The sequence below is a fragment of the Anguilla rostrata genome, chromosome 6 (genome assembly GCF_018555375.3).
Source record: "Anguilla rostrata isolate EN2019 chromosome 6, ASM1855537v3, whole genome shotgun sequence".
NCBI lineage: Eukaryota > Metazoa > Chordata > Actinopteri > Anguilliformes > Anguillidae > Anguilla > Anguilla rostrata.
The window spans coordinates 14,428,542-14,550,437 of NC_057938.1; the positions used below are offsets into that span (position 1 = coordinate 14,428,542).

Genomic DNA, 121,896 nt, shown 5'->3' on the forward strand with positions numbered 1-121,896 from the left:
GAGAAACATGTGAGCGGGCAAAAAATGTGTGAAACATCCCCACCCCCCTTCACCACCCCACTCCTCCGTTGCTTTCCGTCTGTTTCCAGTTTTCTCTTTCTGCAAAAAGAAAGGAAAAAACTGTCACGTCTTTATTAAATTATCCAGGTGATTTAGCTCCGGACACCTTGAATAACCTCTGGGTTTCATAACCTCTGGGTTTTCACCTTAGCTCTGTCCTGTGATCTCCCTCTCCACTGTCACTGCAGCCCGGGACTGAAGACACTGGATGATGCAGTCAGACCTGATTTGCTGCTCAGAGATCAGTTGGTTGCACTTCACTTGGCAGCTCAGTAGAATAACATTAGTAGTAATGTTGTAATAATGCTGTAAAAATGTACCTCCCCAAGACTGTGTGGGTCACAGTACAAGAAATATGAGCAAAGAAACCACTACACTGATAGGAAGCCGTTTCAGAGCTGCAAAGTACAGTTCCACCCATGGGTCTGAATCTATTATTAATTTCCCCTCAGCTAGTTATTGAACAAACTGTTTTTATGCAACTGTGTGTGTGCATGCATCTGTGTAGATATGAATCAGAATTTTTCTCTGTGATTTTTCTTGTTTATTTGGTGGAACCCCCCCCCCACCCACCCAAAGCCCCCACGCTCCCCCACATCTTTGATGTTTTCAGTTCAAGGAACTTATGTATAAAAATGCAGACTCCTAAATCCACAATCGATCGGGGAATGCCTTTGACCGAGGTAACAGCATGAGGTCGCACTGTCAAAGCCACTTGCACTCAGAGCCATCCTTTCACAACAGCTGGGAGGTAGAGGCTTTACCGGAGCAGATTCTCCATCAATTTCAAATTTTTAAATCATTTCAAAACATGTGTATTGCCTTTAAAAAAAAGGTTTCCACGGTAATCTTTCTGCCTCTGGATAAGAACAAAATCAAGACAGGATGAAGGAAAGCTGGAATTATTTTGGTTCCAAGTTATGCGTTGTTTGAAATAACGTTTACTCATGTTAGAAAAAGTTCTTTTTTTTTTTACTTTGTCGTTGGCGTATGTTACTTATTCCAACTTTGATTTCTGATTCTCTGCTTGACTTTCTGTCACTCCACAGTTTTCATTGTTGATGCACTTTTTGATTCAAATATTGCATTTTGACAATATTATAACAAGCTGTACATGCCATTGCATATTTTCATTATTGATCATTTACTGACAACATAATTTTGGTTATATATATCACACTGCCCCCTTGTGGCTCATATGCAGAAACTGCTCAGTCATGGATTATATGATTGCGCACTACACATTAGGGCACAGACGAACCGGCCGTCTGGCAATTCGGGCAGATGTCAGATGGGCCAGTCCACCCGCTGGGCCACTTTTGGGCCACGATTGCATGCCCCAACTCCTGCGTCTGTGATCGCGACCGCAACCTCCTCTTTGTGTATACAGCTGGTCGGGGTGGATGAGTCAAGGAGAAAACATATTTTGAATATTCATAAACCGGCAAGCTCATAGACAGAACATAGTCACACCCCTACATGAACGTTCTTAAGTTGAATGAAATTTCAACTTTTCAGATTTTAATGGTAGAGAGACAGGAACATCCTCTCTCCAATGACGACCATCTGGTAAGTTTCGGGAGTCAGCGGTGACAGTTTGAAGTTATGGACTAATAATACAGGGGACATTGCATGGCCCAGGGCCCATTATGTTTGGGTAATGGATGGCAGTGGGTTTCTGAATGACACCGTAGTGAAACTAGATGACAGCAGGTCGGGAGATTTATGGTCATAAATATAACGTCCTTGTGCTATTTATTTTTGGCCTGATAAGAAAACTATATGAGCCATGACTGTTTTTATAGTACAAAGACTGATAAATAATATCTTAGCAATCGTCTGCTCTTGTGTTAGCACCTCTTGTTTGGTTTAGATTTTTGACTTGAGGGGAGGGGATTGCTTAACTTTCTTTATTTGTTTGTTTTACCCATTTTAATCTCAGGTTTACTTTTTTAGCTTTTATTGTGGAATGCAGAATCAATAGGCCTGAAACTTTCTCCATAAATGAGTCGCCTGGTCGCTCATCCTGTTAAAGGACAGGCCCCAGTTTCCGGTATCAAATCAGGCAGCTGTGCTGGGTGACGCACAGTTGGCACTAGAGTCCCAAAAGGGAGTCTGCAACCAAACGTACCTGTCAATTTAATATTTTGCATTGATTTATCAATAAATGCTTGTTGCTTATGGTGATGTAGCCTTTTCCCCCAATTGAACATGCAATAAGCACATAAATAATATTTACCTTTTAACATAATACATTTTATCACTTACTTAATTGTTTTTGAATATACTCACTCTAAAAAAAAATGACATCTTATTGGAACTCATCATAATTGTTGAGTGTTTGCTTTTTGCTGAGTGACTCATAGAAGTACTAGTACATTTCACAGATCGATTTCAAAAAGAACCACACACCCACACACCCTGAAGAAATTCCAAGTGGAATTCTCCTAACAACAATCACATAGGCCAAATCAAAAGAAGACCCATTTTAATTGCAGCAAGATGCGACCGCATATCTGATGTTTTATTAGAGGCGATGTTAGCCTAATGCCGGCATTAACAAACATACAGCTGTTTTGGAAATCACGAGAAATCAGTTTTTCTTGAGGCCTTCTTCAAATCTCGCGTTATATACGTGCAATTGTAAGATATTTCCTTGACCTTGCATACATCCAACATTCAACACTCTAAATTTGCATCCAGTTGCGTGTGTATAAGATATGTTATGCAGTGCAGTATTTCTTCGAGTGAATGCGAATAGGAGAAGAAACTATGAGAATACGGTACTCTTTGAAAAGAACAATCGCTTATCGTAAAAGCACCGCATCCTTTAATACGTATATTCAAAGCAATGCAAAGCCACTGTTACCTTGAAATCGTGCAAGTGTCCTTTATTTTCTGGATGTGTTACTTACTGAAAGCAATTCCACATCGTGGGGCTAATCATTTTTAATGCCCTGGAGTAATGGGTAACATTCAGTAAAGAAACTACAATTTTGTTGTGCATTTCAGGACGTACCTAACTAAAATGTATGCATCGTGCAGTAGTAATCTAATACAGTGTCAAATAAAGTGAGGTCAAGGGTCAAGGGCCTGAGAAGTAGTTTGTAAACTTTTTGAAATTGGCGGTGAGAAGGCAGCAGAATAGAGATTTTGTTTAAAGATTACAGGCCTTCTTGAATAGTAATGATAACCAGATTAATTAGCTGTTGAAAATCTCTTGCTTAAAGTCTATAATTTCATTTTAGCAACTGGTAAATATTGGCGATGTTTATAGTGCTATTATTGATATTTCTTAGCCTGTAAATCAAATGAAGAGTGACTTACAAGGCCATCATGGCAAGAAATGCCACATTCAATCATATCACAGTATCAACAAAAAGCAGGCCAGTGCAGCTGGAAGGGCTGTGTCAAAAAAGATACTTAAACACACTAGAACTAAAAAATTAAAAAGATAGTTATACAGTTGTGAATGTTATTGCTTTAATGTTGTGATTAACACTTATCCATAGGAACAACATCAGAATCCATTATATTAATGCAGGCAGAGTTCAGGTATTAACAATGTGTTTATATGGCCAACAATAATATTGTGTTGGCAAAACACTCTTTTATTCACTCTGTATGTCATTCTACGTTTTTCACCTTAAACATGCTATTTTCACAAGTTAACCACAGTAACCACATTTCTAATATGTATTTCATTGTCCTTAAATAAATGATTTGAGGATTCTAATTACTTGTCAGGATATTTAAATGTGAAATGGGACAAAAAATCTGAATACGTTTGCAACAGAGCAAGCATTTATGTTTATTTTCAAAGTCAGATGTTATGTCAGTTTAGTTTTCCGAATATGTCATTTTTCCAAATGTTGAATTATTTAAAATAAGTGAGTAGAAAGGTAAGAGTAGATCGCATATTTCAGTTATAATACTGCATATTTTGGCAACTGAAAAGTGAACCTCCCTAAATCTGTATTTATTTTGCTTTTAAATTAATTAATGTTACTGAAAAACTGTGAATAGGAGCAACAATTTTCTTGGTTTACTTTTAATATTTTTTGGTGTAAAATTATATTTATTGACAGCATTAAAGTTCATAAGGGATAACTTTGCAATGTATTTTAAATAACCAGTCAGAGTGTAGTATTGCTGATGCTTAATATTGTATTCAACTTGGGAGTTATGCCCAAGGTGTGATAGACGAAATTTTAAATTAAAGAGACCTTGTTTATGTAGCCTTGAGTACAGTCAACACCACAGCAAAATAGGAAATAAATATTCCCACATCACCACCTTTGAAATTCATCAAAAAAAATAATAGAAAAGGTATTGCAAGAGATGAAATGCAGCTGTCTATACCAATAGACCTCATTAAAATTCTGAAATGCAAAGTTTCTAATAAAATTTAAATGATCAAAAGTTTACAATCAAATTTTCAAAATTCTTGCACACGCAAAGGCAGTTTTTGTCTCCAGACAAGCTTTTATGCTTAGGCCAAATCTTCATCTAATACAGAGGCGAAGTAAGCACATTTTCAGGCAGTATGCAAGATCTTCAAGGAATCCCATCCTGACATACGGTATTATGGGCTCAGCACTTTTAGCCTTTTCTGACACATTGGCCAATGTCATTTTTGCTTATACCAGAAGGCCTCAACCATCTCCAGAACCATACTGTACTTCAATGTTGCAATGTCCTTCACCTTACCTCCTTACCACCACACCATGGTTGCATTGGGGACAGACCTTTCACAGATTTGAATTAATTTAAAGCATCAAACAGTACAGATGTATTCGAATGACAAATAGATGTGTGTGGCCTGTGTTAAACTAGTGCCAGGTACTGTAAGTACTTACCTGTGGGGAGTAAAGCAGAATATGATGAATGAATGTCAAATATAATGTATATAAATGTACAACTATTGAGAATGACACCAGCCACCTTTTGGCCATGACCTGAGCAGAAGCATTCACATGGCCTTCACCGGGTTTCTGTAAAATGCCATCAACCCTGTATGGCTTTGTAAGTGGCTGAAAAATGCACCTCACTGTCCAATTTCAATTCTGAGTTCACGTTTTGGCCCATAGTGGCCATATTATATATCATATAAGGCATTTGTCACTTCGTTATTCCAAGCGCAGTGGGAGCTACTCGCTTAACTGAAATTGAGGCTGGCTTTCCTATAATATTTGTTTTAATTCTGTTAAATCTAAAATTACCTTGCAATTCAGTTAACCGCTAAATCAAAACAGCTGTCCCAGATACAGCCCCAAAATGAGCAGCTGATTTTCTTGGCTTTAGCAGTCCAGGTTCATTGCTATTTAGTGGCTGTACCTCGCCTGTAGGCCTATACTGCAGATGATATTGACGCCAAACAAATAAGAATCAAAGACAGACATATCAATGTAACCTCAACCTAATACACCTAATATTCATAACAATCTAGTTGTCACTGTATTCCCTTGAGAGAAATATTCAGGAAAAGTATTTTTGAGAATATAAGAATTAATTTGGAGAATAAACAAATGACCCAATATAGAAATAATCTATTTATAAAATAAGCAAATTGTTCAGAAATGCTGATGGAAAATGAATTATTTTTAATGTCTGTAAAATCTGTTTGGGGGCGTCTGTAAAATCTGTTAGATATGTCATTAGAAGGTGACATATTTATCTAACTTTAATTTTTAATTCTAATGAATATAATTCAATTACTAATGAATATATTCTGTGATTTTACCCCATTAAATGTTAAATGCTGCACCCATGTGGTTTTCAAAGGAAGCTCAACAGATCACTTTTTGTTGGCTTACACTGTAAGGCTTTTTCGTATAGCCACGGATTATGGACCCTCTCTCATTGTTTTCTCGAGCTTCAGCAGCTGCAGCATATAAATTATTCTTGCACATTTTTTCCTGGCCGTGCCTGATCACCACAGGTAGCCATAAGCTTGAGTTGTGCACAAGTAGGCCGATCGCACATTCACTGTCTTACAGAACTCAACGGAAGTTTCCAAAAGGCTGTTAGCCTTCAGTTGAACCCATTACATTACAGGTATTTAGCAGACGCTCTTATCCAGAGTGACTTACACAACGTTTTACATAGTATTTACATTGTATCCATTTATACAGCTGGATATACAATATATATATACTGAAGCAATGCAGGTTAAGTACCTTGCTCGAGGGTACAACGGCAGGGTCCTACTGGGAATTGAACCAGCGATCTTTAGGTTACAAGACGGCCCCCCAGCAAATGAATCAGTCACCAGCACGGTCAAAAGGGTCCCCTCAACAGTAAGGTTTTATAGTTCATTAATACTCTGATAAAACCTTCCATAAATTGTAGCTCTAGTATGTGCAAAGAAATTACCGTTGAAGTGGGATAATTATTTGGATTACGATCCGTGCAAATGTTTGGAAAGCAATCCTCCTTACAGCTTAAGTTTTTCTGGGACATCACTGGTGTGCTGTATGCAGCAGGTTCTGCCTGATTAGATTCCACGTGCTGTTGTTTGGTATGTCATGATACAATCACAATGTTCCATATTTCTCCTATATTTCTCCTTTAGTCTGTAAAATTACCCTTTTATTTTGATGTATTGAGGAATACATTTGGAGGGCACTGTAAGTATCAATCAGAAGCTACATAAATTAATGTTTTTAAGGGCTGAGAGTCTGTGGTCATTGTGGTTATTTCTGTAGAGAACCCTGAAAAGTGGCAAACTCACAGTGCTGTATATGGGGCATGCCACCTCGCCAAGGTGTAACTTGGGGGGATGGCATACCTGCCATCCCTATGTCATCTCTAATGCACAAAGGCTCAAGGTTCAAAAATCAGTCTTGTTAGAACGTTCTCCTCTTCTATCCGAGGTATTAATAGTGTGCATAGCCTGCACAGTCATGTCAGTCGACAACTGGAACTTGAGAAACTATCGTCTTCTTTCTAACAGTGACATCTGCTGGTGAATATATTTCATTACACAGTAGATCAAAAAACTCCCTATCATTTCAAAAGCGGTAGAGAGGATGGAAGGAAAACAGGAGCTGGCCCTCTGGTTCATGGAAAAACAGCTGGGGTCTGTCTATGATATTATATGAAAAGACAAATATACACAGCAGCATTTTGCTGTGATACATGGGTATGTGTCCTTTGTGGTGGCTACATGAAGTGACTACACCAGGTGTCCCACTTGAATGGGGGCCTTACACATTGCTGGATCATTGGAACTGTAACTGATCCATTCAGAATGCAGACTTTTGTATTTTTTTATTTATTTTATTCAGTCATTCATTCATTCATTCATTCATGTGCTGGCTGCTTTACTTTTCTAATAAAGTTTTTAAAAACACAAATCATTGCATTTTGCAGAGAACTTGTAATACTAAAAAAGCAGGTACAAATACAATGAAGAAATACAAGAAGAACGATGGAATTAAAAGTGAACAAATATTGTTGTTGTTGTTAATAATAATAATAATAATAATAATAATAATAATAATAATAATAATAATAATAAATACAACTTTAAGGAGTTCTGATGGATATTTTGTCATAGTTATCTAACAATAAATTATTCATTTTATTGTCAATCAATGCATGTGACTTAATGAGTTGTATAACTAAGAAGTTCCATTTAGGTACAGATTTTGAATTTATGTCCATGAATATAAAATTTGAAAATTTTTCATGAAAAATAAGACATTTTATAACCATTTCAGAACCCTAAAGCAAATTACTGGCTACTTTTTTTGTATGCGGGCTGCTCTGCGGATACGTCTATGTGGAATGACGTCAGTAATCGTCATTTCCGCTTCTTTCCCGGTAGTTACGGAAAAGCTGTCCATCTTGTTCTCCGGCATTAGCAAGAACTGAGAGTTACCAGCACGGAAATTATTGTTAACGTTTGCGGATTTAGTTTCAATTTTGGACATATTATACACATATGTATATCCTTTCAATATTCCGTTAACGATCGTAAATATACAAACGTTGGAACCGGTTTAATGGCGATATATTGAGAAGATCAGGAGTAAACCTGGTTGTAAGCGTAGGCTAGTTTTAAGCTATTCAGTAGCTAGCTAGCTATCATAGCGGATTATGATGGCAAACAACACGGCTTTAGCGACTGTGAATCAGCCGCAGCAGGCCTTGAATAAACCCGCTGCGTCTGGAAAACACGGAAATGTGTTGCCTTTGTGGGGCAACGAAAAGACAATGAACCTAAACCCAATGATTCTCACGAACGTGCTATCTTCGCCGTATTTCAAGGTGCAACTCTATGAGCTGAAGACTTACCATGAGGTCGTGGACGAAATCTACTTCAAGGTAGCCATCGTCGGTAGCCAGCTTCCCGCTGGTGTTCGCGTAGAGATTTAGCTAGTGTAGCTAGCCAAGCTCTAGCTAGCTAGTTTCGCTGGCAGTCATTGATGATGGCTGGAGCTAATTATATCGCCCATACGGCTTTTCTTGCTAGCCAACATTAATGCCAGTATTTCATTGTAGCTACCAAATTTCTTATTTTCCGTCTTAATGAGGAGTGAATTAGCAGTGATGCCTGTTACTTAAATAACGTTAGCTAACAAGCATGCGGAGTGGCAACATATATATCATCGCCACCTAACAGTCCAAGACTGTAGTAATAAATAATTGACGTTTTTATTCAGTTCTGAACGACGATTATTGCCGACAAACCTTCGTGGCTATTAATACGTAGCTAAGCCAAACAAGACTTGCGTATTTACCGTTAGTTATCTGGCTAGCATGCTGTGTGGTCTAAACTGTGTTCCAGTATATTAATGCAGATGTAGCTACCTTCAAGTAAAATAAACAAGTAGCGTGAAGGGCTGAACTCACATTTGGTGGTAGTACCTTGTTGACATGACTTTGTTATGCAGGTAACGCACGTAGAGCCGTGGGAGAAAGGCAGTAGGAAAACTGCGGGCCAGACTGGCATGTGCGGAGGGGTAAGTAGAAGTACGTGATTCTGACTCCTTCTGTTAGGTATAGCGCAACAGCTGAAGTAAAATGGAAACGAACATTGATTTCGAAAACATTTCAATTGCAGGTCCGTGGTGTTGGAACCGGAGGCATCGTCTCCACTGCATTCTGTCTACTGTACAAACTTTTTACCCTCAAGCTCACTCGTAAGCAGGTGATGGGACTCATCACACACACAGACTCGCCCTACATCAGAGCCCTTGGCTTCATGTACATAAGGTTAGCTTCTACTTTGTTTTAACCCTTGAACTTAAATAGCGGACCTGTAATATTAGTCGCATTTCATGTAAATGATGGCTTAATTGTGTGTAAGAAAACATTTGCTTGACATTCATCATTATGAATAATGCATGCAGTTAAAATGGAGTAATTGTTAACAATCTGTGTTTGACAAAGGTTGAGAAGAGGTTGAGAAGATTGGTACTTTGTGGAAGCACTAACTACTGGTAAAGATTATAGTGCTAGTTTTATAGTGTCATTATAACATACAACAAATTATGAATTATGAATAAGTATATAGTAATTTGATATAGTTTTGGATATTGAAGGGCTACCATAATGCTGGTCAAGGGCAAATATTGTTATCGCTTGATATCAGGATAAGAATTTTGTCTGAGATTTGGTCATTTTTCTTTATTTGTGCCAGTTTGTAAGAATTGTAATTGCACAGCAGTGACCCCATTGTTGTGTGTTTTGAAATAGATATACACAACCCCCAGCTGACCTAGTGGATTGGTTTGACGGCTTCCTTGATGATGAGGAGGTATGTGGAAAAGGGTAATGCCTTTATGGTTCTATTTTGTTTATTTCTGAATTTTGTATTTCATTTTTATTGCATGCTACTTGCGGCATGCTGTGCATGTCCTGTGCTTCAGTAAATAAAAAAGCAGTTTGATTACCCAGCTGTGGAGGAATCCCCTCTCTTGTATGTTCTTTCAATGATATTTCTAAATTATGAAAGGCATTTCCCATTTCCTGATCCTATGGCTGTATTAAGCCTGTGTATCAAGTGCTATTTCTGAAATACAGAGGAAACCAGTTTTATTCTTTGAGTGCGTGATTTACAATTCAGTACAGTTTTACTACCTTACGCTTTTTCCCTCCTTTTGCCTCATTTAAATATCTCAATTTTCCTTGTCAATTTTTCGGCCTTGTCAAGGTAAGCTGTAAGTTTTTAAAATGTATTACAAACTAATTGTTAGGCATGCCCCATTAAAAATGTAGCATTCCTTACCCGTTGTGAAATTAACATCTATTTAAATTCCTAAATTTGTTAGACATGATGTGACTGATAAATTATAATTTAAAGTAGTGTTTCCCTTACATTATTCATTTTATATAAGAAAAATATAAGGAAATGAATCAGTGCTAGTCCTTCATTGACTAGGATGCAACTGTCATATTTAGACATACGACTCCATTTTCTAAAGCATTTGTGTGATCTTTTCTTTATTGTGATTGGCCAATTTCCAAGTTTACCTGTTTAATAATTCTCCTGTACAGCAGGTGAATTGGAGGTTGTCTGCACAATTAATTTATGCTTCATTTCAAGCGGCTGTTGGCATTTGGCGCTTGTTTCTGTGCAGCTGGTATGAGCCCTCTTCTATGTGCTTGCGCTGTAGGTTGACTCCTGACAATAGCTGGCTAAAGACCTGAATGGTGAGGTGACGCGTGAAGGAAGGAAATGTTGCGGTAATGACCCTTAATGAAAAGAGTGGTCATTGAATTATTTTTTTTTATAGCGCTGGTATGCCTTATAAAAACACAGCTGCCGTTCTATTGTTCTAGCAATTTTCAGAGCCTGTTATATAAATGCCGTGCTGGGAGTTAAACCATACCACTAGACACATTTTTATTTCTTGTACACTGTTTTCATCTCATGCTCAACAAAAAGACACAGGTAGGTACTTGGTGGATACACCAAGTTTTTGACTCGACATATCATTAACAGTTACTGTCTGCGAGGCTTTGGAAGGGATCGATAGCTAGACAGTGAGAAAGCCAGCGTAGGCTTGGTTCCTGGGAGCCTGTCATAAAGGCCTGGGTGTGACCTGTTTTTTCCAGGAGCTGGACGTGAAGGCCGGAGGTGGTTGCGTCATGACCATCGGAGAGATGCTGCGCTCCTTCTTAACCAAGCTGGAGTGGTTCTCCACTTTGTTCCCACGCATTCCTGTGCCTGTCCAGAAGGCCATTGACCACCAGATGAAGAGCCGGCCCAGGAAGGTCCCTCAGCCTGAGTTCCAGGAGCCGACCCCGGAGGAGCCCGCACGGCAGGCCGTACGCCGGCGCTCCAGGTGGGTGTCGCTCGCTCCAAGCTGAACACTCAACAGAGGGAGTCCTTTTCATGGAAAACTATGCAGCTCGGGGGCTAGTCCTGTTAAGACCTTGTTTCAGAGGGTGATTGCACCCCACAGACATATCAAATCATGTGCTATCTATGGGCAACAGTATTACAAAAATGGGCGAGGAAAATGGTTGTGAAAAAGATAACATTTTTTGTGAGAAGGCATTAGGTGGACTTGGGCTCGTACCGGAATTTTCCAGCTGTACCGTTTTCCTTGCAGGACTCCCAGGAGGACGCCGAGCCCTCGCCGGTCCCCGAAGAGGTCAAGGAGCAGGAGCCACCACCGCGAGGGCCGGGGGAGAGCCAGCTTTGACCGGGAGCTGGAGAGGGAGCGGGACCGGCAGAGGAAGGAGCGGGACGTCGGGGACAAGGACAGAGACAGGGGGCACAGGGGGGACAGGGGTGGGGACAAAGACCGGCGGCGCTCCCTCAGCCTGGAGCGCCGGCGCAGCCGGAGCAGGGAGCGGCGGCGAAGCCAGAGCGCCGGCCGCGACAAGAAGAACGACCGCCGGGAGAAGGAGAAGGAGAGGGAGCGGGAGGGCGAGGGCAACCGGAGCCGGAGGAAAGACCGCGACCACAAAGACAGGGACGGAGAGCGGGAGAGGGAGGAGCGGTCCAAGGACAGAAGGCATAAAGAGGACAGGGAGGAGAAGAGAGAGAGGGAGGAGAGGAAAGCAAAGAGAGCCAGCCGAAGCAAGAGCAGGGAGGGGAGACGCAGGAGCGAGAGCAAGGGCCGGGCGGACAGGGAGGCTAGGAAGAGAGACGGCAGCCGGAGCAAGGAGCGGTCGAGCAAGCGCTCCAGCGCAGAGCGGGCACACAGACGCAGCCGCAGCAAAGAGCGGTCCAACAAGCGCAGCCACAGCAAGGAGCGGTCTCACAAGAGCAACAGCAGCATCGAGCCTTCACACAAGCGCAGCCGCAGCAAGGAGCGGTTGCACAAGAGCAACAGCAGCATCGAGCCTTCACACAAGCGCAGCCACAGCAAGGAGCGGTCTCACAAGAGCAACAGCAGCATCGAGCCTTCACACAAGCGCAGCCGCAGCAAGGAGCGGTCGACCAAGCACAGCGGCAGCAAGGAGCGGTCAAACAAGCGCAGCGGCAGCAAAGAGCGGTCGAACAAGCGCAGCGGCAGCAAGGAGCGGTCAAACAAGCGCAGCGGCAGCAAAGAGCGGTCGAGGAAGAGTAGCCGCAGCAAAGAGCGGTCAGACAAGCGAAGCCGCAGCAAGGAGCGGTCACACAAGCGCAGCAGCAGTATAGAGCGGTCGAACAGGCACAGCGGTAGCGAAGAGCCCAAACGTAGCCACAGCAAAGAGCCGTCGCTCCAGAAGGAGCCCACCAAGGGGAACGGGCTCAGTAAAGACGAGCGCGAAAGGAGTGTAAGCTCAGAGCGAAAGGAAGGATCACTGGACAGCTAAACAGAATCAACTTGGGACTCCCCATGCAATCCCAGAGTTACTCAGTGGTGGATTTCTCCAGGAAAAGTCTCACCATTGCAGACTCGTTGGCCGGTGTAGTGTAGTCCATTTCAAAAGAGATGATGCAAAAGTTTTAATTTTTTTATGAAACGTTTTTTGTCCTCATGATCCAGCTTTGTAAATAAAGGTCTGAAAATGTTTTAAATCCAATGGAGCAACCACACTGGGTTAATTTGTACAAGGTACCCAAGTTCGTTGAAATTGTGAGGTTTGATTTCAAACTACTTGTGTTTCAGTGTTTTTTTTCCTAATAAAATACTTTCTTGAAAGGAGAAATTGCTGTTGTCATATGAATTGCTGTTGAAAGCAGTAACTTTTGGCTCAAATGAGGCAGTATTGGTTTGAGGTTTCATAACGTGCAAAATGACCAGAGCTATTATGCGCTGCTATATTATCTGATCTGAACCAGTCCGTGTGTTCAAGTCATTGATGACTTTCACTGAATGTGTGTTCTGTATTTACCTTTGCAGCAAGTTTGTAGACTGAATGTATTATATGACTTGTCTACACTTTTATCCTGGACATGTTAAGAGATTTGCAGCACAGTGACTTCATGTAATTTTACCCAACATGGAGCATAGGTAAAGTAAGTTGTTGGTTATATTTTTGAAGAATTTGAAAGTTGGATTTCTTCAGCCTTATAAAGAATACCAGTGATCCACAATAAAAGGCGCACATGACAACATCTGTGATATAAGGTTAAGCTCGATTAGATCTAGTCTTGACTGATCAAATTGATCTTGTGTTTTGTGTGTAAACTCCCAAAACCACTGACCAAATAATTGAATTTTCAGTTTACTTTTATGGAGCAGGGAAATATTTCAACATTTTTATTCCTTAAATTATGGGTTGAAATGAATAAATAGGGCTAATAGATTATCACACATTGTCACAATTTATAAAGCATACTGGACAGTAAGATGTATAATTAACAACACTGCTTGGTAAATTAGCATTTATTTGATCTAAATCTATGTTAACATTAGTGTACATATGTGATTAAAATGAGATACATTGAAATACATGTAGTGGTTATTGGAAAGTAACATTATGATATAATTATACATAAAAACCTAAGAAATACTTTGAAATCTGTCAGAGGTTCCTAATATTTACTTTTTACCAACCTCAAAATGGTTTGTGAAAACTAAAGTCATTTCTTGCTATTTTATAGTATTTCAATCCCCAGTTTTTCAACCTAACCTACTGTTCATGTAAAAAAAAAGATAATCATTCAGATTCATGGCTTCTAATTCAACGTCATTTAAAACAGCTTCACCTGAAAATGTAAAAAAAATTCAGAAATGGACAGCAAATTGCTTTCAACATTTATAAGAGTAAAACTTTCCTCTTCCGTTGCCCCTCCCAACTTCCTCCTTCCCCAAAGGAAAGATCCTGGAGCTCCGAAATGGATCTCATCATTTATTCTATGACTAGAGCCCGTCCTCTTTTGCTGCATCATGCACAACTGCTCTGGATGGATGCCTGAAGGAGTCAGTGGAATTAACCATTTGCTTGCGCTATGGTGACCACGCAGACAGGCTGAGAAGAGGTGATGGTGCTGAGGGAGGTCCTGGCGGTGACTACAACACAGTACATTGTGCCGAACTTCAGGTCAGTCACTGTGGATTCCTCACTGGTCACGGTCAGTACCTTTGGGCTAACTGGTCCTGTGCTGGACTGCTCTTCAACAGTCAAAATGTAGGACGTGGCGCCAGTTACTCTTGACCATTCCACTCTCAGTGAGGAACCGCTCAAGGCTGTTACCGATACCTGTGGAGCGAGTAGCCCTGCTGTTGAAAGAAAAAAAAACATTGGGATATGTAGTGAAACACACATTATTGTCAAACATCAGCAACGTGACTAAAATGTCTTGACTGCATTCACTGGTGATACATTACAGTAACCTCCAAAAGTATGTTAATGGTTGAATGAAATTTGTTATTTTTTCTATTTACTTAAGGCATTTGGATTTCAGATAAAAAGATGAATGTGAGACAAAAGTACTGATTACCAGCTTTTATTGCATGATATTTACAATTTATGTTTTACCATTTTACAGAAACTGCTGTTTTCGTGTTGTCCCCTCATTTTCAGCTGTGCAAAATTAAGTTTTGACTTTGAAAAAACAACTGTTTCTGTAAAATGGTAAAACATATATGCATGTAAATACCATGAAATAAAAAGTTGATTGTCCCTACTTCTATCTCATATTTGTCTTTTGATTTCAGATCCAAATGCCTTAAACATAGCAAAAAAAAAAAACAAATTTCACACTACCATTATCATGCATTTATAGGGCACTCTACAATGTAATTCCATTGCTTACCGGTGATCTCGATATCGGACAAATCTCTTCGTTTGCGACGCAGCAGTGGATCTGTTGTAAAAAATGTCAAGTAAGGCTTAAGCAGAAGCTGATGCAGTGTCATATTTCCATGTCCTTTATTTTCAATTCCATTTTTTGTTGAATAGACTGAAATGACTGAAGCAAAAATGGGATCTACATAATGAGTCTTAGTCCTGCCTTTGCATTATATTATTTTCTTTGACACGGCTGATTCCAAAAATCTAGCTACAGGAGCAGTTAATGTATCACTCCTGTCTATAAGAAAACCTCAGGGGTGAAGTATGTATTAAAGTCCCTACCTTGGACGTCTCTTGTTGGGTTGCTCTCTCCTGCAGAGTTGCTGGCAGTAACCTCGATGGCACTCCTGTTGACACTGACCAGTGTGCAAGAGAGCTGGGCAGTTTTGCAGACCTGAGACCTGCCAGTGCTGGACAGCTCATAGACGGTATATCGTGTTGCGAAGACAGAGGCATTCCAAGAGAGGACGGTGGAGGTGTTGCTTTCACTGAATGTGACAGCCAGTGGAGGGCAGGGAGCTGAAAGGAAATTGTGCCATTTAGATTCTACGTTAGGGGTTCTCTATTCGTGAATTAATACATTTTTTGTTATGTAAAATGCTATTTTGGATTAAACTGAGTTTTTAAATGGTATTACAATAGTTAAATTAGCTTCATGTTCAGTAGTTTTAGGTTGAATTTGGCCAGGACACCAGTGAACCCCTACTCTTTGTGACAAGGGCTGGCGTGGAATATTTATCTATGAAGGTGAGACAGGACTGCCGGTGCTGGTGCAGGTTGTCTGCTTGGTCCAGAAAGAAGACTGCTCCCCACTGACCCACCCACATCACCTCCAGCAGCAGTCAGTTTATCCTGTGAGGTCTCCCATCCACTGACTAAACCCCACCCCACTTACAGCCCTCACAGTCACACAGCTGCTGGAATTGTAATACATCTATATTTATTGGCTTTTTGTGCTGTCTTCAGAGTCATCCTGCTTGGTACCTGTGGTTCCAGTGTGGGCCACAGAGGGCTGGCTGCTGCCTGCAGGATTTCTGGCCTTCACAGTCACGCTGTAGGAGGAGCTGCAAGGCAGGAGGAACTCAAAGAAGGTGGAATCCGTCCAATAAGAAGACAGCTCAAATTGCTCCTGGACATCACCCTGGATGTTCCCCGTGGCCACCGCCAGATACATCACATTTGGACAGTCCACCTGGCTCCAGGACACTCTCATCGCCTGCGATTCCTCCCGCATGGGCAAAAGCCGTGTCTGCACTGCGTCGGGTGGGCAAGGAGCTAGAGAGGCAAGGGGCAGCAACACCAAGCAAGTAACAATTAGTGTGAGTTCAGAAAGACTGCCATTTTGGAGCAGTGGTGTCCACCATGGATAGAGAGGCTTCTGGTCTTTGTTTCAGCTCAGAACCTAAATGTTTAAATGTTTGCAGTTAACATGTATCAATATGCGCTTAAGACTTAAGGACTGTTGATCTCTAGGTGGGGTATGGATACACAAACTTGGAATCCCATTCGAAACTGGCAAGCTCCCATGGTCTGTGTACATGTTATATGTATTTATCATATTTAGGGGAGAAAAGTTACCTGATCCCTCGAGCAGTGGCTGGCTGAATGATCCATTGCAGATGCCATCCGAAGCCTGCACAGAGAAGTTGTACAAGGCCCCACACTCCAGTCCCTCGATAGTGCAGGACGTGTCCATGCTGTCGCAGTAGAGCATATCTCCGTTTTCACCCTGTGCGCAGGCGAAGTACTCCACGGATCCTTCGCTTTCAGCCCATGTGAGAAGCGCTGAGCCATTCCCACACTCGGCCTCCACAGACAAGCCGTCTGGCATGCAGGGCACTATGGATGATCACACAAAATGAATGTTGAGTCAAGCTGAAGTGAGTCCTATAAACTGAGAGGAAGCATTTTGGCGGACCAATCACAGGTCCCTGCTTGGTGCAGAGGGGCGCGTACCTGAGTTGAATGTGACTTCCAGGCTGGCTGGACTGGTGCAATTTCCAGTGCTGGCGATCACAGAGAGGCTGTAGGGCTGGCCGCACTGCAGTTCCTCCAGGGTGCAGTTGGTGTTCGTGGTGTTGCACTCCCGCAGGTCCCCATCTCTCCCCATGGCTGTGAGGTGGTAGGACTCCGCCACCAGGGATGGGGCCCAGGAGACCAAGACGCCCTGAGACTCGCAATCTGCATGGGCGACCACGTCTTCAAGGGCGCACGGCGCTGAAAGGTGAGAGGAAAATTCCGGTCACACATGATTCTAGAACCAGAGGTAGGGAACCGTTTGCGTACTTCGTCAGCTTGAATCAGAATTCAAAATCCACAGTTATAACGCTTCCTGCTCATTGTTCCCTCTATTTCAGCCTGCTAGGGGGACACAGGACATCCACAGTGCATGTAGGATGGTGCAGTGCAATGCAAAGCAACAAGCCACTTACAAACCACTTCAAGGCACATCATTACAAGGCACTTCACTACAAAATTAAACTTAGAGTCATAATCATAAAGTACAATCTAACAGTAATAAGCACACAAGAACCTGCAAAACCTAATTTTACAAGGCCAACTGGCTAGGCTTTTGAAATGAATTGAAATTGAATTCAATAGACAAGGTACAGAAGAACTAAAAGCTATTCCCAAAAATGTTTTGATATGATGCAAGGGATCAGCAAAAAAAAAAAAAAGACGATAGATGAGAGCATGCGGTTTAATGCAACAATGCAGAATATTGGGGGGGGGGCTGTACCTGTGCTGATCTTGAGAGGGGGACTCCTCAGGCTGCTACAGTTGTCAGAGGGTGCAGCCACAATGATGGTGTAGTGGGTACCGCACTGCGCCCCCACCAGGTCACAGGAGGACGTGGTGCTGTTGCAGGTGAGGATGCTGTGGTCATTGCCCTCGGCTGTGGCAACGTATAGTGGCAAGCCCTCCATCGAATCCCACGTCACCTGGATGATGCCGCTGTGGCACTCGCTTACGGCGTCGATGGTGCTGAGGTCACACGGAGCTGCAGGACGACCATCTCAGGTTAGCTTTCTCATGCCAACTTAATTTCCTTCATTACTTCATGGTCCGCTACTGCCCACAGTCCACCAGTGGGTCTCAATCAGCAGTAACCAAACCACTTCTCTAAAGCCTTACTGTTTTGACAATGCTTTCAAAAAAAAAAACAAGAGGCCATATCTTTTATTTTTACAACTGCAAGATTTAAGGGTCATAACAGTGTGTTTATATAGGGAATATTGAGAATTGTGGGTTGTAGCTACATGAGTGGAGTAGGAATAGGCTGGCATGGTTACCTGTTCTGATCTCGAAGGTAGTTTCAGCCTGGGTCTGGCAGTGGCCGTTAGAGGCAGTGACATTGAAGGTGTAGAGGACCCCGCAGCTCAGGTCAGGCACATTGCAGGAGGGCTCAGTGGAAGAGCAGGAGGAGTTGTTGCCGTCCATCCCCTGCGCGAGCACCGTGTAGCTCTGTGCCCCCTGGCTAGGGAGCCATGTGACCAAAACTGAATTTGTGATGCAGTCCAGGTTGCCTGCGACATCCTGAGGCACACATGGTGCTGGAACACACAACAAATACACAGCATGTTACAATGTACATTCCTTTACTCTGACATGGGGATTTAATGAACAACAGAAAATCTATAGAAATAATGATGGAAAATTGATCAAACCAATTCGCAATTCCTAGAATGTACAGTACGCATTGTCTGAAACTCATCTGATTCAAATAGGAGACATTCTGAGGAACCCATTTCACCTTATGGAGTTAGAATCCTTTGCCTTCGCAGGAACCACAGTTGATAGCCAAATATGGCGGTAATAAATTTGGCTGACCAAGTAATTAAACGAGTCCACAATTATAGCCCACATTTATGCAGCATTAGAAAAACCATAGCTTCTTAAGTAGGATAGGAGCCCTAAGCTCATGGATAGCATTGACAACGATCAAGCGATATCGCTTGAATCAGAATAAGTTCAGAATAAGAAGACAATAAATGGTTTTTAAATTGTGTGCTCCTTTCTCTTGTGACATTTGATAGTGCGATAGTGCTTTTACAATGTGCTTTTTTGCCTTGATGTCCTCATGTCTAATTTATTTTGGCCTTGAGGCCTACCGGCTTTTGTTTTGTCTTTTGTGCTGTATGAAATTTTGGCTTTGGCAAGACCAGTATTTTAGCCCAACAAAATGGGGAAATTCAAAGCCTGGAAAAGGAGACATTTAACCCTCCAGAAAATAAATGATATATGTGTGCACTGATGCTACTTCAAACAGCTGCAATTCCCAGACTAACTCCTTAGGAGAGTCTTTGATTCTCTCATATAAATGCACAGTTGCTGTATTTTTTATAGCTGGGTTGCGGACTGAGACAGAGCACTGTAGGGAATGCACTTCAGTGTGGTTAGAGGCAAAGGAGTACCTGAAGACACTTGGACAGCCTGGCTCGGGTCACCATGGCAGCCTCCCCGGACAGCTGCGACGGTGACGGAGTAGGTGTGGCCACAAGGCAGGTTTTCCATGGAGCACCGAGTGCCGTTGGTATCGCAGGAAAGGTCGGCCCCGTCCTCATCGTCAGCCACCACATGGAACGAATCGGCATCTGCGCTGGGTTCCCACGTCACCACCAGGGTCCCGGAGTCGCAAGATATCTGAGCTTCTACATTCTGAGGGGGACAAGGAGCTGGAAATGGAAGAGAACAGAGACAAAGAGGTGAGGCTTCAGAGTTCATTTTAAAAATTGCCTTTGCATACCCAGGTAGGTCAACTGAAAACTTGAGCTGGGGAATAAAATTGGGTAGGAGAAGCAAGGAACTGAATAGTCAATTAGGTGCAGTGGGTGATTAGGCTGTCAGATGGACTGAGAAGTTTTTAGTCTGATCGGGACAAAGGATCTTCCAGTCAATGACTAGACCACATTAATGTTCTTAACCAGAAACACCTGTGAACAAATACCTCAAAACTAACAAACAAATATAATGAATGAAAGTGTTTCTTAGCCTTGCTGTAGAGCTAGTTCGAAATGTGGCTAAAGGCAGAACATTACATATTGTAATTTGGTTAGCGTGTTCCTCGGCTGACCTGTCCGCATGCTGGACATGGCGCTCGCCGCACTGTCACAGGAGTCGTCCTGGGACACGACGGACACGTCGTAGGTCTGACCGCACCGCAGTCCCTCTAGGTCGCAGTGGGTGGCGCTGGTGTTGCAGGAGGCCTGGTGGCCGTCGGCAGCCCTGCCTTCCACTGCGTAAGAGGTGGCGCCGCTGCCCCGGTCCCAGGTCACGGAGGCGGAGCTGGAGCTGCACTGGAGGGTCATCTGAACGTTTTGGGGCTGGCAGGGCCCTACAGCAGGGGCAGAATTGCTAAACTTCAGAAATACTCCACCTGAACCACCACTAGGCCTAGAGTGATTAGAGATTGTTGTATATATCACAGTTGGGTAGTAATCCAGTTAGTAATGTTGTCCTGAAATCAAGGCAAACCCACCAGACTGCAGGGTCAGGAAGGAGTTGCTGTTGTCGCACAGCTGGTCCTGGGCCGTGACAGTCAGGTTGTATCTCTGGCCGCAGTGCAGGTCGGGCAGCTGGCAGCTGGTGGAGCTGCTGTTGCACTGGGTCCGGTGCCCGTCAGGGCCCACGGCCTGCACGCGGTAGGAGGCCACGCCCTCTCCAATCTCCCACGCCACCAGGCCCACGTTGCTACTGCAGTCCAGCTCCGCACTGACATTCTGGGGCTCGCACAGGACTGGGTGGGGGAGAATAAATGAGGTCACACACCATGGATGCTGGAAAAGGGGTGTTTTTGTCTTAAAAATATATTTGCTACTAGTCATACTGGTTTAAGTATACAATCTGCTGTCACACAGGTTTATTATAAAGTCATACACATTTTCAGCGTTTGTCCAGTCACTGAAATACACATTGACCAAAATTGTTCTTGTTTCCACTAGGGCTGTCAACTGGCCCAAAAAATGAAATTAATATTTTGTATTAAAGATAAGGGGTTACATTAAATCATGTTTTGAAAAATTTGCATGTTGCGCATGTTATTTCCACAATGTTATGCCGTTGATGGATGGTGGCGAGACAGAAAATAGGATAGGTGAAAGCTTATTAACTCTAGGTAAATTGACAGTATTTTCATTTCCAACAAAAATGTAGTTTTGGGAGCCCCTGAGAGTCGCACAGAGTGTGTATAGTCTCTTACTGGTGTTCTGATACACTGGGCTGCTCTCTGTGCTGATGCAGTCATCATCGGAGGCGATAACGGTGAAGCTGTAGGTCATGCCACACAGCAGGTCAGTGAACTGGCAGACAGTGTCGCTGGTGTTGCAGTAGGAAGCGTAGCCTCCGTTTCCCTGGGCTACAGCAGAGTAGGAGGTGGCGCCGTAGCTGTGCTCCCAGGACACCGCTGTTGCCCCTGTGTCACAGTCAACACTTGTTTCCACCTGCTGTGGAGGGCAGGGTACTGTGGGGATGACAGGAAGTGACATTACTCAGGTGGGTAGGGCCCTGAACTGATATTTTGATACCGATGGTGTATCTGTCTCACTGCGTGTTCACACATCTATGTGTTCACACATTATCTTTCCCCCCACATGTAGAGGGAAAGAGAATGACGTAGTACAGCCATTCCACTTTGTTTTGCAACTGCTGACCGCCACACTGCAGGACGCAGAGAAAATATGTAATGTTGCTGTGAAACGGCATGTACAGAATGCAGTACAGAAAGTACATGGTCACTGAATTTAGAAACATATGGAGATACAATAAACCCTCGCCCACCGGTCACAAAAAGCCCTCACAAATGATCTGAGTATAAACGGAGAGATACAGTTCAGGAAGTGAATGAATATATTGAGAAACAGCAACAGAAAGTAGCGCCCACCGGTCTGCAGTTGGGTGGTGGCGCTTTCGGAGATGTTGCAGTGCTCATTGTGGGCGACCACGCTGACGTTGTAGATGCAGCCGCACATGAGGTCCACCACCTCGCAGGCCAGCCCCGTGGTGTTGCACTGGGCGACGTGGCCCTCCTTGCCAACGGCAAGCACCGTGTAGGACTCCGCCCCGACGCTGCCCTCCCACTCCACACGGGCAGCGTTGGTGCCGCAGTCCAGCTGGGATACGACATTCTGAGGGGGACAGGGCACTGGGGGATGGGGGGTAACATCAGTGAACAGTTGGAAATGAACGTTGCGAGTACATATTCAACTTGAACAGTTCTTGAACAAGTCTCATTAGGTGCAAGATTGGAGTCACCAACCAGGGGATTCCACTCTGCGCATGGGAGGTTGCAGTTATATTACAAAAAAAGTGAAACTACATATAGAACAGAATTTTTTTTCCCATACAAATTAATGTAAATTGGAGAGCTTCAAGTCATTCACTTGACTCACTCATTCACTCTTCAAGTCATTCACTTGAAGAAATTGTGTTTTCCTATGCAGAGAAAAACCTTTCTATTTTATCTCAAATGATTGACAGCTCAGTCATCTATTGAGGAGTTGACGAAGCCTCGCTCTGTAATCAGTGCTTCAGGCGGCCGGTACCTGACGCGATCTCCCAGCCGGCGCTCTGTGAGCTATTGCAGTTGCCGTCCGAAGCCACCATGGTCACCGTGTACACCTGGCCGCACCCCATGTCCGCAATCTCGCAGTTGGTGTAGTTGGTGTAGCAGACGGTGACATCACCGCTGTCGGACTCGGCCGTGGCGGTGTAGGAGGTGGCCCCCTCAGCATAGTGCCACTCCAGCAGCGCTGAGCTGGTAAAGCAGTCCAGGTGGGCCATGCTGATCTCCGGGGCACAAGGCACTGGTTTTCAGAAGAGAAGAACATCAGCGAAGACTGTATTGTTTCCTGTAGTAGTCTTCTTCTTAGGAGGTAAACTTCATTTTGGGTGGCTTAAAATGAGTATTTATTTATTTTATTTATTATTTTTTTGCAAAAGCCAATATTGCCTTCAGGAATTTAAGGAATCTAAGGCTGACAGAAATTAGAAAACCATGAATTAGTGTCACAAACTAAAAGTAATTATACAGTTCAGCAAAGCCACAAAATATATATAGTTGAGAATAATGGACAGTACGGTGGAAAAGTTGATCTCAGGACCAGAAATTCATGTTTGCATTTCAAGAAACGTTCCTGCTACTTTGCTCAATAAAATATAGATTTTTAAATAGTGTTGCACCTTTTTTCTTTTATTTAAATGTTGTATTGAGAGTTAGTGAACTCTCTCTCTTGGGCAGCATCTATAATGGAGTGGTGTGCAACAAGGATTGATAGAAGATGCAGTTTGAGATTAGAAATAATTCCAGGTCTTTCTGACATGTACAGCACTCCTCTTTGGGTGTTTTTTGGTGCTTGTTGGTACCTGTCTGGAACTCCACAGAAGCTCCGGGGAGGCTGGAGCATGTGGCCCCCACGGCCACCACGTGCACCGTGTAGGGCGCGCCGCAGGTGAGATTGGCCAGGCTGCAGGGGGGGTCGGCGCTCGCACAGCTGGAGGGGCTGCCTCTGCTGCTCTGAGCCGTGAGCCTGTACGACAGCGCCCCCTGGCTGCGGTTCCAGGACACCGCAGCGGTGTTGTCTGCGCAGTCCAGCTCCACTGCCAGATTGGATGGGGCGCAAGGGACTGTGGGGGGAGGAGAGAACAGGACAGCAGCTTAGCTGAGATGGACGTATGGACTTTATTAATCCCCAAAAGGAAATGAGTTCATCATCAGCACCATAATGCACAATAATACTAAAAAGTAAAAATAATGCACCCTTATTTTACGAGTCATACCAGTAATTATGAAAAACTGCCTAAATTGCATAGTAGAGCACTAAAAGTCTGCTAATAGTGCACTTCAGTGTGAGAGTGCAATGCAGGAGGTCTACAAAAAATATCCAAACAATAACTACACTGGTCTGACCATCAGCAGCCCCACAGGGGGACTGATGTCCCAGAAAGTGCCCCCGCGTCGCCGCTGTCCCTCTCCCTGCAGCGGGCGGTGCTCTCACCTGTGGTCAGGCTGGCGGAGGCGGCGGTTGCCGCGGAGCTGCACTGCGTGTTGGAGGCGGTGACCGACACCGTGTACGTCTGACCGCAGCTCAGGCTGGGGATGCTGCACAGGCTGCTGGAGGACATGCAGGTCTGCGTCTCCCCGCCCGCCGCCTGAACGGTGGCCGTGTAGTGCTGGGACCCGTTGCTCGCCACCCAGGTCACCACGGCGATGTTGGAGATGCAGTCAAGTTCGCTGCTCACGGCAGTTGGCGCACAGGGCTCTGTGGGGAAAAGGGAGGAATAAATTGTTTTATTGGACACTGTGACATTCTTTCATTTTCTACATTTTCATACACCTTATCATCCCCCTACCTCACTGCAATGAAGAGCAGTTCCATGTTTTTCTATAAGCAAGTTAGTGCTCAAATCAACCTGCTTATCAAAGAGGACTTACAGCAGGGGGCTTATTGTCATGGCACAAATGGCTATGCAGTGGGCCAGCATCCAGCCCTGAAACTTAATGTGCATACGCAACTAATTCAGATGTACAATGTTCATGTTCTCCATTCCAATTGTAATTTGAAATGCCCAATGGTAACTGTAGGCCCTTCCCATCACATGCAGCGTCTATCTTTGATTGGGGAGGGCTGCCCACAAGCGCTGGTCTTGCCACTTTGCAGTCCCTTTTCCACAGGAATAATGCACGGATGCAGCACCAAACACCATACAGATGTGCAGGCAGAATGCAGTCGCCCAGCTACTGCATAATGGAAAAGGGAACACCATACAGAGTGGAATCCACACTGTTTATGCACCACTCTGGGATTCCCAGCCAGTGGTCCAGTCAGGAGTAGATCCAGACTGTGGAGCAGACTGCATTGGGAACAACTCTCTCAACCGTGTGCACCACCAGGAGCCCTGTATCATGTCACTTACATGTCACAACTGGAGGTAGTGGAACAGGATGCTTGTTGACATACCTGTTTGTATGAGCACTGGCACGCTCTGCGCGCTCCTGCACTCCTGGTTGATGGCGGCAGCGGTGAGGCTGTACGTCTGGCCGCAGGAGAGCTCTGTGAAGTGAGCCCTGGTCTCGTTTGTGCTCAGCTCCAGCCTGTGCCCGTCGCCGCTTTCTGCCACAACCATGTAGATCTCCGCCCCCGCACTGGCGTTCCACGTGAGGGACGCCACTTTCAGACCACAGTCAAACGCGGGCACCAGGTTCTGAGGTACACAGGGTGCTGTAGGCAACAGTGAGTCATTTAAAACTACAACTCCCAGAAGGCTTTTTGTGAAATAGAAGGTGTATCCTTTGAGTTCTTTAGTTCCACCTTCGTTGTTATTAATATTATTAGTGGTAGTAGCAAGAGTAGCAGTATATGAGAAACATCCTTTCCCTAATATTCTGTACCACACATGCATCCCATTGTTGTAAAGGGGTAAAGAAGAGCTGACACAGAGTATGAGGCACAACGTTTACCTGTGTGAATGACAGTGCCGTTGCTCGGGGAGCTGGTGCACATGTTCTCCTGGGCAACCACGTGGACGGTGTAGACATCGCCGCAGTGCAGGTCGTTCCAGGTGCACACCGTGCCGTTGGTGGTGCACATGTGGGTGTGGCTGTCCTGGCCCACCGCCACCGCCATGTAGGACTCCGCCCCATCGCTTGCCGCCCAGCTCACTGAGCCCAGGCTAGCCTCACACCGGATGTAGCTCTCCAGGTGCTGGGGCTTGCATGGAGCTAAGGAGGGAGGAGAGCAGGGGGTCTCAGAGCAAGGCTTCAGCTCTAAAGCTTTCATACAGTGTAGCCATTTACAGTGAAATTTAAACAGCAGACACTCCTGACCTGAGAGACTTTCAGCATGGTGCACAACATACAGGTGGCTTCAGACCAGGGATATTACTCTGAAGCATTCATGCAGGGCAGACATTTACAAAGTGATTTTATCCAGAGTGGCTCACAATATAGTGTATAGTGAACTGTTAGAGGAGGGCTGGCTTTTTCAGCAGACAAAAACAGCTGGAAGCTGCAGTTACAATTTTTGCATTTTTTTCTAAATCCCCTATCCTGTCAGCAGTCTTTTTTTAAAAATTAGTCAGCTGAAAAAAGACAGACATATCTGTTCATTAGAAGTCAAGTTAGCTGGTTTACTCCTGGGGATGGTGATCATGTACTCAATACATACATTCACCACACATGAGAGGTATATCACATGCTGACTGTGAATGTATTGGGGGAGAGACAGGAGTCATGTCTGTCTGATGAACCAGGCTGCTGAATGTGGTTGGGTGTGATCAAACTAGGTCATGCATCTTGGGGAACGGGCTCCTCGTGTAGGTCATACCAGTTCTGAACTCGACCGGGTTGCTCTGGGGACTTTGGCAGCGGTCGTCCTGGGCGACCACGTTGATGCTGTAGCTCTGACCACAGGGAAGCTCCTCTTCCAAGGTGTTCTGAGTGGCATTGAAAGCCATGATGTAGCCCAGGTCTCCCACGGCGCTCACGGTGTATGCCAACGCCCCCTTGGCCTCGTCCCAATCCAGGACCAGCGCCCCCTGGCTGCAGGCTCCCTGAGCGGTCACGTGCTCGGGCCTGCACGGCTCTGTACAGAGGGATGATGGTGTCACATCAGAATGCCACACACACTTCTCACTGTCCCACAACTTGGGCTGCAAGATGCTTTCTGAATCGTCCAGCTACACCGCAATGTGTCCCGGTGCTCAGAGAACAACGAGTAAACATCTAGGGTTGATTAACAGTGTTTAACTTCAGTTTTTCAATTAGTTATTTTTAATATTTTAGAACTTTTTTTATTTTTAAAAAAGTTTAACATTGCTGCTTCCTGAGCTGTAACTTAAACTGCCATTTATTGTTTGCATGCTCTTGGATTACAGTGAGAAATCCTACCAAGCAAACCTAAATATCTGCACAACACCATATTGCTCCAAAGAAGCTCTGAGAAAATTTAATGGAACAGAAAAGTAGCCTATACGAGATATTATTGGCACAATACTGGTGAGGCCAGGGGAGAGGAGGAGAATGTTACCTGTGACAATGTCCACAGTGTCACTGAGCTCGCTGTGACACGTGCCGGCGTGTGCGGTGATGGTGAAGGTGTAGGTTTCCCCGCAGTCCAGGTTGGGGAAGAGGCAGGTGTCGCCGGTGGAGTTGCAGCTCACGGACCGGGCGCCGGTGCTCGTCACGGCGCTGGCTGTGTAGAGCTCTACCTCGTCCCGCCGCTCCCAGGTGAGGACAGCCGCACGAGTGCCGCACTGCAGATCCACCGCCGCGTTCTGGGGAGTGCACGGCCCTGTGGACAGGACGTGAGGGAGCGCAGGGGTCAGAGGTCGCTCAGGCAAGAGGGAATGAGGCTTTGCTCAATGCAGAATGTTTACCAATAAGTGAAGTGAGCCCTACCACACACAATAATAATAATACTAATAGTAATGTATTTATATACTGGTTTTGATTTACAGTACAAATCTGAAAGTGCAATTTGGTGAACATAGGGCAGTATTCCTAAATGGCAAACCCCGTAAAGAACTCCAATCAAAAATACATCAAGTTTCAAGGTCACATCCATTGATAAAGAGAAGATGAGCTGTTAAATGGGATACTAATAGGAGGTCCCAGTTACAGTCAGGGAGAGATTGAAATCCGTAGGAAGATGAACCATGAACAGTCAAACTGGTTAAGTTCCTTCTGCAGCTCTTTGGAAAATGAACTACTCCGGTTAAATAGAAAGATGACTGGTGAAATGGCTGGTTTCACAGCTTCACTCACTGGTCTGGAAGGTGACCCCAGTAGCGGTGATGATCTGGCACTGCTGATTGGTTGATTTGAGGGTAAGGTTGTAGGTCTCGCCGCAGTTGAGTGCAGTGACATTGCAGTAGCTATCCTGGGTGGTGCAGGAAGCCTGGTCACCGCCAGAGCCCGCCACAGTCGCTGTGTAGGTTTGAGCCCCGTCAGTGAAGTTCCAGGAGAATGTTGCCGTCTCAGCCACACAGTCCACATGGGCAACCACGCTGTCTGGCACACAGGGGGCTGGAGAGGGTGGGAGTCACGTTAATGAGACATGCTCGGTTTTAGGGCTTTTGAGGCTAATTGCATGATTCAGTCAAAACAACACCATCATCCAGTTCTATTTAGCTTGTGCTACGTATTGTCATAAATTGCAAAGAATGTCTGATTACAACACAAATACTATTTTTCTCATTTTGGTTTCTTTTTTATACATATTTAAAGTTCTGATCCATCAATGGTATCATCATAAAGGATGGTGCAAGTCAACTGCAGTTCTTAAGAACTGGGCGCATGCATTTATTAGCAAAACCAGGGTAGGAACATTCCAAGGGTCACCCAAGTGAACTTGAGATGAGCCCAATTCTTTTTGAAATTTTAGGGCTCCATGTACACCTAAATATGTCATAATGAAACCGGAAATGAGTAAGCAGCGAGGCTTCAGACTGCTGCTCTTCTGGACGCTCACCTGTGGTCAAGGTGATGCTGGTGCTGTCAGTGCTGTTGAAGACCTGTCCAAGGGCTCGCACGTAGACGTAGTAGACAGTGCCACAGTGCAGGCCAGCCAGGCTGCATGATGTCGTTGCTGTGCTGCAGTAGGCCAAATCTCCATTTCGCCCCTCCAGGAAGGCTACGTACCCAACAGCCACCTCGCTCTGCTCCCAGGACACCAGTCCATCCCCGCTCTCACACTCAACGCTGGCTTGCACATTCTCAGGAGGACATGGTTCTGTAAATGTGTAACGTGAAGCTCATATGCTAAGTTGGACATTGATGGTGACTGACTGCTTCCCAGTACAACCTTGGAGCCATCTACCAATGACAATTAAGTAGCTTGCTTTCAACAAGTACCAAAGTTTAACTGTAGTAGCTTTTGCTAGCCGTAGTTCGTTAACCAGTTAGCTAGCATAACTAAGTGCGCCTGCCAGTACAAATGAACAATCAAGAACTGAATTCAAGTAGCTATATATGATTTTAAATTGTATGTTGGCTAGCTAAAGGTTTAATGCTGCTTTGGTAATGACCTCTTATACAATTGAGTTATAACACCACTCAGCACCAGCCAATATTTTTCCCATAACATGCAGGCGAAACATATAAAATAGTATTCGGCTTCCGAGTACAGGAGCCACTGGTCATGTGACTTACCTGTGGTGAGGTAAAATGCGTCAGAAGTGACAGTGTCACTGCAGGCCTCATTGTGGGCAGTGACAGTGATGTTGTAGACTTGGCCACACGCCAGGTCGCGCAGGACGCAGTTGGTGTCGGTGGTGTTGCAGGCATGGCTCAGTCCCTGGTCGGTGATGGCCTCCGCAGTGTAGGAGGTGGCGCCCTTGGCGCTATCCCAGATCAGCTGGCCGATGGACAGGGTGTACTGGACGTGTAAGTTCAGGGGCACGCAAGGTTCTGTAGAGAGAGAGTAAGAGTGTAATTTACGGTAGCATTCCCTTTTAATATTTTGCCATGGATGCCATGAATGATTATCCCTACCTTTCAGTTACAAATTAATTAATGTGAGTTCAGACACTGCAAAAGTTGACTTTCTAAAATGTCCTTGAGGACAAAATAATATTGTTAACATTTATTTTTGAAAGTCAACGTTAAAAAGCAATGCTTTGAATGTATTTTAAGAGATTTACAATGCAGAACTCATGGAGAGGATAGAATAAAGCCTGTCAGGGCATATACTTCACCAGGAACTGCCTGTTCCTGGTCCCTTGAAGGCCTTACAGGCTAAGAATTGTGCCTGTTTGTAATTAAGGATGTTGGACCTATTTCCTCGGCAGTGTGGGATTCACCCTTCTCGTTGTAGCCACTGAACCTTAACTATCTCATGCTAGGGACTCCCTTATGTCAAGTCTCTTCTGGTGTTTGATCTCAATCATGTTTTTGAGTTGGGGGTGGTTAATGGCATAACTAAATCCAGCTCTCCAGCTGTAATTATTTGTGTCAAAGTGTCAATGTAAGAAATCTCATTGTTGCTTTATTTTTCTATTATTTTTCCCTATTTACTGCAGATGCTAACCTAAAAATTGCTCTCTAAGGACAACTGCGGATTGTATCCAGGCCTATCCCCATATTCACTCAAAAACTGCTGTCAGAATTCCCTAAATTGATAGCACTATTCAAAAGAACAAATAAGTAGAGTAACAATATGTGAAGCTGACTTCATTAATCGTGGTCTTTACTCTCAACCCTGGTTAGTTGAATCAGATATCTTTTTTCTGGGCTGCAAAGAAAGATTGCCCTCATGCCAGGCCTTCTTGAATAGAACTGAAGAACACTCCTGTTCTAGAAGTGCCTGCATACATCGTGTCACACATTGTGAGAATCGCCGCATCTTGTCATCACGCGTTACGCGCTTGGTTCCACTCACCGGTGGTCAGCCAGCCTGCCATGTGGGCGGTGCTGTTGCAGGTCTCTCCCTGGGCCAGGACGGACACGGAGTACTGCTCCCCGCAGGCCAGGCCGCTCATCACGCAGTTGGTGTTGTTGGCGTCGCAGGCGACGGCGGGCCCGGACTGGGCCTGCGCCGCGGCGGTGTAGGACAGGGCGCCGGCGGCGTAGTACCAGGACAGCATGGCGCTCCGATCCTGGCAGTCCACGCTGGCCTCGATGTTGCTGGGCAAGCACGGCGCTGCGAGGCAAGGAGACGGCCTTAAAACGTCAAACCGCGCTTACCGCCTGAGCGCATGTGCACTCATCAAAGATGCGTACTGTAATATCATACACTGCTCTAAGTATTACACAGGTGCCGGGTCATCAGGTAATTAGCCTCTGCATTTTACAACATGGAAAAAAAAACATTTCCCCGTGCTAGCAGTCTTTCTATTCAAACAACACAAGCAATTCACAATTGGTGCTTTTGAAAATAGCACTTGAAATACTGCAAAAAATCACATTTATTTGTGAATGAATCGTGGCAATGTCGTATTATGACTTTTGTTAGTCGACCATATCGTGTTGCATTGACTACTTGATTAATCATTTTCATGTGCAAATGGTTGATTTTCTTCTAGAGTTTCTTGTGAATTTTGAGTTTGTTGAAAGCTCAACCAGATAAATGAACTTAATCCATGCCAAGGTATTCACTTACTTCAATATTCATGGTGTCAATTCCAATGGTATTTTCCCTTTCAATTTCATATGTTACATTATTTCTGTGTGTCAGATTCTTTCTTGATTCACGCACCTGTGGGGGTCTCGGAGGCGGGGCTGGCTTGGCTGGAGCACAGGGAGTCGGACGCGGCCACAGTCACGCGGTACGTCTCGCCGCACCTGAGGGCCGTCACGTTGCACCTGGCGCCCACGCTCTGGCAGCTGGTGCTGTGGCGATTGCTGTCCTCCATCGTCGCCGTGTAGTACTCGGCCCCGCCGCTTTCCAACCAGGACACCGTCATGGTGTTCGAGCCGCAGTCCACCTCGGTCAAAACGTTCCCTGGCGTGCACGGCACTGCAGAGAAATACGGATTTAGATTAGCTGTGGCGACAATAAAGGCGCTCACCATGAGGGCTAGCTGAGCCCTACAGTCACCAGTTTGAGCCTCACCAGCTTTGTCATCGGTTGACTATGACCAGGAATCTACAGTGGCATTCTTCAACTGGCCTCTTCCCATCAGGGGTAGGCTGGGAGTTCATTTGGTTACCACTGAATTAATTCCTCCCAATGGAGTGGTGGGTACTTACAAGTGACCGGAGGTACACATTTTGGGCTGATAAACATCAGCTCTCATGTAGTACTGTGTGGCCAGTAGGATGTGATATAGTCAGTGGCTCACAAGCTAGGGAACATGGGAGGAGTGCTTCAGAAGTTCTGTTGGTGTGCAGGTTGCATAGAGAAATGCAACTTCAATTAAAAAAATTTATATTAGAAAGAAAAACCGATGTAAATAAATATGTAAATGTTTCATTGGGGAATGGTGGGTTGTTGGACTATTGGTGAACAGGCCCCTTTCTGTACTAAAGATCACCAGAGCAGCTGCAAAAGTGAAAGCGTTACCTGTAGTGACAGTGACAGGCTGGGTGGGGGCGCTGGAGCAAGTGTCGTCCCCGGCCGTCATGGTAACGATGTAGCTCTGCCCACAATGCAGGCCGGTGAGGTCACAGCTGTCCCCAGCAGACGTGCAGGCAACTGCATGACCATCGCTGCCTGTGGCCTCCACGGAGTACAGCACCCCTCCCTTACTGATGTTCCACATCATCGTCGCCACGGCGTCCACACAGCTGGTGCTGCTCATCAGATTTTGTGGCATGCAAGGTGCTATCGGAACATTTAACCAAAATTACCGGTCTAAAACTACATTTTTAAAAATGTTGTATTTATGTATTTAAATGTATTGTATTACATATTTACGTAAAACATGAATTATTGCAATTTTCATGAATTTATAAATGAACGACACATGCATAACATTGTGGTGTACTTTGACCTTTTATAAGTACACAGATAAATAATATTCAACATATTTAAGCTTCAACAATTCTAAATGAAAAATTCTGAAAACTTAACAATTATTAAGTGTATAATATAAGAAACTATTTCCAGTTGCATTTGTTTTTGTTTTGGCCCATGGTTTGCCCACCTGTTTTGATAAAGGAACCTGCGCTGGCCGAGCTGTTGCAGGTACGTCCCTGGGCCACCACTGTCACCGTGTAGGCCTCCCCGCAGGCCAAGCCGGTGACCTCACAGGTGCTGCCCTGAGTGGTGCAAGTGGAGGCGTGGCCATCCGTCCTCTGCAGGATGGCAGTGTAGCGCAGCGCCCCCTGGCTGAGGGTCCAGGAAACGCTGCCCGTATGGTTGCCGCAGCTCACGTTGGCCTGAATGTCCTGTGGCGGGCAGGGGGCTGTGAGGCAGGAGATGGAGTGTTAGAGGGGAAAGGATTACGGAGTCAGCGAGAGGTCTCCTGAGTCTGTGGCTCATCTGTCTGAGAGCCTTTCCTGTCTCTGTCTCGCCTGTTTCTGCTTCTCACTTGTCTCAGAGATTCATCTGTCATTCTGCCTTACCTGTTTCTGCTTCTCACCTATCTCAGCGTCTTACCTGTCATTCTCTCTCACCTGTTTCAGCCTCTCATTTGTCTCAGAGCTTCACCTGTCATTCTGCCTTACATGTCTAAGAGCCTCTCCAGTCTTTATGTCTCACCTGTTTCTGGTTCTTACCTGCCTCAGAGCCTCACCTTCCATTCCACCTTACCTGTCTTAGAGCCTCTCCAGTCTCCGTGCCTCACCTGTCTCAGAGGGGAGGGTGTTACTTCGCGAGCTGTTGCACTGCCCATCGGACGCGGTCAGGCCGAAGGTGTACAGCTGGCCGCAGTTCAGCCCCGTCACCGCGCAGTCTGTCCCGCTCGACCCGCAGTGCCAGGCCCCGCCCGCTCCGTCCTCAGCCGTGACGCTGTAGAGGCTCGCCCCGGCCACCTCCGCCCACATGACTGAGGCGGAGTCTGAGTGGCAGTCCATCTCCACCTCAGTGAGGCGTGGAACACAGGGGGCTGTGCAGGGAGACAAGGAAAATACCCTCTCAGTCTCAGCCCTGCTCGTCAGTGCTTACTTCAGCTTTTCCCTTTTCTTTACTAGGTACGCAGTAAAATGCTCAGTTTCCAGAGTAGGACCAAATGTTATCTGTTAAGAGCTGAATTAACACTGTTATAGTTAATAGACTAATGCTGGTCATTTTACTGTGTGTTCCTTTTTTTAAAATCATGAATTCATTTGTTCATACTAAAGGAACTATAAACAGGAAGGCCGCACTGTCTTATCTCCAGCATAAGCTTCTGTTTCCCAGGAATGAAAAAGTCGCCATAGTTCATTTCAGGTGTGGGTTCCTCACTTTCCTAGCATATCATAAGAAACAAATGTGGTAGATCGCCGAACGTCTTCAGCACTGAGGGTTTCCTGACCTGTCCTGACGGTGTACTGCTCGCTCGGGGGTCCGGTGCAGCCGTCCACGGAGCCGGCGACGGACACGCTGTACTCCGTGCCACACCGGAGGCTGTGGATGTCGCAGCTGGAGTTCGAGGTGCTGCAGGCGTGGGAGCGACCCAGAGAGTCCACAGCCGTGGCCGTGTACAGCACCCGTTTCATCCAGGACTTCAGCTTGATTACTATCTTAATGGTGATTCTTATGGTCAAGTTCCCTTGGATGGAGCAGTCCACTGTCGCATTGATAGCAGCTGGTGGGCAGGGGGCTTGAAGACAAAGAAAGAAGAATTACTGACCACATCTCTCACTGTACCCACAAAGGAGTTGGTGATGGCCCTCTAACCAGAATTCAACCAACATTTTCCCTTAATTTTGGGACTGTATTCAAACATGAATTTCTCCTTAGCTTTAACTCTAAATTTCCACTGGTGAGTTTGGTCTTCACCAACATGAACATGCCACACTGTGTTTGTGAATTAAAAAAACAGAACCTGACAATGATTTGTAATTAATGGTTAAGGACAATTGCTGACTGAGTCCAGATCTTCAGTTTGGTAATTACCTGTCATGACAGCACTGGACAGGCTGCTGGAGCTGTTGCACGTGTCATCGCTGGCTGTCAGGGTGACGTTGTACTTCTGGCTGCACGGCAGGCCAGGGAAGCTGCAGTTTGCGTTGTCCGTGTCACACGTCAGGACGTCCCCGGCACTGCCTTCTGCCACCACCCCATAGCGCAGCGCTCCTCTGCTCAGTTGCCAGGTAACACTTAAATCCCCCGCCAGGCATTCCATGTGTGTCTCCAGAGCTTGGGGAAGGCAGGGTGCTGGAGATGCATATGAACAAGGGGTCAGACATCTTATCGCCAGAAATCTCCTTAATCAGTGTACAATACACAAGGGTCCCACTCGATGTAAAAGCTTGCAGAGAACATCCACCCAAGTGATGGTAACACTGACTAAATTACCGAATAACAAGCGACTGTTCCTGGCATTGTGGGTAAGCAGTGTGGGTAATTTCAGGTTTACCGGTTCTCAGGGTGTGGATCTCGCTGTTGGCCCCGTGGCAGTCGGCGTCCATGCCCGTCACCCACACCGCGTACTCCCAGCCGCACTGGAGGCCGGACACGTCGCAGGACAGCCCGCTGCTGTTGCACGTCCTCCGGTGCCCGTCGGCGGCCTCGGCGGTCACCGCGTACGTCACTGCGCCCGCCGCGGCGGCCCAGGAGACGGACGCGGCGTCGGAGTCGCACGAGGAGCGCACGCTCAGCTGGGTGGGCGCGCAGGGAGCTGCAGGGTGGGTAACACACAGTGTGGCAGTCAGTGAGCTCCTCAAAACACATTTTGGCTAATGGAGGGGGGGGTTGGCTCGAGTTATGTTGGGGTGCACGGGGCATGGAATTCATTTTTTACCCATTAGCCAGAGTGGCTTGTGGATTCTAAAAAATTCACCAGCCACATTACCATTATACAGTTTAACACAACCTGGTTGTTTACCTGCCAAAGTGGTTGCTAGAGTGGAATATCTTATCAAATCATTTTACCAGCATTTGGCTGGTGGCAGGTGTTAATTTGGCAGGCGTAGGTGTTGGGCAGTTGTGTGAGTAGGTTGGGTTAATTGGGAGAGTGCAGTGGTGTTGGGTAGAGTGGTGGGTGTGTAAGTAGGTGGTTGGGTGGGTGTTGGGAATGTTGGGTGAGTGGTTGGTATAGGTTTTGGGGTGTTAGGAAATGTGGGTGAGAGGGTTTTGAGGTGTTGGGACATGTGGGGAGATGGGTTGGGTAGTAGGTGTTTTTGGGTGTTGGGGGAGAGAGTACCTGTGTTCACTGCTATCCAGTATCCGTGACGGCTGCCGCAGTTGAGGCCCGTCCCCACCACGCTGACCCTGTACCGCTGGCCACAGCCCAGGGCAGAGATGTTACAGGACGAGCCGTTGCTGGTGCAGGACACATAGTCCCCGGTGCTGAGGGCTTCAGCTGACACGTTGTACAAGAGCGTGCCGTTCCCCGGGGTCCAGGAGATCAGCGCCGAGTTGGAGCTGCAGTCCAGAGCTGACTGCAGCTGAGAGTGCGGGCAGGGTCCTGCAGACACCCGTACAGAGGGATCAGCCCGGGAACAGTCAATTAATCCAGACCAGTGAGATCAGCCCATTAACATTAAATCCAGAACGACAAGAACAGTCCACTAACAAGCATTCCATCAGGAGCAATGAAATCAGCACATCATTAATTAATTATAGGGTCATCAATAAATGGTGGTCATCAATAAAGGTGCAGCCCCTAACCCCCCACCACACACACACACATGCACACACTCATGTATTGTCATTATTGTTCTTGCTGTCGATATTACCACCAGCATAGAGGGGTCAACACATCAGCCTCATCCAGCAAAAGGTCCACCCCGTTAACAGCCAGCGCCATGTAATTGTGCAGTGACCCAGAAGTGGAAACGGGACTGGCGCTGCACACCTGTGGAAATGGTGGCGGGCTCGCTGGCGAAGGTGGCGCAGTCGTCGTGCGCCGCCTCGACGGTGACGGTGTAGTCCTGCCCGCACCGCAGGTCGTGGAGGGTGCACTGGGTGTCCGTGTTGTTGCAGGAAGCGCTGTGCCCGCGGTTGCCCTCCGCCCGCACCGTGTAGATGGTGGCACCCAGCGCCGTGTCCCATGAGATCATCGCAATGTTTGTGTCGCAGTGGTAATTGGTCGTCACATGCGTTGGGGCACAGGGAGCTAAGAAATAGAAAAACTAGATTAGTATTGTTTTTGTTGTGGTTGTTGTTGCCCTGGTTGTGGCTGTTGTAAAAATGTTATAAAGCAGAATTCAAAATACAATAACAATAGTGATAATATGATTACAATAACCTAGTTATTCTTTATTTTATGACATGTGTTTCATAAGGCATTCAATACTAGATATAGCCTACCAACATAGCAATTCAGTTATTTTAATTATCACCATCCAGGACTACTTATATAAGGTGCATTTACATAGCGTAATAATAGGCAGTTCCTGTTTTTCATTTGGTTTCGTTTACACATGTACACGGGCGTCACCTGTGAGCAGCTCCATGGAGGGGCTGGCTTCGCTCCTGCACTGGTTGGTCATGCCCACCACGCTGAAGGTGTACCTCTCCCCACAGCTCAGGTGAGGGAAGGCGCAGCCGTCGTCGCTGGAGTTGCAGGTGAGAGCGACGCCGCGCCCGTCCACCGCCGTGACGCCGTGCGTCTGCGCCGTGCCGGTCCCGACCCACGACACAGCCGCCTCGTTACTGCTGCAGTTCAGGCTCACCTCCGCGTTCTGGGGCTGGCAGGGCGCTGAGGGGTAGGAGGGAGCACACAGGTTAACCAAAATACAGAGGCAGGCAGGAGGCCCAAAACAGGTTTAAAGGTCTTGACCTTTAACCTTTTAGGTTAAAGGTCAACATCAAATTGTTTTTGTCAAATAATATCAAAATAAAATGTCAATACATTTGCTGCAGAGACCTGTCAAGTTTTTTGTTGTTGTTGTTGTTGTTGTTGTTGTGGTTTTTGTGTCCAAATTATATTTTTTGTCATTTCAAATTTCTCTCAAATCCCCCGGAGAGTCACGACACCCCCAAGCACCGAAGGGGTGTTATTACATTAAGTGCATATGCAGGGGTTAGCTGAAAGCACTGGGGAAAGGGGGTGGGGAGCCAGCTGAAATCAGGCTTTTAGACTGCTGCTTTTCACTGTTGAGGAGCTGAGACACCAGGTGAGTGGAATTTCTGGCCAGTGAGTTATATGAATTATTCATTTCACTGTCAGCTGGAAGGGAGCCAGATTTGAGTACCCCGTTTTGCCATAACATCCTCGCAAGTTGCTGTGGGAAAACTGGTAAACGTGAGTGTACCTGACTGGACCTGGTAGTCGGACCCCTGTATGACGCTGCAGTTGACTGCGGAGGTGGTGACGGTGATGTTGTAGGTCTCGCCGCAGCGCAGGCCTTGGATGGAGCAGGCCGTGCTGGTGCTGTTGCAGGAGGCGCGGTAACCGTCGCTGCCGATGGCCAGCGCCGTGTAGGAGTCCGACCCTGGGCTCTCCCGCCACTGCACCGCCAGCACGTTGGCCACGCAGTCCAACTCCGCCACGACATCCTCGGGGAGACAGGGGGCTGGGCAGGCAGGAGGCGAGAGGAAACAGTTAATCAGGAATGGCTGGCTCATCTTTGTACTGTTACTAGGTTACAAGAAAACTAAAAACAGGGTTTAAAACAGGTTTTAAATAAGGACGAAATAAAAAATATATAATGTTGTATAAAACTGACTCCTAAGGGTGTTAATCTTTTATGTTTTTGTGTAGTTATTGTTGCTGTTATTCACCTATTGCATACATTAACTTTATGTAATTTGGCGGAATGGAAAGCTGAACTGCCCAGCTGTGTCCGGCTAGCTACCTGAGTCGAACTCAAGGGTGGAGTTCAGGGTGCTGTTGCAGTCGCTAGTGAATGAGGTGAGGGTAGCCGAGTATCGGCGCCCGCAGTCCAGCTTCACCCAGCAGGAGGTGCCGTTGGAGGTGCAGGAGGCCCTGTGCCCGTGGACCCCCACTGCCTCGATCACGTAGCTCACCGCGCCCGCGCCCACGCTCGGCTCCCAGAATATGGTGCCTCTGTTGGAGCCGCAGTCCACCTGGGCCGTCTGGATGGTCGGCGGGCAAGGAGCTGCATACGGGAAGTGGGAGGTCAAGAAAACGCAAGAACCCTAAAGAATGAAACTCATTCTGCTCAGGTCCATGGACACACATTCTTCATGATTGACAACACGACCACATTGATCAACCCAATGGTCAGCTCCTGTAGTCCTTCCATCCCTTCACCTTACTACAGGAAGTTACAGCTGGCAACAGGCAATTGTGCTGAACCTTATGAAGAGCCATGCCAAAGATGGAATTGTCCTATTGTCCTTTTGTCCATGCTCCCTTTACAAGTATTCATAAGTTGCATAAAATTGGAGCAGTTCAGCTTCAATGGAAGAGGCGCATACGTTTCAATGTTTAAAATATGGAGCTGACCGTCTGGTTGGTACCAAAATCTAGGGTATAAATTCATTGGCAGGGCAGAATCCAGAGGCACGGGGCATACCGGTGCTCATCTCTAATGGTTCGCTGAGGCTGCTGTTGCAGGCACTGTCCCTGGCAGCCACCCAGAAGGAGTAGCGCTCTCCGCACTGCAGGTCTGGGACGGAGTGGGAGGTGCCCGTCACAGGGTAAGTGGTGTTGTCTCCGCCCCATTTCCAGGAGTACAGAATGTAGGACACGCTCAGCCCGGGGCTGGCATCCCATGAGAGCGAGAAGGTGTTGGTCGCGCAGGAAGTAACTCCCTCCAGGTTCTCGGGAGGGCAAATTGCTGGGAAAGGTAGTGGGGGGGGTGGAGGGATGAGATTATGAGAACACACCTTTGACTGATTTATTGTATTATATAAAATAATGATAATATTGGCTATGACTGACTGGAGCAGATTCTGCAGTGCAGCATAGTCTGTGGTGAAGCACAGGCATGTATGACTTCTCTAGCACTGTAAGTTGATCTGGATAAGGGTGTCTACTAAATTAATCCATGTAATGTAATTCTGATCTAAAAATCATGAAGCCCCCATGAATGAAATGGGGCTGCTGTGCACAGCTGAGACTGGGACATTCAGGATTCAACAAGACAAGGATATGTCGCTACACCCTGGAGTTATAAGGGAAAGTTGCTCTTACCAGATTGGAGGTCCTGTGCTGCACTAGACTCACTCTGACAGCCCCTCTCAATGGTCACCACGGTGACTGAGTAAGTTTCCCCGCAGTGTAGGTCGGTGAAGAAGCAGCTGGTGGAATTGGAGACACAGGTGTGGGTGTGTCCATCCACACCTGTTGCGCTGGCCAAGTAACTCTCTGCCAGTAATGCTGGCTGCCAGGAAACTAGGCCAATGTTATCGTCACACTCTAGAGCCACCACCACATTACTGGGTGGACAAGGGCCTGCATGGAAGAGAGCGAGACAGAGAAGGATAGAGGGAGAGAAGGAGAGAAGGAGTTACAGATGGGGAAAGAGTATGAGGCAAGGGGGTTACCGAGAAAGGGGAAGGGGGAAGGAGACAGTCAATATCTTAAACCGAACTAAGTCAACATGTTCATTCTAACAAAGAATATTGTAAGGGGTCCTGCCATACGGTTACCTGTCTCCTGAACTTGCGGACCTACCTGCGGTGAAGACGAAGGCGGTGCTGTGGAACCCGCCACAGGTCTCAGAGTAGGCGGTGACGGTGATGTCGTAGGTCTGCCCGCAGCGCATCCCTGGCAGGTGGCAGCTGGTGTCGGCGGTGCGGCAGGACCTGGTGTCCCCGTCCCTCCCCAGGGCGGTGGCGTTGTAGGCCACCGCGCCCTCGCTGCCGTCCCACGTCACCAGGGCCGTGTCGTTGGCGCACACCAACGAGGCGCTCACGTTCTGGGGCGCACAGGGGACTGGGGGGGAGATACAGTCATCGCTCATAAGCGTCCCCTGTTCCCCCGAACACTGCATATCACAGAAAACACTGTGCAACGGCCACAAAGACTTTTCCCCAGGGAACTCAAACTCACTTCGAGATATTGTACATTAAATGGCCATTACTCTGTAACCTGGCCACAGAACTGGGTGTAGTGCCCTTCAAGGAGGACACTTATAAGGATTTAGATTGACAGGGTCATCTGTAAAGGTTCCTGTAAAAAGGTTGCGAGACTTGGTGATTGCTGTGGTCCTGTTGTACAGCCTTTCCAGCTGCCATTTGCAGCCTGTGGTGTTTACGACCCCACCAGTGTGTGGCAGTGGAATTATGAACATTCGGGGCGAAGAGACAAAGGTGCTGTGCTGTGGTTAGAGCACTCAACATTGCACCTCACACACTTGCGGGAAGCAGTGGAGCGCTCTTACCTGTGTCGAACCCAGTGCCCAGACTCAGGCTGCTGTTGCAGTGAGCGGCCAGCGCGCGGACGCTAACGTTGTAGGCGCGGCCGCACCGCAGGCCACTGAAGGAGCAGTTGGTCTGAGATGTACTGCAGGAGTCGGTGTGGTCGCCCCCCTCCACGCTGGTCTCGAACGTCTGCCGACCCAGGCTGTCATCCCAGGAGACGACGGCCATGTTGGCGCCGCAGTCGTACTGAGAGGTGACCGCAGAAGGGGCACATGGAGCTGGGTGCAGAGGGAAATTCTTTGTTAATTTTAGGGGGAGGCAGCTGTTTTTTTTTTCAGTGTTAGCGGTTTCAATTGAGTGTCTTTTTCTTTCAGGGAAAAACATCAGGATAGCATATCTTAAATCTTAAGGTTAAATGTTATAGGTAATTTTATGTTCAAAATATTTAAATATTTTATGTCAATCTAACCAGAAATCTTATGAATTCTTCTTATATTTAGAGATAGCGTCTTGTATATTAAATGAAAAAGAAATCTTATGGGAAGTATTTTTAGCTAACTGTGTATCGACATAAGATCCTAAGAGTGCCCTCCTGTGGTCATACCTGTGACGATATCCACTCCAGAGCTGGGCGCGCTGCCGCACTGGTCCCCCATCGCCGTGGCGACCGCTGTGTAGGTGTGGCCACACTGCAGGCCTGTGAGCTGGCAGGTGGTATTGGCAGAGCTGCACGAGGTCACAGGGCCGAGGGTGGACGTGGCGTTGACGACGACCTCCGCCACGTCGCTCCCTGCCGTCCAGGCCAGCGAGGCCACGTTGGTTTCGCAGTCTAGCGAGCTCTCTGTGATCTGTGGTGGGCATGGTGCTGTGGGGGGGTAGGAGTGTGGGAGCTTATCAAGTGTGTGTGGGGAACTGTGAACACCATTTCTTTATCACTCCAGGCAGAGGGCTATTCCTTTTGCAGTTGCTCAGATTTGCATATTTCACCATTCTGTGAGTTGAATGTCTTGTCTCTTTATAATTGACTGTAGCTGGTACTGTGACAGCTGTATGCATGTCTATTCTGTGTCATTTCCAGCTCAGTCACTTCCTATCCCTGTCTCTCAATTTAACTGGAAGTCAGTGATTGTTATATCTTGACTGCAACATAAAAGATACATTACTTACAAGTCACTTCTGAATAACAGGAAATGGTAGTGACGGGCATGTCTGTATGTAAGTGTCATTTCCTCTACCTGTCTGCAAGGGTGCGCTGGTCGTCCAGGTGCTGTTGCAGGTGCCGTCCTCAGCCAGCACGGTAATATTATACAGGTCACCGCACGCCAGCTGGCTGAGCTGGCAGGAGGTTCCTGTGGTTTGGCAGGTTTTGGACCCGCCCCTCCCCTGCCCCACCACAGTGTATCCGGTTGCTCCCGCGCTGGCATCCCAGGATACTGTCGCGGCATCCGAGCCGCAGAGCAGCAGGGTCATCACGTTCTCTGGATCGCAGGGTGCTGGTGGAGGGGGGTACAGGAGCAAAATCTGTGAGCCTCAACCTGGAATGACAGAATCAAGTCTGCCCCCCCGCCCCTATCTCCTCCAGCCAATCAAAACGGAGGCCTACCTGTCACCAGGGAGACGGCGGAGCTAGCCGTGCTGTTGCAGGTGCTGTCACTGGCAAACACGCTGATGTCGTAGCGCCGAGCGCATCTCAGGCCTCCGAAGGAGCAAGAGAGATTTGCCGTGTCACAAGCCTCGGAGTAACCGTCCGGGCCGGTCACCATGGCGATGTAGGAGCTGGCCCCACTAGCGCTATCCCAGGAAGCCTGCAGGGTGTCTGTGCCACATTGTAGGTCCCCACGAACATTCAGCGGGGCACACGGCACTAAGGAAGCAACAGCAGATGCAGGGTCACGTGCCAGCCATCTTGGAACCAACAGAACCATGCGTCTGTCTACACAGCATTCAAAACTGACAACCAGCACCCATGTAACAGAGGAAGGCGTTCGTCTCCGTACAAGCAAGTCACCAATCGAAAGACTGAGCTCTCAGGAACTCTATTTTCAGCCGCATGACATCACTTCCTGTATGGAGTAGGAGGTCACTTCCTATATGTACCAAACTATCGCACACATCTCACATATGCCACTTTCGTGCCATCATCCCTGACCAGGCCTGTCGCACACACCTGTCTGCACAGTCTGTGCTGCGCTCTCCGGTCCGGTGCAGTTGGCATTAGAGGCCGTGACGGTGAGGCTGTACCATTGCCCGCACAGTAGGTCAGTGATGTGGCAGCCGGAGTTCGCAGTGCTGCAGGAATGCATGGTGCCATTAGACGCCCTGGCGGTGGCACTGTAGTTGAGCGGCGTTCCTGCGGAGTCCCAGCTGACCGCAAGGACGTTGGTGCCGCAGTAGAGGTGTTTTGCCACATTTGTAGGGGCGCATGGAGCTGAAATGGCAGATTCGTAGAGACATTAAAAAAAGGAGCCACGGTGCTCCCCCACCCACACAAGAGAGGCAGGAATAAAAATAGTCTATGCACCACTTAAAAAATATAAGTTCAAATTGAAATGACAGACCACCCCATCAATGTAGGGACCGGTCAGATGCAGCAGTAAATTTTTTAGTGAATTTTAGAATATCTTTTCATATTTGGAGCTCTCCACCGTGCGTTCTACCAAGTCATTCCTTTCTGGCTGGTCTCCTGTGATTGCCAACATACCAAATTTAATGACTTGTGAAACTGTTTATTTTTATGCATATTTCTGTTAAGACACACCCGCACACAAGTTCATTGGCTCATCTTTGGCCACCTTTGGATCACATTTCTGTACGCAACTTTTACGGTGATTGGACTAAAGAAGCTGTATGCAAATTTAGTGCAGATTGTTCTGCTGTAGGGTAAATAGCTTAGTAAGTTTTTTTCATAAAATTCAACATGGCATAAACTCTACCTGTTTCCAGGCTGACAGGTGCGCTAGCCAGGCTGTCACAGCTGCCATCGCTGGCGGTCACGGTAAAGGCGTACTCCTCGCCACAGTGGAGGTCAGTCACCAGGCAGGTGGCGGAGGTGGAGTTACAGGAGTGAGCGTGACCGTCCGCCGCCGTCGCCATCACAGAGTAGGACAAGGCATTGGGGCTGGGGGCCCAGGACATGGAGGCTGCGTTGCTGGCGCAGTCCACCCAGCCACGCACACTGGACGGGGCACAAGGCACTGTGGGGGGACAGAGAAACTGGTCACACTGCCCCCTTCAGGTCACCTCGATAGCTTTAGCTACTTCAGCATCCCATTCTCTCAGCCTTGACCCAGACATACTACTCTGCTTATGTAGGGCAAATGGAGAAGTATAAAGTTGACGATGGCAGATTTTACCATATATTCAAACCAGTCAAACCCTGCTGTAATCTACCCTGTACTACCTTGACTTGTCCCTCCCTTTTCCCATGCCCGGCCCAGCCAAGCCTCCTGCTCACCGCCCTGCCCCTCCCACTCTACCTGTCGGCAGCATCACCGTCTGGCTCTGAGGGCTGGTGCAGTTATCGTCCACTGCCGCCACGCCCACCGTGTACACCTCCCCGCAGAGCAGGCCGTTGAGCTCGCAGGCCGTGTCGTTCGAAGAACACTCGGATCTGTGCCCGCTGTTGCCCACGGCGATGGCGATGTAATGTGTGGCCCCCCTGCTGGCCCCCCAGCGAACAGCGGCAGTGTCCGCACAGGTCCGCTCCGTGGTCACGTTGGTGGGCACGCACGGTGCTGCGGACACACGGCACACGCACAGACACATTGTGTTCAGTGATGCGTCACCACGTCAAATGTTTTTACAGAAAAACTTTATTACCACAAATTATAACTTAAACCAACTTAACCAAATATTGAACAAACAAGATGGTCAGCTTTTTCCTTCCACCCTATATATATTGAAACTACAGTAGGTTCAGGACAGCAACAGAATTTTCTGGTAATATATTGCAGTTTATGAATAGTCATGAAGAGGCATTGTATTGGTATTTTAATGTGTGCCCCCTTCATGAATATGTACAGGATTCATAAAATTGGAATATTTTGCCTTCAATGGAACATAATACTACATTATATTATATTCATTTTATCAGTTCCTCTCAGAGGGACTTAAGGAACATAAATGCATCCACTAGAGTAATGTGAGCAACAGTGCCAGACCTGACTAATAATATTCCCAGACTAGCAAGTGCAACATCAGTAAAGCACTAAATGCATAAGGCAAGTCATACAGCTAGTATTCAAATTAAAAGAATAACAACCTTAGATGAAATGATAAAGAGTATCTGGTGTGTCTACAGACTCTCTGACTTACAGTTGTGTATAGTTAGTTATGAAACGACTAATAGGGCAGAATGGACACTAGAGCTTTATACCTTCCTGGATGACCACGTCTCTACTGGGCATGCTCAGACAGGTGCCGTTGACAGACAGGACCACCACAATGTAGGACCTGCCGCAGTCCAGACCGGTGATGCTGCAGCGCGTATCTGTGGAGTTGCACAAAGTCCTCTCCCCGTTCCCCGTGGACACGATGGTGGTGTAAGTCTGCCCCGGGACAGACACGTCCCAGCCCACGGTTAGCTCCCCCGTCCCACAGTTCACATCGGTCCGGACGTTCTCCGGCCCGCACGGAACTGAAGAGAGCAGAGTGGATTTTGAGTTAATCACAGTTTAACCCACCGGCATAGTGAGAATTTAGAACCAGCAGAGGTCTCGTTAAAAGTTTTGCTAAATTTGCGCAGCTTATTTTTTGGCCATTTTATTCACATTCATATCTGCAATCATTGAATTTTCAAAGTGTTAAAAAGTAATGTTTGTACGTGCATAAACTGACAACAGCCCATAAAACTCAAAAAGCATAGACACTGAATACACACTTCAGTATTAACCATATAAATCAGCTTATAAATTTGGAGGCTTTAATGAGAAATGTAGAATTGCAAGCGGAAGCTGTACGGGGTGATGTACAGATGGGAGTGCAGCGGAAGTGATGAATGTAAAGTTGGAGTGAAGCTGCCTTACCGGAGTCCATCTGGATGGGCGCCGAGGGCAGGCTGGAGCACGTGCCGTCGTAGTGCTGGACGCTAACGGTGTACAGCTTGCCGCACCGCAGCTCGGGGATGACGCAGTTGTTGCTGGGGGTGCTGCAGCTGAGCATGCCGCCGTCGGCGTCCTGGATGATGGCCGTGTAGGAGCCGATGCTCAGGTGGTTCTGCCACACAATCAGGGCGTGGTTCGCCTCGCAGTCCAGGATGGCCTCGATGTGGTCCGGAGGACATGGCGCTGAAAAAACACAGTATGCAGAAGCCTCTAATTCCGCTTCGTCCTAATTCATTAAAACATTTCTTTGTGAGAGACTAATGTGGTTTACTGCTCATCCTGTTCTCTCTTACTGAGGTTCCCAGTGAAGTCTGATCTACCAATAAAAAACAGCAGAAAAAGAATGAACAGTATATACTGTTCTCGTTTCTGCTTGTCTGAGGTTATTTCCCCATGCCTCCGGGGGAGGCAGGGCATCGCCGAGAGGCCTACCCGTCTCCAAGGTGACGCGGTCGCTCTCAGAGCTGTTGCACCTCATGTTGGTGGCGACGACGGAGGCTTCGTAGGTCTGGCCGCAGCGCAGGCCCTGGATCTGGCACTGCGTGTCCATGGCGGTGCAGGTGCGCACCGTGCCGTCGGCGTGCGCGGCCGTGGCGATGTAGAACACGGCGCCTCCGCTCGCCTCCCAGTCCAGCGAGGCGGTGTCGGGCCCGCAGTCCCGGATCGCCGTCACGTTCTGAGGCGTGCAGGGCACTGGAAGAGAGCCAGACGGTTCCGGTCAAGAGCGGTCCGACTGGCGGCGTGTTGAAACATCCAGGGTTTTGCCCTCGCCCTCCCAAATTTAGACTGCCCAATCAGACAAGCATGTGCTGTCCTCCAAGGCACACAATGTCAGCTGCTATGATGTCAGTTCGACTCGAGGACTCGAGCAGACTTGAGTCAGAGGAAGACCTTTCATCTGCAGCTCAGCAGGCGGACTTACAGGTGCCTGATCGAGCAGCCCGTCGTGAGATGGGTGAGAGTATCAGATGGGAGAGCTTTGAGTCTCACTGCGCACCACTGCTGAGCCAATGCTCCCACCCTGAGCCAATTGTGTGTTCTCCTCCAGGGCTGCTAACCACAGTCCACGGCACTGGCACAGTCCTGACTCCATATCAGACTACGCAGTGGAACAGTTCCTTAACAGAATAAGCCACCCAGCAGCCCCCAGTTTCTACTCTTCATTACTACATTACCTTCTATACACAGAAATAAGAAGAAAAAAAACATAAAACTGAATGCTTTGAAGTACTTCTCACATTTTCATTAAGACTATGAACCTGCAACATTCAGGTTACAAGCCCAGTTCCTGAACTAACAGCTCTACATGCCACCACCCTTTGTGTTCTAAATCCTCTAACAACTCAAAGTACCATCATGCCCTGGGGGTCAAAGGTCACCTGTCTCAGCAGCCTCTCCCAGGGCCGTGCCGCTGGTGCAGTCATCATCGGTAGCCGTGATCCACACGCTCAGGCTCTCGCCGCATCGCACCCCTGGTATAGCGCAGCTTTCGGTGAAGGAGCTGCAGTTGTAGCGGTCACCTCGGTTACCACGGGCCTCCACCATGTAGGAGAGGGCACCGTCTGCCCTGTCCCAGGTGGTAATCAGCACGTCTGACCGGCACTCGGCCAGTGTCTTCACGTTGGTGGGGTCACAGGGTGCTGATTGGGCATTTGGAGAGTGTTAATGCGGGTCTTTCACACAAAAAAAGCACAGATCCACAACAGGGACAATCCTTTGTGTGAAACATGCACACGCACCATCAATGGTCAGCTTGTGCTTTAGTACACTGCATTCACACAGTAACCACTAGGTGGTGAAAAGTGCAAAACATATTCTCCTTTATGAACTTAAAAATTGGGCTCTGTATAGTTTCAGGTATTCATTACAGCAAATGTTTTATTCTGAATGTTTAAACTATCCAAAATGTTAAAACAAAATTAATTATTTTGGATGAAAACAATATCCATAGTTTGATGGCGAGGGTCCACGGAACGGATCAATGGCCAGAGAACCAAACTCAAGAGGGTGCACCCTCCGGCCCCTCACCCCATGGAGCACATACCTGTGCGGACGTGGGCCGGGGGGCTGAGCTCGCTGTGGCACAGGCCGCTGACGGAGTAGACTGTGAATTGGTAGCCGCGGCCGCAGCCCGTGTTGGTGAAGAAGCAGGACGTGTCGGTGGTCCGGCATTCGGTCACCTCCCCGTTGGAGGCCAGCGCCGTGGCCACGTAGTAGCCCGTGTTGTTGGTGCGATCCCAGGCAAAGATGATTACATTGCTGGAGCACTCGCGGTAGGTGACCAGGCCGGCGGGAGGGCAGGGCACTGGGGGGGAGAGAGGTAAAAGCAGCCAGGGTGACACTAACATCTTTTCATCAACACCGTGTGACATGTTCAGATCACAGGGTGTAGGTTTCAACAGAGACCCTTGTTCTATAGGCCACCAAAAACAAAGGCATTCTATAGAAACCCTTGTGCTATAGACACTTAACTTTGAATTCCATTGTTTGGTATGTATTGCTCTTGAGGATGGACAACACAAACGGGAGTACAGTATATGGGAGAGGTCAAGATATGGTCCCGCAGGACTGCTGAAAGGATCGGGTGTCTGCAGAATACAGGGTTTCTGACCAGAGAACGGAGGGGAACTGTCACGTGGCTGCACCTGTCTCGAAGTCAGCGGTGACGTTTGAAGAGTTCTCGCAGTCATCAGAGATGGAGGTGACACGCACCAGGTACCGCTCGCCGCACTTCACCCTGGTGATCTGGCAGCTGGCTGACTGCGAGGTGCAGGACAGCGTGGTGCCATTGCCATCAGTAGCCACTGCCCTGTAGGATTCCGCCCCGAAAACGGTGTCCCACGACACTGTCACCATGCCACTGGAGCAGCTATAGTCAACCGAGATTGATGTCACCGCACCTATTGCTGAAAAAAGCAGGTTAAACCATTGAGTGCCATTTACCAATGGTCTCTAATTTTCATATCAGCCCAATTTATATTATTTCAATTTAAGCCTTCTGCAAGTGGTCTCATTCCACCCTTGGTTTTTATTTTTTTATTTATTTTTATTTTTTTAAGTATACATAGAAAAGTTATTGGATGCATCCTAAGAGCCTTTTCAACATTACAATTAACCTTTTGTTGTTATAAAGAACGATTTTGTGTATCCCCAAGGACCCCAACACATTACGAAATCACATTTATGGTTCGAGTTTTTGTTTCTATAAGGATTCTTACTGCTTGTGGTATATGTGGCATATGTTGCCTCTCCTGGTACCAAAAAGGCGTTGACTGATGAGACTCCAATTCGATAGGTAGAGCATGGCTGGAGATTGCTGATGTCCAGGAACGTGGAAGAAGTGTTCCTCACGAAGGCAGCGCTGTTGGGGTTGTCGGTGTCGACGACGGTCACTTGATACAGCAGCACTTTACTTACACTCTCCCAGGTTACGCGCGCTGTGCTTCTACTCGTGTGCGCTACGTTGACGAATCCTGGCGGCTGTACCACTGCAGTCGATGGGAACAAATGAAGTCGTTATTCATTATACAGATTCAGATGTCATTGCGCACACCACACCACTGTTAAAACAGAAGACATATGGTTATTATCGGATGTTAATTTTTATACCAATCATTTAAAATAAATCGTTGCGCAAGTATTTATAAGAATTTAACCCGATTGCTTAGACAGATTTAGTTTATAGTGTTTTCGTATTTTTAATTGATTCTACTCACGTGTCGTGACGGTCCTCTCTCTAGAGCGAGATCCCAACCCAGCCGAGTTCGAAGAATAGACGTAGCATTTGTAGGGTGTTGATGGTCGAAGGTTGTGCACCTCACCACTTAGATTGGTAAAACTGTGGTTGAACCTGTCTCCGGGGGTCAAAGTTTCAACTATCAAGAAATACATGTTGGCTGACTTCACGCTTGACCATTCAAATCTGATAGTAGTGCTTGATATTGCTTGGGAAAAGGTTATTTGCGACGTGGCTGGAACTGTAAGCAAAGAAAAGAAAACTTTTTATTATTGGGAAATATAATATTACTATCTTCAATTGACATATCTGAGTAGGCTATGTATTATTGTCCCGTTCGGGGAAAGCTGTTACCTGTTGTCGTTATTTCAGAATCCAGACACATGACATAATAAAACTGAAATACTTTTACTGTCACGCGGTAAACAGTCCCTGGACGAAGACCCTGCACGAGCTTCTCGGTGCTGGATGCTGGCAACGTCACCACGACTGGTGCAATAGTCGTTGAATTTACAACCCTTAAATCCAGAAAATAATTCGTTGCGCCAGGATATTGGTTCCATTTAACATAGAGGGTTGATGCTGATGGAGAAGTTACTGATATGATGCTACATGCTGAAAAAAAGAGAGAGGGTTAGTTAATGGAACAATTTAAATAAAGGGCAGGGGCAACCTTATGTCGATTGACTAACATGTTCGTTTTAATTATACGCTATAGATATTTCGTGTACATTCGAATATATAAGCGTACTTATAATTTGCTTATAATTTCTCATTTTCATACAATTAAATTAATGTCAGGAACTGTGAGAATATAGCCTGATGAGAATATCGGTTGAAAACTCCAGAAATATGTAAACTGTTCACTTGCAACATTCTTTATAATAGGCTATAGTCAACCCAAAATCCCATCCATGAAATGTAACAACAAACAATAAGGAATTGTTAAATTTATATAACATTATCTATTTTTAACAAATTAATTACTCTTATTCTGCACGTAGTGGTATGCCCGAAAAAATGCCAGATTACCTTACGGGAGTAAATAAATTTATCATGTACAAACCACTGGAAACTTACCTTGTGCCTGAGTATACTCAATCTGGAAAAAATAAAGAACAAAACTTTAGAAGAAATAGATTTTGGGAACGTAAAACGTTTTCATATTACTATTGAATTAATTTTGATAGAAAATATATTTACCTGAGTCAGAAACGCTAATACTAAAGAAAAACCCAAGCCACTCAATTCCATCTTTGACAATGAGTGCGGGGTTACAATATTCTGGAGTCAGATACCAATATCTTATGGATTCTTTTGAGCGAAGGCACAGGTACTGCTCTCCAGTTGGAACCAATCAGTGGAGCAGAAATGGGGACAGGTAACCTCCCTGTACCTCTAGGCTCAAAAATATAATGAGAATGCAAAGGACGACCCCAAGGAGGTTTCTGAACAAAACAAATTCTCACTGCATATCTGTGTAATCCGATTCACTCATTCTTCACAGAAACTCCCCATTGACTATTGGGTCAGCTTCTAATCACTTACCAATACAATCTCACATTTATGTATGGTCGTTATGGAAATAGAAAGATGTGATTGATTTTCAAAATGTAAGATCAGAATGATGTGTCATGATATGTATGATATTATATTCAGGGTGGAATATTGGCTGAAATTAGGGTGTCGGATTACAGAAGTAGTAAACGTGAAACCAAGTTTTTTTTTAAAAAAACGAATGCACATCCGTGAATCTTGAAAAAGACTAAACAGGTTTGAGGGAGAAAACCAAAAAATGCGAATCAAATCTGTGGTTAGACTCATTTATCTGTGCGTTAATTTATTCGATGGAAAGAAGGTCACAGAGTTGCTTTGGCGATTATAGTTTCTAGTGGTGATTATTTAAAGCAATGTCCCATTATGCCTGAAGTGTGACTCCCATGCACTGTCGCCCTCGTAGATAAGGGTCTTGGTTTTTCCTTTAGCGTCGTTACGAACCTTTCCCGCAATGTTGAAAAATGAGGGAAGCGTGACATTTTCAAGACAATTTTTTTACAGGGTGGTTGTGACCTTTTGTAAGTGTGAAACACTGAGATATCTAGGTATTGGGGTCATGAAGCCAATTGGCAAACCTCTAACATTCCGCAATGCACAGTGGGAGTTTTAGTCCTTTCAGCGTTGACCTATGTTGACAATTAGACTTTGGGAGCGGCCCTGCTGTCATATTTCTTACATGCAGATAGCTGCGAGAATTACTTATTGAAATAAGTACTTATTGAAGTACCAAAATAACGCTCAATCACAAAATACATGCAAATACGTTTTTTGGTATGACAAGAATTATTAAATTGTGAGCATTATAAGTATTTACATTTTGATTAATTTATTATCGCATTTTAGCTATAACGAACCACCCGCTTCAGTTCAGCTATGATAAAGAGGCATCTTTTTAAATAAACGCGAAAGACGTGAATATGAAAGCATACGAAATCCAACCGAAGGCCTCAAGCTGCAAGTGAAACAAGGGATTTCTAGGAATACCGGACAATTGAGGCTTAGGACCTCATATACAAAAAATCACCAATTTGTCTGCTTTATTGACATGCATTATGGTTTCTTGATTTAAAAAACTAATGGGAACCCATGCATGGCGCAGTGTCAAAAGTAGCCATTTTGACTTCAACTGCCTCATTCCTCTTGGTAGGTTAATTTATGTAATTTATCGAAGATTAATTAGTTGATTGGCTGGTTTGTTGTTTGATCTATTGATGGACTTATTTGCTTTACGATTATTATTTTATTTCACTTTTATTGAGTGATTTGGGTTTTACCGATTTCTTAGGAGTGGAGTATTCTGTGTGTGTGTAATCTGAATCTAATTGTTATATAGCCTACACACACTTTTTTACAACATATATTTTAATTCTGTCCAGGGACTTTTGCTTCTGGCTGAGGTTTTTAGTTTACAATTACGTTATTGCAGGAATAATATTATGCAAGCTAAACTGATACCTTGTTGCGATAAATGACTGAGAAAACCACGCCTCTCTGTGTGTGTTTGTGTCTTAAAACTACCAGAGGCATTGGAGCCGTTGCATTGTGTAATGCTCGTAATGTGATGTTCTTCAGACGACTTGTCTCAAATAACGCTCCCACGAAAGATTCTGATACTACGGAAACGCCATAGAGTCAGCGCCCGCCCTGCTGTTGTTTTCACACCTGAATTCTCTTATGCGACACTAAAACTGCTGAAGAATGTTTCACATCGTAGGACAGCAGAGCTGTAACTATTGATTGTCTTTTGATGATGTAACTGATATTTTGGTCATGATTCAATATAACCACAGATTTAATAAATGTTATTAGTATTGTTTTTCCTTTTGTCTTAGATAGCTAGTGGAAAATTCAATCAGTAAATAGATAGTGACTGCAGAATCACAAGTACTTGGACAGTGACACCATTTTTGTCGTTTTAGCCCTGTAGTCCAGCACATTGGATTTGAAATAAGACAATGAATATGAGGTTACAGTACAGACTGTCAGGTTTAACATGAGGGTATTTACATCCATATTGGGTGATCCTTGTAGAAAGTACAGCCCTAAATACATCGTCCCCCGAATTTTAGGGGATCAGAAGTAATTGGACAAATTAACATAATCTTAAAGTTGTCATATTCAATACTTTGTTGCAAGTCCTTTGCATTTGATAATTGCCTGAAGTCTATAACCCATAGACATCACCAGACTGGGTATCTTCCCTAGAGATGCTCTAGCAAGACTGTACTGCAGTCATCTATAGTTCCTGTTTATCTTGGGAACTTTTTAAGTTCAGTCTTTAGCAAGTGACTTCTTTAATTGGATTCTGGTATAGTGATTAATTGGGCCAGTTATTCAATTTTTGGCCCTGAAAAACTCCTTGGCTGCTTTAACAGTATGTTTGGGGTCATTGTTCTGTTGCAAGGTAAAGTGCCACTCCAATTAGTTTTGAGGGATTTTGTTGGATCTGTACAGATTTTTCTGTACACTTCAAAATGCAGTCACATCATCAAAAAATCCGAGTGAGCCAGTTCCGGTGGCAGCCAAACATGCCCAAGCCATAACACTACTTCCACTCTGTTTCACAGATAAGGAGCTACTGTATGCTTTGGGGGCAGCACGGTGGTGCAGTGGGTAGCACTGTCGCCTCACAGCAAGAAGATCCTGGGTTCGAATCACAGCTTGGGGCCTTTCTGCGTGGAGTTTGCATGTTCTCCCCATGTCCGTGTGGGTTTCCTCCCACAGTCCAAAGACATGCATGTAGGCTAATTGGAGACCCTAAACTGTCCATGAGTGTGTGAGTGAATGGTGTGTGTGCCCTGCGATAGATTGGCGGCTTGTCCAGGGTGTATTCCTGCCTCTCGCCCAATGCATGCTGGGATAGGCTCCAGCACCCCCTGCGACCCTGTTTAGGATAAGCAGGTATAGATAATGGATGGATGGATGGATGCTTTGGATCATGAGCAGTTCCTTTCTTTATCCACACTTTTCTTTTTCCATCACTTTGGTACAGGTTAATGCTTATCTCATCTGTCTATAAGTCTTGGTTCCAGAACTTTCCTAAACATTTTGTATGTTTAGGAAACCTTTTTAGTAAACCTGGCCTTTCTGTTTTGGTTCTTATCAGTGGTTTGCATCTGGCTGTGAACCATCTGAGGTTATGCTGGTGTAGTCCTCTCTTCTAGTCTTTCACACCACTATGCGTACAGTGAGTGTTGTTGATTTGTTAGACATTTGAAACCACAGTTTGTCCACCACAGTTGCTCAGTATATCAAACAGTTGATTTTCATGCACAAAACACACACACAAAACAATATTATGCTGCAAAGAGTGACTTTTATTTCAACAAACAAGTGAGATACAATGTCACATATTAAAGAAATTCTTCAGTATCATCCAGAGGAAACATGAGACTACAGCGTAGAGCTTGGGGCTAACAGGTGGTTCAGCTCACTGTTGAACATATTTGGCTTGACCATCTTTCACGTTCATCCTCTGGAGTCATGCCTGCTTGGGTATCTTCTAACTTTTTGCATTATGCCCTATAATACAATTCTCAAATTGGAACATTTCTATATAAATTTCAGAGGAAAATTTTAGTGTATGTATATGTGTGTGTATATATATATATATATATATATATATATATGATTTATATTTTTTATATATGTTTTATAAACACGTTATACAACATGACTGTATTTCTGATACAAATTCTCTAACAGCCTGTCTCAATAAGAAAAAGGAAATCCATCAAGATGACATAAACTTTCTTAGTTTCTAGCCGTATAGCAAAAAGGTCAAAATAATGTTATGCTTCTAAGAGTGACTTTTATTTCAGCAAACATGGGATTCCAATGTCACATTATCATTATTAAATGAATTCTTCAGTATCATCCAGAGGAAAGATGAGACTACAGCGTAGAGCTTGGGGCTAACAGTGGTATGGTGGTACAGCTGACTGTTGGACATATTTGGCTTGACCGGCATTCACATTTATCCTCTGGAGGCATGCCTGCTTGGGTAGATTCTAAATTTCCTGGAAATTCTTTGTTGCTTTATGTCAGAATGATGGTGTCTTAATATCTTTGTTTCCAACTTCACATAATTCCAGAACGTCAAGCCAATGAATCAGCCTATATCTTAAAATTTTATTGCGGTTTAAACAACAAATTTAAAACACACATGAAACAAAAATTGTTACGGTAACAAAACTGTGCTTAAGATGACATTTGTTTTTATGTTGTTTTTTAAATTGTACTTGAATTTTGTTACAAATAGAATCTTTTTTAAATGTGTTTACTATTCTGTAAGAAGTTATCAAATGACAGGTTTTTCTAAACAAAGATCACATTAAAAATATTAATTCATGCCATGAAGAAATGTCGATTTGGAAAAAGTGAGCCTCTGTCCTGAAAGAGAAAGATAATTATAATCAATCATCAGAGTCCACTGAAAATATGGAGATAAAACATGAAAATATAGCCAACAATCTTCAGTACTTTTCACACCTTGATATATATATATATATATATATATATATATATATATATATATATATATTAAATTTGTAGTCAATCAATTCACATGTGGAAGGGTATTTTTATGCATTTTGGTTTCACCATATCAAAATTATAACACTTTTCATACGTAGTCCCCCATTTCAGAGCACCATAATGTTTCGGACAAATGGCTTCACAGATGTTTCTGATGCAATGTGTTCAATTGCATCAAAAAGAAAAAGAACAGAGAAAGAGGCCAAACCTTAGGCTTACCAAAATCAACTGTTTGGAACATCATTAAGAAGAAAAAGAGTGCTGGAGAGCTCAGTAATTGCAAAGAGCCTGGTAGGCCACAGAAGACCTCTACAGTTGATGGGCAAATAATTCTTATCATAATGTAGAAAAGCCCTCAAACACCAGTCTGACAGTTCAGAAACACTGTTCAGGAGGCAGGCGAGGAGGTGTCAGTGATTACTGTCCACACAGAAGACTTCACGAACAGAACTAAAGAAACTAAACCACACATCTATCAGTATTTGTCCACTCTTCCATCCTTCAAATCAACAAACAAGTTACAGCTGTGTCCTCTCAACAAACATTGTTTCCAAATAATGTCAATGATGTTATGTTACTACCCTTTGCCTTCAAAAGTGACCCTAACATTCAAATAACTTCCCAAACAAACTGCCTTGAAGATTTCTTTGTCATATGCATCTAAAATGGCTAAAGGAGATATTTCTGATGAGATTAGATATAAAACAATTCAACTGCATGAGGAAGGTGAAAGTTAAAGGAAAATAAGTGAAAAAATAGGGGTTTCCATAACTGGAGTTTGAAAGATTATAGCAATATACAGATCAATTGGAACTCTTAACAACCGTGCAAAAAGAAACTATCAGAAACTATCACCATAACAAAGACAGTACTTCAAAATTTTATCTTTGAGAGATGAGAGATCTCTGAGAGAAAAAACCAAGGTCCACTCTTGCGTCTTGCTTGCTGCCACTGAGACTGTAATATTTAGTAATGACCTGTTCTGTGGATTCCACATTCTTATCACCACTGAAATAAGATTGCTTTATTGCATACTATACTCCATAGCTGAATAAGAATCACAAGCTCACTCCTGCAACATGATACTGTAGCATTTGTTCAGTCAATCAAAGAAAGGCATTGAATTCAGTAACCTATGTTTATGCTTGCCATGGGAAAATAATGATTTGATAATAATAATAATAATAATAATAATAGGCAGTGTTTTTTCAATTTTTTATTTGAGAAAATATGTTAGTCATTCCACATGGTCAGAGCGGCAACTTAATTTTATCACAAAATACCTTACATGCTGTCTGTTAATCCACACTTCTTCTTCCTCGATAGATTACTGAAAAAATGAAGAGAATCAGGTTCAGACATGGAGGTTGTATGCAGACTGTATACAGGCTGTCTGCAGCTAAATTCATAGTAAAATATATTGTGAAGTCGTCTGATGTGAGTTTCACAGTCACACTGCTCAAACTTCACACAAAGTACGCTATGCTTATATGTACGCTATAGTACAGTATATGGCAGTGTTTTCAATGTAAGCAGGTCTTACCCATTCCAACACTGCTTCCAGCACAGGAAACTGAAATGTTACAAGATACAAGGCTATCAGAAACATGCAGAGAAGATATGTTCACACACACAAATACGTTGAGTTCAGGTCAGATTAATTATGGTCACTTGTGAGATATCACAGCTCCAAGGGAGTTTCTGCAACACCTGAACCATGAATGTGCTGTACAAAAGCCGACTTATGTTTTTTTGTTTACCAGAGTACATCCTCCTGGGGCAGAACTCAATCTTCGTGCCATTTCTTGACACTGGGGCGACCACCACACTGTAGACGTCTCCACACACCACGTCCGACACGTCACAGGAGGTCGCGCCCATCGGGGGGGTGCAGGTGTAGTTGGACTGGGCTCCACGCAGGTCCACACTGAAGTTGCCAAGGTTACCAGAGGCTCGCCAGTGCACCCGAATGGTGTTGTTGGTCATACGGTAAAGCCTCACATTCGAGGGACAGCAGGCACCTGCCACAGTCACAGGAGCGGTAACACTTGAGTTCACATTCTCCTTGTTACATAGCAACAATGAAAATGTCTGCTGTTCATTATGTCAATTTGTGGTACAACATCGGTATACTATAGTCAAATCCAAAATGCGGTATATTTTATCAACTTTTCACTATATTCAATTATGCAAGCATATCCTTCATGTGTAATACCATATGTAAACATGATGAAACATTCTTTATATTTTCAGTTTTTATCATTCTGGATATTTTAGTACATATAGGATAAAACAAATAGCCAGTGCACTTCAGTGATTATAAAATGTAATTGCAGTGGAGAATGAGCTCTTGGGAAAGGAAGTTACATGATAGAAAGGTGCTCCAGGAGGCACGTTTTTTGCATGTAAAGTGTTACTGCGCTGTAGTATTGCCATGCTCACTGGAGGAGAAGCCATGGTAGGTGCACTCCGATTTGTGGCCCGTCCTGCTGATAGCTTCCATAGACACGGTGTAGTTGGTGCCGCAGGTGATGCATCCCATTACGCACTGGTTTTGCAGGGTGTGGCACTTGGCATCGCCTCGGGGCGACGACAGCGAGGTGACATAGTACTCGGCCCCGGTGGCAGGGGACCAGGTGACGTGGCTCGAGGCCTGGGTCATCTGCCGCACCGTCACGTTCCCCGGGCAGCACGGCGCTGGAGGAGGTTGAAGTCATCAGAATCATGTCACATTATCACTTTATCAACAGCATTCAAGCAGAGATTCTCTATAGCTTATCTAGATGGTCAGCTCAGTGTTCTTAACATTGAAAGTTCCGCCTCGGTTCTGCCTATTGTTCCAACTCAAATTGTACTGATTTGCCAGTTCCTTATGAATGATCAAGAAAAGCTTGTGGTAAAAGGTAGAACACCCATTGCTAGCAGAGTGCTGGTAAATTTCTGTTCCCAACCAAAGCCTCCTAAGAGATAAGGAATTACGGATACAGAAGACAGCAGCTACCCAGCTTGTATAATACAGTAGAGCTGTGGCATGACTAACCCATAGTTTCAAGGACAACTTTCTATTTCTGCATATTGAATTTGTTCAGATTTGTTCATTGATAGAGAGCTACATGGGCCTGGCCAGCCTTCTCAGGTTGCCTGGGGATACCTGTTTCCAGGGGTACAGCGTAGCTAGGCAAACTGTTCCCAGCAGAGGTTGTGGCAATGGCAGTGACTTCATAGACAGTGCCACAGGGCAAGTTGAGGATCTTGCAGGATGTTCCCCTCGACTGGCAGGACTCCATATCCCTGCTGCCGGTAAGTTTCACCACATAGTTTGCCCCCCGGTTAGTGGAACTCCAGGAGATGTTGACAGAGGTCGCATTGATCTGGCTCACACTCAGGATCTCAGGGGAACAGGGAGCTGAGAACAGGAAACGGGCGTAAGAAAAACACAAAATGCTAAAGGATCTTTGTTTCTGTGTGAGACGTTCATTTCCTACAGCGTCACTGCGGTCCATGATTGTCAGTCTGGAGGTGTGGAGGTACCTGTCTCCCCTGTGTGGGGTCTGCAGGTGTGGTTGCATCCGCGGAGCTCGCTGCAAGGCGTGACCACCACGCTGTAATTGCTGTTGCACGTCAGGTCGGACAGCACGCACACGGGGGACGTGTCATTGCAGAGGACCGTGTCGGAGTTAGCGGCTGCCTTGGTCTGGTACACCTCCGCCCCCCGCACGAGGGTCCAACCGATCTCCAAGGTCTCTGTGGAAACCAGCGACACAGCCACGTCCTCTGGACAACAGGGGACTGCGGAAGCAAGCAGAGAAGAGACAGCAATGGCAGGTAAGCAAGCCTGTTTCCTCCAACTTGACCGATCCGAAGGCAAAGCTCGTCAAACCATTCAGATCAGAAAAACAGGGAAAATGTATGTTTACAATGGGTCAGTAAAAACAGCGTCTGATATTTTCATGTGGATAATTGGTAAAGGATGTGAGTCACAGTTTGGCTTGTTCACAGACACTCAAGCTCTGTGTACTGCGAACGCCCTTACTGGTGGTGTAGTTGAGCATAGGCCCCGGAGGGCTGGAGCCAGCCTGGTTGTAGGAGAAGACGGTCATGAAGTACGTATAGCCACAGTTGCAGTAGAAGTTGCATTTGGTGGTGGTGGTGTTGCACCAGATCTCCACGCCATCGTCCCGCTTCACGAAGGCGGTATAATAATCCACCCAGTTAACCTCTGGCCAGCGTAAGGAGCAGTTCCCTGGCACCGACTCCTCCACCCAAGATGTCTCTGGGGGACAGGGGACTGGAAACGACCAAACCAAGCAGCCAGTCACACACCCTTCACTTGTACTTACATCTGCTTCTGAATAAACGATATGTTTACTACAGCTTTTTATTATTCCCAATTAAGCTCCATTTTGACGTCCTTTTCTACATATTCTGGTTTACATCTAACTTTATTGTAAAAAGGGTTAGTTTCTGATATATGAATTCAATAATAATTATTATTACTTTAGACAAAGAATTTTTTTTATGTCTTTTTGTATACCAAGTATGCCTTAGAGTGCTAAAAGCACTTCCAAAAGAAGTGTTCCCAATCTCATTTTGGTGCCATGTGATAAATAAGTGTTATGGGAACAAGTCAAAGACAAAAACTAAAATAGGACTGAGTATGAACAAAATACAAATGCATTTTGCAAAAGTGCTGTTCTGATTAGCTGGCATGGTGGGATACCTACAGGTCAGGAAGTTCTCCGGGTCGGAGGGGCTGCTGGGTCCAGCCGCGTTCTCGGCGACGACCGTGATGGAGTGGATCTGGCCGCACTCGAGGGGGCTGATGACGCAGAAGGTTGAGGCCGAGGAAGTGGTGCAGTTCTGGCCGCTGGAGCTCACGGCTAGGTAGTCGGCTGCTCCCTGAACACTTCTCCAGTTCACCTCCATGCCCACGGATCGCCCGCCGCTCGGGAAGATCGTGACGGGCCCTGGGCTTGGGGGACCTGGTCACCACACACAGCTAATCATTTCACACGTGAACGGTCATCGCACACGTGCCTGTTCACCACACACATACCAATCACTGTGCGCACACACTAAGTTACCTCACATATGCCTGGTCATCACACACAACCTAGACACTTCACAGATCATCACGTACACCCATCTAGTTTAGATGCACCTCTGGTTACCTTATACACACCTGGTCATCAAATACAAACCCAGCACCAGTCACCATGAAAACACATGGTAGCAAAACACACACTCAATCTTTACACATACCCAGTCACCAGACACGCTCCTAAACAGAAGACACATACTTGGAGGCAATATACATACATGGTAACAACACACACACACACACCCACACACACTCACACTCATCACACAGGACAATGTGAAAAATGTCTGGTTGAACATTCTAAAGATTTTGAATCTGCCACAGGGTTTGTGCTGTGCATGTCTTAAGGACTATCCCCGAGGTTTATCTTTATATGCTTGCTGACTTTTCCCATAAAAAAACTTTTGATATAATTAGATAGAGGTGACGTAAAAATATATAGTGCCAGCTATTGGTCATTTTTCACAAAATGCATATGCTCACCTGAATTCCTGCAAACATTACACCAGAAACATGGCTAAAAAAACACTGCATCTACAGGGTAATGGATCCTGCTCATTTAAGGTAAAATGTCTGGTATCCATGACATTGCCCTGGCAATGACACAGACTGTCTGACAGACAGCCCTTACGTGTGATCTGGCTGAGAGTGATGTCATCGCCAGGGGTGCCGCTGGGGTCCCACGCGTTGGCCTTAATGCTGTAGACGGTGCCAGCCTGCAGCACGGTGAAGTCCATCGTGGTATTGGTGGTGTTCAGTTTGATCCGCTGGTCGGACCCCTCCATGATGATGCACAGGGTGTACAGCACCGCGTGCTCCACAGGATCCCAGCTGACCATGATTGTGTCGTTGCTCGGGGAGAAGGCGCTGAGCTGCGGAGCTTCCAGCACTGCATGGGGTGGGGGCAAAGGGAACCCGATCGAATGGATAAAATCAGTTAGCTGTGTAGCCCCAGTCCAAAGCATTCTTATGATTTTACTTGGCATGTCTGTCCCAGGTCAGCCACAGGGGGGCACTCTCACCCATAACATCATCTAGGAATACTGCTTAGTCTGGGCATGGTGAGAATTTAGCCACAATACACCCCCAGTCTGGTTCAATTTATTGTTTGATTCAAACACTGTTTGGTTAATTGGATGGGTTAAAATGTATTGGTTTAATCTTTAGGATGAAGTGTCCAGCAATGGAACTGTATTCTCATAGTTATGATATTTTACTTATTTTTTCTGTAATTTTGGCTCCTGCTTACTAACCTAAACATGTCACTGGCCATATTATTTTTAACAATACAATAACAAGTACAAAAATAGGCTCACTTCCTGGTCTTGTAGAGAGCAACATTGCTCACTAGCGCCACTGCGGTTGGCTCCAGTATAGGTGTTTCAACCATCCGTTTAAAAGTTTTTCCCACAATAGGTGTTTGTTTTTGTGTCATTTGGCCAATATTTTAATATTTTGTGAATTAATCAGAGAAATATTGTGTCACTGCATGTCATTCACATGCTTACTGGACGATCCAGACCCAGCCCAGACTTCATGACCATATAAGGGCCCCCCCTTTTCCTAACTGCGTAGTCTCTGGCTCCAATTTGTACAACATGGCAGGACTTTCACAGTTTCAAAACGTTTTTCACGAACCATGAAAAGTCAAAGGGTGATGTCGCAGTGACTTTGTCAATATATTTCTACAGTCTATGTATGACACCCACAGAGTTAAAACACATATGTGTCTATTCCATGAAAAAAGAATCCTAATGTTCTCTTTATCAGGCAGCTTAGAGCTGGCCCTAGGGTTCTGGTGACCCGAAGCAAGAATGTTGTGGCCCCAAAGTACTCCAGCATATATCACATCCACCACATAAACTCGAATTGTGTGGCCCAGGGATGGCTGTAGCCCTAAACGGCTGCATAGTGTTTATGCCAGCAGCCAACTCTGTGGCAGCTAAATGAGGAAAATGCTATCTCTTAGCTGTTAGAGATCAATGCCACAGCTTGTATTACTTTGTGTTTTCCTTGGGGAGAGGCACAGCCTAGTTCTCATGGTTTATCTTTTCATATTGTGCACTGTCTAAAAGTGCAAATCCAGATACAGTTACTACTAATACAAAATAATGCCGGAGGGCATTGTCATTGGGTCTGTTATTTGAAACTGGACCTGACTGCAGTGTCAGATCTAATATTGCAGCTCATTGTCAGGAAAACTACACAGTCTGCTTCATATACATATTTAGCTTAAATAAACAAAATCTATTACACAAATCTTACCTAAACGAAAGAAATCAATGTGTTCATAGAATTTTCTTATATGATCACCTTATAACATAAACAGCAACAAGCTAATACTACTAGCCAATCATAGTACTCGGCCCACTGTTGAAATTTGTCATTTTTGGGGGGAAATACTAATAATGTTACCTGTCGTTTCTTCCACAGACAAAGATGGTTGGCTTCTTCCTCCACTGTTGACAGACATAACGCTGAGTGTGTACATGGTGAATGGCTGGAGGTTGGAGATGGTCCCCGGGGACTCGGGAACTTCGATTTCGGAAAATAACCCCTCAGCCTCGTTCTCGGCCCGCAGAACGTAGGCAGTGGCTCCCGGCATACTAGTAAACTCCACGGTGATACTATGGCTCTGCTTCGAGTTGGCTCCCAAAATATGCGGCACGTCGGGTGCTGTGTACACATTACAGAGTACATATTTTTAAAATAAATATTGGATAAAATGTTACATTAATGTTGGATTTTGTACAGTTTATATATAATTTTAAATAGTTTTTTCCTTGGGTTTTTACAGTGGTGTCTTACCTGTAGTTCCTTCTGCCACGGCGCTGGTGAGGACTGTAATGGAGTTATCCATGGCCTCTACCCTCAGGGTATACACCGTATTGGGGGAAAGGGGGCTAATGGACCCCATCACGGTATTTCCACCGAACTGAGCGAATACCGTTCGCCCGGATGGTGAATTTATCGGTGTCGCCGTGAGCTTGTATGAACTGGCACCTGCATACCGAGTCCATCTCGCCGTTATCGTTTTTGATGTTACAGTGTATATGGATACAGTAATTCCTGAATTAGGAGAGACATAATTGTAGGCTATTAGCTCACCACAAACTGAAGACGAGTTGCATTGACATGACGCTGACACTGCGTTGACGTTAAACAAAAATTAGATGGTACATTGGTACAAATTAAGGAACACAATTTGTGACAATTATCACCGCCTGTTGGCTGCGCAATAATGAGCCACAGTAGGTTTTCTAAAAACCATTGCATGAATTAGATAGGCTTACCGTTTTGAGCAGCACAGATCTGTAGACAAAACACAAAAAGATCATATTTTACAACCATGTTATTAACAGTCACTGGTGGTAACATACAAGCAAATTATCCTACAATATACCACCTGGAATAATAAAATGAATTGCGTAACACAATGAGATTAAAAATTGAATTATTTTAATTGTGACATTGCATAAAACATAAAAGTGTTTCTGACGCACTGCAGTGATTTTAAAAATCTCTTGATCTTGAGCTCGTAAGCAAATGGGCAATTTTAAAGTCACACAAACATCAGTAGAATATCGAACTACAACAGCTACAGCATAATTCTGTCCGCTAAAACGGACAGCCGTATATGCTACATTTTAATATTCTCTCGCACAATTAAAATATATTCTTACCTCGAAGAAGGTAAAGCAAAATAAGATGTAAAATGTTAGCGATTTCAAATCGCGTAGCCCCATCTTGTCAAATCTGTCTTTTCTACACGGCCACTTTTTTTGGATTAGCCTACGGTTGACTCCGAGGTGATGAAGTTGCTTGCTTTCTTTAGTTTTCTGTTTGGGGAAAGCGTGGACCTTCACTTAACTTTTTTCTTTTTTTTATTACACTACAGGTCTTTAATTGTTCAGCGTATACTGAAATACCTTCACTTGACCCCTCCTTCTTACCAAGAAGCAGCGAACCTATCAGCTATTAGGGAGGGAGAGATGCGTTACCTGCAGTCCACGTCTATTGTCTGCTATTATACATCGAAAGCTTCTGACTTGCTTATAGGCTGAAAGTGATACAGATGGGAGGCTTGTTTGCATGTGAATCATGAGAACTATTGAAATCTGGCTGTCCTACTTTAAACCTAGAGTTTTGGATGGTGGTGTGAATATAGACGGATTATAAGGAAACGGCTTTGGTGGCCCCCGTGTATTTAAAAAATCTGAAACTGGTTAAACTATGTTGCGGATGCTGATATAATAATGGCAGTATAGCCTACTTTAAGGAATTACACTTGTATGATTCATGGAGCATCTCATTGCTATCTGAAAGTCTGCTGGAACTCATGTCACATGGTACATGTTGGTTTGTTGCCACGTCTGTGCTAATTATTTATTTATTTTTCACAAAAGTTGCCACAGTTACTGCTACTTTTTTCAATGAGACACCTTTCACCCCCCCTCCTCCCCCCCATTTACAAGATTACTTGAGATTGTGTTCGGATAGGATGGAAACACCTCCTGTTGTTTTATTTATTAATTTATTTAATGAATTTGCAGTATAAATGGTAATATTAGTAGTAAACATATTTGCAACTTCTGCGGGGGGGGGGGGGGTAGCATTTTTGTTAGATGGAATTAGAATCCTAGAGCTCATTGAACGTAGCTGTTGTATATATAAAAAAAACGTTCCTGCTCTACCCTTGCAAATCTATTGAAACTCAGTCACAGCACATTAAACTGATTTTTCTGCAGTGTCCAATGAAAGTACAGATGCATGTCACATGATCCACATCTTATTAAGGGATTTTCTGGCAAGGCAGTTTTTTCCAGCATTTCCTTTCACTTATGTCCTTAAGGTTACTGTAAGAAAAGCAACTCATACACAGTCAAAAACCGCAAACACTGACTGTACATGGCTTGTGATGACATAGAATTTCACATTTCACAAATATTTTCCCATTTAATTTCATTTTTTAAATCCGTTTCATTTATGTGCAGATATAAATCCGTTACCAACTAGTATGCAGTAATATACTCTCCAGCCAGATCTCTTTGATCGGCCTCCTCTGTCCAGGCTGTAGGCTGTCCTGTCTCTTCAGACACTCAGCAGCCCCTCCTCACAGCACCCCAGTGGTGGAATACCTTCCCTACTGGGTCAGGGAAGAGTCACGAGAGACTAAAAACTCACTTTCTCAGGCCACGCTGCAATTCATGTTTGATTTATTTGTTTTATTTTTAAGGATTTGACCATTGGAGCTTATACACATTATGGAGCCAAACAAAGCACACAGTAACATCTATGCTTGGTTAAAATTAATTAAATGCCGATGGATATATTAGTTACGGAAGCTTTCACTTCAAAACATCCTGTATCAAAACTAGTCAGATTGTTTTACCTTCCAGGTAGGGCTAATATTCAGTCTTGTTCCTTGTTTTCGGATCAAACTTTGTTCCCCTTTTTGTGTGCCATCGTGACTGGATTTTAACCAAGGGGGGCGACTACCTCTCTAGATTGACACCTGTCATTAAAGACCCAATGCTGGTAGTGTTCATAAGGAGGACAATGGCTGTAGGAAACCATTATGTTAAACGGATGTGGGAGGCCAATTTGTCCCATGAATCTGAGCATCATCTAGGTCGCTGGCCTGTTTCTTTTTGTTCCACACAGTAAAATAAAGACCGTCCCTCTCACCGGCCACAATGGGCCGTTGTCAGATTTGGAAACCTGACACATGCCCTGGATATGCTGTGTAAACTTGTCACGCTGTGCCGGAACAGCCAGTTTGCTCAGGGATGGGTTGTTGTACGGCGAGGCCTACTGTACGTTAACACAATTTAGCCCACCTTTTGGTCGCAAGTAATAAGCTTCCTTTCAACAGTGTCCCCCTTTTAGAGATGAGGTAACTCGTGTAAGTGTTCCTGTGTCATTTTCAAGTTGGTTCAAGTGTCAGGTTAGCTGAGGCATAAAGAAATGAGTACAAAACTATAAGTAGCCTATGTGTGCTGTTACATTACTCAGGAACAAAGACATCTTCCACAAAAAAACATCCCAGAGCAGGTTTTTTTTACAGAGACATGCAAAGTCAGTAAATTTCTTGAAATTACTTATATGCCCTATGGTTGCTTCTATTCTCCCTGTAGAGGATCAAAACAAAATATTCATGAGTATGGTGATATGATTTTTAAAAGAGCACACCTGGCAAGCATGTATGACTCATTTGTCTGTGATGGCTGACTTACTGTAAATAGCAGCAATAAATCCTTTCCCCAAAATAAGACATTTGATTGGTCGGTGGATAACTGGAGAAGGAGCGTGGAGAGTGGGTGGGATGTTCAGGTGGCAGCCAGCCTGGGAAAGGCCTGGGATTGTGAGGTGTGCTAACGACACACAGACTCCTGCTGGCTGCTTCCTCATGCGTTCCAGTCATGGGTGAGAGAGCTGCCCCACGCACAGCCCTGGGCGTGTCGCACATCAGGTTACATGATGTCCTACTGAGGAAAATGGATGACAATGGCTGGCAAATGGAGGCTAACATAACAGTAAAACTGTCCTCCATTTCCTGTGACTCAGGGTGTTAAAAAGACCTTGAACTCTGGGGTGGTCAGTGACGATCTGCGGTACATGTTGATCATATGTAAAAATAAAATCTGCGTAGCCCATCCTGGGTATGGGCATCTGATGCAACCCCAGGGAAATGTTAATTTGGCCCGGTGAAGCACACCAAACTAGTGGCCCTTTGAGGGCCACATCGATGGAAAGATATTAATAATGGCTCAATATGTGTGTTCAATGCATGGATTTATAATGTATGATTTAGTCTTGCCTTGAATTGAGTGAACACCTTAAAACCATCTTACACTAAATACTTTTGCTTTGAAATGTGGGCAATTTTCCCTCTAAAAACAATACTAATTCCATCTTTTTCATATTAGAATGTTATTTTGTTTACGTGTCCAAGCGAGTTTATCAGAATTGTCAAATAAGGCATGAGACACGTGTTTGTGTCTTTAAAATATTTTTTTGAGCTTTTTACAGGAATCCAAGATCAAGTAAGCAGACAGATAATCCTGGAGCCTTGAGGATAAGGAAGAGATTTGTGTCTTTTAGGGACTGCACATTGTAAAGAGCAGGGGACTACCAGAGAGGCGGTAACCATCAGGAAGCCTGGGTATTTTTTAAATTGCAAATATCTATGCACAGAATACCCAAAGAAATATAATATTCTACCACAAAAAAAAAACTGTAGGGGGAGGCACCAAAGGGCTTTAGTGGTGTTGAGGAAGCAAACAAGAACAGCTCAATAGAAACTTAATAACACAGGGTTTTGTCTGTGATGTCCCGGGCCAGCAGGACATGGGTGTCAGGTGTGCAGACTCACCCGTGAGGACAATGGGCTCTGCTCATTCTCAGTGGAAATGATAAGGCACTTGTAATGTAATACGTGAAATATGACCCACTTTCTATTAATTTGGATTTGACTGTATCCATTTTTTAATATATTATATACTGTAAATGTATATAATGGGTGTTTTTTATAATGCGGTATAAACTTTTGGGGGTATTTTGTAAATAAAATTTACAGAATTCTTTCAAAAAACCAATATAGTAATAGTTGCAGTTGTACTGCTAGTAAGGTAGCTTTTGGTTCATGGATATTTTATTTTTTTCTGTATTATAATGGGGACATATTGGTATTTCAAATTTACATTCTTGGCATTTAGCATTAACCAAATAGAGTTGGGGCACCACCCTGTGGTAGGTTTTGCTGCTGCAGTCTCTGCCTCACTGCATTGTGTCAGTATAACGGACTTTAGAATCTCTGCAGTTAAATACTCAGTCAGCACACTGAAAGAAAGAGACAAACAAGCATATGTATATTTATGAAAAATATATTAGAGTCAGATAATGTATAAATTATTAAATATGACAGACGAAAATATCACACATTTATTTAAAGGTAAATGTCAGATATATAAAGCCCTTAAGAATTTCTTTTTAATGTATATCAAATGCAGTCCATGTAAAACTTATTCACTGTAGAGGTTGCCTCTGGACGCTTCAATTAATATGTTAGTATCAGCGACAGCTAAGTGGGACTGCTTGAATCCCATAATGGCCAGAGCTACCATGCGTTGTCATTTTGAATGAATCACTGACTCACTTGAATGAATCACGACTCCACAACCAGGCGCCATAGCTGGCTCTAATAGCAAGTCGCTGATGCCTCACGATAGTTCCACGCATTCTGCAGGTCGCCGAAGACTCGTTGCCCTGTCGCGAGTCACGAGTCTGAGTTTTCACGCCGCCGCCGTGGACAGAGGCCGCTCAGCTTCCTCTGCAGCTCCGCCTTGGCCAGGTCAGCCGAAAGGCTCTGGGCCATCCTGTCCGTCCTGCGCTTCATGCTCCGCGCGGCCTCGATGGCGCGGTCCAACGTCCTGCTGATGTCTTCGTCCTGGACAAGAGAGGGACACTTGTAACAAAGCAATGCCCGTCCATATGTGTCCATTTTGACAAGTATCAAAGCAAATGGCATATCTGTTGAGTGTGGGGCTTTTTCCCTTTAACAGCCAACAGACATGAGTGAAGTACAGCTGGAGTATCTCAGTGGACTGATGCCTGCCGGAGCTGGAGCTCTCACCTCGCTCCCTCTGTACGTGCAGGGGCTGCTGCTCCGTGAGGAGGCCGGAGCTCTGCCCCGCGGCCTCTGGAAGTAGATGTTGCTGGGCAGGAGGGCCGAGTCTGACTGGGTAGAGCGTCCCCTCTGCTGGCCCGCAGGCTGTGGCTCCAGGGCCTTAAACCTGAGGGTTAACGAGCGTGGGTTCAGTCATGTGACTCAAAGGCATTTAGTGACTCTACATCAGCAGTAAAACGACCATTCACCCTGCAGGCAAACTGTAGGAGGAACCGTAGTTGACTTGCAGCAATGGCTTCTGTGGGGGTTTCATCAAATTTGGATGAGGGCTCCCCTCTGAGTGGATGGTTTCCACATTCCCTGTTGCCAAGATAACTGGTAATATACAGAACATGAAAATCCATGACAACCACAAAGCATGCTATAACAATCCTGGAGAAATTGGCTACCTAAGAAAGAGTGTTAAGGAGTGGGGGTAGGGAGATCCAAGATGAATTCCAAGATTAGTTATTTAATCCAAGAGGAGGCTCTTTTTATCAGAAGTGGGGATTGTATTTCTCATTGTTTTTTTCCAGAGTCCAGTAGAAAGGCTACAGTTATGTTCACCATGTCACTACACCGCTGTGGGATTTCTATACCTGTGGCTAGCTGGCTAGACCTCTACATGGACTGGCCAGGTTCCATTACTGTACTTGTACCTGACTGTGTTAAGCTCACTAAAAACATCTCTATAAACCCAGCGTGGCAAGCATGCCTGTCTTCTTACTGTACGTCCTGGAAGGAGGGGGCAGAGCAAAGCAGACGAACCTGCGGACTCGTGTCTCGCACTGCGTGGCCTCCCTCGCCTGTAGGAGCGGGGATGTGGCCTGCCGTCCCCTCCTTTGCCAACTTGATGCGAATTTCTGGAATGTTCTGGCCTCACAGATTGGCAGGAGTCACCCCCGTCTATCGCAGCGCAAGACCCATGCAAAAATAGGAGGGGGACATACAAAACTAGGTCATTTCTATATGTATTGTCCCATTGAATGCAACCCATCACGCCATACATATCAAAAACCCTTGGAGCATATGTCAGATTGTTTCAGGAAAGACAATCCACATGAAATTCGGTCTTTGTACAAATATCAAACTTGCACCAGACACGGAATACAGGGTGTAATATCGGAATTCATTTTGGCATTTCCGACATGATAACAGATATTTACGCCTTAAGGAATGTATTGTGTTTTCGGGAACACCCCAACAAACGCTCTCAAGCTCCACCTTGATGCACACACACTGTTTTCACACCAGATCTCAGAGTTTTTGTTTTATTTTGCTCATGCTTTACACTATTAATCACTGAAAACCGCAACAAAAACTGCAGACGAAATGATTTTAGATTTGAAAACGAAGTCAGCCACATTCGAGTCTTACTTGGCTCCATATCAGAAGAAATCCAGTCTTCTACTTTGAGGAGGTCTGAATCTGTATTCATCAAAGTCTCTTTCCTATGTCTATACCCTGAATGCCTCAAGTCACTGAGGTGCAATTAAAATAAAAACAAGCGTTAAAACAGGGCACATAGTGCATGCATCCCAATGACACGAATCATCTGCATCAAACAGCAAAACGCGCTGCCTGCTCACTGGCTAGCATTGACCGCGCATTCAGGGAGGGCTGAATACCTGCTGGGGGAGGCTCTAATGTTGGCCCTTGACCTGGATTTGGGCCTCTTCTCCTGCTTGTACCTGGATGCCAGGTAGTCCATCCTCTTAGTGATGTGAGGCAGCTGAAATAGGCTTTCCTCAAGTTCCTGTTTCAGCCTGGCCACCTCCGACTGCAGGGCTGAGATAGCCTCGCTGAGAACCAAAGAATCAAGGTGGGAAATTATTATAATTATATATTTACTCCATAATTATTATTAGTAATTTGGGTAGCAGCAGCAATAGCAGCAGTAGTGGTAAGTAGTAATAGCAGTTGTAAGTAGCATTAGTTGTAGCAGAGGCAGTATTAATATAGGGTGCGTGTTGTGCTTTGTTTCAGTGCTTGCTCAGAGCTTCTTGCTACACTGCAGTGGTCCAGTCCTGTGTGTGCTGTGTGCTGTGTGCTGCACTCTCACTTGTGGCAAGAGCAGATGTGGCCGTGAGCCTCAGCTGGTGCCATGCACCCAAGTGGCCAATCGTTGGAGAGGCTGAGCGTTTGAGGGGGCGGTACCAGATGGCCATCTGTGCCACACTGGCCAGGATGCCTAGAAGTGTGAGATCCACCTCCTGGAGAATTCGAAAATCAGAACCATTATGTCATGCAATGAAGACACAATGCTGTGACTTCAGGGACAGGGCTGTGAAAGAGACCCACAACCCCAGAGTTTTACTGTTTTTACAGTTTGTCACATTAAATCATTTCCCACACTGTCCAGAAAAAGTGAAACCCTGGAAAATCCTTTGTTTGGATGCACTGGGTGTTTCTAAATCAGCTCACTGTCCACAAACAGCGTGTCATTGACAGATCAACCAAAGCGATTTCCTGGGTTTAATTTTCACACAAATAATGATATTTTCTATTTCAATTTTTAACTTAGGTTTAAATCTCTAACTAACATGTCTATTATAGCACGTAAACACAAATATGTAAAATGAGGACAACAATGCAAGTTATTGATGCTTTCCAGGTGAACCTTGAGCGAACTAATCAGCTATTTAATTAGTTAAATACCATCATTTCTCTTCAGCATCACAGTGAAGCAAAGGTTCGCTCACCAGTCAGACCGGTGTTAACTCCTTCACTGCCATATGTTCCATGGTCCAATCTGTTCATCTGCTGCAGGCCTTCACCCTGCTTCCATGACAACGCATTGTGGACAGTGGTCGTCTGCATAGCAGAGCTGGACGCTTCGCTGTCTGAGCCACTCGTGTTAACGGGACTGGAGTACTGTTCAGAATATAAACGTGACCTGTGTGCAAACAAAGCCAGTTAGTGTGAATGATTCTTAAAGGTTTCAAACTATATATCATATACTACACTGCCCACAGGTTTCTCATTTCTCTGCTAGGCCTGCTTCCTGCTTCTTCTTCATAAATAAAGCAGCTGACCTTGTTGCGGAGGACAGGCACGTGATTATTGGTGCTGAACATGTCTACCATACCTCTCTGTCTCTGACTGGGACGGCGGTTGTTCTGCAGCCGGAGGGCTAAGGTCCGAGCTCCCAAACCCACTGTCTGTCTCCGGTGTCACTGTTCTCTGCACCTCAGAAAACATCACAACAGCCATATTTGTATTTGAGAAAGCGAAATGTTCAAAGTGAATCTGGTTAACTGTGGTAAGTCCAGCTCAAGTGGCCATATGGGAAATAAAATAAATATACATCTGTGGTGACCGGTGGCATATGGCATTTTTAAATATGAAAAAATTGAGAATTGGCACTTTAATAATTAAAGTAATAACCCAGTGTCTAAATGCTAATTGATGCTTGTTTAAGCTCTGTGCCTACCTGGGACACACTCTGTGTTTGAGGCAAGAGGGTCTGTGTCTGTGTGACAGAGGAATGAGCTGCACTCCCAACACAGCCCCAGGGCAACACAGGTCCTGACCTGGGACAGACATAAACAAACAGGATAATGAGCGATAAACAAACATCATTGACAAAAGAAACCTGCCCGGCACTTCCCTTTCAAAGTGTGATAAGAAAGGTTTTCCTAGCATTCAAACACTTAGTTCAGTGCATAATAATAAACAAGCTTAGTATGTAATAAACGTGCATAATATAGTATTATAAAATTGTAAAAAAAGACTTATTAAAGTATTATTTAGACTTTTAAAAGTTCTCTTGGCACCGCCAGACAACATATTCTGACAATTAAAGAGAGCACAACAGGTGATACAAGTGGGCGCAGACCAAACAGTACAGATGAGCCTAGCGTGCATGATTGGCGCAAAACGTGGCAATAAAAAAAATAAAATGCTAACCTTTCTGATGTCTCCTGCGGGCTAGGGGGCGTCATGCTCTGCAAAGGCAGATGTGCTCCATTGCGTGCTTTCCCCGCGCTCGGGTCGGCTTCCTCTTCCTCTTCCTTCGCACGTATGCCAAACCCAAGCCTCTCCAGGGACGGGTCCGAGTGGCTTTGGGAACAAGGACGGTACCTGAGAGGCTTCGGATACACCCCCTATACCCTCATGGCTGCAAACCGACCCCTCTACCAGTAACCTGACCCCCTCGAGAGGCTAGGCGTGTGTCTGCTACCGCTCTCTGCTTACACTGCCTGCCAACACCCTTTCTCCATTGTGAGCAGCGGTTACTGTGAACTGTCACTCCACCTCGCCTGTTCTTTCTTTACCAGAGGACCTCAATTGGCCACAATGAATGGAAAATATCTGCAGTATAATAAAAGCCAGGCCTACACAGATAAGGCCTTTGTTCAATAGATGGATCACTTGTCTTCACCCCATCTCGGTCCATGATGTGTTATTGACGCGATAACGCAGAGGTTTTCAGTCTTATCCAAGATGTGCTAGTGTGAATTCACACCTAGTGTGAATTCACTCCTTCTTGTGAAAGATTCGGACGCCCTAGCAATATCATCTCCCCTGAACAGGTCTCTGCTGTCATATGGGTCAGACGTACCGGATGTGAGCTGATATAGTATCCAGTCAAAATGAGTGTGAGAGATACTTTACCACAGGGGTATCACACTTCTGAGTTCCTGTTTTTTTGTTTGCACCAATTAACCTGATTTAATTTGTCCAGTTTGTTAATTAGCCACATATTGCCAATCTTGCATTATGATGACGCAATAGAAACATGTGAAAACATTGCAGTAAGTTAACTGAGGACAGGGCCGTGTGGAATCTTTGACTACTGTTTTGTATTCATAAAGATTGGCACTTTAATAATAATAAATAATAAAGTTATACAATTAAGAAATTATAAGGCTGATCAATCCGTAGTGAGTTTTTCTTTGCTACTGTTACCCCAGGCTTGCCTTTATTTTAGACCCAAGGGTATGTTATGATAAATGCATTCAAATAGTCACTCTTGTATTATTTTTTCTTTGCCAATGTCATCATAGGGTCAGGGAATTACTTTCACTCTTTGCCCTTGTTGGTGCTGGGTTTTCAGGTATTTTAATTATGTGTTCTTTTACTGTGCATAAAACACATAAATGTATTGATTGTTTTATTTATTGACTGCTTAATCGATTAATTAAGAATATACCAACCCTCCAGGAACTGAGCTTGCCCCACCAACCTGTTGAATTACACAATAGCGCACGTACTGAAGACTGGTACTGGCGTGTCCGCTGCACTCTGGTGTATTTGCGGGATCATCATGGGTCTGCGGAACATGAGCAGGTGCATGGGGCAACCCCGCCGTGCCTTTCTCTGTCCCCACATTCTCTGAGGAAGAAGATGGCTCCTGGGAGGTGATACCACACACAGCATTAGACATCACCTGCAACAGGAGCAATGATACAGAGTCTTATGCACTGCACATTCACAAATAAGGGATAGCCTTACCATGCTCACTCAATGGCTAATAATCTTTCGCCATAACCTCTGAATGAATGTTACACTGCATGGAGGCTTTAGGCTCTTCTCTGCTCCACTTGCATAATTGGCCATGGTGATGGCAGGTAAAATGAACATGCAAGCATTTGGCTTACACTTGGCCAAGTACTGTTATGTATGGATTCTTGAGTATTCAAACTCAAGCTAGTTGTTATAGCTAGCTGAGATATCCATTCATAGCACATGTGACTGGAAGCCTGGAGGGTTAAGAGTTTTAGGTGGGTTTTTGGGGTTTTACCTCACACTCTGACGGTGGGGCGGAGAAGATGGCGTCCGGGGGCAGCGAGGGTGCAGGGGCGGAGGAGGACGCAGGGAGTGAGAGCTGGCTGCGGACGTTTCTGTCGATCAGCTCTCTGATGTCTTCCAGGCGCATGCCGATCCTAAATATCTCCCCTTCTACTTTCCTGTATTCACAAAGCCGAAACATCAGGCTGTCCAGGCAGCTCTGAAGAGCAAAAAGCTTCCTCTTTCCTTTAATTGCAGTGAGAGTTTGGTCTCAAGTTTTTTTGTTTAGGGAACCAATGTCTCTTAGCTATCTTGTGATGTGCTTGTATATTCTTGAAGAAAGTTAAAGGCTGAGAACAAGCCATTCAGCCTGATTTTTGCCTGATGCCTACAGAGCACATAATGCAATGGAAATCCTGGGTTTGAAGACTCCAAGGGTCTGTTATTCTACTATAATACTTTGTAAGCTATTTCATGCATTATTAACAGTCTGTGTGAAAAATATTTCCCTGCACAGCCAGTGCAGTCAAATAATCGATCTCACCTCTCCGGATCAAACTCCCCTGTGTTTGTAGCTAAGCCCATGTAATTTTGCATTTCGAGAGCTCGGTGTTCCTCTTTCTTGGCAATATAATTCCTTTCAAGCTGATCCTGAGCATCCATCAAACTCTTAAAGACCTGGAACATAAGGCTAAATTCAAAGCCTTGCTCAACCCTATGACACCATGAGAAAGAATATTAAAAATATCCAATAATTAATTTTTTTAAAAGACATTGCGTAGCCTGGATGTAGCACTCGCATCTGTTTTACACGTAAATATTAGATTACATTTGCAATAAATAAATGTGAAAAAAAATTAAATTACCATCTGCTGTTCACTAACTCCAATAGACATGAGGTTCAGACAGTTTTGAAAGTCGTCCACCTGAAGAAACAAAATCACTGGATTAGTATTTATTTTGCCTCTGAACCGGTACTACTTTACTATACTTCCAGGCTACCTTTTCCATGTACTGGTTTATAATTTCCATGAGTTCAGTGGTCATTTTTTCTCCCTCGCTTGGCTGTGATTGGTCTGTCTGTGCAGGGCAGGTGTCCAGGTGTGGATCATCCAGGTTTTCATGATGCCCTATGAACAGGCCAGGTGAAAATAATTATGCCTATGCCAAGGTCATAGATATACATTTGCATATATAATAAATGTATATTTTTATAGAATTTGGTATGAACTGGAATTTATATCTTGGTTTAGCATTTATGATAGCCAAACAGCTCAGATTACATAAACCCCACAAAAATCGTGCATTATATTACTACACAGAAAAAATAACATATAATATAATATGATATGGCTTTGTCAAACAGAATAGCTGGACCAGTCTGTGGATTTTTTTCAGTTCTCTGACACAAAAGCATGACTTGCAGCCTCTGTTCTCTCAGGAAGCTAATGTAAAATTTACTGTGCCGTTTTTCACAGTGCACTTCTTCCGGCTCAGTCAAAGCAGGAGCAGGAGTGACTGTACACTTTGAAACGCAGTTGGTGCAGAGGGGAGCCCTTGCCTCTGTAGGTGGGGTGACGGTGCTTCGCGGGCTGGTCCAGCTGGTGCACGCTGGTTTCAGGGACCTGAACCTCCAGCAAATCCAGGCCCTCAAAAGCCACAGTATCTACTGGGCCCTGTGCCTGCTAAGGAGAAAAGAAGGTGCGGTCACAGAGTCCTACACAAAAAAATTGCTTATTGAAAATCATACCAGTGATGGTTACATTCATTGTAAGCATACAAAACAAAACAGGAGGTTTCTTCAAGCAAACTTTTGAAGTGTCTAGTCTTAGAATTGTAATAAATAACAGGTAAATGGCCTGCTGGTTTGATTGTTCATTTTGTTTTTTCCCACACGACTTAGTAGTGCATTAAACACAATAGAAAAAGTCATACAATCTTATAGATTCATAAATAAAAAATAAAAATGTTATTTTATCATCCCATTAAAAGTGGTCCCCGGTAGCTTTACCCAAATCTTTGTCAGAAATTTATACAAACTGGAAAAGCTGTTTATGTCTTTCTGGGATTTAGCCGATAACTCCCAGTCATGACCAGGACCATTATGTATAAAGCCGCGTTTCCACCGCAGGAACTATACCCCGGAACTAGGAACCTTTTGAGGAACTCAGTGCGTTTCCACCGCAGGAACTAGGGTCTAAATTTAGTTCTGGGGGCTTTGTTTTACCCCCCAAAACGTTCCTGCTCGGGGGGTAGTACTTTCCGAAAGTACAGGAACCTTTTGGGTGGAGCTTGCAGCGCTGAACATTTCTGATTGGTCGAGTACTCGTAGCATTTGTGTTGTATTTATTTTCCGCCATTACCCGCCATGTTTGAAAATATGCAGCGGCAAACCAATTTATTTTCATAATAACTTCAAATCAAACTTGTATGTTATGCGGCGCAGTAGCCTACTTTTGGTTATGGCCTGTCAACGTCTTGGAATTATAACGTGTGCTCTTCTGTTCTTTTCTTGCTTTAGTATTCGTTTTATAAAATGCTAAGCATTCGTGCTGGGACAGCATATTACGTAGGCTACCAAAACATTCAAACGGATTAATTCGGTTGCTGAATATTTTCTTCCGGATTTTCTTTGTTAGCCCGTTGTAATTGACTCAAAACGTTTGATACAGTTATGTGAGGTATGCGGTAGTTCTGCATAATTAACATTGGTGATACAGTACAAGCAAACTGGAAATCACCTTCCGCACTTTTTATCCGGGTAAAATAACAGGTTAATTCTAGTAATCTTCCCTTTAGCTTTTTCAGACTGCCGTAATTTTACTCAATTTTACTGCCATTTTTCAATTCCACGAAAAGACCAGGAAGACTATGGACTCATTTATGGTGAATGGTTCGCATCTGGAGGGCACACTTCGCTGCTCGGCTAGCAGTAACTTCGAAGGAAAGCAAACGGTGGCTGTACCACTACTAATTTACATTTTCACGCAAGTCCGAGTTTTCGTTCTATTCTTGTCATTTTGCGATTAGCCTATATGGAATTGACGACGAGAAAGTAAAAAACAACAGCAAATTGTTTACAACGTGTGCATGTTTTCTGCTGTTAATGAATGTGTTTGAGAGGATATGAAAATCAATAAATACAAAAGTAACCATATATAGTCATTGTTGGTAACCCGTTGTATATAAGTGGAATAAACCCCTCCGGGCTGTCCCGGTTATTAGAAAATAATGTAGGCTACTTCGGTGGTAGTATGGGGTTACAGAAGAAATCATATGACAGATGGACCGACGACAACGTCAGTGGGTTAATTTGCCTAATCTTCGCGGTACTTTAGACCCCGGTGGAAACGCAGACAACCATTGGCTGAAGGAACCTTTTAGTTCCTGGTAAAGTAGTTCCTGGGACTGAAAGTTCCGGGTAGTTTTGGTGGAAACGCGGCTTAACAGACTATGACCCAGTAAAATATAAATATACCCATTCAAAAAGCAAGGGCAGAGAAAAAAGAAAAATGTGTTCAGACTTACTTTAGTGCCAAGTCTCATCTGATCAATCAAGTTTTCTGCCTCTGCATATTTGGTTAATAATCTATCATATTCAGCCTGAAAGAGAATACATGTTTCAGATCTCTTGATACAGTACCATGCACATCAAACAGATTTGAGGTTCAAAAAACTGATTTGGATAAAACACAGTATGTTTCTTTCAAGCTTGCTGTATATTATGTCAAATTTAATTAAAATGTCTGGAATCATGCTAATATTGGATACACAAGTACTTTGAAATCAGTTCACCTGTAAATGCTGTACAAGCTCGGTTGACTTTGGTGCATCTTCATGATGCTTTGGCTGGTCACTGAAGACGTATGGCGTTTCAGATGGCTGAATGGAGTCCTCCAGGACTTTGTTAATGAGGTCCACGGTAGCCTTGCAAGAGGCTGGGGATTTACCCAGCATTCCTGGGGAGGACTGGGCCCTGAGGATGCCTGGCTGGTGACAGACTGGTTTTGCGGCACCGGCTTTGGGGATTTTAACTTTGGGGGCCACCTTGGAAAAATCCGGAAGGGGGTAGTGAACTTGGCCTTGTCCATATTTGAGCTCATTGTAAGACCGAGCCCTCCCTAAGAAAGAGTTCTGTATTTGGACCCCATCGTTATCTGGGTCAGGGCTCCCAGGCCTGCCATGCTCCATAGGTTCCTCAACAGGACTTACCGCTATGTCACTTCCTGTAGAAGGGGTGTCCTCATTTTCCTGAGACTCTTTGGCTTTCTGCTTGCCCTCCTCCTCAGAGGCTGTCATCTTGCCCTCTTGGCTCTGCCCACTGTTGTCTCCTGGGGTGATGCTGGTGTCCCTGCCTAATTTCAGCGAGAGAAGGGCCTTGCTCAGTGTGGTCTCATCCACGCTGTCGGCAAAGGACACCTCGGGCATAGTCTCGGCCTCAATGTACAAGCTGGAGTTGAGCAGCTCATCCCGAGAGAAATGCTGCAGCAGGAGCTCTTTGATGTTTGAATGAGCCGCAGCATCATTAGGTTGGCTCCGCCCAACAGCCTCTGTGGGCCTGGTGTAGCCGTGAACCTCTGGAAGACCCTCGCCTCCCTCTGCGACCCCCATCCTGCAGTCAGTAGTGTGGATCCCTCTAGCAGATGGGCCATACATCTTGCCTGCCTCTTCCAGAACCAGTGAAGGAGAGGTATTGTCCACGATGACCTGGTTAATTGAACCAGAATCTACTGTTGGAGACTGTGCAGGAAGCTCGTCCTCCAGTTTAGCCTCTCTTTCACTCTGGTCGATAGTGCCGAGGTCTTGTTCACCAGTGGTGTTGCCGAGATCCAGGCTGAGATCGCCGTCATATGGGAGGTCCTCCTGCTCTTCCTCGCTGGTGTCTCCTGCTTCCTCATACTCATACGCTAGTGACGCCTCCATTGTGTTGGGCCTCTGCACAGACACCCTCATCTCACTGCTCTGAGCCCCACCCCCTTGGACCAAGCCTTCCTGGGCCCCGCCTGCCTGGCTGCAGCAGCTGTTGTCGAGGAGACTGCTCTCAGAAAAAGTGACCTTATCTTGGGTGTCTTCACGTGAATCGGACTCGTCCATATTTTCTGCAAAAACAGTTTATTTGACAGCAAACCACAGCAAGTTGTGTAGGTGAAGAGTAATGCAGGATCTAAGTTGCATAATGCAGACTTACTTAAGATATTTTATTTGAAAAAGTAAAATTAACTTCCAGCATTAAGAAGGATAACACAAGACCAAATTTAATAATATAATAAGGTATTAGCCTAATGGTTAACCAATAAAAAATGGTCCCACTAACCAATGATCAAACATGAACCAAAAACACATACCTGATTAAAATAATACAAACTATTGGAACATGTTATTATAAATGTATGCTGAATTTGTAAGATCTACAGTACTAGGCACATACAATAACTGTCACTCATTTCCTATTAAGCAAACTGGTTGTAAAAACACGTTGTCACATATAGTACATTTGTACCTATATCCTAAGACATGCAGGGTAATGTGAGCCAGCAGGTATAATAATAATATAACAGGGAAGCTAACCAGGTAATTGTGTAGTGCCTATTCATTTTCATAAAATTGTAAATTCACCCATTAACCAGCAGAGGGGGTTCTTACTGTCCACATGACGCAGCTTGACAAGAAACAGCAGCAAATTGTCATGGTAAAGAGCACTGAAGAGCGGTAGCTGAATAATTACTTTATTAGAGAAGGAACCCTTTAAAACTGAGCTCAAGAATGGGTCACATATTAAGCTGTCACATTAATAAATTCAAAATCATATGCATGAAGGCATGCCCCTAACTGTTTTAATGATAATAATACAAAATTACTGGAGGAGGCTATTATAAAAATGGGTGCTAAGTTTATTAAACTTTGATATTTATAATCTAAACCATTAGTCGGGTAGCTCTGTTTAATGTGTGAGTTTAGGTTCATCCTCACCACTTAAATGAAAGCTTGCTTCTGGCGCGGAATCCTGTGACAGGCAAATGTTGAAGGTGCCCTGCAGGTCGTTGAAGTGGAGGCTCTCATTGTCGCTGAGGTCAATGAGTATGGTCTGGCGGATGACCCTCTCCCACAGCACTGAGGACGGCCTTTCAATGTCTACACTCTTGTCCTCGCTGTCTTCCCCCTCCGCTTCTGACATCACCTCAGAGCTTCCCGAAGAGTCGCCTGCCGCCGTTGTCTCAGCCACCCTTGGAGCAGCCCCTGTTGACGGCCCCAGTTCATCAATTTCTTAGCAACGAGGGAAAGAGAACAACAGCCAATAAAAATGTAAAACAGAGTTAAATTATTGATGCATTGTTACATTGTGCTCTGAGGGAAAGGGGAAGGGAATACTCACGCTTCAGCATGTCACTCAGGAGTAGGGCTATACCACAAGGTGGACAATGTGGCAGTATATTTATGTACTTCAAGGCACGTGAGAAATCTGAAAGTTCTTGGTTAGGAACTGATCATAATATTTCTCCCGAAATGTCAAATATTTGGTTCCATCTACTAAATCAAAGGAGCACAACGTGCTGAAGACCAGAATTGTTAGGTTCACTGTGATCACTGCCTTTCACAGGTGACGTTGGCTAAAGCTGCTGTATGCTAAGGACCACAGAACTATTCAAGCGGAACCATGAAAGTCTGAAAACTTACTTTGCGATGCCATTGCTCACTCAGCGATCCAACCTGAGCACGATATTCTTGCAGGATTCAGAGAGACAGCCTGCTTATTGTACCTTCACAACAGCTGACAAATGACAATTCCTCCTACAGTTCATCCCCCTCATACGTTTCTGAATGCTGAAACTAAGCAAGCCCGCTGTCCATTCATTAATAATACACGGTCGTACCGATTCACGTCTGGAATGACATAATGTAGTCAAGTGGGGAGGAGATTCGTTGCTAGGTAACGTGAAGCCTTCGAACTAGTGAAGGGAGTGAACTGTTACAAATAAAAATAATAATCACACTAGCTATCTCGGCGATCTTACTGTATTTCTTTATACTTTTCCAAGGATATGACTGCAGTAAAACAACGTGCTTCTAAAATTTTCAATGGTCTTGGAATTAGATGTACTCATAATACATTGCCATTTACGAGAGAATAAATAAACCTTAACATAACAGGAAGGGGATACATACACCAAACCAGTTTTGCTTGTCTAGATAAATGTCCCCACCAGCCGTTTATCAGATAACGTTAGCCAGACCGCTAGCTGGCTACTTTATTGTCTAGATTGTATAGAATCATTTTCAGTTTTGGATTATGTCTGATAACATATGCTTAGAGAAACGTGAACTTGATATATTTATGAGAATATTATTTCGACTCAAGTTAATCCATGTTCTATTTGCATTTTAAAAAATTCCAGTAAGCAAATTGGAAAAATGAACATGGGACGAGAAGGGAGGTGGTTACTACATTGAAGTTCACAGCAAGCCAAGGAAGGCTTACTTCATGCGGACGTACGGCATTCAAATCTTATTGGTTAGGAGCTTGTTATTTTGAGGCGTGGTTACCTTTGAACTCTTACTTCTGATTGGCTACCGGAACAACAACACTTGTCAGAACTTGTGTGAATTTTTATCGAATCACTTCACAAGTTGTAAAAAATAATGGCGGAAAGTGTATCGTTAGTGTAATAGCTCCAGCCAACTTTTTTAGTTTTAGCTACCATTTAAATTCACTATGACGGGAAGATATCTAAAAGAGGAATAAACCAATAGTTTAAATTGAATCGAGAAACGCATGAAAGAAGCTCAACGTAAGTCGTTTGGTACTACCCCCATAAACAGCTTTTCTTTTCTTTTGTGAGAAATAAACGGCAAGTTAGCCAGCTAGTCTAACCAAATTTGACGACGAACATGCTATCGCTAACGTTAGCCTTTATCGAGATCACACATCGTTAGATTTCAGGTAAACGTTGAGTGGGTAATTTACAGACTTTTTGTCCCGCTAACGTTTATTTATCTGTTTTCCCGTTGTGGCTGATTCATTTGCGTGGCTTGCTAGCAAACCCTGCTCCGATTGCTACCGATGGGTGTGAAGCCAGGGTTACATAAAGTTAACGTTAGTCTATAGGTCCCAAAGTAACGTTTAATTATTGCGAAATATTTCGAACTCGAATCTGTTTTGTAAAGTGTTAGTCCAGCTAGTTGTCTGACGCAATCTTTAAGAGGGCAAGATGTCTAATTTACTGTTGAGATTAGCCCAATTTAATTTAGCAGACGTTAACCTAATAGTTACAGGCAAGTGAACTAATCATTCAGGTTATGACGTTAGCTGTATCGCGCCACTGTACAACCGTGTCTGTGCTATCGCTGTTTGCTTTGTATTAGTCATGATTCAGCCGTGCGGTTTAACCCAAGTTACAATAGACGAGTTTGCGAATTAAGTTGGCAAGAATTCCGCTCTCTGCTTTACTCGAGTGTATAGATTGGACGGCTATTCATAAATATTTATTTATGTAGACTATTTATTATATTGAAAAAGTATTTGCAGTGAACTTTTTTCCATGTGCAATCGACACCTATTGCAAATGCAAAAACTGACAAATGTCAGCAGCATTTCAGCTAGTGTAGAGTCATTGTACATTTTCTGGGCTTTCAGGTGTAACGTGTTTGTTATAGATCAAATAAAAATTAGGTTATTTGATTAGATATCTGACGTTAGTTAACTAGGTTTACTGTTGCTCGTCGGTAGGAATAACCTAGTTACAATTAGCTAGTGCCTTTCAGTCTACGCACCGTTTGTATTGTCTTTGTATCTTTTGATACCGCTGTTTGATTGATAACGATAAAGAAAGCATAATGGAAACCTATGTTTGAATTACTTTAGCTAGCTAACGTTAAGCAAGTTATTAGCACAGACAGGCCGGTTACCGCTGTTGCGAAGTTAGCGAATTTTCAGTGAAATTCTGGCACAAAATATGATTCATCACAAATTTCTCAGCTGGCAACGTGGCAAAAAAGCAATTGCATGTATGGAATGACAAAATTACACTTTCACACCCGGAAAAAAAAAAAATTTTCGTCTTGAAAAGAGTAGTGGCCATACATTGAGAACTGTTATTTGTTTTTTTGCTGTTTTGTTTTTCTGGATCAGAGGTGGCCGCTTTATTGAATGGGCATCTCTTGATTTCTTCCTTGTCTACAGCCCGTTGAAAAGTCAAGCTTACGAAGTGCATCATTACAGGTGAGTGATGACCCCTGCTTTACCATCCCGGCTGGGATAGCTTAGTTTGTCTTGCTTGTCCGCTTTTGTGCTTGGTTATAGTATGCTGTTAGTTTTGCCACTGAAAAGCCTTACGCGCTTTGCTTGCAGGTAAGCACACAGAAATTGCATGGGTTATGTTATGGTGACAATCCTATTTTTGATCAAGGAAGCTGCTTATACAACTTTTGTACAGCAAGTTTATGCACGGTATGTTGAAATCTTCTATTCAACCGCAGTTAAAGAACACAGCTTTGTCGCGAGTGCACACACCCACTTGGCTGGCCACAGTGGAAAAGCCTGCACAGGACTTCTTTTGCTTGCCATATTTAATTCACTGCGCTGGAATGTTGACGGTAGCTCCGCTTTGAATTAGCTTGAATTTACCTGAGTAGGCTTGTAATAAACAATGCTGTGGTTTTCAGTAACAGGTTGTAATCTCGAACAGAAAACCCACACTGCCATATGGGGATGAAGTTGTGTATAATTTGCGAGGTAGACAATAATTATGTCCTGACCCTTTGTTATCCATAGATGCGGATGGTACTGCACTGCAGAAAATTCAGGAACCACTTACCTAATATAGCTCCACAGGGCTTAGATACTCTCACTATTCCGGAGTACAAGTGTTTGCTGCATTGGCAGCATTAATATATGGGTATTGAGGTCATCCCACAAAATGGTTTTGAAGGGTACATATTGTGTTGACATACTGTGTAATCTTATGTCATCTCCATGTCTTGTTTTGAGTGTGAAGTAACTGAGGCAGATCTGTGGGAAACTTTGGGATAGCACAAAGTAGGAAGAGGCATGTTCAGTTCATTTACATATTTGATTTTGCGATTGATACTTGGTTATTTAGGGGTAAGACCAAGTTTTAATTATTAAAATCTTTCTTCATATAATGACTAATTTGGTAGTAGCAAGTTTTGGTCATTACTTTATAATGCAGTGCAGTCGTTTCTTTTTTGCTACAGTGTTGTTTGCCTCGGTTTCACAACTTTCACGTTATTGCTTATTTCACAGACAGTGTTGTAGCCCAAACAGGACTGAGAAAGTATTATGCCAAAACTAGCCCTGTCTGGATAAGAGAGCCCGTAGCTTAGTTCATAATGCTGAACAAACATCAGAGTCTGATGTATTGTTGCTCTTCGGCTGCGCCATCAGATTGATGCAGTGCTGTTGTAATGTGTATCTGTATTTCGTGGTGTTAATTTGTGTGCCTAATTCTGCCCTATACAGTTTAAATATTGTAAAAATTTTGTTGAGACATCCCCCTTCTTTCTAAAAGCAAAATGCTTTACATGAAAGTTTCTGTGGTGTGAGCAGCACCACAGAGTTTCTTTCAGCTAGGGCATTATGGGGTAGCCATGATTTTCACACCCCTATGCTTCCCACGCAGTGATAGCCCTGCTGAAATCAACTTTTTAAAAAATTTGTGTGGTGATGGGTGACAGCAACGGTGGTTTGTAAAACACCATTGGCTATTTTCATGTGCTGATTTTGTTCACTCCATGAAAATTGGACATTGGTGAGAAGGACCTGTGGGAGAAGGCTGGGCTACTGCATGACTTTATGCTGCTGCTGCTGGTGCTGCTTTGAAGCAATGATTTGTTTGTAATCATTTAGTTTCAGTGGTTTCCTGCATTGAATAAAAACGCGGAAAACATTTTAGAGGAGTGCGTAGTTTTAATTTAGCTTGCTCATCTGATGGGATTCATTTGGGTCCAGAATCCCTAAACAAAACAAAATTGGCGTATTTACATGAGCCAGTTTGCAAGGTATCCAAATATCCTCTGTGTAACCTTTACAAGGTTGTAGCCTGTTGTGGATCACCTCTTTCAGTCTGAAAGAGGATTAGGCCCGGCTTTGGAAAATGATGACTCAGAAATCGCTAAGCATCTTTCTGAATGTCATCGGGAGTCACTCACTCATTAATCTGCTTGATTAGCCAGCTGCAATCGCTGTGTTTCTCAGAGACGCTGCCTCTACAGGCTGTGTTGTTATTTGCAGCCTTTCAAGACCTGTTTGCACAGACCTGATGATTGAACATTGTCCTCATATTTTTATATTTTATTTCAGTGCCCTGAAATAAACAGGGATTTTAAATGGTACTAAGGCTGTAGTTGTTATTTGGGCAGTGAGGAGTTACAGTCTGGCTCGATTTATTTTCCCAATTGTGCCTGGTTTGCATTCCAGTGATACTGGTGGTGATGATTTTGTCCTTTAAAAGGTCTGTGCGAAATTGAGCCCAATCACACTATAGCACTATACACATTTTGTGGTAAAATCAATCCACATTTACTGTTAAAAACCTTTTAAAATGAAGAGATTGCATTAAACTTTAATGTTAGAATCGTAGCCTCTTAAACTCTGTGCATTATCAGACTGCTTATTGATGTTTTAAAACGGAGATATAAGATAGGGTTACTATGAAGTAATTGCACTGACATCCTTGTCCAGCACCTTATCTATAATGCAAGACATTAATTACAATAACAGATGCCAGACTAGACAACATTTAGAAGTATAATCTTTCTTAATGGTACTCAAACTAGAGTCTATGGACTATGATCTGCATACCCTTCTGATTACTTTAGAAATAGAAACCTACAAAGTAGCATATTGATGAATACTAATGTAACACTTATAACTAATGTAATGTAAGTAATATTAGCTGGTTCACTGCGTTGACACTATGTTTCTTTGACAAACAGGCATTCACGTCCCGTGTTTGATCCTCGCAATCATCCAAGATTTATAACTCTTGAGTGAGCTAATTTACTGATTAATTTAGTCTGTGTGTTCAGCAGGATTCCAGCTGTGGTGTTTTCTGAGGCCTCTCAAAGTGCATGTATGGGAAGGGCCTTGTTCTAATGCCAGTGGGAAACGCAGAGGGTGTGGGTAGCTGTTTGCACTGTTAGGAGCCTGGAGGTAGCGTGCTGCTCAGCTATCTCCATCATCATCATCACCACTGCACACACTGACCCTGCTGGCGGTGGGAGGGCAGCTGTGCCCTCAGCGGCTAAGGAGTGCCAGAAAGCCTGTCGCTGCCTTTTTGCACCTTAATCTTCAGAACCCAATCAAAGAGGGTGGGCAGGAAGGTAAATTTGCATCCTCTGATTTTTAAGACACGCTACCCATCTGCCACGGGCGTAAGCGTTGTGGATCACGCAGCAAGCGCTTTGAGATTGTAACAGAAAATGTAGAGGGGAAAAAAATCCATAGCTTGTTTTGATACACTTGGCAGCAAATCGAGAGTTTGACGAACCCAGCTGCTGAGGAGCGATGGCTTCGGCCCCAGAAGGGCCGGGGCCCTCGTCTTGCTGAGATCCCGACGGCTACGCCGCAGGTAGAGCACGCTCGCGCCTGGCAGCACAGCCTCACCGCCACCGACAGAGCTTCCCGATCGGTCAGCGCCCGCCCCTGCTTCTGCACTCCGGCGCACGTTGCCATGGCGCTGCTGCTCGAGAACGAGGCTTCACATAGAGAATCTTGTGTTCCTTTTACAGAGAGCCGCCCCAGAGAGCCAGAAAAGGCGCCGCTCGCGTGACGACTCTGGACTCTTTGCTGGGAGGGGAGGAGTGGGGGGGGTGTGCGCGTTCCTCTCCCTCGGCCAGACGCACCACGCCAAAAGGGCGTCTTAGGATTTTGCACCACGAAGTTAACACCACTGCCCGCCAGAGACCTCCCGTTTGCCTCTTACGGATTTTCTTTAGGAGCTCCCCACTTATTATGCGCTACAATGGATGCAAGCAGTCTTTGCCTTAGCATGAGAGATGAGGACCAGTCCATTCATGTCCGATACAGGTAGGCATGTGAGACTGTAGTATTTTACTTTCCTTAGAAGTAGTGGCTCTCCTTTTTTTTCTTTTCCTTTTTGTTGTGCCCATTTATTTATTCATATTCTCAGTGTGGTAGCTCACACTAAGAAGTATCCGGTGAAGTCAGTAGACCGTAAATTGGTGGTTTACATTGGCTGTGTGCTTTTTAATGTGATGTAGTGGTGTCATTTATATGTTGACGTGTTTACATTCAGGCTTTTCTTTATTGTACATTGATAAGATGCCACCAGGTGCACTGTGGAAGACAAATATTGCAGAACTACATTGTCCTCATGGACGCTAAGTTTCTGGAAGTTTCTGTTGGCTGGACCCTGCAAACTTTAGTACTCTACATTACCACACAATAAGGGAGAAACTGTTTGTCAGACAATAAACCTCCTATTAACTGGAGTGAGTAGAATTCCACTTGAATTTCCAAGTCCCTGAATTTCCTTCTTGCTTTTTTTTGGCATTGTGAGCCTGCTTTCCTCAAAACCGGACAAGGTTATCTTAACACCTTGTATGAAGCTACAAAATGGACCGAAATATCAGTTCCAGATCAGTTAATATTTAATGGTCAAAACGCGGGTGAGAATAGCCAGACCTTTGTTCTCTTCTACATTTGCCTTCACCCTCAAGTTCAAAGGCCGCCTCTCAGTGATATTCAGGTGCTTTTGATATCTCTGGAGACGGGAGTGCTCAGTGCTCTCATGGATATTCATGATTCGTACGCTGCAAGGGTTTTTTTTTTTTTTTTTTTTTAAACTAGTGCATGTTGCTCGTTCCTATTGACCATTCTGCCCTTTGTACCCCAAAACCATCAATAATGCTTAGGCCTAAATTGATTGAGCTGATGAAGCACAACATTTCTGACTGGGTAAGCATACGCTATGGAAGAGGAAGCATCTCGTGTGAAGGTAAAATTATCAAAAAGGAACTCTTCTGTTCTCCGTGTAAGTTGTGAATGCCTTGGCTAGGCTATTTGTGGCTTCAAGAGCTTCCCAATAGATCCTTTGCATCATATTGTTTTCATCCACACCTGAGATTGTGTGTGGTCATTTCCCCCCGGGGTGGTACACCCCTTTCTGGTTTGCCTGGAGTGTAAACAAATGCAAGTTTGAACATAAAATGTTGAGAATTTTGAGGTTTTATTGGAATTGGGCCTAGTTTCTGGCCTGTTTGTCTGTTTTTTTGTTTACCTGTCTTCAGAGCTTGCTGGGCCTCATGGGGTTAATGTGGATTTTCCCAGCTTTATTTGAAGTTACCAGATGTGTAACTTCATCCATGTTCTGTTTCTCAAAACACTTTGATTTTATTCTTTAAAATTTACTGGCTATATAAAGCTATATTTGGAATAAAAAAATACATTTCAAGAATCATTATCAGTACATGTGAAATTAATCAATCCCAATCAGCTTGTCACAGCACTTCACAGTAGACATTTTCCAAAGAGAATCAACAAACCCCTTTGTGGAAAATCTTGAAAAGTTCCCTAGTGCCTGGTTATAAGCTCCTGGAAAATGTATTCACAAAAGAGGAATTGCGTATTAAGACGCTGACCACAAGTAAATAAAACTGCTCAACGTGTCAGTACATGGCTTGGTGACTCAGATCCTGTGTTGCAACTATGCAGGTGAGCATGAAACCATGTGCTTGAAAATGCCTTGTGTAAGCTTCTCCTCTTGGAAAAAATGCTTCCCTTAAAATTTAATTCAGTTGGCGGTTTGAGAAAGGTGCTATTTAGGAAGAGCTGTTTCATAATAAAATCTGTCATTTAGGCTCTCTGTCACGATCCGTGGCCTTGCAGAAGAATGTTAATTCTAAATCATTCGCAAAGTGTGATTCATTTAATCATATGAAAGGAACCACAAGCACGTGTGGCCACTTGAGATATTCTAATAAGTTTGCAGGCTGTTATAACAAAGCCCATTAATATGCCCTAGAGCTCTTTAACTAGCCTACCTGTAATCACTTCCTTCCTGGGTAATGACAAGTGACAGTAACCATCTGGCGCCTGAGGACCAAAGGCTCACAAACGCAACAGACTGTACCAGACGGCTAGCGTGCTGGAACTTTTTTTGGGGCGGGGGTGTCCTTCGGGGAATTTCCGCGAGGTATCAGTCGCGTCGCTAATTTTACTGTCCGCCATGCGTTATGTGCATGTGCGCAAGAAGGCAGCGTTTGATGAATCATTCCCCGGGGAAGATTTGGCACAGGGTTTGGGAATCTGCACGTTGTTTACCTCATGGTCAAAGCCGGTCCAAGGTCATCGGAAAGCTTGAGATGTCCCTGATGTCCGGGTGTTGTGATTGTGTCAAGGACAGCAGGTACGGGTTGATTTGGCTGTACTGCTATGCTGGACCAATGTCTTCAATGAAATAACAGCGAACCATTAATAATTTTCTCTGTCTGTTGGGTATTTTTTGAAAATGGAATGTTACTTAAAATAAAAACGTATAATTTTAGAGAAACTGAAGGCCCAAATAATTATGAACACGCTATTCTAACCAGTTATGGTTCTGATACGTATCGTGAAAGTCAGTGGTCTCGCTGCAAACACTTCGTACTTAGGACTGAAATGTTAAATTTAATGTGTGATGTTCAAGTCTGATGACAAGCTAGGACAAATAAGGTTACTCATGGTACTTTGGGTTCCTGTTGCAGAACATTAAAACCACATGCAAATCTGGTATTTGGTGTCCTCCTTTTGACTTGGTTCCAGGGCAACCGGTAAATGAAAGCTAATGCATCTTGTGATCGCTTTTCTCATGAGATAATCCAGTTCTCCAGATTTAGGCTTGGTCCTATCAGTTCGTGTTTGAGACAAAGCAGCGCAGTGAGAAAGTCTGTTGACTGGAGGCATTCCAGAGGAAGTGATGACACTTTGAGATAAACAGAACTCCCTCGATTAAACAACATCTATTGTTTTCAGTGGGTCACAGGACACGGTGTCTAACAGTCAGATTCCTGAAGTGTACCACGTGGGCAGGTAGACACACAATAAAGCTTTGATGTTTGCAAAAATAAAAACAAACCGATTGCTTTGTGTGTCTCTCTCTCTCTCTCCATGTACGTGTAAATGTGTGCCTATGTGCTATTTTCTGTGCTGTGGTTTTGAATCAACCTACAATTTTAGAAGGGGTACTTAAAATCTACTTGTCGCATGGTATACATATAGTTTAGTTGGGGCCCAAACATAATTAACCCTTTAAAGAAAATTTTCACGCCTTTATAATGTAAGTATTTTTGTGGAGCCTATCCTGTTGTATTTGCATGGCGTGAACACTAGCAACATTAGATGCTCCTGTTGACTGTTTTAGCATCAGCCTTCCTCCTGGTTGTCTGGCTCTCAATTCTCTCCCATTCATTTTCCCAAGTTTGAAAGCACAAAAATGCGATCAGAACGTTCCTAACTGAACATTCTAATGCTGATGTAACAGTTACTACTGATATTTGAAAGCAACGGAGTTCTAGAACACTGTCTTAGAATTTTCTAAGAACCTACACGTTCTAAAGAACCTACACTTCAAAGGGTTAAGGCAGTCCCTTTAAAAATGGTGATATCTGAAGCCCGGCTTTCCTGACTGAGGGCTACAGTGAGTGTGTGACCTTCCCTTGACCTTGGCTGTCGTCTCACGGTTCCTTTCCCCCCCCCCTCCCCCCTCGTCCCGCAGGATGGAGGCCTCCTGCCTGGAGCTGGCCCTGGAGGGAGAGAGGCTGTGCAAGGTGGGCGACTACCGCTCCGGCGTCTCCTTCTTCGAAGCGGCCATCCAGGTGGGGACCGAGGACCTTCAGATCCTCAGCGCCATCTACAGCCAGCTGGGGAACGCCTACTTCCACCTCCACGACTACAACAAGGCCATGGAGTTCCACCATCACGACCTCACCCTGACCAGGTAACCGCATGGATTATCCGTGCGCTTTCAAGTAGGGCTTGGCACCTGCTAGAAGGCCTGAAATTGTCCTTACTGTCTATATGATTTGGGTCCATAAGGACGGTATCACAGTATGCATTAAATAATGCTGTGTATAAAATTTGAAAAGGGCTTCTGCTTTAAAATAAGTGTAAGAGGTCACAAATGAATCTTGAATAAATTGGCAGGTTCACTGATGGTCTAAATTTAAAATGAAGTTCAGCTTGGCAGGCTCTCTGGCAAGTATCTTTTTTCATTTCTTTGTTTTTTTTTTAATTTTTTTTTTTTAAAGAACTATTGGGGATCGCCTTGGAGAAGCCAAAGCCAGCGGTAACCTCGGTAACACTTTGAAGGTTTTGGGGAGGTTTGATGATGCAGTCATCTGTTGCCAGAGACACCTGGACATCTCCAGGGACCTGCATGACAGGGTGAGACTCATCCACCAGAGCAGTTGTGTTTTTATTTTATTTATATTGAATTTTTATACTTTTTTATTTTTTATTTATCTTTACAGTACTGATTAGGTTTTAGTGAAGGACAATTTTATTCTGTTAGTTTATTGATTATTTTATTGTAAATTTTTTAGGTTTTAGTGAAGGACAATTATTCTATATTATTTTATGGTTAATTGTTGGTAATTAGTTTTTTAGTGTTGTGTACTGGTCTAGTGTTGGTGAGACTCGGATGCACTGAGCTTGTTCACCACCAGCCCAAGTGGGTGTGCTTGGAACAGCTCAAGAATTTTGATGGGGTGGCGGTCTCGTAAGCTGTGTTTTTTCTGCTCCGTTTGGCAGGTGGGGGAGGCCAGAGCACTCTATAATTTTGGGAATGTTTTCCACGCCAAAGGGAAGAGCATCTGCTGGAGCGGGGTGGATCCGGGAGATTTCCCAGAGGAGGCCATGACCGCCCTCCGCAGAGCAGCCGAGTTCTACGAGTGAGTCGCCCGCCTCTGCCTTTTGAGCTTTCATCCAGCCTGAACTCCCAGCCCAATCCCAGCAGAAGCTGACCACCGCGTCACCGCCAGACCCAACCAAAACTCTGCTACTTTAATGCTGGCCCCACCTACAAGCAAATGTTTAATGGCTAGTGATTTGCAAGCCTGAGAGCTCTGTGTGTGGGGGTGGTAGCGCTGGCTTTAGTGCCTCACTAAATGTCCAACTGGACCCGTTGGGTTGGTCCATCTCTAACATGTGAGCCATCTGAATGGTGAGCAGATGAATAATGTGATTTGCTATTGGTCCTTTAGGATCAGGGGCCCCACTGCCTCTATGGGATTCCAGGGCACTGTGAGGGCAAAATTTGCCTGACCAATAATGCAGCACTTATCCCAGAGGTACTGGAGCCTTTAGCTGCCCCTGGGGATGATTACTTAAACAAGCCAGCTTCTGAGCTTCTCTTTCCACACGGCGATGGCCAGAGCCTAGAACACAAAGCGGGCATTTGCCTCAGAGCTAAGAGGATGAAATGCTCTATAACTCTCTTCCAAGCATCAGCAAGCTGTTTTTTTGAACATTTTTTACCTTTGCTAATGGGTTCAGTAAAGGACCATAGACTTAAACTGGCAGTTTCTTTGTGGTAAGTGTCCCAACTTCAGAGGACGCAAGGACAAGACAGAACGTCAAGGACATGGAAATGTTTGCATATGTTCTCTGTATTTGCAATGCCTTTCTTTCTGTTCCATGTTTGAAGGGCAAATTTGTCTATCGTAAAAGAGCTGGGGGATCGGGCCGCGCAAGGCCGCACCTATGGTAACCTCGGCAACACCCACTACCTGCTGGGAAACTTCCGGAATGCCGTGGTATCACACGAGCAGGTACGCATCGAAACGGCTCATTTTGCAAGTAGCAAGCATATCATCTACACTTCTCTTAACATTTTCCTCCGTGCAAAGTTAAATTTTTAAAAAATTTTCCAGGCTCCTCCATTAGCACAGCTCCAGTACACTCACAATTCCTTTTAACACGAGCCAATAAATGTCTCAGCGTGAGGGTAGGCCAAACTACACCGAACAGGGACCCCCGCATCAAAAGTCTTTTAATTTGACTTTATGGTTTCCAGCGTCTTCTCATCGCCAAGGAGTTCGGGGACCGGTCGGCAGAGAGAAGGGCGTACTGTAACCTGGGCAACGCCTACATCTTCCTGGGGGAATTCGAGGTGGCAGCTGAACACTACAAGTGAGCAGTCGCCTCTCGCTCGTCGTCAGCTGGAGAGCTCCAGCTGGGAAAACAAATGGCCCCTGTGCAGCGCTGGAGTCCAGCTGCGTTTGCACAGCGACAGGGAGAGAAACCATTTTGGGCTGTTAGTCTTTGTGTTAAATGGGAAAGGATGGTGTAATATGGAGTGCATACTGTGTTCTTTTCTTTTACTGTGTGGCCAGACATCAGCAGCTGTGCGGTAGTTTCAATAAAGCATGTAAACAAGTAAATGAACATTTTATTAAACATTAAATGTAGAATGTATCTTAAATCTTTTAAATACAACTAAAAGGAACGTAAATCCAGTGCTTCACATCCAGTCAACACTTGACCTGACCATAGGGCTGGACAATATACTGCGACAATTATTGAATACAATAACGGGCGTCACCACCATGTGGTGTATTGCCATTCTTGTCGTCTTTTTCTCTTTAATTATACCTGACGCAGAAGTAAACAGCCATGCCTCTGAGGCCATGTGAAATGCTAATGGAAAAATACGTCACCACTATTGTCTATTGGGTGACCGTAAGACAGTCAGTCAGCCGTTGCAGCTGCCATGTGATTGATTAAAAACATGTCACATGTTCACATGGAAGCGGTACGACCTTGCTGGTGATTGTCTGTCTTATCGATGACCTTTAGATAAGTCATTACTTTCTATCAGTAATTAAAGGGAGAAAGATGAAAGGAAAGACACCACATGGTGGGGAAGACCATTACTGCATTTGATAATTATCATTGTGGTGTATTGCCCAGGCCTAGCTAAACACAAATACAAGTATCACTAACAGTTCATTTTGGTGATAACTGAACTTGCCTAGCTGTTAGTGTGCTAATTTTGAGGGGGGGCAGGAGTAGCACTTGATTGGCTGGACACTGAAGGCAATCCGTTAGACTTTGTGATTCAGTCTGTGTAGATGAAGGTGCGTTTATTGAAAGTGAGCCCTGGGCCCTGACGCTGTGTGCTCCTCTGACAGGAGGACCCTGCAGCTGGCCCGGCAGCTCCAGGACCGGGCCGTGGAGGCCCAGGCCTGCTACAGCCTGGGGAACACCTACACCCTGCTGCAGGACTACGAGCGGGCCATCGACTACCACCTCAAACACCTCATCATCGCGCAGGACCTCAACGACAGGTCCGTACACAGCACTGCTGGGGTTGTGCCTCCAGTAACGAAGGGCTGAGTCAGTGTTTCCAGTCAGGGGGGAGGTGAATGTGGGGGGAGGGGAGGGGTATTTTCCTCACCCTCCAATTTTCCACAGAAGGAAACCGCTGAATTTTATGACGTTTTGGGCCGTTGAAGACCTCCCTCCTCTCTGCTTTGCTCTGACAAATTAATCTTAACGTTTAATGAGACGACATTAAATCATTGCTAATGCTAACTGCAGATTGCTTAGCAGTAGTTGGTGCTGCTGAAAGACCCTGTGTGTGTGTGCATGCACGTATGTCTTGCAGGATTGGGGAGGGGCGTGCGTGCTGGAGTTTAGGGAATGCCTACACGGCCCTGGGAAACCATGACCAGGCCATGCATTTCGCAGAGAAACATCTGGAAATCTCCAGAGAGGTGCGTCGCCTCCTCCGCTTATCTCTGACCTGTGTGTGTGACCGTAACTCTGCCTGCTGACCTCTGACACCTCAAAATCCAAACATGCCCCAGTGCAAAAACCGCACATCAATTTCCACCATGTGTACTGAAGAAATGTTCCCCTTTTTCAAGGGAAATGTGTAGGATAATGCAGGTATCAGAAAGTAATGGCTTGAAGTGGGCATTTGGTGCCTTGTATTTAGTTGTCGTTTCTAAGCCCATGATTCAGTAAGCTGATGAGGAAAGACGAATTTTATCTTTTTAATGTGTAGATTTCGGGGGGAAATTTCTTTTTACGTCTTCATATATTGCAGTATACAGTGCATTTAACAAATGAGTAGGTGCATATTACCTACCATAGAATGTCATTTGATTTTTTTTTACTTCTCATGAGAAGTGTAGTGTGGTTTTCACAAGGGTCTTAAGCCTCGCCTATGGGCCTCCACTGTGAGGACCCTCTGTTTTGAGATGCAAGTCTTCTTCTGCCTTTTCCTCAGACGGGAGACCGCAGCGGGGAGCTAACGGCCAGGATGAACGTGTCCGACCTCCAGACGGTCCTGGGGCTCAGCTACAGCACCAACGCCTCGGTCCTGTCTGAGAACAAGGAGATCGACTACAACATGCACGGTAAGCCGGGGCCTCGAGTTCGTCTGCAATTGACCGCGAAGATTTGTATTCTGGTGGGAGCTGGTTTAATCACAAAGCAAGAGACACTTCTTTTTGTTACATGAAAGCTCAGTTCAGAAGGCAGTGAGCTGTAGCTCTTCAGTAGGCAGTAACCCTTGATTTTTTTCTGTGTTGTCAGTAATGGCCTTGCGTCTGTTTTCTGTGCGATTCTCAGGGGCGAGGCCGAGGGCGGGCCGGAGGCACAGCATGGAGAACCTGGAGCTGATGAAGCTCACGCCCGACAAGCTGAACGTGAGTGCGGTCGCTCCGCCCCCACCCCTTAACCTCCCGCCCCTCAGCTGTCCGTCAAACCTCTGCCCCGCCCCCTCAAAGCACACCCAGCGCATAACGTACACGGCTGCGTTCCTCCCACTGACCAAAAGCTGCGTGTGTCTGTTTCTGTGTGTGCGTCTCGACAGGGCCCGAAGTGGAGCAGCGAAATCCTGGCCAAGCCGCCCAAGCCCACCCTGTCCAAGTCCTCCAAGCTGTCGTTCGTCGGCCGCTTCAGGAGCCGGAAGCACAAGAACCCCGGCTCCTCGGCCAAAGTGCTGCAGGACAGCAGCAACACGCTGGACACGCAGGCCGAGGCGCAAGGCCCGCAGAAGGTGGGCGGGGCCACGGCTCTGACACGCCCACTGCACGTCAGAAGTTATTTGTTTTGGCTGGGTTATCTGAGAGAGCTATCTTGGCCTGCCTGTTCCACAAAGCAGGATTACTGAGTTAGCTGAGTAAATCCCGGAACCCTCCTAAATCTGGAGCATGGACTGAAGCAAAAAGAGCTGTTCTGGGCTTTACTCTGCACAGTTATCCAGCTAACTGAGTAATCCCGCTTTGTGCTAATAAACCCTTGTCTGTATATGATGCTCTGGATTGACCCACTGGCTCAGAAATTGAGCGGTTGTGTCATTTAGATGTCATTTACCTTGTAATTCGCAGAGGTCCAGCCCGGACATGCTGGGCGACGAAGGCTTCTTTGACCTCCTCAGCCGTTTCCAGAGCAACCGCATGGACGACCAGAGGTGCTCCATCCAGGACATCAAGAGCCGTCTCTCCGCCCCCCCCAGCCCCTCCACCCAGCCCACCCAACACAGAGGCATCAGGAAATGTGAGCCTCCCCACACACACACACCGCACGACTGAATGAGGCAACAAGCAGCAGCTTTGTATTGGTGTTGGGCTGAGGCATTTAGAGGAAAATTTGATCCGACCCTAGTGAAAACAAGACGTTGCGTGTTATGATAGGAAATCACTGAAGGCAAAATGGCAAGATGAATGGATCCTTAGACTGGTTCATAGCCCAAAGAAACAGACATTAGGGAGCGGTCATATTCTTAGAATGAAACAGCGGTTTCTTACTGTAACCACATTATCCACGGATGGATATTATCTGTCCATCAGTGACGAAAATGAAATATTTCAGTTGGCCGTTTATCATTTCATTTTCATGTTTTTGTGGCACAAGGGTGACAAGTCAAATGCAATGGCAAGTTTGAATTTTTGTGTGGTCGCGCAGAAACCCTGCCAAAATTCTAATTGAAAATGCAGTCCATCCGAAACTAAGGGGGTGAATGGTAGCCGATGGGAAAATTTTGCCCAACTCTGGTATAGAGTGTGGAAACTCATTTTTCCAGAGTAGCATATTGGCTGGAACTGTATAAAACCAGCCCTGTGTGTATTTTGAACCGCAGTGTCAGGGCCACACTCAACTTTTTCTTATCCCACTCCAGCCCACTCGGACTCTGTGGTCCCCCCGGGCCGGGACCAGCTCCTGAATATGGTGGCCACCTCCCAGAGCCGTCGCCTCGACGACCAGCGGGCAAGCGGGGGCAGCTTCCCGGGCCTGCGGCTAAACCAGCAGAACAGCCAGTCTGTGCTCAACCACCTGATGGCCAACGCTGACAACACCGAGCCGGACGAAGACTTCTTCGACATGCTCGTCAAGTGTCAGGTGACCCTCACGTCCTGCCGCCGAATGGTTGCGTTTGCATGGAATACATCTCCTGGTTTATCCAACGCAGGCTGCGATTATTGAACCTTCTGAGTTATGTAGAACTACTTGTATGAAGCCACGCAATTTCTGTTATAAACTGGTTAGTGATGACTTTGTGTTAGTCTCATTTACAAATCCTTGAAAAGTTATTGAATGTTGCAGTTGAAGTCCTGCAGCTACAGAATAAATGGACTGCATTTATATAGCGCTTTTATCCAAAGCGCTTTACAATTGATGCCTCTCATTCGCCAGAGCGGTTAGGGGTTAGGTGTCTTGCTCAAGGACACTTCGACACGCCCAGGGCGGGGTTTGAACCGGCAACCCTCCGACTGCCAGACAATCGGTCTTACGTCCTGAGCTATGTCGCCCCATAATGAATACATGACCATTGCTTTTATGAATCTCTGATTTTTGTCGGTCATCAGCATGAACTTCTCAGAAAATTATTTGTCGCTACACTACATATTTGAAAAAATGAGAGTGGATCGATAACGCTCCTTTTTTGGGTTAAATGTCTCTTTAAGATAACTATTTCTTGTGAAGGTTAAATGTACTCTGAAGCTCTGCATGATTATTTGGCCTGAAGCACCCTCTTCCCATGGCTGACGTTCTGACTGGCTCTTGGCTCTCCCCCAGGGCTCGAGGCTGGACGACCAGCGGTGCGCCCCGCCCCCGCTGGCCTCCAAGGGCCCCACGGTCCCGGACGAGGACTTCTTCAGCCTGATCATGCGCTCGCAGGCCAAGAGGATGGACGAGCAGCGCGTCAGCCTGCCCTCCCACGCCCGGCGGGGCGACCCGAACTGACCCACCCCGCCCCGCTACGCGGGCGCTTTCCCCAGTCCCGCGGGCGTTTAAACATCTCCTCAGCAGCCCCCTGCATCCCAGGAGTCCGTGCACATATGTACAGAGGGAGGGGCCACGGCGTACGGTCCGGGCATCAGACCCACAGAGACTCAGATTTTTATACTGCACAGGAGAGGACAGCTCCCCCAGTGGTTTTTATTTCTGTACAGAATTTCATTCGCACTCCTCACCTCTTAGGATAATACATCCTGAGGTGTGCAAGGCTGCAGTTTTTATTTGTATTTATTGTGTGTTTTTTTGTAATGTAGCAAGCACTTGCTCTAACTGCCATTTCATTTCACCTTGTGTTGTGTGTGTGTTTTTTTTCTCTAGGTTCTCTGGTAGTTTTTATCAAAAGGTGCAGCACTATAATTGGTGTTGTTTTTTTTATCATCTTCTGTATGCTTGTGTCAGGGTATAGGGTTGTACAGCAAAGGGGGGCATCAGTGAGGAAGGGAAGGAAAAAAAATGTATGGAAATGTCAGGTAAAACAATGAATTTATTAGTGTCTCTAATGGTGCTCTTTTATACTGCACATTTTAAATACAATTATGGAGGAATTAAACCTCATCTATTATCAACTTATAAGCTTTGTGCTTTCCTCTTAATTTTCAAAATCATTTTTGATTTTATATTCATGTTCGCTCGTCTGGAAAAACTGAAGTGAAATCATTCAGTGGTACAGTACTAGAATTTATGGGCTGGACAACTAGCATTGTGTAATCATGTGAAAGCAAAGCTTCCTTTGCCAGCAATGGCATGGAACAATAGTCATATCTCAACTGGCACTCTTTATTTACTGGCTACTTCATCTCTATATCGTGGCAAGCAGGTCAGTCTGTTTTTAAAATATTTGTTCACACTTTCAAAATAGTAAATTTGAATGATGTTTGTTTCCCAAAGTATCATATAGTATGTATTTTTAAGTAATCTTGTCTCCTTGTGTAGGGACGCTTCCCACTGGCAGTTGCTATTAGGCATTCAAAGAAGTGCCTCTGTTCGATAGGCAACACTGGTTTTTGGAAATTTAAAATTGGCACCAATGGAGGGTGATCTGTAGTCACTGTAAATCCCACTTCATTGCAAAAAAAGACCCAACTTATGGGTTTTCTTACTGTAGACAGATGACTCCAGTTAAACAGAACAGACATCAGGGTGATTCTGATACATTTATGCACTGAAATTCAAGATCAGTGGAGTCTGATAATATTTTGTGCGACTGCTCGGTTAAGGGCTGTATTCAGGATTCATGCTACAAGTGTCCCAGTTCTGCTCCCACGGCTCTTGACTTTCTCCTTCCCTCCCTGTGTCTTCGCCCCACCTCCTGCAGTCGCCCCACTGTGTGTCCGCTGTCTCCGATAGCTCCTCGCTCTGCTCCTTTAAGTGGACCTCGTTCTCCCTGCGACCCAGGTTCTCCAGTGGTGTTCCGGGCCACGTCTACTCCTCTGCTCTCAGCAGTGCAGATGTGTTTTCCTGGGCCTCGCACTGCCGCTTGATGGGGGGAGGGGCTGGCCTCAGGGGTTCCTGTAATTCTGCTCCCGGGGCTCTGGAGCTGTACCCCTGGGTCTGGGTTAGGGTTAGGGTTAGGGTTACACTACAGCTAGAGAGGGCAGCTCCTGGCAATAAATCCTGCTTGACCATGGCATGCTGAATGAAGGACTGTGCGCACCCATATGTTAAGTCTTTGCAGGCATGTATTTTTTATCCTTATTTTTAGCCATTTAGCCAAAAGTCCCATTATAGATACCCTCATACTTATTGTTCTCAGTATAGCCAAAGCTGAAGTTTGCCTTTTGCGCTGGGCAAAGGGCACGGGGAGCGGCTGGCTTACCCGGATAGAAAGCACAATGGTCACAAGCACTGGGATCTGAAGTACGATAGGCAGGTCCTTGAGGAGAGCAACCAGGAACTAACTGATGCCCGGCCCTGTATGTGTCATCGGCTCGGTGAGAAAGGTTGTTATTGTAACTGCAATCGCCTGGAAAAAAAGCAATATTTTCAAAAGGAAGGGTAAGGAACAAGCAGTGTACAGATATAGATGGTGAAATGGGGCTCTAGTTCATACTTGGAGGGGTCAATAAGAAGGGATTAATCAAGAGCTTGTGGAATTTGCCACAAGGATCATGCTGTATTGTGACTAACCTCCTTCCCCATGCTAAGAAATGTTTGTGGATAAGTAGTTATTGCACTTAAGGAATATGTGAAAAGACATGCTCACGACCATATTACTTTGTACTTCATCCACTCACCTGCCGGACTATCCATCCATTCAATCTGTTTCAATCCAGTGCCCTGCACTGATGCCCTCTATTTTCTCATGGTGAACTGCAAAGGCAACCTGTCACACACACCTACATGCCATTTCCACTGTACAGTACATTTCATTGTAGAGGTTTTCTTCTTTTTTTGTAGATTATGAATAAATATGAATAAAAAAATTTCAGTTAAAATGTCCTTAATATATGAGCCTTGGGAAGTTTTTCCTAGGCAACGGTAGTTCCTGCTTAGCTAATAAAAATGTTAACATAGCGAGGTTTAACTTGTTTCATGTTTGAAATCGACACTAACCCAATCATAAGCATGATGAACATTTGCTAAATATTTGCAGTTACTATGCCCCCTTTGAACACGTGGTTGCAAATTCATTTGTCCACGATAAATTGTTCAATCAAAAATTATTAGACGAATATATTATTCCACATCGATTATTCCGAAGGAGGAGCAAAATAGCGTAAAAGACAAAAATAACATCAACATGAGTAAGTGTCAGAAAGGCCTTTATTACAACACCGCTGCAGACACACTCAGAACTATTCATTTTGTCCATTTTTAAACACAGTTCAGAAAAAGCTACTTAACTCCACAGACAGCTGTTGCATAAAATATAGACATTGGCAGCATTAGTAACAATAAATAAATACATCTATGCAAAAAAAAAACAATATCAGGGGTATTGTGCCATTTGTCATATCTAAATTTCATGAGAAAAAGATATTGGGGCAGTTCCATGGACAAAGTACAAAAGTAAATTGGGGTGGGGGAAAGTAGCAAAAAGTAAATGTACTGGCCAAACAACTGTATATCTAATGCTTCGTTGGGCCTAAAAGAAACGCATGCATTTTCAATATAGTTCAATGAGGCAGGTAGTCTTTTTTTAAATGCTCCCTTTTTGTGCCTTAATTAAATCCATCTGCATGGATGGCATCATTATTTATACACTGAATCTAAGGTCTGGCAGTGTAAACATGAACTCAGTGACAAGTTGGGAAGCATATTGTGAAGAGATTATGGAATTAGTGAAGAGGTTGTAGAATGTTACGTTTCTTTAATGACGACCTGTTCGCTTCTTTATCCAGTTTTCTACATACAAATGAGTAAATTTGCCATTTTATTTTGTTCCTTTTGTGAGTTCTAGGTTTGTCTTTTACTTACAAGCAAGCCATTCAAAGGGTAAGCCAAGTAAAGGCTGCCATTTTGCAAGCAACTTTAAAACAAAACACTGATCTAACCATAAATAACTAAAACAAGTGTTCCTTTATACATTTTTTAAATTATTTACAAAGATATGTATGAGGAGGCTAGTAAGTAAGTTTAAAATCAGATATTATGAATTTGCAAAAGGCTGTGACAGTTTTTCATTTTCCTACATCTACTTGCAGTGCTAGACTGACTCATCATCAGAAACAGTACTTGATGTTTCAATTTTGTTATTCCGATCGCGGCATTCTTGTCACTCACGTGCAGCCATGCAGGATAGTTGGTAACATTACACAGGTCTCTTTTAAGTGGACAAAAAAAAGATAGCAGCATAACTCTCACTGTAAAATAAAATACAATTAAAAACACGCACACAGTGCAAAAATATAATCTCAATGACACTGTACAGCTATAACTAAGCCCAGCTAGTTCATTAAGAGTTGATAAAGCTTTCTATGCAAATTGATATGTCAAGGCACCTGACAACTAACATACTGTTGTTTCTCGCTCCCCCATTTTGGCTCCAACGGGATAGGCTTAAATCCTAGAATGGGGGAGGGGGTTCTGTCGTGTGTGAACTACTGGAATGGTCAACAGTATCAGTGCCTGGGTGAGTGCGTCCCAAGCATGTGCTTCCTCTATGACTTCGGGAACGCAGCAAGACAAAACAACTGTAAACAGTTAAAAGTTGGGATTTTTTCTCCCTGTAAAAGTACACACATCTATAAGGACAGAGGAATCACTACGCACATCTTCAACAGGACCATACTGAGTCACAAGAAGCAGTTATGCCTGAGGAATGACTGAAAGCACAGCAAAGTAATACTTTACACTGCCATCAGCACAAGCATAGAGACACATCAACGTCCATATACCCTTTTATACTGTGTGACTGGAACCAGGCTGGCAGAAGTTGGGAAAAAAGTTGGCTGAGTCGGTAGGTGACAGCAAGACGGAGTTTCCATCGCACTGCCTATTGCTGTAGTAGACACACCTAATGCTGCCATCCAGGTCTGGTTCTACAAAGGGGCCTGGGTGGACCAGGCCCCCTTAAGTTTCTTTGAGACTACCCCACTACACTACAGGACTTTCTAGCACAGCCTGTAACAATTATTGCCTTTCTAAGTTTATGGTGCTAACAACCTTACTACCAGTTGCTTGCTATTTTACTAAAAGCTTTGATTACCCTAAATTATTTTTCAAGAGGCACCCAATTAGCGATTAATACTGTTCTATAGAGCTCTGGGTACGGAAGTCGGAAAACTGTATTGCCACAGTCCATAAACGCCAGCAAATGAAACAGCTAAGAACTGATAGCTAGCTAGTCACATCAAACTTTTGAGAAGAGCCCTCCAGTCTTTTTCACTGGAGCCCACTGGCAGACACTTAATCTGAAAAGGACAACTACTGAGCTAACAAAAAAGGTCAGTGACTTTAAAGTTTAAATGAGTAGCTAACTTTTTTCTTGTGACTGAACTTGGACATAACAAACATAACAGGGTAGCACATAACAGACCTGTGCTACCTCGCCTCACATAGCTGCAGCCTCTCTTGCTATCCCAAGAGCAAGAGTACCTAAGGAAGCACAAAGCATAAAGAAATTAAGTTCAATGCTTTGTTCATTATTATTCATATAATATATTCTCTATAAACCAATATATTAGCTCTCATTGCTGACAAAGCCACAGGACAGTTAATTTCATGCACTATAATTTCAGCAAAACAACTAGCTAGCTGATCGGCATGAATACACTTGATCACCTTAAAGTGTATGGCTCCAATAAACTGCCAACTGTTGAGCATGCATGCGTGCAGGCATTGAAATTAGTGATTAAAAACTCATTATTACTGGTGAGTTGCCACTGAATGAGGCAAAAAAAGTATGATAAATACGTTCATCATAATAAAAAGCAAGCATACAATTTTGACAATATCCGAAGTTTGCATGCTTTCGAATGTGTGAGCTTCGAATTTGCTTATTGAATCCTGAAAGAATATTCTCAGTTGTGTTTGCAAAATGAGTTAAATTAACTGAGCAATAAAAAAGTCTATTAAAAAGTTTGTCAACTGCCAGGACCTGAAGTTCAAACGTCGATATCCCTGGTTATGTCGTACATCACCAGAGCAATGTAGACAGTTGTTTACAGTTTACTGCAGCTGGCTAACTGGAGTAAATGTTCTGAAGTGTGGCTAAGCTCCACTAGAGAAAGTAGCAATACACATACAGCAAAATAAAAAATCACTGCAATAAATTTTTTTCATGTAAAGGAGGAAGCACCTCCAGTATTTTTAAAAAAAACATTTACTGCAACATGGTGTAGCGTTGCAATGTTTTCGACATCCCCAGTCCCAGTCACAACATCCTAAATTCCGTTAGTGCTAGTAGCGCCTTGCACTCAAGTAATATACAACATACATCCAACTCCAACTTTTATATGGCAAATAGGGCACGATATTTAAGTTTATCTTAAATACTTAGAGTTCACAGAGCAGTGTCATGCCTCCTACAGTTCATCCCCTGGAGCTCCTGATAGGGAAACTTTTATTCTTTATTTTAAATTTTGGTATTATTATTGTTTTTGTTTTGTAGCGGATGAAATCTGGAAAGAATAAAGGTAGTTTTTGAAACATTTTGGTTTCTTCCACAAAAATCGGAACCAGGATTCAATAAGCGGAATCGGAATCAGAATCGGAATCGATAACATACAAATGACACCCAACCCTAGTTGAGACAAAAAAAATCTTAAAACAAAAGATAACAGGAAACCGCCCGGAATGTGACCTAACCAAGCCAGCCTGGTTCCAGCCCTACAGAGGAAATGGGGCGTGTTTTCTGTAACGAACGAGGCCTTCTGGTTCGTCCTGGCAGACGAGGAGCAGAGTCTCGGAAGGGAGGGGGAGGAGGGTGTTCGGAAACGGGCCTTTGTGCTTTTATCTCCAGCTCTTCCTACGGGCAGTGGGTCCAGAGAATGACGGTCCTGTCGGCGGAGGAGGACAGGAAGGAGAGGTCCTGCGTGTGCCACCTGCACTGGATCACCTTGTCGCCGTGCTCCCCCACCACCGTCAGGGGCAGCTGCTTCGTCAGGTCCCCTGTGGGAACGACGCGGACGCGGGGCAGCAGGTTAGGGAGTCCGGCCTACGATCACATCCCCGGCGGGAAATTTCCGTTGTGGCCCTGAGCTACGCGACTGCGCCCAAAACTGAAAATCTACGTCTGAAATACCGGATTACCAAACGCACGGTGTAAAAGCATAACTCGCCTCAGGCAAGGGTGTTTTCCGATGAGATAACGTACTGTAAAACATCAGGACGAACCGGAAAAATTCACCACACTTAAGCAGCAGAGGGCGTAAAATACCAATGTGCATGCACTGTTGGGAAAACACAAGAGCACGATTCTTCATCTCTACAGTATGTCATCATGTGTAAACAGAAATGGTAAAAATACTGTATAATTATTACCGTGTTACATTTCTGAATACCTAACATCCCTAAAATCTGAAATTTAGATGCTGCTCAAATCCAAAGAAGCGACATTTATTTGTTATTTGAATAATACTGTCAGGGTGTTTACATTGGAACAGCCATTGACCAGAAATAGCTTCACAGAGGGAAAACACAGAGGATGGATTAAGCAAAAGGCCACTTTACGTCCTTCCGCAATGACACATCGTTGAGTGCATGCGTCAATCGGTACATCCATGGATGTGGATGAGGCCTTAGTTCATTCTTTCAATAATCCATAAATCTTAGTCTGTTTGTATGTTTACAGTCTCTGAAAATTAGCCGTGCTTTGACAGTTTTTGGGTATTAGCGCCCAACTTCCTTTGATAACTAATATCAGTCTTTAAGCATGCATCGCATCACTTAGTCCTACCTTGCAGGTCAGTGATCATAACCTTCGTGTCGTAGGAGCCGGTGAGCAGGTAGTGAGCGCCGGGGGAGAAGCGGACCGAGCGCACGTCGCTGGTGTGGGGGCGGTACGTCTGGACCATCCGGCCCCCTCTGATGTCGTACAGCATGCAGCCGCAGTCCTCCTGCCCTGTAGCCAGCAGCCTGCCGCTAGGGTCCACCGCTACCGACGCCACAGGGCTACCTGTCAGACCACACAAAAATACTTCCATATTACCAGCCTGCCAGACCACAGACACATACTCATTATCAAGGGTTCCTAAACTTTATCACCCCATGATCCCCTCAAATTACTACACTACAAAATAGTCAATGTGCAGGAGCTATTTAACACACCATCAATACATTGCTATGTACACATCATATACCATAGTTATAGTTCTGCAATCTTGGTCCTGGGGAGCCACAGAGTGCTGGTTTGTTGTTAGTCAGTTCTTAATTGATCAATTAAAGCAGCTCACCTAGTTTCTAAGTGGTTTCACTTTCTAAGTGGTCTAAACTGCTGATTGATTTTAAGGTGAAAACAAAATCCAGCAGGACAAGTGTTGCATACTTCAGCTATATATTTATATATAACATGTATTTGGCAGAATATTAATAATTAAAATGATCACAATATTATGGACAAATCATAATATTAAGGATGAGTTTTCAGTCCCCCTTAGCTGCTGAAACACAGGTACCCAACTAAAATCTAGCACTGCTTAAGTTTGTTATCGGGCTGAAAAAACCACACCGTAGGTCATGTGGTGACACCTAGTGGATTGATAAAATCATTACAGCTGCAGAATGGTCTCTGTGTGGAGGCACAGACTTACCTGACCCATGGAAGGCTGTCCCCACCACCCTCACACAGCTGGGAACGCGCAAGTCCCAGAAGCGCACCGTCTTGTCCTGGGAGCCCGACGCGATCATCCAGCCACCCCAGGTAAACAGGGACAAGATGTGTCCTGGGAATCAACACAGACTCAGACATTACCGCAAACATACCTCCTGATCATCAGACAATAATTCATGAATACATACATACAAACATGCACACATGCATGCATGTAATCACTCTTTCATTCAGTCATTCACTTTTATTTAACTAATGTACATGTTCATTATATGTACAGATTGTTCACTTATTTATTTATTCAGTTGGCAGATGGCCTCATCTGGGGAGAAACTTTCAGAGCAATAGAAATGGCAGCTCTGGAAACAAATTTGAAATGAGCAAAATGAGCATGTGCAAGACATTTTTGGGGTTGAGGAGGTGGTGTCGTACCAGTGTGCCCACTGAGCGCGTGCAGGCCCTGGCCCCTCTGGCAGTCGGTGGTGTAGATGTTGCAGTCCCCCGCGCCGGCGCTGATCAGGATGGAGCCCCCGCACTCTGGGCCCTCCATGAAGGCCAGGTCCCGGATGGTGCCGTCGTGCATGCTGAACTCCAGGTCCGGGCCTGCGAACCAGAGACACCGAAACGCCTGAAAAACAACCGCAACACCCATCCCAGAACCAGACCTGACCTGTAGCTCAGAGCCATCAGCCTGTGTGGGTTTACTTTTAGAGTAGGGGGGTCACATCTTCAATCTTAATAGCAGGAAAGTGCAATTCATACTTAATGTATACACAAACACTCATGGCAAATAACAGCACCATTCAATAGTATTACAGTTCGTAGTCCTAAAACCCAGAGTGTGTTAGCATTTTGAGCCATGGGTTCCCTTGGCAGATTTTCAATGTTTTTTTCCTATGAGGATTTTGATTTCTGAAGAAAATATGCTCTGTGGTTAACATAAGTCTAAGAGAGTTTCAAGTTTTCTACAAAATAAATTACACCTGTTAATATCTAAACCCTGAATTTCAAAACTGCGCTTTAAAAAGGTACGTTGCAAACAAGTTACTATATTGAAACTACAATAATGGTCGCATTCCACCAACCACAACTCAAGTGTCATACCAGCCCAACTCTGCACAACAACTGTTGGATAAGGAGTGGGACTGCTGGGGGTGGAATATCCCATGCCCCATGGAACAACCTGTACCCCAAGCCCTGTCCATGTTCACTCAGTGACCCCCTCACCTGTAGCGTTGCAGGACTCAGCGTTGAATGGCAGCACCTTGACAAATTTGTCATTGGAGCCAGTGGCCAGCAGCTGGCCGCAGGGGCTCCAGGCCACGCAGTAGATGGAGCCCTTGTGGTGCTTGTTCCTCTTGAAGCGCACTACTGGCTGCTTGGAGGCGCCCGAACCGCTGGAGAGACAAACACCAGGAAATGCCACGTCACGGCACCACAGCACCAGCACTAGTGCAACACTTTCACTGATGTCATAATAGAATAGAGTACTATCACACCACTAACACTGATGGTGAATAATCAAGCACGGAAATTATGCTCTCAAATGCATTACACCTTGACCCGGCCCAGTTATTACTAGAAGAATGCTGGTGCACAAAACTGTTTGCAGTAAAACCAAGACTTGCTCAGTCTGCTACATATTTCCAGTTATTTTCACCTCATATCCTTTCCCCAAAACTTGTAGTGTACCACACAGTTTAGCTTTAGACCTAAGATGCGCACCTTGTGTCAAGGACATCGGGGTAGGCGCAAACCCGCAGCGTTTTGGAGTTGGAGCCCACGGCATACAGCGCCCCCGTGGGGTGGAAGGCCACAGCGCGCACAGCTTGGGTGTCCTCCAGAGTATTCACTGCCACAAAGTGAGCCTTGGATTTTTCACCCTGTTCCAAACACAGAGGATAAATGCCACAAAGTGAACCATAGCTTTGGCTTAACATCCCAACTGAATTATGTTGCTTAGCATCATACATTACAGAGCAAAATGATTGCCTATTTCAAATTGTCTGATACATACTAATGTATAGATGTATACATAGAGAAATGTATAATCCGGCTAGCTGAAACGACAAGTGCAATATGAATATTTGAATCAACACACTTGATCCGAAGAAGTAGTCTTGGGAAAGTAAAAAAACACACTCAAATCCCCTCACATGAACACATACTTATTGCTTTGACTCCAATCCATTAGAAAGTCAAGAGTTAAAACGCACACAGGAGATTATGATATAAGCCCAGGGTGACAGAGAGTTCTCCGCAGCAGGGCTGAGGTACCGTGCTGGAGGAACATGCCAAGCAGCTTATAAAGGCTGGTAAATAAAAACACTAATCTGCCAGGGAGAACTCGCAAGAAATCCCAGTTTTACTCACAATTGGTAAAGGATCAACATGCCATGTTTAACACCCCAGAAAACGTAAGATAGAAAATCAACATACAGCCACTGTAGGTTATTTGTATAGACTAAGTGCTGACTGAGTCTTTAAGCAGCATCTATTCAATCCAAACACAATGCACGTTTTGTCCATCACTCTTGAGAACTAAATTAAAAGGGAACTGTATGTTTTCATTCCTTCTGGCCATTTTTTTTTGTGATTTTGGAAATCACTAAAGACATAATGTTGTGTAACAAATTCAATGAACAAGAAATAAATAAAAAACCGAACCCTTTTTTAAATATGTTACTCGCAGATAAAGACGAAGTGCACTGCAATAATACTGAATACTAGCCTCCTTCGTCACCAGACAATTCTGGAACTGGAGGGCTTCGGCTGAAGCAGGCTAATTTAATTTAATGAATTAGCCTCTCACACTCATTCCCAGACTGCCTTTCTGAGGGCAGCGATGTTGCTGGGGCTTACCTCCGGGCCCTTGCATCGTGTTGGAGAGTACCCAGAGTCTTCCGCGCCGGAGGGCTGGCCCGCTCTGGGCTTCTGCACGCTGGGCAAACAGACAAGACACACAGCTACAGTGTTACTCTCCTCTGGTGTATGAAAACAACCACATGCGTCACCCAGATGAAGCGCTACACATTAGTGGTGGTTGAGGTGACCATTGTAGCATTCGTTGTAAAGTGTTTTGTGATCCAGAAAGGTGCAATATAAAATATAAATGCAATCCATTTATGAGTCTTATTATTGTATTGTTATTAATGACCAGGCCCTGGGGCTTATGAGTTGTGATGGTAAGGGTGCGAGCATGAATCTGCTCACCTCTTAGGGGTCTGGATCACAGACTCCTCCAGCGCGGGCAGCCCTTGTGCCTCGCCCCTCTGGGGGGTGCTGCTGAGCACGTCGGTGGCGTCTGGCGGCTTGCCGGGCTCAGGTGCGAGGGTGATGTTGGTGCCGGGGTCCGTTCCCGTGCCTTCCGCCGTCCCGTTGCACTGCTGGCTCAGGGAAAGTACCTCCTCCCCCAGGCTGTCCATTCCCACATTCAGCTCCTCCAGCTTCTGAATGGACCTGAAGACAAGTGCACAGCACAGTGTTAGCACTAATGTCCCTCAGCACAGTGTTAGCAGTAACATCTATCAGCACAGTGTTAGCACTAACACCCCTCAGCACCGTGTTAGCACCTAAATCCCTCCGATGAGTTTCAGCATAGTCTCAGCATACAATCTGTCAATTCATATCCTCTAAAATCTGCATTAAATGTAAATGAACTCACCCCATGTCTATTTAATTAGCACACTGTCAACACCTACAGCGGGGTGTCAACTTAGTTCCTGGAGAGCCAGGATAATGTCTGCCTTTGCTCAGAACTCATAATTATAGAATTATTTCAGCACACCATCTACTAATTTCCTAAAAAAAAAAAAAAAAAACTATCTTGGTTCAATTAATTCCTCTAGAAGAATGAATGAGTGCAATGCGGTCACAAAATCATAATTTGCTGTACTTTGGCCAAATGCATTAGGTTGGCGTAAAAGTGAATGGCTAATTAACCCATTACTTTGGGGAAAACTGGGGCTTAATCAATTAAGAATAATTAAGGCACACCAGCCTGAAGGAACAGGACAAAACAGCCATTGCAAAAATTACCATGATTTGCGGATCTTTGTTAGCAACTGTCAGAGCACTAAAATAAGACTGATAGGTGACCTCTGACCTTTGACATATTGCTTTTTCTTTCATAAGCTCCATTTTGGTGCTTGTACATGTAAAATGACAATCACAAGGCTGTCTCTGTGATACAAGCCTTAAGAAACAAAGGCCTTTGAAGTGGCTCAGAGCAGGTGAGGGCAGCTGGCAGACTGTGCTTGTCTCCCAGCTCAGAGGGACAGGGTGGAGCAGCATTGTGTACCGTGTCCCCTCCCCCCCGTTCTCCCCAAAATGCAGCCCGCACCATCTGGAGTTCTGCCCCACCAAAGGCTGCAGCGGGGTCCCCTCCCCCACATCAAAGGGAGTTCCCCTGTGGGCCTCTCCTGAATTCAGATGGGACTACGCACAGAAACCTCATCACCCTCGCCTTTGAGGACAAATTGTACTCTCGCCCCTGTCCCACGAGGCGGATCAATGTAAATGACTCCTTTTCCGTCAAGAGTTTTCCAAATCCTGTCTGTGTAAAGTAAACAACACTTTCTTCCACTTTCCTCCAAGCCATTTTCAAAAATCTAGACACAACAAAAGAACCTCAGATCCTTCCCCTCTTGCATAATTTATTGGGGTTGGGCCTTGATGACATCATTAGCATTACTGCATTGCACTGGGACGGCCCTGCTGTCCCTCTCCCCATTCCAAAAAAGCACAAACCCAGTATAAGTACTGTACGTCCTGTTCCTCTGAATTTCAGAGAGATGGAAAATCCCAAACTTATCCCCGGTTTCAGATGCCAGTTGTGCCTTTCTAGTTATTTCTAGGCCACCCAAATCTCGCATTGAGAGAACTACAGCAAAAGCAGGCACACTCCACAGTACTCACATAAATGCAGGATTCTGTGTTTTTTACCGAAAAAAAGAGGCTAATGCAGGGGGAAAAAATAGATACTGCGTTCTAGACACCATTCCGCCTGGATAGACTCATCTCATTCACAAGAACGCTAAAATGGGTGGAGTTGTCAGTCACTAATTTAAACCATATTTTTTTTGCAGAGAGAGAAGTCTTGAATGGTTTAAACAAGTCATCGAATGACAGCACCCAATATGATAGCCCATAATATAGGAGCACATGGTAACTCCACCCAACAAGGGGTAACAGGAAATTAGTTGGGGACATTTCAGTGTTGCAGTGTCTGCAAAATAATTAGAGATGGAGGTAGATGTACTATCTCCACTCATGTCAGTAGCTGACCTGTTGAGGAACTTCTCAGTCAGGTTCTGCTGGACGTCCGACTCCACAGGCTGGTTGACTCCTCCCTCCAGGAGCATCTGCTGGTAGAGCTGTCTCTGCTGTTCCTTCTGCTCCAGATGCTGCTGGACACGCATCCGCTGGCGGTAATACTCCTGGAACTGCTCTGCCGAGTCCCGCAACTGAGGGGGGCAAGCCAAAAAAATTGGGTAGCCAAATGAAATTGTGTAGCCTGCGATAGCTGCTGTTGAAGGGTTGTGTGTTCGAAACACCGGGCAGGTGTTGCTGCTGCAGACCTGGGTAAGGGCTTCAGGGAACGACCACTGAAATACGCCAAGCAGTATGGGCAAAATAACATGTCAACAATTTAGCTGGTTAAGTCCTTCTGCTGTTAAGGCTGGGATTGCTGAGGAAATATCTGAAGACTGATTCTCAGAACAGGCCTTTTTACATTCTCGTACTCCTACAAAGACTAAGCATTTTACTGCAGATACCCTAAAGATGAGCCACTCTTCACCTTAGAAAAAGACAGTGAGACATTGTCAACAATTCCAAACATAATGGCAGGTTACCTATGCCACAAACTTGCTGAGAGGGCTCACTTTTATTAGAAATGTGCCTGTTTTCAATTGCACACAATAAAACGTGTACAAGTGCAGGAGTGCTACCAAATCCATGTGGATATCTCCTCTGACAATACACACCTCACTAACAACTGAGAGTCTTCCTCCTCCCCCACCCTACTAGAAGGACACCCAGCCACCCACATAGAGCTAATCACAGCCGGAAATGTGATGATATGGAATGGTTCCAGTGCACAGCAATCTGTGGAGGCAATCGTGCCAGATTTAAATGCACCAGTGGAAACATTTCTCCGCATTTGATCCATTCAGCTCAATCATGACAAAGCAAATATCAGTATCTAAAGGAGATACTCCTTTAGAAGAGTCTGTCCTGTTTTACTTCTTTAAAAAAGTCCCTCTACGGTCAAGGTTTCGAGGCTGCGGACAGGTATTGAATTCCCACAATGCTCTCCAGTCGACTCAATGCAGTTCAGATTTATGAACACAGAGCGCACACCACAGCATTACTGACACATTAGCAGTCAGGTCAGAACATGTCTGCAGTCCATCAGGACAGAGACACAGCCGTAAGCAGGAACACTTCCAGCAGACGGGGATTGGCAGAGGGGGAGCGTATTCCCACAGCGCAAACTGATCTTCCCCAGCCTTTGACTCGGGCCAGGCTGGTGGCAGCTGTCCTCCATTCTGTGTCCTGCCCGGTGTCCTCTGTTTCCTCTCTATCAGATTGGCGCAGCACCAGCCCACAGCCAGGCCTTCTGGAGGACACGCAGAGAGCGTCGTCCCAGGACGCCAATAAATCCTCCCCTCCTCCGCGTGCCATCCCAGGACTGCCGTATATCACCAAACGGACCTTTCCCACAATGCCACCTCACAGCTAAGCCAGCGCAATCAGCTGAGACCGCCGGCAAACAATCACACCCGGGAGATAAATTAGAAGAGCACTGATTCGTGGTTTTCATTGCAGGGGGTAGACTTGCTCTACAGCAAATATTAAACCGATCGCCTGACCCCGAGTGTTTTCACAATGTCACCCTTTCCACCATCATCAAATCAGGTGTCAGGGGCAGTCATTCACGTTGCATACGTTGAGACAGCAAGGTGACATCTATCTGCTCCTCGCTGGAACTCTGAGCAATCCATGTTTAGTACAGTGGAAGACTCGGATTGAAAATGCACAAAATAGGCTATATAAATAAAGAGAGAGGGAGGGAGAGAGAAATATGCAGAAAAGTGAAAGAGAAAAGGCGACACCATGGTCTGGCACCACTGAGGTTGAGGTGAACACAAAATTCAATTCAAAAAGCCTATTTCTATCATAAATGTCATTTTCTTGTCACTGGACTGTTGACTGGATGGCCTCGCTCCTGCACAATCTGCACCAACCTAATATGATTGCACCCCGGATAAGAATAGACACGACACAGCATAATAAGTGACAACACACCGGGGGTTCATTTAATTAAAGCGCACTGGATTGGTTAATTACCTCGTTCTTCTCCGCGGAGCCTGGAGAGACAGCATCGCTGCCGGGGCCTGAGGTGGGCCGCTCTGAGGCCAGCATTCGGTCCACCGGCGTCTCGGTCCTGGAACTAGAATGAAAGAACTCCTCAGTACAACCTGAAGCAGACACCGCCTGCTGCCGCCAACTTCAATTACTGCTCAAGCCGTTCCGTGCTCAATGCGTTCACTCCCGCCAAACCTCTTGGCTGGCCTTCTTAACAATCTCCCATGAGAACCACAAAATACACCTTAACTTAGTAGCAATTCAGAATGACTTCACATTTGTGCTCTAAAGATGTTGCTAACTCAGGCGGTAGACCTCATGGCAGTATACAGTGAAATCCACAGGGAATCCTCATTGGCCAGCTGTATGCATGTGCCACATGACTCCCCGCTGCTCAGGGGTTAATCTGCCGCTTCATTACTACACATATAACTGGATTATCGGGGGTCAGCAGGGCCATATGGACAAATCTGCAGAAACATCACAGATCATCTGCTCTGTAAGCCTGCCCCAGGAGTCACAGCAACCCCAGCCATCGCACCGGCACAAAAAGGGATGGTGATAGTGCTCCCTAAAGCGGTCTGAGGTTTTCCAGGTTTTACCAGAAGCAGGTTAGTGTAATAGACTACTGGTGACTTTCACTCACTGAACAAATCTGTTTGTAATAAGACGTAGACCACTTCAAACTGCAGTGCATTAGGAGGGCCATTTCCATCCCTACAGCCTACAGAAATACTGCATAAACTTCAATCAACCGGTGAGCTGCAAAGTGAACCTTTGTGCTCATTTAAAATGTAAATTTTAACTTGCCTCAAAAAACTTCCCTACACATTAAAAATCAGCAACAAGCTTAGAACAAATAAATGAAGTGAAGTCAACTGTGTAATACACTGATGTAATTGCTCTTAAATGTTGTCTAACAAAGAGAACCAGGACCAGGGTTAGCTATCTCTGCTCTAAACAATATGGATAAAATATCAAAGTACCAGAGATACAAAGGAGAGATGCCCGATGCAGGCCAGTCGCTGGAAATTCAATGGAGAAGGAGGAAATAAGTAACGTGGGGCCTACCTCTCTGGCGACTCCTCGAAGATGCTGTGGCAGCCGCTGCTCTCCAGCATCAGGCTGCGGGACAGGTTGGGCGCGCCGGGGTACTGGAAGTTGGCGAAGGAGTGCGACATGGGCGACGTCCGGCCCACGCCGTCCGCCGCCCGCTTGTCCTGGCCGGAGAGGCCGTAGGAGAGGCCGTCCAGGGCGGGGTTGAGCGAGCGCGACATGTAGGCGTCGGCGGACTGGGGCCGGCGCAGCGGCGAGGACGGGTACGGCGACAGCTTGCTGATGAGCGGCGTGAGCAGGTCGGCGTGCGCCGCCTTGGCCGGCTTCACCAGCCGGTCCACGTGGATGTTGAGCAGCTTCTGCTCGAAGGCGCAGGAGAAGAGGCCGGGCGCCATGTTCTGCAGCCAGGACAGCAGGCTGAGGTCCAGGTCGTCGCAGCCGTTGCCGCAGAGCATGTCGATGCCCAGCAGCACCTCGCTCTCGGTGATCTCCTCGCCCGTGGCGCGGCTCTGGCAGAACTCCACGCAGCACTCGTACAGCACGCCCTTGATGAGCAGCTGGAAGAGCCGGTTGCCGCTGGCCTTGAAGCCGGCCTCGCTCAGCTTGCGGTCGGCCGGGATGAACTCGGCCACCATGCCGCAGGCCTCCTCGAAGCAGTGCACGCGCGCCGTGCTCGGGTTCCAGTCCTTGAACTCGGCGTGGTTGGTGAGGCGGGGCAGCGTCAGGAGCAGGCACAGCTTGCTGTAGTCGTCCTTGGACGGGCAGAACTCCTCCAGCGTGTGCAGGCATTTCACCGCCTCCTGCATGGTCAGCTCCAGCTGTGGTGGAGCACAAGGCAGCAGACAGGGGGCGCTTCAGCATTAAACCCTTCCTACGGACTATGAGCCTTTAACACAGAAAGCTCAGACACTGCTTTCCGTCCAATTCTTCCACCCTCTTTTGGAAAGTCCAGTTGTAATTGTGACCTGAGTCTCAGTACAGTGATGTACACACACACACATACGTGTATGCATGCACATACACATTTATACACAAACAGTCACACCCATGGCAGGACAGCTTATAAAGTGAGCAGGTCTGAGAGTTGGGGATCTGTAACTCACATGCTGTGGCTCATCCTCAGCAGACATGGCATTGTTGACGCACAGAGCCTCCAGGAACTTCTGTTTCAAGACAATATAGCGGAACCTGTAGGGAGGAACACAAGCATCACCATAGGGAACCCCTTAGCTCTGCAGCTAATCTCCAATCCCCTTCCTGGTTTAAACACATATGCCACGTACCGCCTCGTGTCAAACTTTTCCATACACTCCAGTGGCTGAATGAACTGCAGCACCTCATCCCATTGGCCATCCAGCACCAACTGCCTGAACAGAGAAATAAAAACATGGGGTCTATGAGCCTAGAGATAGGGTAACATGGAGCTGCAAAGTGCTTCCCTACTACAGTATGGCACCTGACTAAGAAGCTTGTCAGTTTGAATATTAAATGCTACAGGGCTTGTAATACAGTATTTCTTTTTTATGTATGCTACATAGTTTTCAAAAGCTTCTAAAGACAATTTTCACACAAGAGTGCCAAGAGTGCTATTTTGGCTTTGTCCATTGAATCACTACTAAAGCAGAATAACTCCCACATGCATGGGAATTAAAATGTTGGTCAGTATTTGTTTCATTCCTTTTATGCAGTCTTTTTTGTTCACCCTTATCAAAGGTTTATCAAAGGTTTACATTTGGAGGGTACAAAACCTATCACACACCCCACTCATAATTCTGTATTATCAGAAATGTATCAAGGAAACCAGCTTTCTGAATTAACAAGACATTTTGAATTCAAACCAAAAAATATTAATTCATGAAAAATTGTCTCTTGATTGCAGCCAGATAATTCAGAACATTTTTCGGATTTTAGTACACTGCAATAAGGTAACAAAAAAACTAACTTTTCTCTCTTATCAACCATGTACCCTCTGCCGGTAATTGCTGCTTCATGTTCTAATGGGCTAATTAGGCATTGCTGCTACAGGCAAAACAGCCTTTAAATCTGTTTACATAATAGGCAGCCATGCATTTCAGAGGCTTGGAACATGAATGGGCACTTTGTGAGAGCATCTCCTGAAGCATTTCAAAGCATTCTGAATGTGTCTTTCAGTCAGGGGAGGGGAGCTTCAGAGGGGCCCCTGGAGGACCAGCCCAGTTGGGCACGGGGCCCAGAGGTAGAGAAAGGGGATGCCGAACAGTACCTCAGAAAGAGCATGTCATCCGAGTACAGGCCATTGATCACCCCACTCTCCTTCTCCAGGGCAAGCATGCTGATGTGGAGCTTTCTGGAGTGGAGGAAGTCCAGGATCACCTTGATGATCTCCACCTCCTTGATGTTGATGGTCTCCTCGGCCGTCATGGCGTCAGCTTTGAACGGTGAACTGAAGAGACGGAGAGAGACCCTTACATACATGAACAACCTGTCAATAGCCACAGAGCCAACAAACTTGATTTTAGACCAGTGCTTCCTCAACTGTGGACTGGGAAGTTGACTCACGATTGGTGGATCACAAGAAAGGTTTAAACAGACCATGAAAAACACCTACAAGTGGAAAAAGCATGCAATCCACCCTTCTGTAGGCATTCACAGAGATTAAACAGAGCATCAATCATTCAGTGTGCCATGGACTTGGAATGCCTGGGGAGCCTCGCTTTTGATAGCAACAGCTCAAACACCACTGTCCAAATTCATTAAAAAAAGGCCAAGAGTTTTACTGAATATCAATTATGGAAACAGCGGGATACAGTGATGTTCAGACCGGAGCCCATGAAAACACAGACTACGCCTAATTAGAACTGTGGATTTAAAACAACTCTCTCTCACTGAATGTCCAACAGACCTTATAAAAGGAAAGATACCATTACCATGGCTGTGCTACAGAGCCCTGACACAGAGCCAGTAGAATGGACCAGGCCTTTAGAATGTTGGCAGCAATTTAACTTCAAATGGGATTCTAAAAACCCTCTCAGCTAGTATCCCTTCCGAAACTGCAGAATGCATTCTATCAAATTTAAGGAGATGGCATTTTACTAAGAGAGCTGGCTACTGCCAGTTCAGTTTTTTTTTTTTTAAGTTAAATACTGGCAGTAAATGAGGTCAGCAATCACAAGGCTGCTGTGGTGACACAACAACTCAGATTTACCCGTGAATTATTTTAACAATGGGTACGCTTTTAGAATAAAAACACAATGACAGTCACAAGGAAAATCCGAATCTATTCACAATTCCGTGGTACGAGTAACAATGCTGAATTTATGATGTTTAATAGAAAATGTGTCTCCACGTCCCTTATCTGAGTAGGTCAGTAACAACAATAAATGACCGCTTTCTTACTTTTAGGCTGTTTTTTTCCGGATCCTAACATTGTTTGTTTCAGATGGATTGTTTAGAACAGTGTTTCACAACCTCGGTCCTGGGGGACCACGGCGTATGCTGGTTTTCGTTCCGACCACAACTGCAATCCCAGAATTTTAACAAGCTGTTAATTTTTCAGATGGATGTATTCACCCTCTTAAGCACATTTTGTCAGAAATAGCTATAGGCCTACATGCCATGCACAACTTTGGATAGCAGTTCCAGTTGTAATGCAGTTCTGTGGTCTAGAGCTTTATACCTGAGGTTTATGTTCACAATTCACATTGTGCTTATTGTGTTATACTGTAAACAATTTCACTAAAACAGGTAACTAAATCATTTAACTAATCAGCTTAAAAATTTAAATGAATCAATAGGTTCCTAGGAAAAAAAAAAAATAGGAAAAGCGTGAACACTAAAACTAACCACTCGGTAGATAATGAAGAATTCAAAAACAATGCAAATTATAGCGAGCCACACCTGCATGTATTAAGCACGTGTTCAACGACCTAATAGTCCCCCTGGACCGAGGATGGGAACCACTGGTTTACAATTAAAGCACCAAAATTGAAAATGCTGTGGTTAGATGACAATTGTCCTGCTTTGCTGAATCTGTGGTAGCGTTATTTACAAAGCACAGCAACCATGCGGGCAAGTTGTCTGTCAACAGTACCCTTGGATACACAAACGTTAGCTACATTACTTACAAACCTGTACAAAACAAGCTAATTAATGCATAAAAACAGGGCATTAATCGGCCATGACGATTTTTGGGCTGCTATGGTATATGCCCAGGAATGTCCATGTTTAGTTAAATATCGCATAAAACATCGATAGTTAACGTTAGTGCGGTGCCGTTAGATCAGGCAAAACAGAAATAGTTGTTATAATTTATCAGGCTAATTTTAGATTGATTCAGTCTGAGACAGTGTTACCCATTAACGATTGCTTTCTAGGTACTGTATCTAACCAGCTAACGTTACAAGCAAGCTTCTTGATTACTGATTACCGGCCGCCAGCACTGTCAGAGTAGCATGCTCACTCCCCATTCCACACTGTACCGTTAGCTACAGTGTTGAATCCATACAAGCACCAACTTTATCAAACGAATCACTATAATAATATGCATTTTGTCGTAAATCCTGTTAGTCAGTCAATAACTCTACACACACCACATATGCTCGCAGTGACATCACGGATCATGAGAAGAAAAAGGAAGAAAAGCTAAAAATGTGCATCAACAACAGCACGTTAGCGCTGCATGCTAGCTAGCATCATTAACATATACAAGCCGTAAATCAAAATAACACCTCACCTGTTCTTCTACAAATGCATTAACTGTGAATGTGATCCTATGTTGTATCTGCTTGAAGAAGTTAGGTCTCGGATTTCTATTAGGATGTTTAAATAAAAATCTCAAATGCCTTCTTTTCTCCCGTTGCCGTCTCCTCCCACCCGATGTCTTCCACCCAGCCTCTCGGTTGTCAGTGGTTGTGAAGCGGATCCCCAGTATCTACCAATCAAACTCGCATATCTTGCACGGACACCCAAGGCCCCAGCTCGGCCAAGCTGTCTTCGGGAGTGCCTTCTACCTTGTCAATCCGCGCAAATACCCAAACTGCGGCGGCAACGGTGTCATTGCTTCGTGTCGTTTGCGGCTATAATGTCAAGACTAAATGCGTTTGCGGGAGGTCGATGTCTGTAAACTCAAACTCGCATCACCCAACTGCATTTACCGTTAATCAAGGGAGTGTCCAGGCTTGAGAGCGACATTCTTTTCTTCTTTCTACAAGCCCGCTTATAGAGGCAGCTTACATGTGTGGTATCATCAATGCCCTTGTTGGTTTTTACAAATTAATGCAATTTTTTATTAGCAATGTAGAAACGCAAACAGCTGTGTCATCGTTGGCCACTACACAATTAGCTAGCCAGCTAACTGGGTGTTTCTAGTTGTCATATTCTTAGTGCACTAGTCTATAGTCCTGCTGCGTGGTCACCTGTTTGTTTGCCAATTACTAAGTTATTTAGCCCACTGAAAAGGTGTTCCTGTAGCATCAACATTTTATGTAGTCTAGCACGTATATATAGTTTAAATAGGATAAATAACAATTA

At 44.9% G+C, this 121,896-nt stretch overlaps 6 protein-coding genes across 10 annotated transcripts; 2 read left to right on the forward strand and 4 right to left on the reverse strand.

Annotated features, from left to right (window-relative positions):
• Positions 1-7,866: 7,866 nt before the first annotated feature.
• On the forward strand, positions 7,867-13,158 carry LOC135256607 (pre-mRNA-splicing factor 38B-like). Its single transcript, XM_064338541.1, has 6 exons — positions 7,867-8,391; positions 8,961-9,029; positions 9,131-9,282; positions 9,766-9,826; positions 11,128-11,357; positions 11,628-13,158. Exons 1-6 carry the CDS (start codon positions 8,164-8,166, stop codon positions 12,820-12,822), a joined length of 1,935 nt encoding a protein of 644 aa, XP_064194611.1. The 5' UTR covers positions 7,867-8,163; the 3' UTR covers positions 12,823-13,158.
• Positions 13,159-13,822: 664 nt separating this feature from the next.
• On the reverse strand, positions 13,823-51,176 carry LOC135257942 (uncharacterized). Its single transcript, XM_064341161.1, has 57 exons — positions 51,090-51,176; positions 50,967-50,988; positions 50,241-50,501; positions 49,867-50,127; positions 49,369-49,638; positions 48,796-49,056; positions 48,195-48,455; positions 47,530-47,790; positions 46,583-46,843; positions 46,073-46,333; positions 45,424-45,684; positions 44,525-44,782; positions 43,982-44,242; positions 43,216-43,476; positions 42,652-42,912; positions 42,284-42,541; positions 41,653-41,913; positions 41,069-41,326; positions 40,360-40,620; positions 39,877-40,137; positions 39,257-39,520; positions 38,573-38,836; positions 38,030-38,290; positions 37,213-37,473; positions 36,628-36,888; positions 35,974-36,237; positions 35,188-35,448; positions 34,725-34,985; positions 34,141-34,428; positions 33,472-33,732; positions 32,830-33,090; positions 32,247-32,507; positions 31,440-31,700; positions 30,624-30,884; positions 29,396-29,653; positions 28,716-28,976; positions 28,010-28,270; positions 27,273-27,536; positions 26,571-26,828; positions 25,706-25,966; positions 25,206-25,466; positions 24,243-24,506; positions 23,611-23,871; positions 22,791-23,051; positions 22,130-22,390; positions 21,449-21,709; positions 20,729-20,986; positions 20,324-20,584; positions 19,665-19,925; positions 18,543-18,803; positions 17,990-18,250; positions 17,206-17,466; positions 16,828-17,088; positions 16,234-16,524; positions 15,532-15,768; positions 15,212-15,262; positions 13,823-14,675 (listed from the first exon to the last, which is right to left on the reverse strand). Exons 1-57 carry the CDS (start codon positions 51,138-51,140, stop codon positions 14,386-14,388), a joined length of 14,286 nt encoding a protein of 4,761 aa, XP_064197231.1. The 5' UTR covers positions 51,141-51,176; the 3' UTR covers positions 13,823-14,385.
• A 3,563-nt stretch (positions 51,177-54,739) lies between these two features.
• LOC135256608 (fibronectin type III domain-containing protein 7-like) lies at positions 54,740-65,011 on the reverse strand. Of its 2 annotated transcripts, none has more exons than XM_064338543.1 (14): positions 64,764-65,011; positions 64,374-64,392; positions 63,889-64,149; positions 63,496-63,756; positions 61,712-61,969; positions 60,704-60,961; positions 60,013-60,267; positions 59,511-59,768; positions 59,131-59,385; positions 58,422-58,676; positions 57,740-58,000; positions 57,523-57,552; positions 57,268-57,309; positions 54,740-55,835 (listed from the first exon to the last, which is right to left on the reverse strand). In XM_064338543.1, the coding sequence occupies exons 1-13, from the start codon at positions 64,824-64,826 to the stop codon at positions 57,278-57,280; spliced, it is 2,466 nt and encodes an 821-aa protein (XP_064194613.1). In that variant the 5' UTR covers positions 64,827-65,011; the 3' UTR covers positions 54,740-55,835; positions 57,268-57,277. The 2 variants fall into 2 exon arrangements, with proteins under 2 accessions (XP_064194613.1, XP_064194614.1); XM_064338544.1 differs by having other exon boundaries at positions 57,263-57,309.
• Positions 65,012-68,773: 3,762 nt separating this feature from the next.
• LOC135257943 (microtubule organization protein AKNA-like) lies at positions 68,774-81,805 on the reverse strand. The gene is made up of 20 exons (XM_064341163.1): positions 81,452-81,805; positions 79,277-80,580; positions 79,010-79,084; positions 77,001-77,166; positions 76,484-76,611; positions 76,348-76,407; positions 76,026-76,159; positions 75,495-75,660; positions 74,965-75,104; positions 73,658-73,810; positions 73,182-73,281; positions 72,837-72,931; positions 72,451-72,644; positions 71,811-71,961; positions 71,377-71,550; positions 71,126-71,229; positions 70,517-70,654; positions 69,958-70,084; positions 69,716-69,875; positions 68,774-69,529 (listed from the first exon to the last, which is right to left on the reverse strand). Exons 1-20 carry the CDS (start codon positions 81,654-81,656, stop codon positions 69,359-69,361), a joined length of 3,945 nt encoding a protein of 1,314 aa, XP_064197233.1. The 5' UTR covers positions 81,657-81,805; the 3' UTR covers positions 68,774-69,358.
• Positions 81,806-83,067: 1,262 nt separating this feature from the next.
• LOC135256610 (G-protein-signaling modulator 2-like) lies at positions 83,068-100,322 on the forward strand. Of its 4 annotated transcripts, XM_064338547.1 has the most exons (16): positions 83,068-83,268; positions 84,660-84,698; positions 88,229-88,526; positions 92,215-92,436; positions 92,747-92,882; positions 93,249-93,388; positions 94,144-94,267; positions 94,513-94,628; positions 95,630-95,785; positions 96,106-96,214; positions 96,733-96,862; positions 97,077-97,153; positions 97,321-97,506; positions 97,838-98,006; positions 98,629-98,849; positions 99,528-100,322. In XM_064338547.1, the coding sequence occupies exons 3-16, from the start codon at positions 88,462-88,464 to the stop codon at positions 99,693-99,695; spliced, it is 2,019 nt and encodes a 672-aa protein (XP_064194617.1). In that variant the 5' UTR covers positions 83,068-83,268; positions 84,660-84,698; positions 88,229-88,461; the 3' UTR covers positions 99,696-100,322. The 4 variants fall into 4 exon arrangements, with proteins under 4 accessions (XP_064194617.1, XP_064194618.1, XP_064194619.1 ...); XM_064338548.1 differs by lacking the exon at positions 88,229-88,526 and having other exon boundaries at positions 83,069-83,268; XM_064338549.1 differs by lacking the exons at positions 83,068-83,268; positions 88,229-88,526 and adding an exon at positions 83,403-83,420.
• A 2,172-nt stretch (positions 100,323-102,494) lies between these two features.
• On the reverse strand, positions 102,495-121,621 carry LOC135256609 (WD repeat-containing protein 47-like). Its single transcript, XM_064338545.1, has 15 exons — positions 121,100-121,621; positions 118,631-118,810; positions 117,672-117,755; positions 117,492-117,576; positions 116,404-117,206; positions 115,315-115,417; positions 113,248-113,426; positions 111,175-111,420; positions 110,824-110,902; positions 109,687-109,844; positions 109,189-109,358; positions 108,394-108,564; positions 107,942-108,073; positions 107,089-107,307; positions 102,495-106,301 (listed from the first exon to the last, which is right to left on the reverse strand). The coding sequence occupies exons 2-15, from the start codon at positions 118,786-118,788 to the stop codon at positions 106,159-106,161; spliced, it is 2,730 nt and encodes a 909-aa protein (XP_064194615.1). The 5' UTR covers positions 118,789-118,810; positions 121,100-121,621; the 3' UTR covers positions 102,495-106,158.
• Positions 121,622-121,896: the final 275 nt, after the last annotated feature.

Coding starts and splice junctions, on each gene's coding strand:
- LOC135256608 (XM_064338543.1), bottom strand. CDS start 64,826: ATGGGGCTACGCGATTTGAAATCGCTAACATTTTACATCTTATTTTGC. Junction 60,268..60,703: donor CCCGGAGAACTTCCTGACCT/GTAGGTATCCCA, acceptor GGTCGTTTCCAG/TCCCCTGTCCCCCAGAGACA. Junction 57,310..57,522: donor TGGAAGCAGTGTTGGAATGG/GTAAGACCTGCT, acceptor TCATTTTTTCAG/TAATCTATCGAGGAAGAAGA.
- LOC135256610 (XM_064338546.1), top strand. CDS start 90,695: ATGTGCATGTGCGCAAGAAGGCAGCGTTTGATGAATCATTCCCCGGGG. Junction 95,786..96,105: donor GCGCAGGACCTCAACGACAG/GTCCGTACACAG, acceptor TATGTCTTGCAG/GATTGGGGAGGGGCGTGCGT. Junction 96,215..96,732: donor ATCTGGAAATCTCCAGAGAG/GTGCGTCGCCTC, acceptor CCTTTTCCTCAG/ACGGGAGACCGCAGCGGGGA.
- LOC135257943 (XM_064341163.1), bottom strand. CDS start 81,656: ATGTCAGAAGCGGAGGGGGAAGACAGCGAGGACAAGAGTGTAGACATT. Junction 79,085..79,276: donor AGCTTGTACAGCATTTACAG/GTGAACTGATTT, acceptor ATTCTCTTTCAG/GCTGAATATGATAGATTATT. Junction 75,105..75,494: donor CCCCACCGTCAGAGTGTGAG/GTAAAACCCCAA, acceptor ATCACCTCCCAG/GAGCCATCTTCTTCCTCAGA.
- LOC135256607 (XM_064338541.1), top strand. CDS start 8,164: ATGATGGCAAACAACACGGCTTTAGCGACTGTGAATCAGCCGCAGCAG. Junction 9,030..9,130: donor AGACTGGCATGTGCGGAGGG/GTAAGTAGAAGT, acceptor TTTCAATTGCAG/GTCCGTGGTGTTGGAACCGG. Junction 9,283..9,765: donor CTTGGCTTCATGTACATAAG/GTTAGCTTCTAC, acceptor GTTTTGAAATAG/ATATACACAACCCCCAGCTG.
- LOC135256609 (XM_064338545.1), bottom strand. CDS start 118,788: ATGACGGCCGAGGAGACCATCAACATCAAGGAGGTGGAGATCATCAAG. Junction 117,207..117,491: donor CTGAGGATGAGCCACAGCAT/GTGAGTTACAGA, acceptor GCTCCACCACAG/CTGGAGCTGACCATGCAGGA. Junction 113,427..115,314: donor GCTCCGCGGAGAAGAACGAG/GTAATTAACCAA, acceptor TGCCCCCCTCAG/TTGCGGGACTCGGCAGAGCA.
- LOC135257942 (XM_064341161.1), bottom strand. CDS start 51,140: ATGGAATTGAGTGGCTTGGGTTTTTCTTTAGTATTAGCGTTTCTGACT. Junction 46,844..47,529: donor GGGAGAGGCTGCTGAGACAG/GTGACCTTTGAC, acceptor GCTCTCTTCCAG/TGCCCTGCACGCCTCAGAAC. Junction 18,251..18,542: donor TACCTTCGAGATCAGAACAG/GTAACCATGCCA, acceptor GTCGTCCTGCAG/CTCCGTGTGACCTCAGCACC.